The 129,568-nt window shown below is 50.1% G+C and overlaps 47 protein-coding genes across 47 annotated transcripts in view; 27 read left to right on the top strand and 20 right to left on the bottom strand.

Annotated features, from left to right (window-relative positions):
• The window catches only part of BO80DRAFT_107798 (uncharacterized protein), a 923-nt gene extending 362 nt beyond the window's left edge, over positions 1-561 (top strand). Inside the window, exon 1 of the mRNA XM_025713385.1 lies at positions 1-561. This exon is cut by the window's left edge and continues 362 nt beyond it. Coding sequence (XP_025574426.1) covers positions 1-426 — 426 coding nt within the window. The 3' untranslated portion in view covers positions 427-561.
• A 2,057-nt stretch (positions 562-2,618) lies between these two features.
• Positions 2,619-4,719, top strand: BO80DRAFT_494276 (neutral amino acid permease). The gene is made up of 7 exons (XM_025723863.1): positions 2,619-2,994; positions 3,059-3,072; positions 3,129-3,201; positions 3,253-3,584; positions 3,643-4,001; positions 4,055-4,252; positions 4,305-4,719. The coding sequence occupies exons 1-7, from the start codon at positions 2,828-2,830 to the stop codon at positions 4,533-4,535; spliced, it is 1,374 nt and encodes a 457-aa protein (XP_025574425.1). The 5' UTR covers positions 2,619-2,827; the 3' UTR covers positions 4,536-4,719.
• Positions 4,720-5,496: 777 nt separating this feature from the next.
• On the top strand, positions 5,497-7,502 carry BO80DRAFT_408823 (beta-glucosidase; the record flags this gene model as incomplete). Its single annotated transcript, XM_025717858.1, has 3 exons — positions 5,497-5,672; positions 5,726-6,325; positions 6,378-7,502. 3 exons carry the CDS (start codon positions 5,497-5,499, stop codon positions 7,222-7,224), a joined length of 1,623 nt encoding a protein of 540 aa, XP_025574424.1. The 3' UTR covers positions 7,225-7,502.
• Positions 7,123-10,100, bottom strand: BO80DRAFT_465540 (beta-glucosidase H). Its single transcript, XM_025722727.1, has 4 exons — positions 9,856-10,100; positions 9,196-9,802; positions 7,865-9,131; positions 7,123-7,809 (listed from the first exon to the last, which is right to left on the bottom strand). Exons 1-4 carry the CDS (start codon positions 9,974-9,976, stop codon positions 7,261-7,263), a joined length of 2,544 nt encoding a protein of 847 aa, XP_025574423.1. The 5' UTR covers positions 9,977-10,100; the 3' UTR covers positions 7,123-7,260.
• A 616-nt stretch (positions 10,101-10,716) lies between these two features.
• On the top strand, positions 10,717-12,302 carry BO80DRAFT_357481 (general substrate transporter; the record flags this gene model as incomplete). Its single annotated transcript, XM_025715840.1, has 2 exons — positions 10,717-11,930; positions 11,981-12,302. 2 exons carry the CDS (start codon positions 10,717-10,719, stop codon positions 12,300-12,302), a joined length of 1,536 nt encoding a protein of 511 aa, XP_025574422.1.
• Positions 12,303-12,733: 431 nt separating this feature from the next.
• On the bottom strand, positions 12,734-13,755 carry BO80DRAFT_476531 (FAD-dependent oxidoreductase; the record flags this gene model as incomplete). Its single annotated transcript, XM_025723230.1, has 2 exons — positions 12,734-13,161; positions 13,190-13,755. Coding segments are annotated over 2 exons (994 nt in total), but the record flags the coding sequence as incomplete, so codon positions are not given.
• A 1,705-nt stretch (positions 13,756-15,460) lies between these two features.
• Positions 15,461-16,898, bottom strand: BO80DRAFT_357757 (kinase domain-containing protein; the record flags this gene model as incomplete). The annotated part of the gene is made up of 5 exons (XM_025715856.1): positions 15,461-15,675; positions 15,768-15,927; positions 15,993-16,285; positions 16,336-16,652; positions 16,699-16,898. The coding sequence occupies 5 exons, from the start codon at positions 16,896-16,898 to the stop codon at positions 15,461-15,463; spliced, it is 1,185 nt and encodes a 394-aa protein (XP_025574420.1).
• A 938-nt stretch (positions 16,899-17,836) lies between these two features.
• On the bottom strand, positions 17,837-19,550 carry BO80DRAFT_445798 (tannase and feruloyl esterase; the record flags this gene model as incomplete). Its single annotated transcript, XM_025721510.1, has 2 exons — positions 17,837-18,153; positions 18,200-19,550. The coding sequence occupies 2 exons, from the start codon at positions 19,548-19,550 to the stop codon at positions 17,837-17,839; spliced, it is 1,668 nt and encodes a 555-aa protein (XP_025574419.1).
• A 4,463-nt stretch (positions 19,551-24,013) lies between these two features.
• bgt2 (GPI-anchored beta-1,3-endoglucanase EglC) lies at positions 24,014-26,022 on the top strand. Its single transcript, XM_025716931.1, has 2 exons — positions 24,014-24,330; positions 24,384-26,022. The coding sequence occupies exons 1-2, from the start codon at positions 24,124-24,126 to the stop codon at positions 25,563-25,565; spliced, it is 1,389 nt and encodes a 462-aa protein (XP_025574418.1). The 5' UTR covers positions 24,014-24,123; the 3' UTR covers positions 25,566-26,022.
• Positions 26,023-27,675: 1,653 nt separating this feature from the next.
• On the top strand, positions 27,676-29,536 carry BO80DRAFT_107509 (glycoside hydrolase family 75 protein). The gene is made up of 7 exons (XM_025713384.1): positions 27,676-28,234; positions 28,288-28,353; positions 28,402-28,538; positions 28,596-28,744; positions 28,792-29,001; positions 29,048-29,314; positions 29,360-29,536. The coding sequence occupies exons 1-7, from the start codon at positions 27,968-27,970 to the stop codon at positions 29,431-29,433; spliced, it is 1,170 nt and encodes a 389-aa protein (XP_025574417.1). The 5' UTR covers positions 27,676-27,967; the 3' UTR covers positions 29,434-29,536.
• BO80DRAFT_408807 (putative MFS transporter) lies at positions 29,198-31,582 on the bottom strand (the record flags this gene model as incomplete). Its single annotated transcript, XM_025717857.1, has 8 exons — positions 29,198-29,868; positions 29,913-30,013; positions 30,062-30,181; positions 30,228-30,489; positions 30,541-30,779; positions 30,837-30,899; positions 30,952-31,049; positions 31,096-31,582. The coding sequence occupies 8 exons, from the start codon at positions 31,580-31,582 to the stop codon at positions 29,640-29,642; spliced, it is 1,599 nt and encodes a 532-aa protein (XP_025574416.1). The 3' UTR covers positions 29,198-29,639.
• Positions 31,583-31,784: 202 nt separating this feature from the next.
• On the top strand, positions 31,785-33,325 carry BO80DRAFT_107486 (Gfo/Idh/MocA family protein). The gene has a single exon (XM_025713383.1). The coding sequence runs from the start codon at positions 31,988-31,990 to the stop codon at positions 33,263-33,265; it is 1,278 nt and encodes a 425-aa protein (XP_025574415.1). The 5' UTR covers positions 31,785-31,987; the 3' UTR covers positions 33,266-33,325.
• Positions 33,326-33,386: 61 nt separating this feature from the next.
• On the bottom strand, positions 33,387-34,952 carry BO80DRAFT_435472 (uncharacterized protein; the record flags this gene model as incomplete). Its single annotated transcript, XM_025720911.1, has 3 exons — positions 33,387-33,997; positions 34,139-34,387; positions 34,703-34,952. 3 exons carry the CDS (start codon positions 34,950-34,952, stop codon positions 33,387-33,389), a joined length of 1,110 nt encoding a protein of 369 aa, XP_025574414.1.
• Positions 34,953-35,474: 522 nt separating this feature from the next.
• On the top strand, positions 35,475-36,181 carry BO80DRAFT_465532 (uncharacterized protein). Its single transcript, XM_025722726.1, has 2 exons — positions 35,475-36,019; positions 36,070-36,181. Exons 1-2 carry the CDS (start codon positions 35,567-35,569, stop codon positions 36,088-36,090), a joined length of 474 nt encoding a protein of 157 aa, XP_025574413.1. The 5' UTR covers positions 35,475-35,566; the 3' UTR covers positions 36,091-36,181.
• Positions 36,182-37,208: 1,027 nt separating this feature from the next.
• Positions 37,209-40,649, top strand: BO80DRAFT_107417 (protein kinase family protein). Its single transcript, XM_025713382.1, has 4 exons — positions 37,209-37,574; positions 37,669-37,921; positions 37,979-40,438; positions 40,503-40,649. Exons 1-3 carry the CDS (start codon positions 37,455-37,457, stop codon positions 40,177-40,179), a joined length of 2,574 nt encoding a protein of 857 aa, XP_025574412.1. The 5' UTR covers positions 37,209-37,454; the 3' UTR covers positions 40,180-40,438; positions 40,503-40,649.
• Positions 40,650-41,054: 405 nt separating this feature from the next.
• On the top strand, positions 41,055-43,016 carry BO80DRAFT_357625 (flavin-containing monooxygenase; the record flags this gene model as incomplete). The annotated part of the gene is made up of 9 exons (XM_025715847.1): positions 41,055-41,220; positions 41,267-41,674; positions 41,724-41,788; positions 41,849-42,065; positions 42,127-42,173; positions 42,235-42,372; positions 42,435-42,637; positions 42,688-42,835; positions 42,906-43,016. 9 exons carry the CDS (start codon positions 41,055-41,057, stop codon positions 43,014-43,016), a joined length of 1,503 nt encoding a protein of 500 aa, XP_025574411.1.
• Positions 43,017-43,533: 517 nt separating this feature from the next.
• BO80DRAFT_476514 (uncharacterized protein) lies at positions 43,534-45,416 on the bottom strand (the record flags this gene model as incomplete). Its single annotated transcript, XM_025723229.1, has 5 exons — positions 43,534-43,626; positions 43,685-45,023; positions 45,161-45,210; positions 45,243-45,302; positions 45,351-45,416. 5 exons carry the CDS (start codon positions 45,414-45,416, stop codon positions 43,534-43,536), a joined length of 1,608 nt encoding a protein of 535 aa, XP_025574410.1.
• A 648-nt stretch (positions 45,417-46,064) lies between these two features.
• BO80DRAFT_357753 (uncharacterized protein) lies at positions 46,065-46,398 on the bottom strand (the record flags this gene model as incomplete). The annotated part of the gene is made up of 2 exons (XM_025715855.1): positions 46,065-46,179; positions 46,238-46,398. Coding segments are annotated over 2 exons (276 nt in total), but the record flags the coding sequence as incomplete, so codon positions are not given.
• A 1,162-nt stretch (positions 46,399-47,560) lies between these two features.
• On the bottom strand, positions 47,561-48,463 carry BO80DRAFT_107368 (uncharacterized protein). Its single transcript, XM_025713381.1, has 3 exons — positions 47,867-48,463; positions 47,677-47,797; positions 47,561-47,610 (listed from the first exon to the last, which is right to left on the bottom strand). Exons 1-2 carry the CDS (start codon positions 48,328-48,330, stop codon positions 47,773-47,775), a joined length of 489 nt encoding a protein of 162 aa, XP_025574408.1. The 5' UTR covers positions 48,331-48,463; the 3' UTR covers positions 47,561-47,610; positions 47,677-47,772.
• Positions 48,291-50,186, top strand: BO80DRAFT_408798 (MFS general substrate transporter). The gene is made up of 3 exons (XM_025717856.1): positions 48,291-48,417; positions 48,495-48,860; positions 48,911-50,186. Exons 1-3 carry the CDS (start codon positions 48,363-48,365, stop codon positions 49,873-49,875), a joined length of 1,386 nt encoding a protein of 461 aa, XP_025574407.1. The 5' UTR covers positions 48,291-48,362; the 3' UTR covers positions 49,876-50,186.
• Positions 50,187-50,353: 167 nt separating this feature from the next.
• On the bottom strand, positions 50,354-50,868 carry BO80DRAFT_357668 (uncharacterized protein; the record flags this gene model as incomplete). The annotated part of the gene is made up of 2 exons (XM_025715851.1): positions 50,354-50,754; positions 50,805-50,868. 2 exons carry the CDS (start codon positions 50,866-50,868, stop codon positions 50,354-50,356), a joined length of 465 nt encoding a protein of 154 aa, XP_025574406.1.
• Positions 50,869-52,750: 1,882 nt separating this feature from the next.
• BO80DRAFT_476490 (oxidase ustYa family protein) lies at positions 52,751-54,054 on the top strand (the record flags this gene model as incomplete). The annotated part of the gene is made up of 6 exons (XM_025723228.1): positions 52,751-53,105; positions 53,167-53,385; positions 53,434-53,435; positions 53,518-53,587; positions 53,652-53,858; positions 53,927-54,054. The coding sequence occupies exons 1-6, from the start codon at positions 52,796-52,798 to the stop codon at positions 54,052-54,054; spliced, it is 936 nt and encodes a 311-aa protein (XP_025574405.1). The 5' UTR covers positions 52,751-52,795.
• Positions 54,055-60,191: 6,137 nt separating this feature from the next.
• BO80DRAFT_445785 (Hsp70 family protein) lies at positions 60,192-62,332 on the top strand (the record flags this gene model as incomplete). The annotated part of the gene is made up of 8 exons (XM_025721509.1): positions 60,192-60,264; positions 60,326-60,942; positions 60,990-61,056; positions 61,105-61,345; positions 61,416-61,515; positions 61,576-61,848; positions 61,942-62,074; positions 62,127-62,332. 8 exons carry the CDS (start codon positions 60,192-60,194, stop codon positions 62,330-62,332), a joined length of 1,710 nt encoding a protein of 569 aa, XP_025574404.1.
• Positions 62,333-62,495: 163 nt separating this feature from the next.
• On the top strand, positions 62,496-63,942 carry BO80DRAFT_445784 (vWA domain-containing protein; the record flags this gene model as incomplete). Its single annotated transcript, XM_025721508.1, has 5 exons — positions 62,496-62,852; positions 62,909-63,116; positions 63,190-63,503; positions 63,575-63,841; positions 63,892-63,942. The coding sequence occupies 5 exons, from the start codon at positions 62,496-62,498 to the stop codon at positions 63,940-63,942; spliced, it is 1,197 nt and encodes a 398-aa protein (XP_025574403.1).
• A 3,011-nt stretch (positions 63,943-66,953) lies between these two features.
• fleA (fucose-specific lectin FleA) lies at positions 66,954-67,946 on the top strand. Its single transcript, XM_025722725.1, has 3 exons — positions 66,954-67,183; positions 67,243-67,606; positions 67,672-67,946. The coding sequence occupies exons 1-3, from the start codon at positions 66,983-66,985 to the stop codon at positions 67,911-67,913; spliced, it is 807 nt and encodes a 268-aa protein (XP_025574402.1). The 5' UTR covers positions 66,954-66,982; the 3' UTR covers positions 67,914-67,946.
• Positions 67,947-67,985: 39 nt separating this feature from the next.
• BO80DRAFT_502727 (uncharacterized protein) lies at positions 67,986-71,782 on the bottom strand (the record flags this gene model as incomplete). Its single annotated transcript, XM_025724340.1, has 3 exons — positions 67,986-70,602; positions 70,661-70,787; positions 70,861-71,782. 3 exons carry the CDS (start codon positions 71,780-71,782, stop codon positions 67,986-67,988), a joined length of 3,666 nt encoding a protein of 1,221 aa, XP_025574401.1.
• Positions 71,783-73,069: 1,287 nt separating this feature from the next.
• Positions 73,070-75,091, bottom strand: BO80DRAFT_465524 (uncharacterized protein; the record flags this gene model as incomplete). The annotated part of the gene is made up of 5 exons (XM_025722724.1): positions 73,070-74,202; positions 74,256-74,423; positions 74,479-74,662; positions 74,712-74,838; positions 74,886-75,091. 5 exons carry the CDS (start codon positions 75,089-75,091, stop codon positions 73,070-73,072), a joined length of 1,818 nt encoding a protein of 605 aa, XP_025574400.1.
• Positions 75,092-75,649: 558 nt separating this feature from the next.
• Positions 75,650-76,948, top strand: BO80DRAFT_502725 (uncharacterized protein; the record flags this gene model as incomplete). Its single annotated transcript, XM_025724339.1, has 3 exons — positions 75,650-76,294; positions 76,341-76,411; positions 76,465-76,948. The coding sequence occupies 3 exons, from the start codon at positions 75,650-75,652 to the stop codon at positions 76,946-76,948; spliced, it is 1,200 nt and encodes a 399-aa protein (XP_025574399.1).
• A 370-nt stretch (positions 76,949-77,318) lies between these two features.
• BO80DRAFT_455930 (serine carboxypeptidase) lies at positions 77,319-79,117 on the bottom strand (the record flags this gene model as incomplete). Its single annotated transcript, XM_025722139.1, has 3 exons — positions 77,319-78,194; positions 78,246-78,790; positions 78,841-79,117. 3 exons carry the CDS (start codon positions 79,115-79,117, stop codon positions 77,319-77,321), a joined length of 1,698 nt encoding a protein of 565 aa, XP_025574398.1.
• Positions 79,118-79,498: 381 nt separating this feature from the next.
• Positions 79,499-80,218, bottom strand: BO80DRAFT_435456 (GNAT family N-acetyltransferase; the record flags this gene model as incomplete). Its single annotated transcript, XM_025720910.1, has 1 exon — positions 79,499-80,218. One exon carries the CDS (start codon positions 80,216-80,218, stop codon positions 79,499-79,501), a length of 720 nt encoding a protein of 239 aa, XP_025574397.1.
• A 1,986-nt stretch (positions 80,219-82,204) lies between these two features.
• Positions 82,205-84,672, top strand: BO80DRAFT_502722 (ferric reductase family protein). Its single transcript, XM_025724338.1, has 4 exons — positions 82,205-83,037; positions 83,086-83,144; positions 83,193-83,378; positions 83,432-84,672. Exons 1-4 carry the CDS (start codon positions 82,446-82,448, stop codon positions 84,404-84,406), a joined length of 1,812 nt encoding a protein of 603 aa, XP_025574396.1. The 5' UTR covers positions 82,205-82,445; the 3' UTR covers positions 84,407-84,672.
• A 231-nt stretch (positions 84,673-84,903) lies between these two features.
• Positions 84,904-86,631, bottom strand: BO80DRAFT_494257 (maltose permease Mal61; the record flags this gene model as incomplete). The annotated part of the gene is made up of 5 exons (XM_025723862.1): positions 84,904-85,318; positions 85,372-85,916; positions 85,961-86,032; positions 86,087-86,429; positions 86,483-86,631. 5 exons carry the CDS (start codon positions 86,629-86,631, stop codon positions 84,904-84,906), a joined length of 1,524 nt encoding a protein of 507 aa, XP_025574395.1.
• A 620-nt stretch (positions 86,632-87,251) lies between these two features.
• Positions 87,252-88,157, bottom strand: BO80DRAFT_502720 (uncharacterized protein). Its single transcript, XM_025724337.1, has 2 exons — positions 87,745-88,157; positions 87,252-87,578 (listed from the first exon to the last, which is right to left on the bottom strand). Exons 1-2 carry the CDS (start codon positions 88,123-88,125, stop codon positions 87,402-87,404), a joined length of 558 nt encoding a protein of 185 aa, XP_025574394.1. The 5' UTR covers positions 88,126-88,157; the 3' UTR covers positions 87,252-87,401.
• Positions 88,158-88,739: 582 nt separating this feature from the next.
• On the top strand, positions 88,740-89,291 carry BO80DRAFT_465517 (uncharacterized protein; the record flags this gene model as incomplete). Its single annotated transcript, XM_025722723.1, has 2 exons — positions 88,740-88,809; positions 88,859-89,291. The coding sequence occupies 2 exons, from the start codon at positions 88,740-88,742 to the stop codon at positions 89,050-89,052; spliced, it is 264 nt and encodes an 87-aa protein (XP_025574393.1). The 3' UTR covers positions 89,053-89,291.
• Positions 89,292-90,052: 761 nt separating this feature from the next.
• BO80DRAFT_455926 (uncharacterized protein) lies at positions 90,053-92,242 on the top strand (the record flags this gene model as incomplete). Its single annotated transcript, XM_025722138.1, has 2 exons — positions 90,053-90,096; positions 90,268-92,242. The coding sequence occupies 2 exons, from the start codon at positions 90,053-90,055 to the stop codon at positions 92,240-92,242; spliced, it is 2,019 nt and encodes a 672-aa protein (XP_025574392.1).
• Positions 92,243-92,293: 51 nt separating this feature from the next.
• On the bottom strand, positions 92,294-92,727 carry BO80DRAFT_107280 (uncharacterized protein). Its single transcript, XM_025713380.1, has one exon. The coding sequence runs from the start codon at positions 92,570-92,572 to the stop codon at positions 92,345-92,347; it is 228 nt and encodes a 75-aa protein (XP_025574391.1). The 5' UTR covers positions 92,573-92,727; the 3' UTR covers positions 92,294-92,344.
• Positions 92,728-93,383: 656 nt separating this feature from the next.
• BO80DRAFT_357626 (uncharacterized protein) lies at positions 93,384-94,790 on the top strand (the record flags this gene model as incomplete). Its single annotated transcript, XM_025715848.1, has 2 exons — positions 93,384-93,497; positions 93,555-94,790. The coding sequence occupies 2 exons, from the start codon at positions 93,384-93,386 to the stop codon at positions 94,788-94,790; spliced, it is 1,350 nt and encodes a 449-aa protein (XP_025574390.1).
• Positions 94,791-95,704: 914 nt separating this feature from the next.
• On the top strand, positions 95,705-97,835 carry BO80DRAFT_425887 (uncharacterized protein). The gene has a single exon (XM_025719630.1). It carries the CDS (start codon positions 96,085-96,087, stop codon positions 97,360-97,362), a length of 1,278 nt encoding a protein of 425 aa, XP_025574389.1. The 5' UTR covers positions 95,705-96,084; the 3' UTR covers positions 97,363-97,835.
• BO80DRAFT_435449 (glutathione-independent formaldehyde dehydrogenase) lies at positions 97,614-99,180 on the bottom strand (the record flags this gene model as incomplete). The annotated part of the gene is made up of 8 exons (XM_025720909.1): positions 97,614-97,853; positions 97,904-98,355; positions 98,410-98,424; positions 98,475-98,570; positions 98,617-98,646; positions 98,701-98,874; positions 98,933-98,976; positions 99,038-99,180. 8 exons carry the CDS (start codon positions 99,178-99,180, stop codon positions 97,614-97,616), a joined length of 1,194 nt encoding a protein of 397 aa, XP_025574388.1.
• Positions 99,181-99,779: 599 nt separating this feature from the next.
• BO80DRAFT_455922 (sugar phosphate isomerase/epimerase family protein) lies at positions 99,780-100,971 on the top strand (the record flags this gene model as incomplete). The annotated part of the gene is made up of 7 exons (XM_025722137.1): positions 99,780-99,882; positions 99,941-100,034; positions 100,088-100,225; positions 100,283-100,441; positions 100,494-100,596; positions 100,644-100,816; positions 100,866-100,971. The coding sequence occupies 7 exons, from the start codon at positions 99,780-99,782 to the stop codon at positions 100,969-100,971; spliced, it is 876 nt and encodes a 291-aa protein (XP_025574387.1).
• A 576-nt stretch (positions 100,972-101,547) lies between these two features.
• On the top strand, positions 101,548-103,174 carry BO80DRAFT_494251 (NAD(P)-binding protein). The gene is made up of 4 exons (XM_025723861.1): positions 101,548-101,895; positions 101,962-102,231; positions 102,316-102,642; positions 102,707-103,174. Exons 1-4 carry the CDS (start codon positions 101,812-101,814, stop codon positions 103,037-103,039), a joined length of 1,014 nt encoding a protein of 337 aa, XP_025574386.1. The 5' UTR covers positions 101,548-101,811; the 3' UTR covers positions 103,040-103,174.
• A 1,558-nt stretch (positions 103,175-104,732) lies between these two features.
• Positions 104,733-105,949, bottom strand: BO80DRAFT_445766 (uncharacterized protein; the record flags this gene model as incomplete). Its single annotated transcript, XM_025721507.1, has 6 exons — positions 104,733-105,027; positions 105,196-105,418; positions 105,479-105,559; positions 105,609-105,671; positions 105,721-105,810; positions 105,850-105,949. 6 exons carry the CDS (start codon positions 105,947-105,949, stop codon positions 104,733-104,735), a joined length of 852 nt encoding a protein of 283 aa, XP_025574385.1.
• Positions 105,950-107,484: 1,535 nt separating this feature from the next.
• Positions 107,485-109,246, top strand: BO80DRAFT_435445 (uncharacterized protein; the record flags this gene model as incomplete). Its single annotated transcript, XM_025720908.1, has 7 exons — positions 107,485-107,532; positions 107,597-107,816; positions 107,893-108,323; positions 108,448-108,554; positions 108,645-108,748; positions 108,940-109,112; positions 109,217-109,246. The coding sequence occupies 7 exons, from the start codon at positions 107,485-107,487 to the stop codon at positions 109,244-109,246; spliced, it is 1,113 nt and encodes a 370-aa protein (XP_025574384.1).
• Positions 109,247-109,977: 731 nt separating this feature from the next.
• BO80DRAFT_408765 (Zn(II)2Cys6 transcription factor) lies at positions 109,978-111,506 on the top strand. Its single transcript, XM_025717855.1, has 2 exons — positions 109,978-110,107; positions 110,175-111,506. Exons 1-2 carry the CDS (start codon positions 109,988-109,990, stop codon positions 111,486-111,488), a joined length of 1,434 nt encoding a protein of 477 aa, XP_025574383.1. The 5' UTR covers positions 109,978-109,987; the 3' UTR covers positions 111,489-111,506.
• Positions 111,507-111,544: 38 nt separating this feature from the next.
• BO80DRAFT_476456 (RTA1 domain-containing protein) lies at positions 111,545-112,822 on the bottom strand. The gene is made up of 4 exons (XM_025723227.1): positions 112,551-112,822; positions 112,408-112,500; positions 112,181-112,357; positions 111,545-112,138 (listed from the first exon to the last, which is right to left on the bottom strand). Exons 1-4 carry the CDS (start codon positions 112,768-112,770, stop codon positions 111,600-111,602), a joined length of 1,029 nt encoding a protein of 342 aa, XP_025574382.1. The 5' UTR covers positions 112,771-112,822; the 3' UTR covers positions 111,545-111,599.
• A 1,190-nt stretch (positions 112,823-114,012) lies between these two features.
• On the top strand, positions 114,013-114,574 carry BO80DRAFT_425883 (Cloroperoxidase). Its single transcript, XM_025719629.1, has 2 exons — positions 114,013-114,160; positions 114,226-114,574. The coding sequence occupies exons 1-2, from the start codon at positions 114,046-114,048 to the stop codon at positions 114,516-114,518; spliced, it is 408 nt and encodes a 135-aa protein (XP_025574381.1). The 5' UTR covers positions 114,013-114,045; the 3' UTR covers positions 114,519-114,574.
• Positions 114,575-119,734: 5,160 nt separating this feature from the next.
• BO80DRAFT_476446 (uncharacterized protein) lies at positions 119,735-120,485 on the top strand (the record flags this gene model as incomplete). The annotated part of the gene is made up of 3 exons (XM_025723226.1): positions 119,735-119,769; positions 119,845-120,116; positions 120,229-120,485. The coding sequence occupies 3 exons, from the start codon at positions 119,735-119,737 to the stop codon at positions 120,399-120,401; spliced, it is 480 nt and encodes a 159-aa protein (XP_025574380.1). The 3' UTR covers positions 120,402-120,485.
• Between the last annotated feature and the right edge of the window lie 9,083 nt (positions 120,486-129,568).

Raw genomic sequence — 129,568 nt, 5'->3', positions numbered from 1 at the left:
CTGTTCTGTTTGGATGCCCACGTCATCGCCGTGTTCCCGCATCTATCTTGGGAATTGATATCCAGATCCCTTCGGGCTAGAAGCTGTCGCACAATTCCTTCATGTCTACTAGTACCGCCGCTTGGACCGGGTCTGGCTGTCGGCGAAAACGTGTGGGTGTATGGATCGCTGGTGAACTGGTGTCCCGCCTTGAGGAATACCACCATATCCTGGCGACCCTGCTGTGCCAAATGGGATAGCAAAGAGACAGTGGGTCAGAGCTCCGTTGCCACCTGGAGGCGAGGGGAACCCGCCCACATCAACGCGGTTCTATCAGCCAGCCAGTCCTGCGAATGGGGCTTGCGCCATGGCCAAGAAGCAGCCTGCCAGCCTCCACGTGGCCAATTTCCGTTGCGTGCGAGCGCGATTCGGTTCGCTATAGTCTGAAGATTAGCCAACGCTCCCATATCTAGCAAGAGCTCTATCCAGCAAGATCTCTATCCAGCAAGAGCTCCGCGACCGGAACATGACCGTGAATAGCGGCCCAAGCTAGTAGCGGAAGCTTGAACTGCTGCGAGTCGCGCCCATCTGGATCAAGGGTCGGCAGATAATCGATATTATTGCCCCCTTGATCGGTGTTCAAAGCTCCGCAAGAGGCTGAAGTGGTGCGAAGGTGATAGATCGTCCCAATCTGCCCGGTTTGTGCCGCGTAGAGCAATGCAGTTCGACCGTGGGGTTGTCGGACGTGCCGGCGGGAGAGAAGCGGGTTTAGAGTATCATGTAGGACGCGGGCGATACGGGGCACGGCATTCAGATCTTTTTGCGAGTGAAAGGTTCCTGCAATCAGGAGCAGTAGCTCTGGAGGAAGGAAGATTAGCGACGCGGCTTCATGGTAGTGGTAAGAGAGAGGGAAAGATGAGGCTCCCGCAGATGTCAGCGAATGCCCGCAGCACAAGCTAGCTTACCCCTTGGTAATATGCATGATGCTACTTCTCGGAGAAGAGGACCAATGCAAAGTTATCAGGAATGGAGGCAGTAACAGCTAAAGAGTACTGTCTCCGGTAAATGATGGGTGAAGGATGCAGCCATCCCCACGACTGCCACGGTGGGGGAGCTCACGTGACCCACGTCGATCCGGCTGGTGCGGGGCGGAGATAGCAGCCGATCCATCGGCACACTCCGATGCTCAATTCTCCTTTCTCTTAGAATGTTCCATCTGTGGCTCGAATTCGCCACCCTCATTTTCACCAGGAGAGGGGCGCTACACCGGCCACTCTGGCCGGGTACTCTCGTATGCAGCATTCGAAAGAGGCCTGAATTGCCGGCGCTACCGGCAAAGTTTGGGTCCTCGACGTGTTCTTCGCTTCGAGAACCATTCTTGGGGATGAAAAATAGCCGAGTTTCAAGAGGCCCGAGTCATGCCCCATCAGATCTCACACCGCGGCCCGGACTCGGCTGGTGCTACTCCGGTAGGACACCTGAGGCGAACAGACGACGGAGCGCACCAGCATCGTGGTTACCAAGAGGTTTGAATAATCCGGTTGCGTGGCGTACGGCCGCGACTGCTGTATCTTATTTCACCCATCAAAGAGTGATGAACGAACAGTTGGCTATCAGTTGTAAATATCTGATAGTATTATAAATTTCCACTATCTCATTCTCCAAAATACGCCTGATAGACTGATTATCTCATTTGAAGTCTAACATTTAGCTTAGGTTTCCGTCTCCATAACTAGTAGTGCTTTCGCTCATCTAAGTAAAACAGGCAACAGAAATATTTTGGATTGTTTGTCGAACTTGTGGGCCCATAGATAGATGATCCTGCCGGTTATAAAGCGACCAAGCCCTGTGTTAGTTAACTATCATCTGTTTATTAATCTCGTCGCATTGGTGGGTGGCGGGTACCTGCATTGCTTGGCCGGGCCATTGTTTGCCCGCTCGCTTCTGTCCACGTCCACCCACCGCCGCCCGGCAGAGATTATTGCCACGACGGCGAGAATAACTGTGTTCTACTCAATCATGGAAAGAATGCCATAGTAGTCATCTTCTTTCTCTGTATACAGAAAAGAAATAAATCCATCTATATGGCACCTACATCGTGGTACGAAAAAAAGTGAAGCCAGGTTGTCCGCTTTTGAAGGTGTTCGGTGTGCTCAGTTTAACGTTAAGCTCCTGGACCGAGTCGGCCACCGGTGTGTTGCTAAGCCCCAAGCTGCTTAGCGGATCTGGGCTACTCTAGTGCGGTGGGCACCGGCCTTGTCATTTACCAACTGTCATTAGGTAAACCACATGGTTGATACCTGCCCGCATCTCCATGGTTTGGTGCCAGTTTGACACGCGATTGCGCTGCGGGGAAGCATCTAGCGGGTCATGCAGGAAGCCATGAGCTCATGATGCACTCTGTTCGGTCGAAGAGTCCGGCTGGAGCGACCAAGTCGTAGTGCTTGGCAACGTTACATCCATGGACGTGAGTCGGAGCATCTGATTGGTCCGGAATGGCCGTCTTCGGGGGGGCATGACCAATAACCAATGGTCATCGGCTCGGATCGGGGCCGAGCAGCCTGCAGAACCTCTGGATTCCTGGAACCTGAGGACGAGAAGGTAGAAACACACGAGGGGCGGTTTCCCCACAGCAGCCGCGGGCCCCCCTCAACTAAGTGTCCCCAGAATTCTCGGCTTGTCACCTCGCCCACCCCGAAACTCAATCCTTCTCTTTGGGTCTTGACTTCTCCACTGTCTTCCTTATATTCCCCCCTCTCCCTCGCCTGCTTTCTCTTCTTTCCCTCCTCCTCGCCCCTACGTCTTCCCTATACCTTCCATCCTCCCAGTGCACCACCTGTTCATCACTATGGAGGCCATTCATGACAGTCCCCCACCCTACGCGACGGATCGCATCGACGAGAAGAAGGATGATCTCGGCCAGGTGGAACAGAACATCAAGCCCGGCTTTGAGGAGTCTGATGCCTTTGGAAACGAAGAGTTTGCCGAAATCAAGTATAAGACTCTGAAGTGGTGGTATGTGATCGAATGCACTCGCTCATCCCCGCCTGCCCAATTCCCCTGCTAATGCGTCAGATAGGCAATGTGGACTGCGTAAGGCTTCTCCGATCCTACCCTGTTGGTCCCAGCAAACTCTAATCCCCCCGCAGTGATGATCTGTGAGTCCGTCTCACTAGGTGTCTTGTCCCTCCCCGCCGCCGTGGCTACCCTGGGTTTCGTCCCGTAAGCTTTTCCCCACCGTCTTTCACAGGTGAACCGGCTAATTCGTTCCAGGGCCGTCATCCTGATTGTTGGCCTCGGAATTCTCGCCACTTATACCGGTTACAACATTGGGTTGTTCAGGGAGCGGTACCCCCACATTCAGAACCTCGCGGATGCCGGAGAAATCCTCATGGGCCCTTTTGGCCGCGAACTCTTTGGCCTGGGCCAGTTCCTCTTCTGTATCTTCGTCATGGGCAGCCATCTCCTGACTTTCCGGGTCATGATGAACACCATCACCGATCACGGTACCTGCTCCATCGTGTTCAGCGTCATCGGCATGGTCATCTGCATCGTCCTCTCCATCCCCCGCACCATGAAGGGCATGACCTTGATCTCATTTGCTTGTGAGTTGTTCCCGATCGTCTCCAGTACGAGTCTGGGCTAACAAGCCATGTCATTCAGCCTTCCTTAGTATTTTTAGCGCGGTCATGGTCACCATGATTGGTGTCGGTGTGGAAAAGCACCCCGGTCGCATTATCGAAGCGACCGTGCACACCAACCTCTACACGGCCTTCAGCGCCGTTTCCAACATCGTCTTCGCCTATTGCGCCCACGTGGCCTTTTTTGGTCTGATTGCCGAGATGGAGACCCCGAAGGACTTCAAGAAGTCGCTCTTCATGCTGCAATCTTTTGAGATTGCCCTGTACGTGACCGCTGCCTGCGTCATCTACTACTATGTCGGCAAGGACGTCCAATCCCCCGCCCTTAGTTCTGCCGGTCCTCTTTTGAAGAAGATTGCCTATGGTGTTGCCATTCCCACCGTGAGTGTTCCCGGCAGATCTTCTTCGCTATCAATGGTCGCTGATGATTCTAGATTGTTGGTGCCGGTGTGGTGAACGGTCACATTGGTCTGAAGTATATCTACTTCCGGGCCTGCCACAAGTCCGATCTCATCCACAGCCGCAGCCGGCGCTCGGTTGCCATCTGGATCGGTCTTGGCGTGGTCTGCTGGGTTGTCGCGTGGATCATTGCGGAGGCCATCCCCGTGTTCAGTGATCTCAATGGTCTAATTGTGAGTAAACCCTTGAATTATTCTCTGGTGCCGCAGCTAACGGAGTGGTCAGAGTGCCCTCTTCGCCAGTTGGTTCAGTTACGGTCTGAGCGGCATCTACTGGCTGCATCTCAACTACGGCCAGTGGTTTGCCGGCCCCCGCAAGATCGCGCTGTTCGTGCTCAATGTGGCGGTGGCCGTGTTCGGTCTCGTGCTGTGTGTCCTGGGTCTGTATGCCTCGGGCACGGCCATCCACAACGATGCCAACAGCAACAGCTTCACGTGTGCCAACACTGACAGCTAAATCCGCATGCATCTGATCATTTATGGAGTTTATGAGCGAATCTCTGCCGCCGTCCGGGACGGCTGCATATCACGGCGTGATGGGTTTTATATGCATCGGTCTACGAGCTAACGATTGATTCATGGTCTAATTTCCTATCATATCTAATATTTCCTGACCCAGGTCATAATCTTGTGCGATCCCTATGAAGATCCTTATAATCCTTTCGTTCTCCCGTATCGTAACCTTCCATACACCTCAATTCCTGGGAGGCTCAATGTCCACACTAGTCACTTGGTTGGGTCACTTGTCTTTGTAGGGATCCCCCTAAATCGAGTCGCCGTAATCGAACCATCACAAGCGCTAGACATCTCTTGAGACGGAACGTGCCGTGGTGGCAATGGGCAATTGGGACTGTGACACTGGGATGATGTTTGGAGCGGGCGAACAGCTTGGCAATGTAACCTGCCTTCCGACCCAGTCTCTGTCTACACCTTGGTTCCCATTTCTCCATCTATCTGGCCTAGAACTCCATAGGTCGAATATCATCGAGTCATACCTTGATTCTCATCTCTTGAGGCCTTTTGTCGCTGCGAACTCGCCCTTCCGTGCAGAGACTACTCCCATTAGGCAGGGGACCATCAAAATATATTCTGCGGGACGTGAAGCCTAGGGCGTTGAACAGCCTCAACCCACTCGGGGACGATGACTACTGTTATCCGAGAGCACTAATTGAATTGTGTCTGACTTTACTGGGTAATGTCCTTCATTTGCCTTCCTTTGCCAGCGACAAATGATGGTAGAGATGAGGCCACCCTGGATGGGTGGCAGCATAAACCATGGGTTATGCGAGCTGACTCAGCAGTATATCGCACAACGGTTTTCTACGTCTAGGCCTGACTGCCTCAGGCGGTGGGTGCAATTGTGACAAACCGCAACCGTCGTGGCCGGATTCCCCTTGGCTCCTGTCGGTGTCTGCATCATGGCCCTTCGCGTGGACCTGTCGACCCAGGCCTGCGATATCTGCAGAAAGCGCAAGGTCAAATGCCACCCGCCTCCGTCATCCTCTGAGGCGACAGCCAGATGTGGCCGATGCGCCCGGCTGAACCTGCCCTGCACCTTCCTGTCCCCCTCCCGGACGCGAGGCCCGAAGAAACGGTACGCTGGCCAGGATGCCTAGGAGTCCAAGGTACATTCTAATATGATTGCAGGAAGCGTATGCGTGCGGCCCCAGGGGTATCTTCTCCCGTGCCTGCAGACAATAGGGATTCGGAGGCCATCAAATATCCCACCGATGATCTATGCGACCGGGGGCTCTTTACCCTCATCATGCAGGACTACCTGGACTATCTGTATCCCCTGATCCCCATCGTGCACCGACCCTCTTTTAACCAGTCCTTGCAAGAAAGCCGTGACTGCGAGGACGGCGGATTCCTCAGCCTAGTCACGGCTATCGCCGCGGTGGTCATCGCAACCATGCCCAGCAGATTCCAGCTCTATCAATCCTATCATCCACCCCTGCGATTTCCATCGCGGAAGGAAATGGTCCGGTACTGCTATGACAAGATCATGCGGCTAAGGGACTCGACCTACTTCGATCAGGTCAACTTTCAGAAATTTGCCATCTCCTACCTGCTGTACGCCGCCTTCCGCCAGTGGGGGGATCACAATATGTCCCGCATGCTGGATGTTGAAGCAACACAGATCGCTCGTCTGTTGAACCTGCACCGGATTTCTGAGTACGATGGCCTCAACTGCATCGAGACTCAGCTGCGGAAAAAGGGCTTCTGGCTGATGTTCTATGGCTTTGTGTAAGTGCCAGGTCCCGGACGTCGCGGGATACACCGCAGCTGATATGACCAGCCACAACCAACTACAAAATGTCTTAGGAGAGCGATTGTGGTACCTGGATCCCATCCTGCTCCATTCCATCAATCCAGAAGATCTGATGCCCCTCGAGGTGGATGACGAAATGATCTTTGAGGATCAAGTGCTCCTGCCACCGTCCCCAGTCCCTTGCCTGGTGACGGGCTTCATCCTCCATTCACGCGTTTTTTGGGCTGCGGTCCGGAGTCCGTGCCCGGAGCCATCGGCCGAGCCGTGCCCTTGTGTAAGGGCCCGCAATCCAACTCTGCAAGTTGCCTACCTCCAGGGCCGTCTTCATAGCCTGCGGTTCTTACTGGAGGATATCCCACCTCCTCTACGGGCATGGCAGCCCCTAGATGCGGAAATGGCCACCCATGGAGATGGAAGTGGCTGTGGGGCAGACGTACAATCACACTTCGCTTCGATGCGAGCGAATCTGCATGTCACGCATCTGTGGCTACAGAGTCTGCTAATCGATCAACTCGAGACAGCCCAGGCGCACGAACAGATGCAGTCATCGGTATCAATGCCCCCCCCACAGGCCACTGCAGATGCCAAGGCCCTGTGGCTTCAGCGGGAGGACCTCTGCCGTCAGCTTTTCTATATACTCTACAGCCTTCCGCAGATTAATCTGGAAGCGAATGGTCTACATCTGGCACATAAAGTGCGCGATATTGCGGCGAGTCTTCTGGTGTGCCCGTTTCACCCAGCGGACCCCGAAGCGAAACGAGCGGCAGAGTATCTCCGACAATCGACCGACATCTTGTCCCGTCTGGACAGCAGCGAAGGCATGGTGACCATACATCTACAAACCTGGGTCGACACGGACCGTGTCAAGAGGTAATGGATGATGTGATGCATCCCATGGTGACTCCTTATTTCAGAGACCCGACCAGAAGGTCGTTTCATCCAACTCCACAGCACTTTCTAGAAACACTCCCCGGCTACTGGTTCCCACCATAATACGATACATGCCGCGATGACTGCACCAGCTACTGCTCTTCTCATCCCAAAAGCTTGTGGCGCGGATCAGATCGAGTGGAATTGTCACGGCCTCTTCTGCTGCGGATTCCAACCAAACCTTTCGGAACTCCTTTAACTCCTTGGTTGGGCGCTTGACGGGGGGCGACACTGGCGCCACATACAATTGGATTACCTCCGCGCCAGCCCTGGATCCGGTGTTGCGCAGCGTGCAGGTGGCTTGCAGTGTGGTTGACTCCCTTGTGAGGGACAAATCGGAGAGCTCAAACGTGGTGTACGACAAGCCGTGACCGAATGGAAACAGCGGATCTATCTCGATCTCATCATAGAACCGATAGCCAACATAGACGTCCTCGCCATACAGGACCCTGCCGCCCTCGGAGCGGTAGTTGAAGTACGTGGGATTGTTCTTGATGTGACGGGGAAAGGTGAGTGGGAGTTTGCCGGACTGTAGGCAGCGGGGAGTTAGTACGGCAAAGGTGAGATGGGGCGAAGATACTCACCGGGTTCACGTCGCCAAAGATGATATCCGCCAAGCCGTTGCCAGTTTCATTGCCTCCATACCAGGCGTGCAGTACCGCCTTCGCGTTCTTGATCCATGGCATCTCCACGGGAGTCCCGCTTTGTATGACGATCACCGTATCCGAATTTACCTCCAGAACGCGGGAAATCAACTCGTCGGTATATGGAGGCAAACTCATGCTCAGGCGATCCTCGCCCTCGGACTCCCATTCCGCGCTCAGCCCAGCCACGAGGACTACCTGGTCAACGCTTGCAGCCAGCTGCACTGCTGCCTCAATGCCTGCCTGAGGCGGTAGTTGTTTACACGCTCCGAAGCGGAATCCCCCATGGCCAAAGTCCACAATCCCAGGAACCTTGAATTTGCTGGTCTTCGCACATCCCCACTGCACGTGGACCTTGTACTGTTGCCCGGCCACAAGTTCCATCGTCCCCCTTTCCTCCACGGTGCCGCTTCCGAGAAAACTCGGGCCTGGCCTTTGTACATCGGCGTTATTGACTAGCAAGTTCCCGTCTACAAAGAGTTTTCCCGTCCCTTGGACACAGAGACCAAAGTCGTATAGCCCTGACTCGTCCGGGATAAAGTACCCCTCTGCGTCGGCAAACCACACGGGCTGGAGCTCTGGATGATGATAATCGAGGAAGAAGACCATCGAGTCGGTCTCGCGTCGCACCTCCAGAGGGATCCTGCCCGGGACGGTCGGTGGGTCGTTGAAGATCTTCAAGGTGAACCCAGTAAGGCCCTCCTGGGTACGAAAGCGCTTCCCCAGCAACGGCTGGTTTTGATGCCCGTATATACCTTGGGCAAACTCGACGCCACCTGTCGCTGAGTTTGAGATACCTTCAAATGGAGTGACGGCTTCATAGGGGTTGAGCGCTGCACTGCCGCCTCCGCAGTAGCTAGCAATCTTGGCATTAGGGCCGATGACGGCGACTCTTTTGGTCTTGTTGAGCGGGAGAATGCCCCCGTCGTTCTTCAAAAGAACCACTGCCTCGGATGCGATCTTCCTCAGGAGCCGTCTGTCTTCCGCTCGATTCAGCTGCAATTCTGGGGCTCGCTCAGGAATCCCTGCTCGGCTGGCCTGCTGGACCACTTTAAGAACCGCCCGAACGCGAGCATTGACGGTGGCCATAGGGACCTTGTTCGCCATGATCGCGTGTGTCAACGCTCCGCCGCGCCATCTCGTGGGGCCCGGCATTTCGAGATCCAGCCCGGCGTGAATGGCTTCCGATGTGCTGTATGTTCCAAACCTGCGGACGACAGTTAACCCAGATGGAATACGTGGATGCAGCAAGCAAATTACTTCGTCCTTACCAATCGCTCATTACCAGGCCTTCCCAGCCCCATTCTCCTCGAAGGATGTCCTGCAGAAGCGCCGGGCTCTCCGATGCATGAATGCCGTTCACTTTGTTGTATGCCGTCATGATAGCCTCTGGCTTCCCCAGGCCGATGGCGACCATGAACGGCAAGAGGTAGATTTCCCGCAGCGCCCGGTCCGTCACAATGGAGTTGACTGCCATCCGCTCGTGCTCCTGGTCATTGCATACAAAGTGCTTCAGTGTGGCAATGATGTTCTTTCCCTTCAATCCTCTGCAGTAATATCCGGCCATGATACCGGACAAAAGCGGGTCTTCTGAGAACGACTCGAAACCGCGTCCACCCAGTGGACCGCGTTGGATGTTTATCGTAGGACCCAACACCACGTGGGCGCCTTTTGCCTTGGCTTCCGCAGCAATCAGATGCCCAATCTTCACGGCGAGGTCTCTGTCAAAGGTCGCCCCGATGGCCGTCCCGCAGGGCAGGCACGCGGCTGGCACGCTGCCAAAGAAGCGAGTGCCGCGGACGCCATTCGGGCCATCGGATAGTCGGATTGAGGGGATCCCAAGCCGGGGAATTGGAACTGTGTGCCAGAAGTCATCGCCTACCACCGATAGCTGTCAGCGTGGTGAATTCCCGTCGTGTCGGACAACGTACCAGTCAACAGAGCCACTTTTTCATCGGTGGTCAGTTGCTTTATGAGGTCTTCAATGTTGGCGCTTTCAATTTGGACAAACGATTTGTCCGTCCCAGCGGCAGCAGCGTGGACGTACGGCATGATGCCTGTGGTCTGCTAACGTCCTCTGGAGTAGTGGTGTGGTCGGAACATTGAGCAGCAGGGCGCTGGCTCGCAGATTTATTGCCGGCATGCTGATCCTAGTCCCATTACGACACATCATCGGTGAGATTTCTGGACATGTGGACGGTGGTTGCGCTCTCCTGAGTTGCATCCCGTGAGATGCATGGATGGACGATGAATGGCCCGACTCGGACGACGGAGTCGGTAGCTCCACCAGACCGAGGGTTCTGATTGCGTGCCGGGCGGGATCCAGACCCATTCGACTGCTCTTAGTTCCTTCCAATTCTCCGTTTCTCCTTTTCTCCGTTTCTCCGCTCGATCAACGGCTTCTCTCCGATGCCCCAACCCCGACATCCCCGGTTCTCCCCACACTCCTGCCATGCATTTCCCCAGCAAACCCGTGCGTCAAGGGATTCAGGTCTGGTGACCAGGCCTGGGGCTTCCGTGTGGTGGCTATGGGTATATCCGCCACGCTAGGAGTGGTGAGATTCCCTAGTGCTGGGATTTCCTGAAGTATTACGCCGGGTAAGACACACTAAGATCATGGTCTTGTGCGCCAACATCGTCACTCGGAAACGCCACGGGAAGGAAGTTGCTACAAGGCCTCGACGAATGACGAGCCGTCGGCAGTCGCCCGGCAGTCTATCTGAACTTATAACTCGGACCATCCCAACCCTTGTCCACGCTCCTATGTTCCTTTCTTCCACACCGTTCGGACCATGGGCATCAGCAAGATCGATACTGCAAGCAAGCCGGATGGGGAGGACCAGCTGGCGGCGGTTCTTCCACCCGGGCCGGCATGGTACAAGCAGCCCCATCTGGTGCGCCTCAACCTCATTATCCTTTCTCTTGTTATGTTCTCGTCCGCCAACGGCTATGACGGGTCTCTCATGAACGGCCTCGAAGCCCTGACCCAGTGGAAAGCTTTTATGCACAATCCCACGGGAGCCAAGCTGGGCTGGCTGAATGCGATCTACTGGCTCGGCTGTGGCATCGGATACCCAACGGCAGCATGGATTTCTAACCAACATGGACGCAAGCCTGGTGTGTACATTGGGTATTGCTTCTTGACGTTGGGCTGCGCGCTCCAGACGGCTGCTCCTAATGCGGTGGCATTCATGCTCGCTCGGTTCTTCCTCGGGATTGCTTCTGCCCTGTTTGGCAACGCCGTCCCTCTACTGATTAACGAGGTCGCGTACCCCACTCACCGCGGCATCCTCAACTCGCTGTTCATGTCGGGGTGGTACGTTGGCGGTACCGTCGCCGCATGGGTTGTTTTTGCCTCCCGCACGTATGATTCCTCCTGGTCATGGCGCCTCCCATCGGTTCTACAAGCTCTCGTGCCGGTGGTCGGCTTGCCGGGGTTCCTATTCGCCCCGGAGAGCCCGCGCTGGCTGATCTCTGTGGGACGCGACGAGGAGGCCCGCGCCATTCTCACTCGGTACCACGCCGCCGGCGACGAGGCATCACCTCTTGTGGCCTACGAGTTCGCCGAGATCAGCTCAACTATCCGAGCGGAGCAGGAGGCCCACAGCAGCGCCAGCTACCTGGACATGGTCAAGACTCCGGGGAACCGATGGCGCTTGATGATCTCCATCAGTTTGGGCTTTTTTGCGCAGTGGTCAGGAAACGGAGTGGTGTCGTATTACTTGTCACTTATTTTGGATTCGGTTGGCATCACGAGTGTCCGCAACCAGACGCTCATCTCGGCGTGCTTGCAGATGTGGGATCTCGTCTTTGCTGCGGTTGGGGCGTTCCTAATCGACCGACTGGGTCGCCGTCCGCTCTTCCTGGCGTCTGCAGCCATCATGTTCGTGAGCTACGTGCTCGTCACGGCGCTTTCCGGCTCTTTTACCGTGACCCAGCATGCTGCCACCGGTGCTGCTGTCATTCCTTTCCTGTTCATCTTCTTTGCCGGCTACTGCATTGCTCTGTAAGTGCCAAATGCCTTAGCCTGGACACCACTAACGACTGTCTCCATAGAACACCGTTCCTGACCTCCTACCCCTGCGAAATCTGGCCGTATCGTCTGCGATCCCGCGGTCTGACCGTGACCTGGGTGGCCACGATTATTGGCATGTTTTTCAATACGTTTGTCAATCCGATTGCCATGGATGCTATTGAGTGGAGGTACTATATTGTGTTTATTGTTGTGCTGCTGGTGTTTGGTGTCACGGCGTATTTCTTCTACCCGGAGACGAAGGGATACTCGTTGGAGCAGGTGGCGGTGATCTTCGATGGGGCGGCTGTGGGTGAACGAACTGTGGAGGCCAAATTAGAAGCTGTGCATGAGGAGTCTGTCTAGTACACCCTTGGATTATTTAAGCCTACCACTGTTATTATAGCTTTGTCTTTTGTGAGACTCATGTATATTGACTAGATTGAGCCCAAGACGACAGTCAAAAAGAAACAAGTTGCATGAATCTGCTCTCAGCCTGTCCATTCTGTCATTGCACAACCATCCAACATCAGACCCCAACTCAAACCCTGCTCAACCCACCCCCCCTAACACTCACTATCCCTCCTAAGAACCCGCCCAACCTCCCCAGGCAAATCATACTCAAACACCCCCCGCTGCCATCCTCCCACCCACCCCGGAAAGAACCCTACACACATTAGCCTCATCCCCCCCCCCCCCCCCTCCTTCCCCATTCCAATCTCCATGAGAATAACTCACCAACAACCCACATCCCAACATACATAACCCACTCCCAAAACCGCCCTACATCGAAGATAATGTGTTAAGAAGAGAGCTAAAGCCTCCCCATCCTCTAGTCCCATCGAACATCCCTGTCCCGACGTAGAAGGGAGGGTATGCGCCGCGTCGCCGATTAGCACCACCCCGTCGCGATCCCAGGTCGGTAGAGACGGGGACGTGCATACCGGCCAGATATTTTCCACGGAGAGGGTGGGGAGGATGTGTTGCACGACTGGGTCGGTCCAGGATGCGTATCGGGTACGGAGGTGGGTGGTTAGGGGTTGGGGTAGGGGTAGGGAGGGAGTAGGTGGTCCACCACGCTAGGGTGTCGCCTGGGGGGGGGGAGATGTGGTGTAGGGAGGACCGATAGGGCGCGGTAGGGGAGCTGGTGGCGTAGAAGTACCCGAAGAAACCGGTGCCGCTGAAGAGGAAGGTCATGGAGCCGCGGGGGATGAGGGGGAAGTCGCTGGTGGTGGTGGGGGCAGGGGGGATACTCGTAGTGGGGAGGGTAGGGATCTTCGGTTGATTCTGGAAATAAGGCCTGTTTGACGATACTTTTGAGGCCGTCGGCGCCGATGACCAGGTCTGCGTGGATGGGGGGGCTGTTGTCTGTGAAGGTGATGGTGTTGGGGCCTGTCGGGTTGGCGGTTACGCTGGATACGCGTTTGTTGACGATAATGGCGTCGGGGATGCGGCGACGTAGACCCTGCCAGAGGGCGTGACGACTGATTCCGAGGGGATGTGTCGGGGAGTAGCGGTTGGATGATGGACAGGTTCCAGAGGAGGGCAACCTCATGAGCAAGTGGCCGTGTTTGGTTCTCAGGTTGCTGTGGTCTACCATGTATCTTCGTTGGACTACGTCGTGTAGTAGATCTGGGTCGAGGCGCTCGAGGACGTGTAGTCCGTTGGGCGCGACGCCGAGACCACCACCGACGATAAGGCTCGATGAGTGGGTGTCTTGCGGCTGGTGCTCGCGAAAGGTGGTATTCTCATCTGTGTTGTATGCCTCGTAGATGGTGTATTCGTGGTCTCCGCCGGGTGGTTGCGGCAGATGCTTCCGGGAGCAACTTGGTCATTACCCGGAAACATGCTAGCCCTAACCCTACTAGATCAAGAATAATGATAAATCACGGTTGATCTACCACGACCTAAATGACGCTATCCACTGTAGCCTGAAGCGAAAACGTGCTAGCCAGGTAGGCTATTATTCGAAACCCCTAGAGTCACATCGGGAATCTCTCTGCATAATGCTGTACAATATCCGATAGCATCACTCGTGTGATGGTGAAAAAAGACTCGTAGACTGTGGGGCCAGTGGGTCCCAGGTCCTCCGGGCGGACTTGACAGCAATACCCACTTTCGTTCATAGCGGTCCTTAAATCACTCTGATTTGGACCTTTTTCTCCCGGACAATCTGTCTGAATGCGGATCCCCCTTTCCACCAGCAGCAAGAAGCAGCCGATATGGGTCTGACTGCCGAAGAAGCGGTGACCAAGCTCATCAAGTGCGCATCCTTAACGCAGCCCACCGGACGTATCCCAAAGACCCGGAGATCAAGCGGGTCGAGAAGGCTCTGCAGCTTCTGACCAGCGGGAGACCCTCCTCTGATGCCAAAGGTGCGAAGCAAAGGGTTATCTACTTGGAATCACTACGGAATATGCGGATGAGGTTTGGAGACACAGGGGTCGTTCTCTCTGCCGCTGGCCTGGGACTTGCATCCATCGCTAACATGCGCGAGGAGGAGCGGGTCTATCTACCAGCTAGACTGGGTGAAACGTGGGATGAACTGGAACTGGGTGTTTTCAAAGCCTATGCGGATGGGTTGAATAGAGGTAGAGCATCTGAGGCCTTGGCTAGATGTCCTAGGGCTGATTTTTTGAAGATCCTCCCTTGTTGTCCGTGACGGGTGATATCGATGAGCTTTCTATGGAGGAGGGCAAGAAAGTCGTCGCCCTGCCGGGTTAAAGCACCGGAAAACCCTCTACTGCAATTGTCTGTCGCAGCCCGCCATCGGACTCCCTTCGTTCCATTTCTAACGGAAGTAATACTGGACTATAGGCTCTAGAGAAGGATCCACGCAGGGCCAACGAGATAGACAACTACAAACTCGATCCCATCCCACGGGAAGCGCTTTTGGGAGTCGTTGCTCAGAAGGTTTGCTCAACTCTAAGCACAAGCGAATGAAATGTACTAATGCTTTTCGATGCCCGTTCAAAACGATAAGTGACAATACCTGCGAAGGCATAGAGTGGACTACACTCCCCAAAGCGACTCGAATCAAGCCTCCATCCACAGTGGTTGCCGTGGTCGTCGATGTTACACATCGCCAGGGTGCAATCCATGTCACGAACGGTAACGGAACGTATATCGACATGGTCGGGACTGAGTTTGCGGTTTATCTGGTCGTCGTCCCTTGGCTCTAACTGGTATTTGAGACGGTCGGGGTGTATCGAGGTTGGTTATGTTTTGGTCAAAGAGAAAGCCAAATGGATATTACTCGACAATATACCGAAAGAATCTACGGAGTACCGGCAGGTATAGCGCATTTCCACCGTAGAACGACCATCGACAGGTGACGGAAGATTACCGCTCGAGACATTCTACCCGTCTATGCCAGGGCGAGGAAGGGAGATGATATTCCTTTTGGACTACGTGGTACCTGACATTTGCCATTAGGTCTACGGAGTATCAAATGTCGCTCCAACGAACGTAGGAAGTTGATATTAGTGTACCACACTTCTTATTAATGCCTGGATAATTGACTCCTACCCTATTTGAAAAGATGACCTCCTTGATGCCAGTATGGGCTGCATCAAAAAATCATCGAATGCAAGCTCTTCGGCGCTGGGTCGCTCCTCCGGTAGCCATCGAAATATTCTACGCAGGAAGTTGAGAAAAAGCACTTTGCCCTCCCCGGAAAACTGCAGCTCTCTATACTCAAAGGTCTGCTCTGGTATGCAGATAGACCCTTTCCAGTTTCCTAGATTTTACATCAATAGATGACTCAATAGGAACGGAGCAAGTAAAACAAAAAAAAAAAAAAAAAAAAAGGCCGATGGAAAGGGGGCATACCTTGCTGATCCCAGAATTCCTCGCACTTCTTGCTCCTCCGTAGAAACTCTGGCGGGGGAGGGCCCATCAAAGACACCATCTCCGCGAGGTGCTGCTCATCGCTGAATACACCATTTGCTTTGGCGAAGAAGAGGTGATGGCCCTTTGCAAGATCCCAGGTCTTCATCATGTTAGTTTGAATCCCACTATAGTCGAAATCATTCGCTTGGTATAATATGCACCCACCGTAGTACCAGTGGACCAAATATCGACCTTGTTATCCCACTCCATTTCCAAGATGACTTCTGGCGCGCGATAGATACCCGGCATTATGTCACCAGTGTGCTTGGTTCCGATTCTGCCCTCTCCGAGATCAGAGATCACCGGCAGCCCTGCGCAAAGAGGCATTGGGCGGGAATAATAGATAGTACGGTCGTCCAGAACCTTTCTTGCCATCGGTCTTTCTACTTCGCCTTCTTCCATTTCAGATAAGATACCGTCACCTTCCAGTCCTTGAAGGATGTTGTTCGGCGAAATATCTGCCATTCCTTAGTTTGACCTTCCTCTCGATCCGATGGTATAGACGTACCAGTATGCACCACGTTGCTTTCATGCATGCAAGCCAATGCGATCAAAGTAAGCTGGATACTTCGTTGGACCAGGTCCTTTGGAAACTTCTTATCAGGGAGCAGATCTTGAAACTCCGCGAAACTCATTCCATGTGGGTGGTAAACCAAGCACGTATGGGTCCCATGTGGTCCAGCAACCTCGAATGAGTCCAGGACTAGACGGAGCATATTTTTCCCGGTCGTCTCGCTGGATTGCTCTAAGTGCTCGGAGATAGTAATCTCTCGATCGGAGCTTTGTCCCCTCGCACATACTTTCAGGGTATGGTAGCGTTGCTCTCTGTAGCAGATTAGAGGGGGAAATGCATGTCCTTCCAAGTACTTACTGCAGATCCCGGCAAAGCCAGACAGTGGAGGAAGTCCCGTATCCAAGCTTGGAGACCACCTGGTATCGAGACACAAACACTTGGCCAATAGTGACGGGATAATAGTTCTCTGGTTTGTAGAGGGGCAGGTCCTCTTCTTCAATCCTTTCCAAAGGATTCAAGATTACGTAGCCTGAGGTAGGAAACTTTCGTGGAGGCATCCCTTGAGAGGAAGCCATTGTTCTCAGTAGAACTCGATGGAAACGCGAGTTAGGACGGCGTTCAATGAGATAATGTAAGCCTGGATAGAATCGCTTGAGGCCCCAACGAGAAGTCAACATTTTGTAGAGACGGAGATGACTGGCTCAGAAGGAACAGATGGGAGGTTCCTTCCTTTTGACGTTGAACACTGAGTGATCACGCCGGAGTAACACAACATTTCAGGGTCGTAGCTGATTGGCCGGAGACCCCGCCAGAACGATCCGCGGGCCGGAAAGTGGATCAACTTTGATCCAACTCAATATAGTGTTTAGGTATATTGTCTGAAGACCAAATATAGCGAGCAGGTACAAGTGTAATGGGTCATACTGGACTGTACCAAGCGCCTCGAATGGATACATTTCTCAAAAATGATAGCATAGTCTATAGACATCTCACCCCAGAGATTGCAGGGATATATCTGTTACCAGGTGATGCCTCGTGGCCTCATTCGTCAGGCCATGTTCACATATGTGCTGCCTAAGGCAGAAACACACTCTTGTCCCAAACCCTCACATCTTCCATAAACATCTCGTCTGCCAATGGATACAGCCTTTCACTCTTTACTCTGTTAACGCTTTAACGAGTCTAAGTAGTCTCTAGGATCCGAGCATAAAGTCACGTTTACTTCTCACTCAGCCCTGCTCTCTCATCGTTGACATTCCCATCACTACAATAGGATCAAACAAAGGGAAATGATCAGGGGGCACATGAGGCAGGATTGCAACCATTAACTCGCGCATGTATATTGACTACAGAGCATTACTAACCTTTGCCTTTCCCGGTCTAGTGCCCACAACAGGGCAGCAATCGCATGAATAAAGATTATATTCAATATTCTACACAGCTATACACAGTATAAACCCCCTCCCCAAAGAAACATGTCAATCCTCACGACCATCTAGTAGATGGGGATTTCATACGCATCCAGATCATACAAGAAGGTATCAATCGACTTCTGATCATACACACAGTCCATGACCGTGCCGTTGTTCTTCCACAACGGACGCAGAGGCCACGAGCAGAGCTGCTGCTTCTCTCCCTCGTTGTCACCGCTCAGCACCGTCGCGTTCAAAGTCACCGGGTCCACGCCCTTCTCGACCCAGTTCATCAGATCGCCCAGCGAGTTCTGGGGGTAGGGGCCGTTGGGCTGCAGGGAGTTGGTGTTGCAGTGGGAGGCACCGGGGACCAGGTACAGACGGTAGAATTCGTTCAGGGCTTCGACGGAGGCGTTGTAGGTGGCGGTTGGGGAACATGATGTCACGGACGGACTCGAAGTAGCGGATGGAAGAGGAGGGAGGGATGCTGTTGTCGGATTCACCGTGGTAGTGGATGACCTTACCGCCGGCAGCCTGGAAGCGGGACAGATCGGGCCAGGTGGTCTGCAGGACGTCCTCATAGCGCTGGAGACCCTCCAGCATCCAGTCACGGAGGGTGTCGTAGGTGACGTTGTTCAGGTTGGAGAGGTTGTCCAGATCGAGGAGCTGGAGGCCGTGGGTCGCCCACTCACCACCCAGCTCAGAGATATCAATGCCATAGGTGCCCGTGGTCGAGTCGTAGGAGGTCTCGGCGTCGGTGAACTCCGAGCCGATCCGGTACCAGAAGTAGGCCTGGCGGCCCTCAGAGTCCTTCAGACCGTCGAGGATGGTCTGGGCGACCTTGACAGCCTCTGCGGTGATGGTGCCGTTCTGGGCCGGGGTGGTGACGCCCATGCTGGTGCTGGCGGCGCAGGAGTAGGGCTTGCCGATGGTCGAGTTGAGGTCAAAGTTGAGCTGGCAGAGGTCAGTGCGGGAGATGACGCCATCCTTGCGGCCGTCGAGCTCGTCGCACGCGTCGATGATCAGGGTCACCATCTCGGAGAAGGCACAGTTCTCGGGGTAGTAGTCGAGCGTCTGCTCGACGACCTGGGGCACCAGGTGGTTGACCTGCTGCTGGCCATAGCGGATCGCGGGGGCTCCGATGACGGCGCCATCCCATTCCTCGGGGAAGCGCTGCACCTGACTCCAGCCCTCACGGCCACCCTCGGAGCATCCCTGGTAGTAGGCATAGAGCTTGTCAGTCATACTGTAGAAGTTCTTGGTGAAGGCCTTGCCGATGGAGGACATCTCGTGATGGGCCTGGTAGCCGAACATGTAGAGAGCGTCGTAGTTGGCCGTGCCGTTCACAAGAGGGAACACCGAGGAAAATTGGGTGTCGAAGCTGCCGAAGCCACCGTCGGTACGACCGGCAACGGCACCGTACGGGAGACCAGCGGGGACGTTGGAGGCGACGTTGATGGCGAAACCAAAACCACCAGTGGACACCCAACGGTTCTGGAAGTCATCGGGAGTGGGCATCCAGAACTGTAGCAGGACGCTGTCATCCTTGCCGGCATGGGAGTAGGTCATGGTGATGTTGCAGTAGTCGTAGGTTCCGGCCGGGTAGTAGTTGGAACCGGCAGTGGATTCATTGTAGACCGGGGCAGCCGTGACGCTGGAAGGGCTGGTCACCACCCCCGGCACCAGGCCGGAGACGGGCACGGCGGCCTTCGCATAGGCCGTAGTGCAAACCTCTTCGAGGGTGGCGGCACGCGCGAGGGCCGCCGCAGAGACGGTCCAAAGAAGGAACTTGGACATGATGAAGGAAAGACCAGAGGTAAGGAGGGACTGGTTGAAAGAGAGACTGGTGTGAATGGAAGATGGACTGCTGGGGTTTGACTCTCGTTATATATGCACCCAATTTGCATCTGGTGGCTCTGCAGCGGCAGCTGGCAACGTAAGTCTCCCCACCCGTGAGCGCTTTGAAACACTCATGTTAATTGATGAAAGCGGCAGTCCGCCGGTTCGGATGCAACCGAGCAGGGATCGACCTCGGCGATGCACCACAAAGGGTTAAGCCTGACAGTTGCCTGCAGCGGAGCCATCTATTGTGATGATGAGGAACCAAGGATGACGAGTTCATGCAGGTACGACCGTTGCATCCTGCAGCTGCTGATAAGACGGTTGGTGAATGCCTGGAGGGTTGAATACCTGGGGTTTAAGCTTAACGGGCACTGAAACGCACTAGGCCGGGTTCCGTCGATCATCTTCCACAAAGGTGAAAGTCTCCGCCGCGTCTCTCGCTTATCAATTATCCGGGAGACTCGGCAATGGCTCCTGGTCGTGCTCCTGGTCCCTTCTGGTGGTCAGCACGACGCCCTGCTTCTACTTTCTGAAGGTATCTCGGCTGAGATTGCCCGGCATGGACGGTCAGCCAATCTATCGACCCCGTGGGCTGACCCGGCGGGCCTGAATCCCTCCCATCAATCAATCCAGGTCGGAGTTAGCTAATGTTCTGCAATCGGGTGTTTGAATTATATAGGTCGGGAGCGGCCGGGCTTCGTTAAGAGGGCAGTCGTACGACACCTGGGAAGAGGCACTTTGTGGGAATGTGTAGGAGTGAGCGACAGCCATGGATTCACCCATAATGCACTGTTCAAAACCATGGACTCGGTATAAACAGCCATGGTGTCAAGGGCATCTCCTATGCGATCTGCCCGATCGTGACCCCAGATCCTAGGCAATCTCAATTGTCACTTGCCAGCGTAAAATTAAGCATCCATGGAGGATGCAGCAGATTCTACGGATACTCCAGCTGTGTCGACTCGGACAATCTGGATCATCATATCCCAAGTACGCAGCATTGTGACAACAGAGGCATGCGCTGATCCGCCAGGCACATCGTCAATTGCAGTTGTACTTTTGGCTGAACATGTTCATGCGAGATAGTCCGAGCACCTCTTGTGTCTAACGGCAGCATGCTATAGGGAACTCAATGGGCGCACATTAATCAATGTCTCCAGGGAATGACGTACTCCCGCAATTTGACTGAGTGCTATCACCAATGGTGTACTTCGCTTCTGGTTCTAGCTCCGTTTCGTATCTAGAGGCTGACGATCCGCGGGTCCACCGCGCACCATATAAACCACTGGATGCTGCAACATAACGACTTCCTTCCCACCATAATTCTCGTGGCTTCCTAGCAGTGGGTGTTGATCTTTCTCTTCTGCTCTTCGGCTTGGAAGTCTTCTCGAATTCGTAAGACGGGTGTGGCCGTGATGACAGCTCTACCAGCACTGGCTCCCATCACGTGCTCCCGCCATCCTCGGGCCATGTTTTCCGCCTTGCAGTCATTGCTGGCTGTCGGAGGGGATGTACCTAGGATCCGACGTTGAAGCGAAAGTTAAATGGCCAAGCCCCTTCTGAAAAGGAGTTTCAGGTGTGAACATCAAACCCAGGTTCCATCCAGGTACCCACTGTGGCACTGTAGGGTTTTCAGGAAGCCTCGGGAGTTGAAAGTTGGGAAGGAAGTTGGCAATTGTGGGGAGACTGCGAGGCGAGACCCTCCGAGAAACCCGGCAGCACGTGACGAGCCCGGTATCGGGTGCTCGATTCCTGGGTGCCTGGGTGCCTTGGTGCCTTAATGCCTGAGTGGGTTGGCGCCATATGGCCTCAGGCCGCAGTGCCTTTCGACGGGATTGTACTCCACACGCAGGAGGAGCTGCGTATCCTTTGTCGTGACAATGCCATTCCAAATGGATCTGTGGATCACGGTACACATTGAAAAGGAAAAAAAAAAAAAAAAAAAACAGGGAGAGAGAGAGACAGAGAGAGAGAAGTGAAGAGAAGCTGCGACTTTCTCCGCGATCGGACAGGTCGCATTCACACCCTTGCGTACCATCGTTGGGTAGGATCTGTGATTCTTATTCCTTCAGATGAGTAGGTCCTTGCAGATTGGGTTGCTGTCCTGCGCTCAGTCCGCAGGTAGTCAACGTGCCAATGGTTCTGTCGAGAAAGGTGAGAATCTTTATCCCATAGCAATGTACTCCGTAGACATCGGCCCAAACTCGGCCATCCTACGGATTAAAAATTCCAGGCCGCCAGAGCAGCTGCTTATGGCCCATCGAAACTCCTCATTGCCTCCTGCAACTATCTCAAAGCCATCGAAAAGATAGAGAGCCAGCCTAGACCTTCGTGCTGTCGCAGTACCGATGGAAAGATTCTCAAAAGGACCAAAAACGAGGATAGTAACATAGCACCAAATTATCATCGCATCCCACCGGAAAGCCTGCAGGACTTGGACAACTGGAGAGGCACACAGGGAGCTGTAGCATTCGACAGCATTTGACGGCGCGATGATCCGAGAAGTAGTTGGCAATCATATTGCGGGTGTGTATTCAGTCGATGGCTCAAGGCTGCCAGTCAAATATATCGGGTCACTCCCACTACGGAGTAGTGATTTGCGATACGGACAAACTGGATGCCTCATAGTAAACAACCGGGTCTCGGCAAAGTATTGCAAATGATCCCCAGTATCGTGTTCTCCAAAGTTGTTGCGTGGGGCATGAATAAGTCTCATATCTGGTAGCGGTAAGTCAAACTGGCGATTTTCACGGTCGCATCTTTTTCAGAGGCACTTTATCGGTGCCCCTCCCTATGATACCGATCAAGCCGGCATCTCTGATACCACGGCGATATTGATGAGGATTCCTCGATCACCACATGTAGTTTTTCTCTGGTGCAGTTAAGTCAGCAAAGATCGCTCACCGCATTCGGAGACATATGCCAGCATGAAAACGGGTCAGAGACTCGTCTACTACTCATCAAACACGGATGGCAGCCCTCAAAAACCGGAAAGGGCTGGGAAGAGGTGCAGCTGGCAAGTGAAAGTGAATTCCTGTCCAAAGCTGACTCGACATACGTCCCAGGAAGCGTCTGCTGCTCTGAAGCTCGAATTTGGCTGACTCTTGGGGCCAAGGCTTATTTATGATCCTTCGTCTCTGGCGATGAAACACAGTGACCTGGTCAGCAAGGCCCCCCGGTCGGATCAACCCAACCTCCATCCGAGTGCCCTTCGACAGCGTATGGTCAAGTAGAGAAGCCCGATTCAGGCACGGACATCCATCCATAATTGCCCGAGCGACCGAACCAAAAGGCAGTCGTGCACTGCTCTCCGTCGTACAGATCGAGGACGGGTGGGACACGATCGAGGGGGACAAGCTGTGAGATCAGGAATGACGGGATCGGAAACCCGCGTGGAGTCAGCCTTGCCTGGAATGCAACTGTTGGGGTCGAGTTTCAGTTTCAATTCCGACAGATGATACCTCCGGTTCTGATCCCCCCGATCGGCTGCTGATGCAAGGTGACAACGAGAGGATGCAGCGGTCAGCCAAACGTCGCCGGAAGGAGTTTAGGTCAAAGTTGCGGGGAAACCCCTGTTCATGCCTGTCCAGCCTGGTTCCTGCATCGACTTCTGCCTGACCGCGTCATCGGAGCCAATTATGGAAACCCGTCATTAAACCTGGAGATTGGCAGCATGCAGACCAGGGTTTCGATGTCACCCCCGAGGAATGTCTCGATGAGAGGCCGCCCGCCTCGAGCCCCCTCTTCCGTTGTCCCCCCGTTCCGCTCCCTCCACCCCTCAGGGTGCAAGAGAATCAGGGGCAGGGGCTCGAATGTGTCGACGGGATAGTAGTGGAATTACCAACGACTAGTAGGGAATATTATTAGTAGTACGGAGATGACTCTGGACTGCTAGTGAAGAACAAGCATTGGCCCTAAGAATAGCTTGCTATTTTTATCCGAGTCACTTTGGGTCATCGGGAGGGGCACCTCGAGTCGATTGGCCGATGGTCCCGTTGCAGCCAGGGGAGACGCCCCTCCCATTCGCCGCCACCCCCCGGCGGTGTCAATTTCCTGGCCCCCCGGCCCAGACCAACCAACAAAGGCCAAGGCCGTCGGACCCACTGCGGTCTTTTGTCATTTCGCCACGCACATTCCTGATTGGACCATGTGGCAGCCACTGTGGCAGACCGACCCACCGGGCAGCAGTGGAGTGGCGGGCCAAGTCCAGGCACGCACAGCATTGATTGGGAGCATCTCCTGGAAGCCCCATGGATGACGGGGCTGCCGAATTTCCGGGTGCAGCCAACACCGGCTGGAGCAGGGTCTAGAATCCCACGCTTGCCTCCCTTATTATTCCGCCGTCCTCTCCTCTCCTCCCGAACGCTCCTCTCCTCTTCTTCTTCCCCTCATCTTCCTTCCTTCCCCCATTTTTGATCACAGAACTCGGGTTGCTTTTCAATCACCCTTGTTCCTTACATTCGTTCTTTTGACACCCACTCTCTCTACCTAATCACATCCCTTCGTTACCCCTTACATTCCTTACAAGATGCTGTCCAAGATGCAGCTCGCCCAGCTGGCGGCGTTCGCCATGTCCCTCGCGACCGTCGAGGCCGCCTACCAGGGTTTCAACTACGGCAACAAGAAGGCCGATGAGAGCTCCAAGTTCCAGGCCGACTTCGAGGAGGAATTCAAGGTCGCCAAGACCCTGGTCGGCACCTCCGGCTTCACCAGCGCCCGTCTCTACACCATGATCGTAAGCCTTGATGAACTCCCCCACGACAGGAGCCTCCTGCTAACTTGACCCAGCAAGCCTACAGCACCAGCGATGTCATCGAGGCCATCCCCGCCGCCATCGCCCAGGATACCTCCCTGCTCCTCGGTCTCTGGGCCTCGGGTGGTGGCATGGACAACGAGCTGACCGCCCTCAAGTCCGCCATCGCCACCTACGGCGAAGAACTCGGCAAGCTCGTCGTCGGTATCTCCGTCGGCAGTGAGGATCTCTACCGCAACTCCGTCGAGGGTGTCGAGGCCGACGCCGGTGTCGGTGTCAACCCCGATGAGCTCGTCACCTACATCAAGGAGGTCCGTGAGGCCATCGCCGGTACCGCCCTGGCCGATGCCCCCATTGGTCACGTCGACACCTGGGACTCCTGGACCAACAGCTCCAACTCCGGCGTGGTTGATGCCGTCGACTGGCTGGGCTTTGACGGCTACCCCTTCTTCCAGAGCAGCATGTCCAACTCCATCGATGACGCCAAGGCGCTCTTCCAGGAGTCCGTCGAGAAGACCAAGTCCGTGGCGGGTGACAAGGAGGTCTGGATCACCGAGACCGGTTGGCCCGTGAGCGGTGACTCCGAGGGTGAGGCCATTGCCTCCATTGCCAACGCCAAGATCTACTGGGACGAGGTCGGCTGCCCTCTGTTCGGCAACACCAACACCTGGTGGTACATCCTGCAGGATGCTTCCACCACCACCACCCCCAACCCCAGCTTCGGTATCGTCGGCAGCACCCTCAGCACCACTCCCCTGTTTGACCTGTCTTGCAACTCCACCTCGTCCTCGTCCACCTCCGCCAGCGCTTCGTCCGCCACTGCCTCCGCCGGCAGCAAGGCCGTTGGCTCCCAGACCTCCGCTTTCGCCACCTCTGCCGCTGGTGCCGCTGGTGCCAAGCCCACTTTCACTGTCGGTCGTGGTGGTGTGAACGGCACTGCCTACGGCAACGGTACCTACCCCGCCCGCCCCAGCGGCTCCGCCTCCGCTCGTCCCTCCTCCGGTGTCATCTCCTCGGGCTCCTCCAGCGGCTCCTCCAGCGGCTCGGGCAGCTCCGGTAGCACCGGCACCTCTGCCACCTCGGGCCAGTCTTCCTCTTCCTCGGGTAGCTCGGCCGCCGCGGCTTCCTCCGCCCTGTACACCGGCGGTGCCAGCAGCGTCTCCGGCTCCATGTTCGGTGCCGTTGTGGCCGTCTTCCTCGCCCTTGCTGCCTTGTAAGGGATGAATCCCGCGTAGGCGTTCTCGGTGGGCGCTCCGAGTGTGATTGGTGTTTGGTCTTCTCTTCGTGATATATATTTCCCCAAAACTTTCGCTTGCATGTTTGCCAGGATGATAGACAAATGTTATTTTAGATTTGGATCGTTATCATCCATACATCAAGCTGCTTGAACACCGACTCTGCTGCTGTTTCGTAGTCGTAGCAATCCTGTCTGCATGTTGTATGCACTGTAGCTTCTGCTTACAGAACCACTGCTTAGCCAGACATCACCACCTGTGTCTACTCTCTACTTTCTTAGCGTCTCTATGGAGTATGCCGGCTTCTGATGCTGTGGAAAGTATGCCATTCTATCTCAGAAAAATTCAACTTTCACCTGACAAGGAACTCGTTGGAGAATTAACGAAATAAAACATGAAAGATCGTGGAAATCACGATAGGATGAGATATTGTTATCCCCCTCTCATCCAATTTTAATTTGAATTCTGTAGATGACACACTCCGCTATGTGTGGAGTACTTAGTTATTGGAACGTGGTGTTGACTATATATATATCTTGCCATAGTACTCCGCACTCTGTAAGCGCCGAAGTAAAGGATAATATTACGGTTTTATGCCTGTATGGCCAATTCTCTTAAACGTGTATTCAATATCACTCAAGCTGTTTCACACTCCTAAATAGCTGCCCTATATACAACGAACGCGCCCGTGTGATGTTCAATCCTGACCCTCATACCGGATTGGTCCTCTTCAGCCGTTCAAATACCTATGTCTGAATCGGGAATAGCTGCACAGCTGAGCACCCTAACTAGGTATAGTCCCAAATACTGCCTGACACAGCCAAATACAGCAAGCGGTCAGCCCAGGGTTCAGGAAAGACATCCCGCCCCTCGACCGTGGATCTATTTTTACTCTCGCCCTCATCCTCCCTATCTCCTCCCCGGGCACAACCACCAACAAGAGTCATCCAGCGATCAGATAGCCCACGTGGCCAACCTCCAACATACCTATTCTCTCTAACTCCAACCCCAACTCCAACTTTGGAGTACCAACCGGTCTCCTTCATACTCAGAACCTTTTCTCCTCTCCTAGTGTTGTATGTAGTATGGCCCCCACCGCCCTCAGGTTCGTATTCCCAATCCTTCGTCGAATCCTGCCGGCTGCAACTGGTCGCTCGACTTGCCGGGGGATTCAAAGTGGACGGGGATTGGTCGGGGAATTACTTCAGTTTGTTAGTAGTACTTGCTCCCGTTATGTAGGAAGTAGGAAATAGGAAGGTAGGGTGTCAGGTATGGCGGTTCCTGCAGATGATGGACAGGGTCTAACGGCGTAGATGAAACGGTTCGGGCGGAAAGGGGAGCTGAGGTATACTAATTGTGTCATGTGGTGTCAGCTAAAGGGCAGAATGGAGGGTCGGACGTGTAGGATTGTTTACTCCTCGGATGTAGATAGGTAGAAAGATAGGGCATTCGGCACCGTTTGCCGGTAAAGGGCGTGAATTTGAAGTAGGATCAGCCCACGTGTGGCCCGTGCTTGGGCCCTGCTCGCCGTGCTGGTCTCGCCGTTATCTATTGGATCGGTCGACGACTTGTTTCACTTGCTGCATCCTTAGACTGTCTATTAGGTCGGCTATTCTATTCTTTGGTTTTGCATTGTGGTAGGGGAGTCCGATCTACCTCCGATGCGGAGTCATCTGTACAGATATGCAAAATGCCGGCTCCCAGCTCTGGGTTGACAGGTTCAAACCCTAACATAGTTTGAAAGGTAATTGAGACAGTTGGAGACTGAACTGTAACCAGACGAGGGATTTACGATTTAGCAGGTATAGGATTTCGTGTTATGGGTGGTCCTATCTAGCTGGCCCCATCGCTCCCTGCAGGCGAGCATAGGAACTACCTGCCTCTTCTAGGCAGTTCTACGACTCTCTAATTGAATGAAATTATAATCTAGGCAACGCTCAATCTATGCATCTATTCGAACTAACCGAAACAGGAATTCGCTCTTAGTACAAACACTCATCGCAGCACGCATCGGGGCGTATTATCTTCCCGATGAGTGGGACAGGATTCCGCCGGAGTTTCAAAAGCAATAATCTGCAACGATCATCTGCAGGATGATATAGTCCACTTGCAGGTGTGCTGGGGCTGTCGCTCAAGTCTTAGTTCCTTGTCCCTGAGACATTCCATGCATGGCCCATGCCGGACCCTGATAGTCGGGGGCCAAAATCCACATGGCGCCGAAAAGCTGAAGTGAGAGAAAGTCACCTCACTTGCAATTTTAAGACGGAATTCTGAAGCTGCGGATATAAAGTCCGCAACCGCCCAGTAAATCTGTGTTATCATCATCATCATCATCATCATCACTTCATTCATCCAACCATCTCATCCAAGTCGGACCCCTCACCATGGCCCTCAAAACCACCCTCAACCTGGCCGTCATGGCTCTCGCCGGCTCCAGCATGGCCCAGTCCGTAGACGGATCTAAATACGACCACCCTAATGCGGGCCCTCCGGCCAGCTTCTTCGCTGCGGCCACGACCCTGCCTGTCTCAGCGCTGCAAGCCGCCGCAGCCAAGGCCAGTGTCGTGCCAGCGAAGGCCACTTATCCAGTGAACACGGACAAAAATTCTCCCCTGTCGACCATTCACAGCGACTGGGCGAGCTTCAGCGAGGTATGACTGTCCCATCCACCATGAATAAGGGAAGATCGCTAATGGTGGTGAAGGGTGCCTCTTTCAGCTGGGTCGCTGATATGGATGTCGACTGTGATGGCAAGGACTATCACTGCAAGGTGAGATCCCTTGCCCCCATGATCCCCAGGGCATACTGACATACCCAGGGAAACGGTGACGGCCAACCGGGCACCAACTGGGGAGCCCTGGCGGCCTACGAGGTACCTTGGATCGTCATCCCCGACCACTTCCTCAAGGCCAACGAAAAGGCTTTGCCGGGTAACAACCTCGCTGCTGTGATCTGGTGAGTGCCACATTATTCCCCGTTAGTAATTCAACGGCGCAACTCTGACAATCCCAGCAACGGCAAAATGTACTACGGTATCCTGGGTGACTCGAACGGCGACAACCCCGAGGTCACCGGCGAAGCCTCCTGGCTGATGGCCCGCACTTGCTTCCCTAATGAGGACCTCGACGGTGCGAATGGCCACGTCCCTGCTGATGTGACTTGTATGTACTCTTTGATCGGACCTGAATGAGTGAACTAATGGAATTAGACATCGTTTTCACCGGAAAGGACGCCGTTGTGCCTAGCAGTGCCTTGAACAACAATTACATTACCAACTTTAGCACCCTGCGGTCCATGGGCGACAAGCTTGTCGGTGCTCTTGCCTCTAAGCTGGGGCTGTCGGGGTCCAGCTCTGGCTCTGGTTCTGGCTCTGGCTCGGGGTCATCCTCGACCTGCTCCTGGGAGGGACACTGTCAAGGTACGTGGAGTCTAGACTGATCGACTGAACGGAGCTGATTATATAGGTGCTACATGCTCCTCCGACAACGACTGCTCCGACGACCTCGTCTGCAGCAGTGGAGTCTGCAGCTCGGGATCGGTGGCGTCCAAGACCACACTGACGACTAGTGCTGCCACCGCGACAGCCACCTGTTCCTGGGAGGGCCACTGCCAGGGTGCTTCTTGCTCATCCGACAATGACTGCTCGGACGCCCTGGTCTGCAAGAGTGGAACCTGCGCTTCCGGCTCGGCGGCTGCTCAGCCGACCTGTTCCTGGAAGGGACACTGCGAAGGTATGTGGATGCCTGATTGACTGACGGACTGCGCTGATCATGTAGGTGCTTCCTGCTCCTCGGACAACGACTGCTCCGATGACTTGGTTTGCAACAGTGGAAGCTGCAGCTCGGCTTGAGGGTCTAGGGTTGGTGCCCGTAGGGGACCTGGTAAGGTGCACGATGTGTGTCATGGCCAGCATAAGGGTTGTACTATATGACGGAGATCGGGGAATCTAGTGGGAAAGATAGGTTGCAAATGCACCATAAGCCAGCATGAAAAGGTGCCACCACTCCAAATCATCACACTTGTAGGGCGTAAGACAACATGCCACCAAAAGAGATCTCAATATACAAAAATGAAATCCTCGTTCTTCAAATCAGTGGTGTCTGAGAACCCTTTGTCGGCCCCTTCAGCTGCTGGCGCATTCACATCCTCCACTTCGAGCGCCTTGCCCTGCTCTACGGTCTTTTTCCTGAGCATGGACTCATCCACAATTTGCGCGGACTTGCCCAACTCTCTTCTCTTCCGTGCCTGCTTTCTATTCAGGTAGATGAGGTATAGGTTGATGAGGCTGCGCGGGTTAGTTTCGTTCTCACTACACTGATGGATACTCACATCCCAAGGACTCCCACTAGTATAAACAGAATGAGATTGGAGATGAGCCCGGGGCGATAAAGAGGTGCCTGCGAGGTGGAGTAAAGTTGAGGACCAATAACCTAAGCCCATTAGTATTGAGGCAAACACGCAGGAAGCAGGAATCGTACGTTGCCCGCACACATCCCGATCAGCACCACCGCCGACGTGCATTTTCGCTTGGTGTCGCCGGCCGTGTTCTGCGCCTCCCACGCATAGACCAGCGGGGTGATGGCCGCAAGACACGACACCTGACCGGTATCAGCATAACGCAATGTTGGCAAGGGAGAGTCCTACCAAGTAGTACCCGAATAGAAGAACGCCTTTCTGTTCTCGCGGCACGACAAGCATCAACAGCGTACCGACAGCAGAAATAGCAGCAAATCCGGCAATGACCAATCCCTTGCGCTGGAAGCGGGTAGCCAGCCAGCCTCCACCCAGAATGGCGACTATCTGGATAACGCCAAAGGGGATATTGAAGAGAATGGTCTGGAAAGATCCGTATCCGAAGGACTCGATGATGAGGTTGCCGAACGTGCTGATGCCGCCGCTGGGGATCCTACGCAGGTTAGCACCAAGCGTGACCTTGCTGTAGGGATGGAGAACGTACGATATGGAGACAATCAACAGAAACCAAAGCCACGTCTTCAGGTCATATGCTGCCTCCCAGACATGGTCCCACCGCCACTCGCGGGAGATGATCCCCATTTGGTTGGCCCGGAGGCGTTCCACAGCGATCACCTTCTCGCGCTCACTCAGGAATTTGGCCTCCATGGGGGAGTCGGGCATGAAGATAAGAACGAGAGTTGAATAGGCGACGGTGAGGAGTCCACAGAACATGAAGATGATCTACCATAGGGCTGCATTAGACGACAATTGTGTAAGCCGGGATGACTCCAGACCGACCTGATAGGAAAACAAAGTGTCACTATGGATGTGACCCAGGCCGTACGTGAAGAGGCTTCCGACCTTGCAATGGTCAACAACGTCAGTCTTCGACGGCGGTCAGTGTCTAGCATACCACAAAGGTGACCCCATTCATTCCACTCCACAGCGCTGTTCGCAAAGTCTGTTCGCCTCGACGCCACCACATTTGCGTCACAGCCACACACGAGGGTGCTATCCTGTTAGCCTTCATCCCGTTGGGCTGGATGAAGAAGCATACCGATCATGGCCTCGAACACCCCCAAGGTTAGCCGCAGCCCCAGAAGGCTGGCAAAGTTCGTGCACGCTGCCATGATAGCCAACGAGCTCCCCCACAGAAACACAGCCGTACCGATGAGCTTCCCAGTGGGCGCCTTGACTAGCAGCAGAGCCGCCAGAGGTTGGATGACCAGTTGGGCAAGGTACAGGATGGACCCCAGCCAGGAGTATTGCTGGCCGTGTAGATGGGCATCCTCGACGAGGCCGAAGATGGACACATAGGAAAGCGTTGACTTGTCCAGTTGCTGGAAGAAGTACGCCCCGAGCAGAAGAGGAAGGATCCGACAGTCAATGCGACGGAGAACCGCCTTCTCCTCCTCGGGTGTGAAGGTCCGTTGCTCTTCGTTGACGGTTGCTAGAAAGTCGGCCGCCTTCTCTCTCCCAGTGCCACGGCCCGGGGGTGAGACAGTAGTGATGGCGTCATGAGGATCTTCAGCAGGGATGGCCATGGTCAGATGCGCTGGAATGTCTGGAAGCCAGCCAGCCGTTCGGCGACGTCCGTGTATTTATCGACCTTCGGACGGGGATAAACCGACGAAAACCACGGGATTGGGCAGTGGGCTGGGCAGAGGACTGCCGCGGCTATCGCATCACCTCCTTCGTCGCCTGATCTGCCAGTTTACCCCGGATTCCTCGACCCCAGCCTTCCCCGCATCTCGGTTGAAATCCGGTTGATGGAAAAATTCCGGCAGCGAAATTGCCCAGAGGAGGTCCATGTGGGTGCGGGGGTGCCCGATCTGCGGTTCGGGCGAGCATTGCCCGATCGCATATAAACCCAATTCGATCCATGGACAGATTGGTGTTTCCGTGCAAACCCATTGTAACCTCCACCTCACCTCTTCCCAAGTCACACAATGAAGAAATACGCGCTTATCGGCACCGGCGGCCGCGCCATGTTCTTCTACACAGCCATCGTGCGCGACTTTCGCAGTACCGCTCAGCTCGTCGCCTTCTGCGACACCAACACCACTCGCCTGGCTTATGCGAACTCGCGGATTCAAGAGATGGGTTATGACTCGATCCCGACCTACCACGCACGGGACTTTGACCGGATGATTGAGGAGACCCGGCCGGACGAGGTGATCGTGACCACCATCGACCGTACCCACCATCAATACATCGTGCGTGCGCTTGAGCTGGGTTGCAATGTCATCACCGAAAAGCCCATGACCATCGATGCCCCTCGCTGCCGGCAGATCTTCGATGCCATAGAACGCACCCAGCGCCAGATTCGAGTGACGTTTAACTACCGGTATGCGCCCCACAATACGCGCATCGCGGAGCTACTGGCCGGCGGGGCGATCGGGGAGGTGAATGCAGTGCACTTTGAGTGGGTACTGAATACCTCGCATGGCGCGGACTACTTCCGACGCTGGCATCGCGACAAGCGGAACAGCGGTGGGCTCCTGGTGCACAAGTCGACTCACCATTTCGACTTGGTAAACTTCTGGTTGCGAACCCGGCCTGAGACGGTGGTTGCCATGGGAGATCTGCGCTTTTATGGCAAAGAAAATGCCGAGCGACGGGGTGAAACGCAGTTCTACTCGCGGTCCCGAGGGAGTGAGGTGGCCAAGGAAGACCCGTTCTCGTTGGATCTCGAGGGTAATGAGAAGTTGAAGGCACTATACGCCGATGCCGAATGGGAGGATGGGTACTACCGAGATCAGAGCGTGTTTGGGGATGGCATCAGCATCGAAGATACCATGGGGGTGATGGTGCGGTATCAGTCCGGCGCGGTGCTGACCTACAGCCTAACGGCCTATGCCCCATGGGAAGGATTCCGGGTGAACTTCACTGGGAGCAAAGGGCGCCTCGAAGTCGAGGTGGTAGAGCAGTCATATGTCAACTCGGGGGGCGAGCAGGCCCTGGAGGGCGCTCTTGACCGTCGGTCCATTCTCCTGCGGCCTATGTTTGGGAAGCCAGTAGAAATCGACGTGCCCGCCGGGGAGGGAGGCCATGGGGGAGGCGATCCTCAGCTACTGCGGGATCTGTTTGGAACACCAGGCGCTGATCCCTTGGGGAGGGCTGCATCACACGTGGATGGGGCGTGGTCGATTGCCACCGGCATCGCGGCCAACGAGTCCATGCGGAAGGGGTCCATCGTGCGGGTGAGCGATTTGTTGTCATTGTAAAGCGAGGACCTGTGAATTCCCAGTATATAAGAACCGTCCTTGTTGTTCTGACCCTCTTCTCTTAATAATAGCAAGCTCGGAATAGCCTCCTATTTACAGGGTTTAAGGATCAATTGGCTCATTAGTATAGTCCACGTCTCATGCGTTGTCTCTCGCGATCGAAACAGTCATGACGACTGTGACCTTTTGGGCCCTTTACTTGCCCGCGTGTGTGATTATGTGAAATACCTCCAAGTGGTGCTCGTGGGGGCTGCAGCGTTGCCCGCTCAAAATCAATGAACATCACCCTACCATTTTCCTCGACCATGTTGCCAGGTATCGGATCACCTTGAAGCACGCCGAGTTTGTGAATCTCCTGCAAGGATTTCTCGGCCTTTTGCATAAGCTGACAGCGATCAGAATCATGGCAGTTTGCAAGGGTTTTGCCGGCATAGCTCATGAACATGAGGTGGACAATCTCGGCAATACCATCATAGGAGAATGGGTGGCGAAGTTTCAGGCTGCCAAGTAGCACTGGAATGTATCTCCCTTGTATTGAAGAAAGGCGTGAGTAAATAAGCTCCTCATTTTCCAAGCCTGTAACAAATTCGACTGGTGTGCCTTTTGCCACAAAGGTGTACCCATGGGACCACAATGTGATTTTAAAAAGCGCCCCGCGACTCCCGTGCACATGCAACGACTCGCACCCTAGCCGTGTGTCAAGCTGCTGATTGTCGTTGAAAAATTGTTGGTCTAAACGACGAATAAGGTCCGCTGCGGTCAGTAGATGTCGATCCACCCCATGATCTGATACATTCGGACATTGCCGATCTAGTTTTCCTCTCTTGGCCAAGCCCAAAAGGCACTGCTGAGAGCAATATTTCCGGGTCTTACCTTGGGAGCCTGAACCTTGGGGTGCCTTGTACTCGATGATAAATGCCGGGACCTTCCCTCCCAGGCCCTTATTATAGACACAGAACTGATCTGCTCGAGGTCTGGACCTAGGCTGACCTGCCCTCTGGCTTCTCTTTGCTTGGGCTGAAGCACCAACACTGGCCGATTTTGCAGCCAAGCGGCTGGAGTGACGAGGGTGCATCTGGCTCAGGCTTAGAGAGCTCATATCCGCCGCTATGGTCGAATCATCTGTTAGGGTGTTGGCGTGGTTTTCAAAAGTGATATCTCCATTCAGATTGAAGGTTTATTGAAGTTGGGGATTCGTATATAGCTGCTGGACCATGGAAGCGACACGCGATTTAACTATTAGCCATTCAAAGTAACTCAGGTCTAGCTCTGAACTGAGTATTCTCCCTCGCACTTCTTTTCTATATTCCGTCAATACCACTAGAGGTGTAAAATAGCGTTCAGTCGTAAAATCAGTATTCATTAGGTCGTTCCATATTAAAATTTGTTCGTCCGGAAAGTTGGTCCACTCTTGAATCCTAGCTGGGCGGAGCTTACGGTCGGCGTTCGCAGGATTGCCCTTTGTCGACGAGTCTTTGTCTCTCTGGATCTTTAAACTAAGAAATAAATGCGAATGGCAGGCATTGAGGAATTCGGGAAGTGTAGTGTTCTGAATCTGAAGCCTCAGCTGCTCCTCGGCTTGCTGTCGTAGTCGTTGTTCTTCTTCTCGCAGTCGCTGTTCTTCTTCGCGCAGTCGCTGTTCGTTCTCCAAACGTCGGCGCAGCTTCTCTATCTCCTGTTGAGACATTCTACTCACTGTCGAATAAGTAACCAGTGTCAAGATGGCGAAAAGGGAAGTTTGTCCTGAAACAAATGCAGAGAGAGAAAGAGATAAGTGTAAATATAGTCGTGGCCGCGGGCGCGTCCGCAGAGCGGTCGAGGAAATCCTGTTTATCTTCCGCACAATTAGTGCTGAGTAATTGCTGTGGCTACCAACCTTACCCCACTCTTGCCCGCCGCAACTAATCTCTGAGCTTCGCTCACATATGTCATGGGCGCAACATCAGGTTTTATAACAGTTAACACCTCTTTCTCTCTCTTAGTAGTACCAGATATAGGGTGTCTTGTTGAGGCATCTTTCCCCAGGTGTTACGCCTAGGTTGGATCGCTGTTGTGATGTGCTTCTGGTAAATGGCGCCAGCGATCTCGCGCCCTGCGGGTTACCAAGATGTAAGGCGGTGAGTGGGTCCATTGGCACGCGGAAAGGGACCGAATTTCTTGCGCAAATCTCTGGGGTAATTCGTGTCTCGAAATGTATGTCGTTCTCACCAATTCAGGGACAATTAAATCTCATCCATCTTCACCATCAATTCCTTTTCTCAACGCCATTCCTGTGCTTTTATTTTCGCCATTGTCTCGCCTATGTTACCAATCAACACTTGTAGAATTTTGTGGTCACTAGCGCAGGCACAGTCCGCCTTTGTATGTATAAATACCCTTGCCTTCACTGTCATGGTAGTTCACCCCTCAGATTTTCGACATCTTTACAATGCCGCACACCCCCTGTTCCTCGTCTTCGGGCATTCGCCTGTTCTATCCCTTCTCAACCTTCTGCTGATGAGAGCCTTCGTGATACCCTCGACAATGTCCTGCGCAATTGGTTCCTTCACAGCGACAGTACAGAGGATCGTTTTCGCCGTGTTCTGTCCTCTGTTGACCTCTGCGATGGATGTTAAGACCGAGCTCTCCATCCTTCGTGATGCCGCTGTCACTCTTCGCCTTGTTGCATTCATTGAGCAACTTGACCTCCTCTTGTCTCGGGTTGCTGCTTGTCGTCGTCTAGTGGCCCCGGGCGCCTTGCAGACGTCCCCCTTTGTGAGTTTCTCAAAGAGATGTCGTGTTGTGTTTCTAACCATGTATGGTAGGACATTGATTCTGAAGGGTAGCCCATTAGTAAGGAGGAACCTCCTCCGGTTGACAAGAAAGAGAGAGAACGTGAGTGTTCCTGATTTGTCGCAACTGTTCCAGAGATAGCCGCCGGGTATGCTCTTACTTTTGGTTGTTGGAATCATTATGGTAACCCGCAGAAAGATACATGAAGTTATATTGGTCTAATTCCACCGGATAGTAGTACAAGCTTTACTCCTTCCTTCGGTGTATAAGCAACATGTCTTGCGTATTCTACATAATGCCTAGATCTCGGCGTGGTTTGACTTAGCTTCCAGATGATGGACCTGAACCTGGATTAATCGCAGCTCTATTTAAGTTCATTCCAGGCTGAACCAAGTACATCCTCAGGCTCCATCAGGTTAAAACTTACATGTAATCGAATCAAACTGAACCTGATGGTGTAATACAAGGTAGCCAATAACCACCTATCTGCAAGACAATCCCGTCAATATGTACATAAATAAGCTGACACCCCTTCAGCAGCTGTATCTCCCTGATTCACAAATTACTTTATCAGCGCCGAGAAGGCTTGTTATTGAGCTTACCCAGCGGGTTATCAGAAAGCATAACCCGTCCCGATTCTTGGCAGGTTGGGGCAGGATGGGCGGATTTCGCGGGGCGGGCTTGGCAAGTCCAATATCGAATTTAGGTAACCAGGTGGATGAAGATTAAAGGGCTTCAGGGCTTCGGGTGAATGACTGGAGGCAGGAAGTACAAAAACAAAAAACATACAACAGCTGGGATTCACATGTGGTCACCCACCATACTACTAACCAGCCGGCGTGTGGCTTCAACGCGGATAGAAGTCGGGTGGCTGCCGCCCGGGTGAGTTTAGGATGAGATTAGGGTGAGTGAAGAATAGATGGGGTAAGATTCTCACTCCCGGCTCACCTGCCTCAGTTTCCTCGGGCCACCTACTTATCTCATCTACCATAAACCTTAGTATCCGCTCACTTACGGGAATCGATCAGAGATCGGCTACCTATAGTCATCACTTCAAATACCGGCGCCTAGCATAGCCACGAGGAATGTTGCTGCCTGGACGGAGGTTGTTGGGAACTGAGGAGCCGAGTGAGTATTGTAGCTGATTTCTGCGCAATTTAACAAGCTTGGCGGTAAACCTGGGCCCCTAGAGCTTGTTGTCGGAACATGGGTTCTTCTGTCCTGTGGGTGAATACCAGACCCCACGCTTCCACACATGTGATCTATCACGTGAGCAAGGAAAAGGAAGAACTAACCCATCTTAGGTTAGGCATGTTTCCTGCCTTGACACCGAAAACAGTTGGGCTTGTTTGCTTGGACCTCATCCTCAGATACCGAGTTTCAAAATAGAGGGAATTGTCCACCTCGCTTGTTTACAATGACCAACCAACATGTCAGTCAACTACAGTCAGAGATAGCAGCCGTCGACAATTTTCGGTCTACACGCGTATTTGAAGACGAATCGCCGGGTGAGGGCAGTCAAAGGTATCCGAATCAGGTATTCCTCCTTTTAATGAATTGCGGCCCGTTCCCCAAAGGCATTAAGCTACACAACTACGTCCCACTTTACTAATGATCTGGCGACTTATTAGGAAGTAACTCAATCGCGCCAGCGGCCCAACAGAGAGCGACAACCACCTGAAGAAGAGCAGCGACCACGAGAAGACGCTGAGGAAGAACCGAAGCGCGATCGTTACTCTAACAGTTCGTTTACGCGGCCAGACACAAGCAATGCAGCTCCTATTGGGAGAAATCTGGATGCATTTCGGAACAGTTTCCGGGAAGCATGCCAAAACCTAGGTCTGGCCGTAACACTGGACTCTTTGGACTCTTTTGGCGCTGAAGGTACCCGTCAACTGCGTCGTGCAATGGCATAATAATCAGCAACTAAGGCGATCCTAGACACTCAAAACTTGATACTTGACTTGATTTCGGCACTACGAGCTCTACCAGACATGCGGAGGCTCCCTTCAGCGAACGGCCGAAAAAACCTACTTAGCGATCTCTTACGACTCAATGTTCTGATCAGTTCCGATGATTTTGAGGTAGAACAATTCAAGTCGCTACTCAACGCAGTTTTGAATAAGCAATCGGATAACATCATTTGGGACCAACTATATGCTACTGTCCGCGAATCTACACCCCCACCGTCAGCCTTACCAGTGCTTGATCAAACACCATTCCTACACACGACAAGCAGTTTGGTTAATTCTTCTGAGCATCGGAGCAATTTTGACGGCATACTAAAGGAGGAGCTCGGCCCAATCTATATCGGTGTACCCGGATTCCACGATGCTTTCTTTGGCCAAATGGAAGGCCTCCGGGATACCGCTGCGACCGTCTACGCGAAATGCAAGGGAGGACCAGAGCCACTGTTTAAGGAAGACAATGGTTGGAAGCATTGGCCGGTGAATGCTAAAGAGAAAGATGTTTTAGAATGGCTGAGAGGACAGGTCCGTCTTCTCCATGACCTTGCGGTCGAAGCCGGGCTTCCTAGAGTTACAACTCGTACAATTTTGGCGCAGCCGAATCAACCCTTGCGGGGATCAAAAGCTGATCGAAAGCTAGATGTTGGATTTGTCCAGAGAACGGACGGTAACACCAATTATAGCTGGTCGGATGTCATGGTATTGGGCGAATTGAAAAGCAACGCGAAAGCAGATACTGCGTCGAGGACGTGGCATGATTTGGGGCGTTATGCAAGGGAAGTCCTAACAGCCCAAGACACAAGGCTGTTTGCATTAGGATTCTCGCTGTGTGGTTCCATTATGCGCTTATGGGCGTTCGACCGCGTTGGGGTCATTGCTTCATCACCATTCGATATCAACGAAGACGGGCAACAGTTCGTCCTGTCCATGCTTGGTTTCTTGCATATGGATCACACACGGCTCGGGTTTGATCCTACTATTCTTACGTCGTCCGATGGTAGACGATATATACAAATCGTGCGTGACGGCCAGAGCGAACGCCTTGTGATTGATAAACTTGTGCGGCGCGCCCAATGTGTTGCTGGTAGGGCTACGACGTGTTGGAAAGCTCACCGCGAAGGTGATGAGGCCGACATACCACTAGTGATCAAAGACTCCTGGCAGTATCCAGAGCGCGATGAAGAGGGGGAACTTCTACGTGAAGCAGCAGCCAAGGGCGTAGTCAATGTGGCTAGGTATTACTACCATGAAACAGTCCGGGTAGACGGAAGAATTGACAATATCCGTGACAACATTCGCCGGGGGCTTGATGTGAGGAAAGCTGCAAATTACCGACCGACACACTCTGAAAGGTCGCCGTCTGCGAGCACAGCGGACACGGTAAGAACGGGCCGTCCAACAAACACAGTAGGCCGCAAGAGGTCATCCAGCCATGCTGGCGCTGGTCAGCCAGCCAGTAAACGCACCTGTTCAAGCTCCCCTTCGAAATTTGCAAACCTTGATGTGCCAAATCGGGTTCATCGTCGTGTTGTCGTGCGTGATTATGGGACAGCTATATACAAGGCCAGATCGCCCATTTCCATGCTCTCTGCACTGGAAAGCTGTATAGAAGGTTACAAATCCCTGCATATGAAGGCTGGACTGTTGCAAGGTGATATCTCGACGGGAAATCTGATTTTGAATCAAGAAGAAAACCCATCTTGGCCCGCTTTTCTCATTGATCTGGACCTTGCCATCAGAGAACAGCGCGAAGGGCCCTCCGGGGCGAGAGCCAAGACAGGAACAAGGGCGTTCATGGCGATAGGTCTTCTACTGGGCGAGAGGCATTCCTTTATGCACGACTTGGAATCCTTCTTTTGGGTTATTCTTTGGATATGCATACATTACGATGGGTCGAATGGTAGCCGAGTTGTGCCTAGGTTCGAAAAATGGAACTACGCGGATATGGAAGAGTTGGCTGGCATGAAACTTGGAGTTGTGGCTAAGGAATCCATTTTCCTCAAGGTCGCGACAGACAATTTCACTTCCCATTATGAAGCCCTCATTCCATGGGTTAACCGGCTGCGAAAGGAGGTTTTTCCACTGGATAAACCGTGGGAGAAGGAGGATCTCAGGCTCTATGACAGGTTTCAAACCGTCCTCAGCCAGGCGCAAAGAGATCCGTCAATTCAATAACGAAGCACAACCATATTCTCAGGAAAACAAGCAACAATACTACCACGTTGTTCTACAGTCGCCATGGATCCTACGCCGTCTACTCCCAACACCGGGAAGTTGATGTCAGCACCAAATACGAGAGGGGACGGACAGCACTGCCGTGGACAGTGCGAAGGAGCCTCAAGAACATTCAAGCATAACTTATTGAGGTTCACGCAACACGAAAGAAAATCCGGCAATTCAACTGCTTCATTCTTCGCAGGTCACTAATTATCTTGTACGTCTGTCTTCTGACCCATCTCTATCTTCCTGGATCACAAACTAATCCCTGCGCGGTAAAGTCGCGTTTGTTTGTGACAAATGCTTCGGACCGCGAGTCCATTTATCTTTACGAAGCACATATTTCCTCTGGGATTCTCAGGATGCTTGACAGCCCAAGTACTACGACGTTCGTGAATTGGCCGACGATCAACGGCGAAGAATCCCGTTCCATCCCTTCGAAACCTTCAAACACCGACTTCTGGGTGCATTGCTAGGACCAGATAATCTACAGAATCAAGGCTTTTTGCGCCCGAATGTTTATGCAGACGCGATTATCGCTAGAAAACTAAAACGACAACATGATGCAGAAAGCGACCCATGAGCGTATATTGAAGCGAAGGATTTCATTAGGCGACAAGGATCAAATACAGGCGTAGGATTCTTCCACTTAACAACGTTCGTGACGTGGTAGAAACATCTGCTCAGTCATCCAGGAACGCACTGCGTAACGACTTTTGACCTGATTTATTTTGCTTCTTGAGCCCGTTTGCAAGCCACCACAGAGGTCTGCTGGTCAGTGCTCCGTGCACGTCATCATTCATTCGACAAAGTATATTGCACCTTCCTGTGCAATGTCTAGTGACAGCCAAATAGAGCGCGTTAATGATGTTGTGATCATTGGGGCGGGATTTTCAGGCTTGACCATGGCCTGCCAGCTACAGCGGAAACTGAACCATTTCGACTATGTTATCTACGAACGGAGTGCGGAGATAGGTGGCACGTGGTGGGCGAATAAATGTACGGGCTTGCCTATACCCCGGCACATGACTAACGGAAGGCCTAGATCCTGGATGTGCTGTGGATATTCCAGCCGCTTGCTACAGCCTATCTTTTGCACCTAATGCGGAATTCACGAAATTTTTCCCAAGTCAGAAAGAAGTGCTCTCATACATCTGGAAGGTTGCTGACAAGTACAATGTTCGCCCTCATGTATTCTGCAACGTAGAATGCGAGGGGGCGTTGTGGAATAATGAAAGAAAGCGGTGGTTAGTAAAGCTGCGAGACTCGATCTCTCGGTGTACCATCCTCCAGGAATGTAAGATCTTGATCTCTGCGGTCGGCGCCCTGGTCAATTCAAAGCCTTTCAGTCTACCGGGAACAGACCTGTTTCAAGGACCGATTATCCACACCGCGAGGTGGCCGCAGGATGCTGTTGTACGTGGCAAGAACGTTGTTGTGGTTGGGAATGGGGGTGAGTCTTTCCGGCCCTGATTTACGCAAATTTATCTGACTCTCTGCAGCTTCGGTAGCCCAATTGATACCGTCCATTGCCCAGGAAGCCAGGTCCATTGCCCAGTTTATAAGGGTAGGTATTGCCAATGAGCAGCATGATTCACACACGTTGCTAAGCATCAGATTATCACAGACCCCGCATTACTACATTCCTAGCAGGAATGTCGATATTGGATCCGCGTGGAGAAACTTGTTCTTATATGTACCCGGGGTTCTGCTCATCTTGAGGTTAATTATTTTCCTGTATCTTGAAACGGCCTCTTTTATGTTTGGCCTTGATGCAAGGAGCAAGAACCTCCGGCACCATTATGCGGACCGGAGCAAAGAATACGTTCGACGTGTGGCACCTGGTACGAATACAGCCCACCCCCTTGGATATGCTCGGAACTATGTCTCATGGAGTATCGAAAGAAAAATACTGGCCCTTACTTCTACCCCGGTACGAATTGGGATGCAAGGTATGATACACTCTACAGGAGGTATTCAGGGTGTCTGACTGATGTGCTTGTCTTACCCCAGCGGCGAGTGTTCGAGAACCAGAATTACATGAAATGCCTACAGGAAGACCACGTCTCCCTCACAGACGACCCAATCACTGCTGTTAAGAAGCATTCAATTCTGACAAGGTCGGGAAAAGAATACCCTGCCGATGTGATTGTAGGTGCTATTGTATGTTGCCTAAGCCCATTGCGCATGCGATCTGAACAATCTTGATCCAGGTATTGGCCACGGGTTCCTCCCTCACACAGTGGGATACCAATATTTATGGTCGCGACGGACGTTCGCAGTCAGATCACTGGAAATCTTACGGCTGTATAGAGGCCTACCATTCAATTGCAATGTCTGGGTTCCCCAATTTCTTCTATATTCTGGGACCCAATTCCGGTAGAGGCCATACCTCGAAAATATATGCGATTGAGAGGTATATTATACATGGATTGTGGTAGACAATGCTAACTCCATAATTTGCAGCTATACCACTCAAGTCCTGCGGATTGTTACCCCAATACTAAAAGGGCAGCGGAAATCTGTGGAGGTGAAGCCTGAAAAAGAAAAGGAATACCACGAGAGGCTTCAGCTTGAAATTGAAAAAACCGTATGGGCAACCTCATGTGCGTCGGTAAGTACATATAAACACTCTGACATCCTGACCGTGTGCTGATGATTCCTCCTTAAATCTGTTCCCGCAGTATTTCATTGACTCTGAGACTGGGAAAAACTGGTTTATTTACCCATGGAGTTCTTTCCGAATGTGGTACACAACTCGGCTGGGGAGTCTCGAGGACCGGACATATGAGTAAAAGGCGTTTGATAGCTTCTTCTATGTGCAGTGCTTCCAGAAACTGGTGTCACCGCCTCATACTCTTTGATTCTATTCAGGCTCGCATACTAGTCCATAAATAGTTAAGCCTATCGCTTTCACCCGCTCAAGGTGGATTATAGAACGGAATCTTGACTAGTTCTGGACTAAGCGTATATTTGCGATAGAACAATGGGACTAAAGAATCACCTAAGGTAGATTTGTGTATATTGTCTAGACTTCTTCGATCTGGTCAACTCCTGCTTTTTGCTACCATAATTAAAATCGACATGGAAAATTGGTGGAAAGGATATCCTGGGAGAAAGAATGTAGTATGTTCCTGAGCGCATCGGGATAATTGGTGGCACGAGGAAGTATATATACCGCGCTATGTATTGTACATATAGACAGTTTGCTTGGCGCATTGCTCGCATATCAAGATGACGTGCTCTCTCTTAGGAATGATATAAGGACCTTCTCGTGCCTGAGCAGATTATCCACGTGCTTTTGGTTGGCCACTACCCAGAACTTTTGGACCAGGTTGTTTTCAAGGCCGCAACTTTGAGATCGATCGCCGCTCTCACCCTCAGAACAGCAATCTCGATGTTTATCTATTCCTCTAACTGTAGTTCCGCGATTTGAATGCTGTGCAAGGAAATGGCTTAATACCTGGCGCTGAAATCTGTTCCAGTCTTTCAAGTAGGCGTTCATTTCTACAAGATACTTATCACGCATTGCACATGTCCCAAGTCCTTGGGGATTTGTGTTGATTGGGACGTATTGCGGTGGCTGAGGCAACACTTGTTTTTTTGGACAATTGAGTTCGCGGGAAAGGATGCGGTTCAACGTTGCGCTGAGAATCCTGGTAGACGCTCTGAACTGAAAAACTGTGCAGAAAAACTGAATGTTTGCAAGTTCACTATCCTGAACCAGTGCAGATGATAAGGCCCCTGTCATTCCAGCTTGAGGTGCATTCATCGGCTCATCTTCTAATCTCGGCCTTGTGGTCCTTTGGGATGCTACTGGTGGGCTTCTGTCTTTCGTGCTATTTTTGACAGAGGTGGGCTTTTTTGTCGACCCCAGATGCTCTGACCAGATGTCTTCCATGCTAGATTGCTGATCATCTATGCTTCCGACAGCTGTGGCCTTTTCCTTTCCCGATCTACCCACAAGCGGTTCAGCGTCTTCATCTTCTGTAGTGACGCTTGCTGGCTGCGGGATGATCCGTCCTTTGCCTTTTAGCTCCCGCTCTGGAATCGCGTCTGTTCTGTGAGACTGGCTCGGCAAAGTGTCTTTATTCAAGCAAGTTTGCGAGGTAGCCTCTGCTCCGGCCATATCGGACATTTTACGAGCTGGATCGCTCTGGTAAGACGTCTTTTGGCTAGCTGATTCAGAGAAAGAGGGTCCCTGGACAGGCTTATTGCCAGTATGAGGAGGCTTAAAAGCCGAAGGCGGATTAGTACCATGGCCGAGGGAACCGGTCGAGGAAAAATCATTTTTTCCTCCTCTGGAAGCATAAGCGCTACTTGCTCCTCCGGATTTTAGGGAACTTGAGTCCTCGCTCGAATTCTGGGAGCGTGATGTACATTTGGCTCCAGCTGGAGAATCAGTTGACGAGCGCTGCCCTTCAGAACGGGTCGACTGTGTGTAAGAGGCGTTCGTCGCCATGGGTTCATCGCCGCCTGCAACATGCGGCTTGAACCCTTTACTTTTCCCCCTCCCACCAGGCGTAGGTTGTGTACCAGTAGACCTTTCATTTCTGTCAGTGAATGTTGGTTTGGTTGGCCTCCCGCGGGTGGTATTGTACGAGTTGGGTACAGTCCCAAAATAACCTGCCTTTTTCTGCGATTTATCAAATGGTGTCGTATTATCTTTCATTTTTCCGAAACTTGCGCTTGCATTGGCTCGGCCCTGCCGTCGATTGCCTATCTTGTGTGCTGACTGCCTTCCTGTAGTGCCTGCAAAAGCAAAGGACGAGGACCCTGTAAAGACACCATTGCGAAAGGGCCTGGATTGATTGAAGACCGAGGTACCCCCCCCCCCCCCCCACCAGGGAACCTTGTGAATGTACGGGGTTTTGATGATTCAGATCCCGATTCCCTTTGAGGTTTATAATATCCTTTTCGCAAACGATCCGCGTCGTACTTTAGGCGCGTACCCCGGTCACTGAGAATCTCATAGGCTCCTTGAATTACCTGGAATTCATTCACATATATCGAATCCTTACCTGGATGCCGATCGGGGTGGTATTGAAGAGCTTGTATGCGTCAGCTTGTCTTTCTAGAAGCTTTCAGAATCAAGTACCTAGCTTTTTGTATTGTTTTTTTAGAGCTACATCATCTGCCTCAGGGGTGAGACCTAAATCAGCGTAATAGTCTCTTTTCACATCCACAGTACCCATCCTTATCAGGAGCCTAAGAGGCAGTCCAGCAATCCCTCGACGAAGTGTATCGACTATCGCCCTTTGTGTGCAGAACCCGAACTGCACAGGTTTGGAAAGGAATCTTTAGCTTAGTGTCTGGACAACAATAGGACCGTAGAGGAACTGGCTCTAGAGAAAGCATAGGTATGTGTCAGAGGAACAGCCGCCTTCGAAGGCGAGTGCTAGCCCATATATATTGGGACTGCCAGGAGTCTGAGCTAGAGGTGTCATTGCAGGAATACCATGAATATATGGTTGTGCATCAGAAGTACACATGCCAGTGAAAAGTTGTTTTTGGAGGGCGCAACAGAGAGGCGGCTAACTGAGGCCGCCTGGAGCGATGAAAATCTACCAGGGCGGAAATATTTTGAATGTACCTAATGATGGCGGTAGGTGACATAAAAGATGTCTATGTCCAATGTATTCTTGTTCTTTGTTTGTTTAGGTATCTTATATTTAGTAGGGAGTATATGTTCAAGGAACTGTTGTCCTTATTAGCCCTCTATTTGTAGAGTCCAAGGAAATCTAGCTTATTCATTGTATTTGTTCGTGAATATTGTCATTCACACGGCGCCGGGCGAATAGACTAAAGTATTAATAAAAGCGTCGCTAGTATTCATCATATGATTAAAGAAGTTTCTTCCGCGAGGTTCTGTACATCCAATCGAAGAAATTTATGTAAATAGCTCGATCCTCCAAGAGTAGGTAATCAATGTAATCCTCGTTTAATTGGATGCAATACCTATTGTATGTTATTTTTAAATCATTAAATAAATATTTAAAGTTAATAATATACCTACTTCCACCAATATCGTTTGATAACAGCAAGACCTTCCAGGGTCTTAGGCTTGAAGTTCAGGGGGAGCCATCCAAAACTGCGAAAATGTTCTAATCTAGCTCGAGTCTCCTCGCAAAGAATGGGATCAATCCAAAATTGGTGTTCACCGGGTTGAGTGGGGGGGAACCAGAGGAGGCGTCATCGAGGCAGTCAGATAGAAATAGTGTAGAGAAGTAAGCTGGAGTCGAGAAAAGACTGGCCTTTAGAATCAAACCGAGATTGTTAAGGCGGGTGAGGGGGGAGGGTGAACAGAGGAACGAAGAAGCAGGGAAAAGGTAGCATTTTATAGAGCACTTGACCAGGCTGGTCAGATCTAGGGCAGCTGGATTTGGCCACGAAGGAGCCCATTTTCGGGGCGATTTGGTCGTGATTTGAGATGGACTGAAGCTCGCTGCGGTCGAGCGCTCATTCAAGTTCAATCAGAGGTGGGAACTAGAATACTTGGCGGGTGCAGAATAGTGGTGTGAGCGCACGTGACGATGTTAAAACGGTCGCTCGCTGTTGAGAGTTACAGGTGGAAATGCGGCCGTTTATGGCCTCAGTAGCGGTCATTTTCAGCGTCGATTCCACAGGTCCTCACATTCTAGTTGTAAAGTTTGGCCGAGATTGTGCAATACGGAGGTTATCCGCTTCCCGGAAAGTGAAGAAGACAGGATGACAAGGTGTAAATCACATGAGTTCCGATGTACCCACGACGCGTGTAAAGATTTTCCAGATGGTAGATGAGCTACTAGCTTTGAAAGGAACTTCCGGCACTATCGACTATCCCGCGAAGAGCTGCCACCCTTCCTGGATTTCCCGACCCTACAGAAGGTTTATCCTTTCCGTAGGTCAGGAGATAAGAGCTCCAACCTTTGTGTAGCAAGCTGCCAACCGGCCTACGAAAGGCAGTGTAGCACCTTTTGCACATTGATCGCATGTTCGGCTTGTCTGTTGCTGTAGATTAATAGGCCATCGCGATGGCGCCAGAGAACGCGTCTTGATGATGCCGTAGGAATGATTAGCCCATTACTTGGGCCAACAGAAGATAAGGTAGACTTAGAACACCCAGAACGTGTCAAAATGGCAATGGCATCGTTACGTTCGGAATGCAGGCACATCGAATGGACTTCCCGGCATATACCCAGTTCGGCGACCATCCGGCTGGCTGGGCGCGTTTGTCAGGATGACTGGCCACCCGCCTCTACCTTGTAATCTGCGCACCAGGGCTCTGGAATCTGTCGAGGACAACTTGGGGTTTATATCCACGATATGGTGATATTGAGCGAGGAGAGTCGAAGACGTCCTTGCTCCTGGCCTGCGCCGTGCTATCTTCTAGAGCCACTTCATGCTCTGCTGCATGCAGCTAAGCAGGTTCTCCTGTTTGACATCCACATGTGTAGCTCTTTATATCATGCTTACCTACCTCGTTCATCCTGTGAGGGTGATTGATTCTCTTGCATTGTGTATGCCTCCCCCCCAGAGAAGTGTGACTGGACATGGTGTCGGAGGTTGTATTTACAGCGCTGGAGAGCAAAGTAGACTAGCTCCGGGATTAGCCAGAACACGAGGAAGACAGGCCATCATCGGAGAGCGGGGTCCGGGGTCCAACCAGTTCAACCACTTCCCGTTTCCTAAGCGCCAGCCTCGCTGGGTCGTCGTGGGAGGGTCTCGTATCGCGACCGGGATGATGTGAGATCGAGCCCATCCGGGATGATTACGGGTTTCATTCTCGACGGGTCTGGAGGGGAAACAGAAGGGAGGAAAGAAGGTCAAGAGGCTGACAATGGTCTGGATGAAAACTACTAGTATAAGAGGGGGGAGGAAGAGGAAGAGGAAGAGGGAAGAAGGAAAGAAGCGTGTCAGGTGATGCGGGATGCATAAATGACAAAATGACTGACAACCGGGACACGGAGTTTGGTGACCCCGGTAATACCACCATAGTATGCTGGTATTGAAGAATTGAGGCACGTGAGCGATATATATAGACGCCGAACCTCGGATGGTCGGATCCCCTTTTCCTCCCCCACGCGTCCCACTGGGCTGAGCACGGAAGGTTGGACCCCGATCCATCATCCGAGATAGATCACAACCCTAAATAGGACAAGATGGATGCGGCACCAAGTGAGAAAGGTTTCCCCACCGCGCAACTATTCCTGCTGGGTATGACCATCTGACGGCTCTCATGCGAGCCACCCCGCCCGGGGGTGACACTGACCGGACCTGACTTGCTGCCTTAGGCCTCTGTCGCATCGCCGAGCCCGTCGCCCTTACCTCCCCTCTCCCCTATGCCTATGATTTGATGGAACATCTGTTGGGTGACAACACCACTAATGCTGCATTCTATGCCGGTCTTTTTGTCGCCGCCTTCTCCCTCACCGAAACCTTGACCGGCTTTTGGTGGGGTGCCCTCTCCGACCGCATTGGAAGAAAGCCGGTTTTGCTCTTGGGATGTGCTGGAACAGTTCTCTCCCTATTTGTTCTGGGCTTCTCGGTCAACATCTGGATGGCAATACTCGGGAGAGCGTTGGGGGGTGCCTTGAATGGGAACGTCGGGGTTGTGCAAACCATGGTTGGCGAGATGGTGACCCGGCCCGAACATGAAGGTATGTCCATTGGCATCCAAGGAGGGACTGTCACTGAGACACAGATGTAGCACGGGCGTACGCGGTCATCCCATTTTTCTTCAGTGTCGGATGCACCATCGGACCCGCCCTTGGAGGTCTCTTGGCCCAGCAGACCTTGGGGAGTGCAATCTTCCGGCAATTTCCCTACCTGCTGCCGAATATTGCCTGTGCTGGCATGGTCCTCGTCACAATTGTGCTGGCCTACCTAGCCTTGGACGAGACACACCCGGGCCTCCACAAGAAACCACTGGGAGGAATGGGCTCGCGCCAGTCACCGGACGACAGCGAAAATGCACCCCTTCTACAGCCCACGCCTGATTCCACGAGTGAATCCGCGAACGGAGGCTCCTTGTGGGAGTTGAACACAAATGCCAAGATGCTGATCGGTGCCGTGTGCTTGCTGAGCGCCCATACGGTCACCTACATTCAGCTGCTACCAATCCTCTTGCGGAGTCCGCGCGACCAAAGCGTTCCCCCATACTACATCGGTGGAATTGGCGGGCTGGACATGAGTCTTTCGGAGGTGGGTCTTGTGATGGGGGTCAATGGGATTATCGGACTGGGTATCCAGTTGGTCTTTCCGGTGTTTACCGACTGGTTTGGGCTCAAGATGACTTTGCTAATGATGACCACATTACACCCCCTCGCCTACTTTTCGCTTCCCTATCTTCCTTTCATGCCCGCGAGCACCTGGCGCTTCGGTCTGTGGACCTGGTTAGTTGCACGAAACGTCCTCTCCACATTCACCTACCCAGCTCTTTTGATTCTCATCAAACGGTGGACACCTAATACCCTCATCCTTGGTCGGGTTAATGGGCTGGTGGCAAGCGCAGGGGCCGCCTGTCGAACCATCTCCCCGGCGGCAGCGGGGCTTTTGCAGAGCATCGGAGAGAATCACCATTTTAGTGCTCTGGCCTGGTGGGGATCGGGTGTACTGGCCCTCGTTGCAGCTATTCAATCTTGGTTTATTAGATTCGATGGTGCTCCAAATTGACCATCTCTATCAAATGCGGCCGTTACGGCTGCCAATTGAATTGACTGGGAAACAATGGCATTATATCCTATGTGTCGGCGATTTTAAAAAGCTGGTAATCAAGTCTCTAGCAGATGTACGCACATCTCAACCCCTCGGCTCTGAGCCTCGAGCACAGCCCACCTCCCGGCCAAGCGTGGAATCGTGCGGCGTTGAATATTACACAACCGCAGACCATGTCTACACGGGCTCCGCATCCAATGATTTGTCAACACCTACATGACTACGGATACAAATCTGTGCGATAATCATCCAACGTGCGAAAGATACTTCTGAAGCTATATCAACTCGGGCTATAACTAGAGGTACCATCCTAAGATCTGATCTGCCCAAACCCCTACCACCCTGTCCCTGCTGCCCATCCCGAGGTGCTTGACTTGCATGTCCTTTTCCAGTCTCGGCCTTGACCAGAACGCCCCGAGGACATCTGAGTTCGGATCTAGTAGTTGTAGAGATCACCATCAAGTTCAGCACCATCCCGCTTGTAGTTGTACAAGTCACCATCAAGCTCGGCCCCGTCGCGCTTCTTGTAGTTGTACAAGTCTCCATCCAGCTCAGCTCCGTCACGCTTGTAGTTGTAGAGATCCCCGTCCAGTTCAGCACTGTCGCGCTTGTAGCCACCACGCTTGTAGTTGTAGAGATCGCCGTCGAGTTCAGCACTGCTGCGCTTGTAGTTGTACAAGTCTCCGTCGAGCTCGGCCTTGCTTCGCTTATAGTTGTAGAGGTCACCATCAAGCTCGGCACCGTCTCTCTTGTAGTTGTAAAGGTCACCGTCAAGCTCGGCACTACCGCGCTTGTAATTATACAAGTCGCCGTCCAGCTCGTTGGTACCGCCGACCGCTAAGGAATGTCAGTGGACCGTATTTACAGAATGCAGCCAAGCGGCATACCAGGCAAAGCAGTAGCCATGCCCATGGAGAGGCAGAGGGCGAGGAGAATCTTGGGGGAGAGCATGCTGGCTAAGGTCTCGGATGGGGTTTCAAGTGGTCAGGTCACCAAGAAGAGTAGATGATGTTAAGCAAAGACTGAACTGTGTTCGCTTGATAGGTAAGAATCAGGCAGGCATGAGGAATTGTACAGCCTTTTATGTCACAAACGATGCTGGCCCAGGTGTATGACTATGGAACTGCTCTCCGGCCTCATCTATCTCCGATCTCGCCCACGTCAAAGGGAATACTGGTCTGTGGCGATTGATCGAGCGATCGTCATTGAACCATCGCCGATGTATGACGATGGTGGTACTGAGCACATGCTGATGCCTTTCTCCAGATGATTCATACCTGCTGCGTTGAGACTGTGAGTGTGATTGTGAGCCTGTTAGAAGACGAGAATAGCTCTCCAAACCTGCATATCTCAGTGTGCAATAGACTAACCGGCGTGCAATATGCATCCGGGATTGCGAAACAGGCTGATCAGCTCGCATGGCATTACCATTTCCCCGCTCGACTCCTCATAGTTGCAGGAATTGTATCATCATCTTGCATGATCTGTGATTGATACCCAAGCCACTACCTTCCAGGATGGAGTAGGAGTTGGCCATCTCAGACTGACCGATGGGTGAGGAAGGCGTAATGCTGGAGATGATTTGCTTTGATAGCCTGTGATTGCCTTGAGGTGTGGCCGGTTAGGTCCTGAGCGACCTAGATGAGACATGCCTGTTCTTCGTGCGCTGAATACGTGTGATGCAAGTGGCAACGAGATAATTTCAGATGATGAAAAAGGTGGAGTGATTGCTCTCTGGGACTGGCGCAGCTCATCGGTGCCCCTCCCTCTAGGATTGCCTTTGCCACAAAAGCCTGATTCATGCCGCTTAGCCCAACTATCTGTACCCCAGGCTCTGCCAGAGAGCCATATGACTCGTAGTCATAGACAGGCTGGGGGACGGCTGTTTGCCGGCACGAATATCCACGAATGGAGTCATCTAGGGCATGCTGGGAAACCAAACCCCGGATTGACAGCTGTACTTCTATAATTAGCTCTCCAATTTCTAGGTTTTGAGTAAGTAGGTCAGGCGAGGAAGGCAAGCTGGGGCAAATCCCGAATTCGCAACAGCAATAGGGTTACTCCGAGAAGGAAGGCGCACCACAGCTCGGATCTAGGGCGAATATTGCTTTCCTTGGTTGCATCCAGTGACGTGTATCATTGATAGGTTTGCTATGCTTCGTGATATCAGATATCACGAAAAGACGCCATCCAGAGTGTTGGTATCCAGGTTCTGCTCTGGTAAACAAGGCACGGAGTTACTTGACGAATGGGAAAAACTTGAGTAGGGGATAATTGCTTTTTCAGTCGTTCGTGCAAGTGAATGATGGCTGAGCTGCTAACCTGATAACCTTATCCTGTCGGAGATCGGCATCGCCCCAATGGCCGATCACTGACGCCATGTAGCTGTTCTACCTTGTTACCCCTGCCAACTCCGATCACACGCACACTCGACCTAGGACCATCACTGCACATCTGCGGCTAGACTAAGCATCTGCGGAAGATCTGCAGATAGGCTAAGCAGATCTGTCTTTCCTGGTGCAACACGACTCGGGCACACCGTGCGGGGTAGCGCGCAGGGATGAAGCTCCACGCGTTCCGACTGGGGCAGCCTGGCTATCAGCAGAAATGCAAGTTGCACAATATCCAATAGCTGCAGATTTCATGCATCCGAGACCCTACAGGGAATATCTGATGGCGCATCTTGCCACAACTGCACTAAGATGTTCAGCTGAATGCCACGATGTACGTAAATACTGTCTCAACCGAGTTCTTCATGCCATAATTGTAACTGCATTTCGTCATGATCATGCTAGATGATTAGGTGAGACCATAAAATTCCCTGGGACTTCGTCCTAGACACCCCCCTCCGAAAGGTCTTGCCATTGACCGTGTCGAAATGCAGATTTCCGGTTTCAATTTCGGCACGATGTACACGGCACTGAAGAAAGGAAGCAAAGATAGCACCTCCTCCGAGAGGCTGCCATTATCTGAGAACCCCGACTACCACGATGAGCCTCTGAACAAGGAGCACATCGAGGATGGCACCTGCTACTTGGAACGGCCTCGTCGGTCATCCTTTCAATGGCGAAGTGTCTGCTTCCATTTCATTCTCGCCTCTCTGTACGGTGCAGCATTTCTGGCTGCAACATATCGGACGACAGAGACTGTCAGATCACAGGATGTGAAGCCAGCGCATCTGGTTGCGTGTAAGCTACTGAGACATGAGGAATGGATATCAGATGTCGGCTGATTGAATGATAACTATAGCACCCCTATACGACGCAGTTGAAATGGAGCGAAAGACAATCTACGCCTCGATCGAAAGCGAAAATCCTTTCAAGGGAGCACCATCCGAAGAGTTGGATCATGCATGGCATCAGTTGTTCATCAACTCCAATATCCGGGTGACAGCAGACGACCTGGCGAAGATCAATCGAACTTCTGTCCCTATCAATGACGAGAAGGGGGGCTACTATGCCATTCCCGGTACGTTTCTCCTACCATCTCGCTTTCGCAGGTATCTAACTGGTACAGATGTATATCACCAACTCCACTGTCTGGTAAGAACCGACATCTAACCCCCCGTCCCCATTCCAAAGCACAACTGACAGATGCTAGAAATTCCTCCGACAAGTAGTCTACCAAAACTACTATCATATCGGGAAACGGACGACACCAGTCCATATTGGTACGCCCTGGAAACCCACTCAAATCTTATTTAAGCAATCTACCTCACTAACATCTGAATATAGAGCACTGTGTCGACAACCTCCGCCAAAACATCATGTGCAAAGCCGACGTCGCCCTCCTGACCTTCACATGGGACCCCGAAGATCGCGCCCCCAAGCCCAATTTCGTCGTCGAACACGAATGTGCCAACTGGGACAAGGTAGATAAATGGGCCGAGGAACATAGCTTTGACATCTTCGATGATACCACCCTCATTCATCCCACATTAGGTTCGTGGATCTAGCCCCTGCCTGCGAGCTGCGAACAGGACACATGGAGCTAACGCGATGAATCACAGGTCCATCCTTCCCAGAGGCGGAGTATAAAGTGACCGGTAGGATCCCGGGTCACCCGGACTTTCATCCGAATGAGTATCACGGGGGCCACGACAACCATGCTATGCATGCGGATGGGGATGATGCGTGAGAAAGGAGTGGAATATTCTCTCTATGAAACTGATCACGGCAACCGATCATGTTTATACATCAATGCATCCTGCTGCTCACCTGTACACAAATAAGTGGATGACCTAAGTATTCATTCACGCAGACATCTTGTAATGAGCTCAAGGTACTACAGCCTCGGCCAGATATATAATATTCCACGTTAAAATGGAGGAAACGTCACATCGCAATGAGGTCCTACAGCCCTGGTCATTTATTGTCGGCAGTACGCTGAACAATATATCATCACATCGCACTTATTCAACCTCCGCTACAAACAGTAAGCAAAAGAAAAAAAGGAACAACCATCAACTAAGACGATTTCCCAACCAAAGAACCAAATACAGTCCCAATAAGCTCGTCAATCTCCGTACCCACTTTCCTCATCACCTCAATGCAAGTTTCTTCTTTCCGCTGGGAAGAGAGATCTGAGAAGTCCTGGAGTAGATGTGGTGGCATGCGCTCATTGAGAGTCTTGAGTAATTCATCGTGGAGATACGTTTCGTAGAATGTACCTGATATATTCTGCAGAGCTGCTTCTAGGGATATGGGCTCTTCGGGGTCGTTGTGCGGGTTTGGTGGACTGTTTGAGGGAGGATTGGTCGGGTGTGGCTCGGGTGAAGACTGATTATTGGCTGGGTATTGGTCTTCGGGTACCAGATCAGAGCCATGTTGAAGAGTAAAGTCCTTATCATGGGACTCCGCTAGTACTGGCTCCCCATTCTTGAGCCTCGGAGAACTCGAGGGCGCGGTGGTGATATCGCTTCCTTCCAGTGATGGTCCTGGAACTGGTTCGGTATGGGTTGCATCTCCGTCGGTAGCCGTGGTAGGATCATGATCGGATGTTTCCAGTGTTGTTGAGCCTTTACTGTTAGTGCTGGGGGACCTTAAAAGTTCGGGGGTAATATTGTTACCATCCGATGGGGCATTGAGAGCAGAACCAGCGGCCCTCGGATTTGGTTCCGCCGTACCCTCGACCTTGGGCTCAACAGGATCATGACTTTCCGTGGTTGCCAGGCGCTGCCTGGTGGTCCTGGATGACCCGGTCGGTACATCCGGGCTGTCTCTTGCAATCGTTGGATTGCCAGGCCTTGATTCTGGATGATTTGATCCACGTGCTGTGGGAGCGTTTATGTCTTCCACGCTGGAGGCGGGAAAGCCATGGGCCCCTGGTCCCTCTAGGTCTTCGTTGCTGAGGCTGATGGCATCTTTGGGCTCGGGAGGAGGGATCTCGCTTTCTTCGGCTGGGGTGTTAATCGTGGGTTCCCCTTGATTCGGCTGGGCGGAAATGCGTTCGTCTTCCGCGTTGGAAGAGGAGGAGTGATGAGCTTCCGGTATCATTAGGGTTTCACTATTGACCATTGGGTGAGTATTAGAGTCGGTGGCGATACTATCTTCATTTGGTGAGATTCCCGGCGCTGATGGAGGATGAATTGAGCCTCGGTCAGTCGGTGACTTTGTGTCGTCCACGCTTGACGAAGGGGGGCGATGGGCTTTTGATGATGTTGGATCCTCATTGTTGACCCTGATGGAGTTAACAGGCTCGGCAGAGGAAGGATTGCTCCTTACCTCCGGAATGTCCAGCGCAGATTCGACCCGGGCTGGGCCTGGCTCGACAGCAGTGCTTTTGCTTGCTGAGTTAGGAGACGGGAAGTGCTGGTCCCCTGCCATCCCTGAGTCATCAGCACTGATGTCCGGAGAGCTGCTAGTCTCAGGGGATGGATTGTCCGCTGCGAAAGGACCGTCATCAGCCGATTTCTCAAGACTTGTATGTTGGCTGACAGAAGTGCCCCCACTTTCAGCGCCGTAAGAAGAATCATGGGCCTCTAGCATGGCTGGATCCGCGGTATTCACGTTGAGCGACTTGGTGGGCGTGCTGGGAGAGATATGGCCGCCTGCTGAAGTCTCGCATTGGGCCTCCAGATGACTGGGACCTGGTTCGGTATGAGAGGATCCATCTTCTGAACTGGATGAAACACCATGTGGCTCTGGTATGCCGGGCTCTGTCTCTTCAGTCTTGGAACAGCTGACGGGCTCACTAGAGGTGTCGTTCTCTTGTTCTGAACTTGCGGGAGCCGGCTCAGTATTGGGTGGATCTTCGTTTCTGGTGGAGTTTGGTTCCCCCGCATTGGAGGAAGGCGGCTCCCGAGTTTGTGGTTCTATTGAATCCTTGGCGTCCAAACACGATACAGAGGGAGGGATCCCGTTGATCTCTGACCCCATGAAAGCTTCGTGAATGGGCAAATTGACCGATCCCGGAGAGGCATCGCTTTCCACTGTCGGATCCTCGGGCGCGGGTCCAAGATGGCTGGAGCTTTGGTCGATATGGTAACCGTCATCGTCATTTGGAGAAGGCCCATGAGGCCCAGGTGGCTGGTGTGGAGGTTCAGTATCAGTACCCTGTTGGTGTCTGGAGCCTTGCTTGTCGGTGTCTGGCTCCGCCTGTGCTTCACTACTGAGCGGACTGGCGAATTCGGCAGGGGAAGCATGGTTGCCATCCAATGTAGTGTCAGAAGTTGGGTCAACAAAGGTTGAATCCTGATCAGTAGATATCTTAGCGCTCTCTACTTCGGGAGAAGAGGTATCATGACTCTGCGAGTCCAGCGCATGGTCCTGATCCACGCCGTGCCGGCATGTAGGGTCTTGCTCTGAAACCGCAGGTAATAGTCGGACTTCATCATTGTGTAACCCGACTGGTGCAGCAGGCAGGTTATGTGTTTCCCCAGGAGGAATGTCAACAGCACATTGTGGAGCATCACGGTGTTGATTAGCAGAAGGCCTGGCAACCTCTTCAGTGAGACACGAGCTATCGTGGCAATGTGATTCTTCCCGATGCTGGACATGAGTACCGTGATCTCGCGCTGACTCTTCCTCCCGGCCCTCAGGTAGTCCCGAGGCCCTATGTTCCATCTTTGGAGCATTGGCTGTTGGTTGAGACGGATGGGGGCTTCTCTGTGTGAGCATACTCGGAGTAGAGCCCAGATAGCCTGAGCCTTGGTTGGTAGGAGGACTGGCGTGCTCTGTACTAGATGAGGAGGGTATATCCAACTGGACCTTATCTGGGGGCTGCAAATCCGCAGTTGGCCCGCTTGAAGCACCATCTCCATTGACCTCTGGAGTCGTGGCAGGTTGGTCGTCATCCATTGGGGAGCTGACGGCTCCCGCGCACACGTCATGGCTGTCGCCCAAGGGGGCGTGAACAGGATGTCCATGATCAGTCGGGAGACGTCCTTCCGTCGCGTCGGAAGGGGGGTTGTGCATATGGGAGCCAATTTCGCGTAGAGGTTGAGCGTTGGGGGGATGCGTAGTGTCATCCATATCGTCGCCTGGTGTTATATCGGCGTCATTGTCCCTAACTGGTGAATTGATGGCTGCAGTGGACGAGCCCCGTCCTCCTTTTGATTGAATATCATCAGCGGACCCAGGGTTGGTTGACAGTTGGTCGGAAGGAGAGCTACTATCTTTGGAGTCGGAAGAGGTGGGATTGTGCGGTTTGGATGGGAGCTGTAACGCAGTTCTTTGCTGGCGTGGAGGGCCCTGCTCTTGTATTCCAGCCCTTACCGGGGCTCTATCGTCTATTGTAGACGCGTCGATATCGCTAGAGGTGTCATTTCCTGGTCTATGGATGCCACGAGATGCCGAGAGGGGCTTCCCTGTGTGTTGCTCTGTATATTGAATTGCAGTAATTTCCTGGCCCCGGAGACCGTTTTTTGCTTCTTGCAACCAATTTCCTCGTTCGAGCTTCTCTGGTGACTTGCCCTTGTGCCGTCCGGGGTTGGGACCTTGCCGAGCCATGCCTTTCTCATGGGAGAGATGCCTGTTGGTATCGAGGGCTTGATGCACAGCGTCCAAGTGATGGTCTGGGGCTGAGTGCTTGTTCCTGGGACTCTCCGATGGTGGCTCTTGGTCCTCCCCTGGTCCAGCTGGATTGTGATCATTGGGTTGAACAATTGCGTCCAATTGAGGACACGCATCAGGTAGATCTGTTGCAGGATTGTCATCGCTCTGCACCATGGTGGTCGTTGACATTGAAGGAGTCGGCGATTGGCGAGCAGGATAAACCGCCTCAATGTCATGTTCACCGCCGCTTGAGCTTTCATCCCGTTTCTGCAGGTTGCTTGCATGGGGCATTGGATGGACCTCGTCCCGCAGGTGGCTCGATCCTCTGTTGCCCGTGGTGCGTTCACCGAAAAATCCACCGGCAAAGGCTGAGTCGATCCCACTCAATGACGGGGTCTTTCGCAGCTGTGGTGGACTGATCGGAGGAAGTCCTTGCGACAAGCGATATACGATCTCCGACCTAGTGACTGAAGGAGCTACAAGCCCCGAAGGAGAAGGTGTGGAGGGACCTGAGGTATGTGCTGAGTCGATCTCATTAAAAGTATGGCCTGGGCACGATGACCGCCGGGCACGAGGTCGATGATTTCCTAATCGGCTGTCGGCAATTATAGGTTCAAGTGGTGCTAATTCATGGTCCGGACTCTGGGATGATGACTCTGATACATTCTGCATGATGGTGGTAGTATTTCGATATGAGAGAACCGAAGACTCGGTAGTATCAGTCGAACGCGGATGCAATTCGATCCCGATGTGCATTGGGGCAACAGATGAAAAGCGGCGGTCCGGAGTCTGAGCAAGATTCTCCAGGCGGCCATGTTTAGTCGACTGCTTTGCAGCCTCCGGAGGCACTGGAAGAGGGGCTTCACTAGTTCGCCACGATTCGGCAGGCTGCACCATTTCCCTAGAATCTATGGTGTCCTGGGCATTCTGCTCTCCGTCTCCAGTCTTCTGCTCCGTGAGCCCATCATGTCTCCTTATTCCGGTCACAAAACTGACCGACTTGGCATCCCCAATCTCGCTCCGCATTGGTTCATCATCATTTCGTGGTGGTGTATGTGACGGCTGCCCTTCCTCCGGTGCCTCGTGGATACCTGGGGCGAGCGAACCAGCCAGACCAGCTGTTGTGTGTGAATTCGGGTCGCATGGACCATCATCATCATCAGACTCATTACCTCGGCTAAGAAAACCACGGAAATATTGCGATTGTGGGGCTGAAGAAAGTTGTTTCCACTTGTCACCAAGATCCATGATGCTGTTGGGAAGGGTTCAGACTAGGGGGTGAATGGTAAATTTCCCAGGTACCAGGAACCACGTGGAAAGGGTTTGTTGTGAGAGAGATCAAACAATTGGGGGGGTCCTACTTGTAGCCCAACGGGAAACAGACACTTGACGCAAGGCTGGCCAAGGTATTGAGTGACAGAATGCAAAAGGCGTGATAGGAGCTGGAGTGGACGACAGGGTTGGTACCGCGAGATCATTCACCTTTCGACCTGACTGACCCGGCCAAACGATGTGCGGGGTTTGCAACAACATAAACACCATCACACTCGGAAGGAGGGGTCAAATTGACGCAGGGATATTACAACTGCCCAAACACAGGCAGATCCAGTCAATGCCAGATGGCCACTACAGAGTAAACGATGAAACAGTGGCGTGTCGATACCCCAGCTGGCCAACCGTAAATTCAGCCCGAGTGTGCAAGCTCTCGGGCTCCATCTACCCCCACACGAAGCAATGTTGTCCAGGGCAACCATGAGCTGTTGGGCGGTGCCCATGTCGATCGCAGTGTTTGGTCAGCGCGATACTATGAGCGTGGACATTGCTGTAACTTACCCACTACGTACATGTTCCACCTTGCATGGATTGATCTGGTTGCCTGGCGGTCGAATAAGCCTTCGGTGCAGCCAGACAGCCGGCAAGGACCCCGAGAGCCCGATGATCAATCAGCTGTGTGGATGGAAGCCCGACCTGCAGGACCTACGGCGTCATATGCATGTTTGATGCCGTGTGTGAGGCTGGGGAAACTGACGTGGCCACTACTGTCTGCCATCTGGCGCTGTGATGTATGCATCAGCTGGCTGCAGATCGGTTGTGACAGGCGGTAAGGCCGGTAATTTCGAGAACACCGTTTTGCAAATACCACAGACGAACGGGACTGAATACAGAAGTGGGCGACAAACTATATGGTATTTTTGCTGAAATTATAAAGTCTCGATGCTAGAATAAAGCATGCCAATTGAAGAGTCCTCCTCTTACGCAAGATAAAACACTCTTTACAGAATGGCCGACGTTCCCAGAATTCCCAACCGCCACTGCTTCGTGGTGGGTATAGATGTTGGCACCCAATGGACAAGTGAGTCTTGCCTCCAGTCTCGAATACTCTCCACGAAAGTCAATATAACCCTATTCTGCAGGGGTCTGTTATGGCTGGTCCGCCAATGTCGACTACAGCGAGATCACCACCATGCGTACATGGCCGACCACGGGTACGGAAACCAAGACCGCCGAGGCTGTTCCAACAGAGATGGCATACTCACAGGATCAACGCGGCAAGATCTCTCATCTCTGGGGATATCTCATTCCACCCGGCATGCCGCGTTACTCATGCATGAAACTGCTCCTTGACCAAACGGCGGACGACCCCGATCTGCGTGCGGCGATGGCAACAGTGAGAAAGCAATTACCCCCGGGTAGGTCTGCGTGGCAGATCATGGTCGATTTTCTGAGGCAGATATACGCGCACATATTGGTGGTTTTGAACCGGGACAGTCCTGATCGGCCATACTACCGGTTTCGCATCAAGTTCTGGATGGCGATCCCTGCTGAATGGTCCGATCAAGCCCAGTGTCGCATGTGGGGTGCTGCGAAGCAAGCTGGGTTCGGCTCTCGGACAGATGATGAACTGATGATCGTGCCTGAGTCCGAGGCTGCGGTGTTTGGAGCTGTGTCAGACCCGGATGCCCAATTCTATGGAGCTCCAGTGCAGCTGAATGAGAACATGCTCGTGTGTGATTGTGGTGGAGGAACGGTGGTCGGTTGTCCTTCTGCCAGGTACTTCGGGGTCTAATTCAATACCAGGATATTTCGGCCTATAGAATCACGAACGATGACCCTTGGGAGCTGAGTGAGAGGTCTATCGGATCAAGTGAGGGCTCCCACTCGTAGTTCAGTTGCGGTGGCTGATCATGTCTAGGGGCCCGATACGGAACAGTCAACATTGACCGCCGGCTGCACCAGCTACTATTCAAACGGTTTGGACAGGCATACGTCTCATTGCTGAGGGATCGACGGTCAAGCAGCCGCATGATGCGGAGCTTTGAATGGAACAAGCGGCGCTATAGATCTCGACTGAAGGTGAAGCCGTTACCTGCAATTCTCAGGGCTCCGGCTTCCCCGTGGTATGACCCAGTAAAGGGTGAGGTCATTCTCAGCGCGTGCGTCTCCGGCCTTATTGCCAACATTGGATGGTTCTTTATGGAAAATATCTAACCATAGACGTGGCAGCAAGGAAATGGAACAGCTGCTTCTGCCAGTAGTGGTCCGAATCGTGGGCATCATCTCGGATCAGGCAGCGCGCAGCAAGGAAACCGGTGAGCCAGTGGATGTATTTTATCATACCGATACCTTTCTCAACCCCGGTGTCAATTTGACTAACGCCATCTAGTACGTCCTTCTAGTCGGTGGCTGGGGTGCATCACCCTATGTGAGGGACCAAGTCCGGCAAGCGTGTGCTAACCTGCAGATTCGCATTGGAAGTCCAGCGGACAGTGCACATGTCATGGCAAGGGGGGCAGTAGTTCGCGGCTTTGGACAGGCCACTGGGATGAGAGAAAGATGCCCCCAACACTACGGGCTGATGATGTCTCGGCCCTATCGCGCAACCACCGACAGCAATCGTGCCGACTTGTACCCCTCGCCCTTTTTGCAGCAGCAAATGGTGCCTGGAACCATGTTGTGGTGTATTGCCCAGGGGAGTCCCCTGCGACAAGCTTTGAGAGACAGTAATGGCTGATGATCGTTGTTTCTATAGAACACCGAGATCGTCCCGGATAGTGTGATTCCGATTCCCTTTCATTGTTTGCTACAGTCACATGAGCGCACCGTTACCATTCGTCTGCGATCCTGCAGCCAGGAAGATGCACCCAAGTATTATGATCCTGCAGGTATATTCGCAGCCATCTCATCATCTTCCTGCGCCAGCTGACCAATTCATAGTGGTCCAAACAGTCTGCGACGTCGTGGCCAATCTCCAGGATGTGGACTTTTCTCGACTGCCACGGCGGACTGTCAAAGAACGGATAGTATATAAGGTGGAATTGATGTTAGAGATACTCTTGGGCCAGAAGCATCGGGCGCTCACGTTTAGGGTTCGGCTGGGGAACCAGCTGGTTGGCCTTGCCAGCGTGCAGTTTCAGACATAGGGCTTGTGTTGCAAATTACGTGTAGTGTAATGACAGTGTAGCGATACCCGCACAAAACATAGGGAATTTAGAGGAGCCGAAACGGATGATATATATGTTCCCAATTCCGAACGAGCGTATAAAATCAACACCATCAACCAAGCAACCCGTATCCACAGCCAAGATGGGCAACCCCAACGTGATCGAAATGCTGGATTCTCTCCAAAAGAGCCTAGTCAAAGTTGGTCTGCAGCCCCAGATCCTCCGCATCGTGCAGGGTCAGTTGGCTCTGGACATCAAAAAGGAATATTTGACTCTATCGACCAAGGTGCGACAACAGGCTTTTCTTGCGGCGGAAGGCAAATCCAAGCGTCAGATTCATGCCCTCGTGGAGAAACTTGTTGAGCTTCTGAGGGAAACCCTCGAGCAGGAAGCTCAGTATCTGGCTCCCGGGGGGACAGGTCCACCGAGGCGTCCGCCGCCGCCGGTTGCTCCTGGAGGTGAGGATCGGGATGATGAAGGAAGGGATCCTGTCTATGCGGTATGGAATGATTTATCTCCCATTAGTTGTTGGTACGTAGTCTCATGTGTTGTTAGCCCAAAACAGCAAAAGAATTCCTGGCGTACTTTGACAACTTTCTCGAGAAGAATCTGGGGCAGTTCAAGTTCACAGACGAAGAAAAGCAGAATATAGCGCTGAGTGCAGCCAAGGTCAGCCAGGAGCTACAGGATGATTATGATATAACTCCCGAAGAGGCGGCCACTCTGACGAAGTCGTTGCTGTACGATCTGTTCATTGTCTGCGGTAGGTTGATATATCGGCTTCTCCCCCAGCAGTGCACGCATGACTCACAAATGGTTCTTGAACTGGTATGAAGATAACAGCGGATCCATGCGCCTAGGCAACCGCGTGTCAACGTTGTCAAGTACCCTACAGCGCGTCTCCTATTGGGCCAGCAAATTGCAGCCCGATGGGATATCGGTGCGATTTATGAACGGGGACAAACATGACCAGGATGGTTTGACAACCGCCGAAGAGATCGATGATTTGATATCGGGGGTGCCGACACAGGGACCGACGCGGTTAGGCACGGTGGTTCGAAGAAAGGTCATTCAAAAGCTGGAGAAGAGAGCCGTCGACAGGCAAGGGTGGACGAAGCCGCGGATCATTGTCATTATCACGGATGGCGCGGTATGTGGGCTTCATATGAACCCTAGAGCATTGCATTACGGTAGAGATTATGGGGGCTAACCGTCGTATAGCCCACATCTGAGGACCGAGATGGCCTAAAGGATACCATTCTCTTGGCGAAGAAGGGCCCCGGGCTGGGAGAGAGATTCGGGCCGGCATCAACCGTGTTCCTGGTGTCCCAAGTGGGCCAGGATGAGAGTGCGACGCAGTTTCTCTATGAGCTGTTACACAATGATGAAGTCTGTTCGTTGGTATACGGGGGAAACAAGCCGTTGGATGACTTGATGGACAATTTGCCAGGGGGAGACAATGAGAAAGAGAAAGAGTGCACAAGGGTGGTGAGTGATTACAGACCGGGTTCTCGGGTTTAGCTGACGACCTACGATAGTACATGCGGGAATTTATTGGAGCATTGAATCAACAGACTTTGCCACCATAGGCATATGTCATACTTGAGGCTCACTCGAGTGAGGTGATTGCAATATCCAAGAGAGCTTGTTACGCGATAGTCCACCAGATGCTTGCCCCTTGTTTGTACAAGGTCTAGGCTGACTTGTACAACGTATCATGGATGGGGTATGAGCCAAAATATGTTAAATTGTGATGATGTGCCAACGTAGGCCTCGGCCGCCCGGAATATGAGATAAATACATAGGATACAAATATTATGTTGAACTTGTACACAAACTCAAGGTGCTAGATGACCTGACAGGCCCCCAGTGTAACAAAGACATGAAGACTGGGCATAGCAGCAAAATCACCAAGTCGCCACCTCCGCTCAACCAAATTTCAGCATCATTGTGCGGAGCAGCAGCCACGATCGTAATTCAGTCTACCTTCAGCCAATGGATCTCCCAACAGGGACTGAGATGATCTATACATGGGATCAACTGTCTCCTCTAATTCTCGGCGGAGCCCTACATCAACTACACAATGGCGACAGAAGTCGCACAATATTGAGCCACCCCCGATCCTTGGCCAAATCCAAAGCAGTCCAACCTTCGTCATTTTTCACCTTCACATCCGCAGATAGATCCAGTAGCTTCCGCACAACATTTTCACGACCATGGCATGCAGCCATCATCAATGGTGTCATTCCCAGTATGCCAGGGGTGTTGACATCCGGCGCGGGCATCGCTTTACACAATGCATCAATTGCCTCGACGTTACCATTTGCAGCTGCCAGATGCAATGGACGTCTGCGGTTGTTGTCTATAGAAGACGGATTAGCTCCAGAGCGCACCAGCACTCGAATAATGCTCGCATGACCGTTCTCCGCGGCGCGATGCAATGCTGTGGCGCCCCCAGCGTCCGGCCCATCGAGGTCCAATTCCTTGGTTTTGAGAAGGAAGTTCACGGCCTCTTCGCGTCCCCAGTATGCTGCTGTCTCCAGAGCAGACATGTTGATGCCGCCTGGTCTCGTCTGCCGGCCATTAGGGTCCACACCCCCGTTGAGCAACTGTTGCATCGTTGGGATGCAACCCTGGCGTGCGGCGGAAAGGAACGCATCCAATCTCTTGGCTGGATATCTGTCCAAATAGCCCACAACTCGGGTAAACCCCTGACGAGCTGCAAGCATCCTGGGGGACTCTTTTCGGGCGTTAGTGGTGCTCGGGTTGGCGCCTTTGTCAAGCAGCTTCCGGACCAACGTCAGGTTACCCTGCTCTGCTGCCCTACATAGCACAGTGGAGCCGCATTGACAGGCAGCGTTGACGTCTGCTGGACCTTGAAGCAGAGACATTGCGGTTTGATCATTGCCTTGGACGACAGCGCGGTAGAGCGGTGACCAATCGTCGCATTCTTTAGGTGATTGATTTGCCTCCTTCTCTTGAAAGGGAAGCACCACGAACCTGGTCCGTTGCGCGTTCACAGACACAATTTGGTCTTGTAGGATGCAGCCCCACTCACACGCCTTGTTCTCCGACACAGCGCTCGGTACAGCCAGGCACGTCTTGATACCAATCTTGGGAATCTCAGGAAAATGCAGTACCATCAATTGCTCGCCACCAGCCCTTCCCTGCGCCACGAGACCCACCGCCATTCGGGTGCGCGCGGCGGGGTCCTCGAGACAGAAGCCGACCTTGCTCGGGATGCCTTCCCCTACAAAGGTCAGGTATGTCAAGGGCTTGGAAGTCGTCACGGCCGGGAGTATCACGTAGCGAAGCGGACCCTTGGCGCCCGCCTTGGGGGTCATGGCCAGCACAAACCGGAGATAGGCCCTTCCGTCCTGCCCGGGTCGCGCGATCAAGTTAGGGCTGTCGCCATCTGTCGCTCGCAAGTAAGTCGCGTCTCCGTCCTTTCCTTTCTCCAAAGGCACCATCACGACTCGGCGAAGGGGATAGTCGGTGACCCAGCCGAGGAGCTCCAGCATGAGTGCGCACGTCAGTCGTGTGGCACGATCTTTGTAGTTACTATAGTGCATGGTGAGCTACAGCCGCTAGGGGAAACTGGTAGAAACGCACTGTATGCCAACGGCCAAATACTCGCCCCCTCGGAAGATCATGACCGGTCCACCGCTGAGACCGCCCGTTGTCGGCTTATCATAGCCCAGGGTTTCTGGGGTGAGGGTATCGAGTCGCGAGGCGTTCATTGTTTGTTCCGGAGCGCCATTCTGGTACCCGTACACGGAGACGTCCCGGTCCTGCAATTCGCCGTCACGGAGCAGCAAGTTGAATCCCGACCCGCCCAGGTCGTCAGACTGGCGGTCGATGGCGATGAGTCCGTAGTCGTGTTTGGAGATGGGGTCTTGGGCACTCTCGCTTGGGGCTTGCCGGTACACATCAGCCACGAAGAGCTGGTCCTGGTCGGCAGTTAATTGGACTCCATTGGGGAAGATCGCAATGACCTTGTGGGCGAGCCCACGTTGACGGTCGATGAGGTTGTGGCCGGCAGTCACGATACACCATTTTTCGGATGGGATATTGAGGAGAAAGCCGCTGCCGGAGGAGTAGTTGTCGTCGCCTGCCAGGAGTTAGCTATACATTCAGGATAAGAGGGAGGCGCTATTCGCAAACCTGGGTCGAAGAAAGACTGCAATCGACAGACCCATTTGGATGGCTCTTCTACGGAATTCATCGCGATGGCGCAGGATGCGAGGTTGAGGTCTCGTACACAAAAAAGATGGAATTGTTTCGGGAACCAACAGACACCCAACTCTACCTATTCTTGTGGAGGAAGGCCTCAACAGAATTGGCGGATCAGATCACAGTGAGGGCTCTCACCAGTGTCTACGAGGCAGGGCATCCGGGCTGGTTGGTTCTGACGTGTCAGAACGGTACCGGTTATTTGCAAGGCTTGGTATTACCGCCATCAATACGGAGTACCGGCGCCGGTCTGTATCAGGCTGCAGGTTGACAGCTCACCACATCAACCCAACAAGGGTTGGAAATGGAGAATATCTACCCTGGACCCTTCCCACGCCGTGTATGCGTATCCTACCAATTGACCAACATCTTGCCCGCTATCCATTCTACCACGTCATGATGACTGCCTCCGACCCGCCGGAAAACACCATCGCCCAGGTGTCGGTGCCCGAGGAGGGCAAAACCTACTATCTGTGCCAATCCGGAGAGGATCTCACGGAGGAAGAGCACTCGGACGACAGCAGCGGGATCGAGTCCCCCGTTGGGTCCGCCCGAGCCGGCACCAACGCGACGTATCTAGTCCGGAAAGATGCCCAGGTAAGCGGCCTTGTCCACTCTAGTAACAGCCACCCAGTTCTCACAAACACCCCATACAGAGGGAGATTTACTGTCTGGATGAGGAGAACTATCTCCAAGCCTACGCGTTCGACGAGGACAGCTGGGAGTGGCAGCCGGGGACCTTGGATGGCCTGCGCATCCTGGTGGCTTCAAACACCCATCTCGCTGCTATCAGTACTGAGGATGGCTTCGATCGGGTCTTCTTCCAGCTACCAGAAGGGCAACTGGGCATGATCGCTCGACGGGATGGGCAGGGATGGCAGAAGTCCTCTCTTCCTCCTACGACCCCGGCAGATGGAGCGAGTCTCTTTGCCCTCGGCGTTGAAGATGGGGTGAGACTCTTCTATTCGCATAAAGATTGCTCGATCCACCAGCTTGCTTGGGATGGAAGAGACTGGGCTGGTGAGTTTACATTTTGCTTTGAGGGGTCAGCAGCGCAAATACTAATGGTCATGCGTGGTCGATAGATTCCGAGGTTCCTCAGACCGGGGGAATATTACAAAAGAGCCACATCTTTGCCCAGCAGCAGGGTAGCGGGATTAATATCCAGTTTTGTGACGAGGATGCCCGGGTGTATGTGCTCAAGGATGGTAACTTGAGTCGTCTGGGATTCGTCTTCCAGGGTCGCTTGAAGAAGGACAAGGATGCCCAGTCCGATCGCTGGCCGCAGGAGTTGGAATCGTCTGTCAAATGGAAAGGGCTGAAGTGAGATAGGTCAGAAATTTACATCCATTCTATCCGAATTACAATCTATGTTTAGTGCATGTTTCACGTAGCAGCCCTATCCCGGACCACTGCCACCCCTCAGCCAGGACCAGCTGTCGTACACAGGGGTCCAGAACGCTGCCATAGGCTGCGGAACCCAAGCAGCCAGTCGGCCGAGGAGCGAGAGCTCGCCAAGCTCCTTCTCCATGCGTTGCATCAAGATTGAGATGCGCCAGTCCGCGGTAGCCGGGAGTTGTCGGATGTCTGCCAACGCACCTTGGTAGAGCGCTCGCGCCTCGCCCCGTTTCTGTTGTAGCATCAGGACCCGTGCGAGGTTAGCCATGATCAACAGGGTCGTCACACTGCGCGGCCGGTCAGCCGGGCTCAACTGCAGGGCTTCACGATGTAGCACCTCCGCCTCCGCGAGCCGGTTCTGCTCCCGCAACAACTCGGCCAGGTTGTGTATCTCGACGACCGTGTCGAGGTGGCTCGATCCCAGGACTTGCCGTTTGCGTGCTATCAAGCCTCGGTAGACCTGCTCACACTCGGCATATCGGTGCAGCCCCTCAAGTGATTCTGTCAGGGAGCTCACGCTGCGGAGGGTCGTCGGGTGATCAGGGCCCAGCACGATCTCCTGACTGGTGACCACCCGCTCCAGGATGGGGTGGGCCTCGGCATAGGCCCCCTGCTCAAGTTTCATCTCCGCAAAATGGTACATACTGGCGAGGGTATGGGGATGCTCCGGGCCCAGGACGGCTGTTCGCTGGCCGAGCAATTCCAAATGGAGGGCTTCGGCCTCCACTGCTTTCCCCTGCTCCTGCTTGAGGACGGCCAGGTTAGACAGGCACATGAGCGTGGAAGGATGAGTCTCTCCCAGCGCGTTCAAAAAGAGGTGGTAGGCCTGATCCTGGAGCGTCTCCGCCTCCCTCCACGCCCCCTGCGCCTTGTGCCAGGCCGCCTGATTGCACAGCAAACCAATCGTGTTTGGATGTGTGTCGCCGAACGTGTCTGCGCTCAATTGCCACATGTCTCGATACCGACCCAGGGCAGCGTGTGGATCGCTGGTCTGCGAGGCCACGAGGGCATCCAGCGCAATGCGGGTCTGGACGGTGGAATGATGACTCGGCCCTAATGTCGCCTCCTTGCCCGCCAGGGCGCGCCGGTACAGCTGCTCGGCTTTCCCCGCGTTCTTTTGCCATTCAAAGGCCTCGGCCAGGACATGACGGAGCTCCAGCGTATGTCGATGTTGGTCTCCCAGGGCCAACTCGCTCTGTCGGCAGGCCGCCGAGTACGTCTCGATGGCCCGGGTGAATCGGCCGAGTTTCAACTCGACATCGCCCAGCTGCTTCTGGCTGGCCACGGTCGCCGGGGCCTGGTAGCCTTGGACATCGAGTCGTTTGGCATGCACGCTCCGCTGGGTCTCCAACGCCTTGCGGTACCTTCCCCGGTTCATCCGCACGAGTGCCAAAAGTTCCTCACAGGCGACGGTGTCGAGATGGTCGGGGCCCAGTCGAGCGCTGCGGGCTCGCCATGCATCCTTCACGTGGAAGTGAGCTTCTTTGTATCGTCCTCGGTGGTTCTCATATGCCGAGAGGAAGTGCAGCAGAGTGGCGCGGTGCGCACAGATTGTTTCGTCCTCACGACGCGGATCGATCATCGCCAGCATCGTTTCCGCAAGGGGGGCTAAGGCCTCGCATCGCTGCCAGTCGTCGGTGTCCGGCGCCGGAAAGTGCTGGACGAGTAGGGCCAGTCCAGATACTTCGTATCTTCTAAGTTCCTTGCGCTGGTGCAGGAAGTGCCGCACCGCGTCTCGCACCATGCGGTGCATGATAAGAGTCTCGTTCGGTCCATAGTCGAGAAGTGACCAGGACGAGAGACTCCCTAAGGCTGAAATAGCCCCCAACTCGTCGTTGCTGGCCTTCTCCAACAGCCACATCGGTACACCGTGCTGTGCGTCAAACATTGCGATGGTGGCCAATAAATGAGCAGCTGAGGCTTCCTGCGTCCAGATCTGGCGCAGCGAAAGCTCCCAGGTGCGATAGATCGAGTGCGGTAGGTGATCATAGCGGTAGACATCTTTATACTCTTCGTCCAGGATCCCGGGTCTTCCTGTCGATCTGGACCCCAGGCGCTCCAGATATTTCGTCACCGTCGATCCGTTCATCTTGATCCACGCGATGGCCTGGGTAATGGCGAGAGGAAGATACTCCAGTGTTTCCAGAAGCGTCATAACATCCGTCTCGTTACTTCTCTGGTTTGGTTTCAGATGCATTGTTAGCAAGCTCATCGACTCGTGAGGCGGCAGAGGTAGGACCTGAGTGGCGTCATCGCGTGCTGGATCCCAATCGTGCAGGTCCTGACAGGCCTGCATCGTACGCGTCGTCACCACCAAGGATCCCTTGGATCGTGCCACCCGTGGGAGGAAGGGCATTCGGGATGCCATTTCGTCGCGGTTATCCAAGTTATCCACCACCATTAACCATCGCAAGGACTCCGCAGCTGTTAGTCGACGATGCGTCTCGACTAGGGCATCAAACCCGGGGTCTTCATGACCGGGGATTCGCAAAGCCGCCGCAATCTGGCGATAGCTGTGGTCAAAGTGGGCTGGGCTGCTGGCATCCACCCAGAGAACATGTGCACTGGGGTGCTGTTGCCGATACTCGTGGCAAAAGTGCACCGCCACCTGCGTTTTCCTGCGCGCGGGATTAGCAGCGATTCCTGATTATACCAAAGAATGATCAGACCACTTACCCAACTCCTCCAAGACCATAGAGAACGACGGGCCGGTTTTCCTCCACTCGACTACGTATATCAGCGAGAACATCGTGGCGTCCGACCAGCTGGCGCACGGGTTCGAACGGGACCAGGAAGCAAGCCTCTAAGATAAAGAAATATCAGATTAACGGTCCAAGATGGGGTTCTCTCTTCACACGATGCGACGCAACACTTACCCGACGGTGACGCCGGAGGCAGCAGGTTCAGTACCTCCTTTGCATAGACGGCGGCCGTCATGGCGGCGTAGTCCTGCCACTGCTTGTTTTTGTGGCTGTCGGAATAGTCACAGATGCCCCGGATGCTGAGACAGGGTAGTCTTTCATTCAATACCCCAGCCGCCTCCATCTCGAAGCAGATCACTCCACATTGGCGCGCGACTCGGTCCCGGGTGTCCCCATGTCGCATCACCTGGTCGGCTGAACCGATGCGCCCATAGTGCACTCTGGGCTGGCTGTCACCACGAGGAGCTCGCAAGACGCGACGACCGGCATCGCAATGCTCGCAGGTATCCCAGCCGGCGGGGTGGTCGTAACTGGTCTGGAAGAGCACATCATCCTCTTCCCTTGGTGGCTGAAACCGGGGGTTCTGGCGGGCCACTTGACGGATCAACTGGGTCCATTCCTCTCGATGTCGTTCCGGTTGCGCTTGCAGTTGCGAGATCACCGAGAGTAGCTTGGGCGGGGGGAGCATCACTGATGCGCCGTATTGAAACTCTCCTCCCTGGGTAGTTTTGCCCCGGTCATACTTGATAAATCCGTCACTCCCCACGACGACGTCTCCCAGCCGGATATCGTGCCCGGAACTGGGGGCGCCGCCGCCCACCCCGACCATCACCCCAAGGGTCAGTCGGGGAAAGGCGACACGCATCTGGGTGACGGTCACGGCGGCAGAGACAATGCCGGTCATGCCGGTGGGCAGACACACCAGCACAATGGGGTGTGGGCCAATGCGGCCCAGCGTGTAGGTGTTGGTGTCATGGGCCGTTGCTGGTAAGGCTGGATAGGTCTCGTCCAGCACGGCTTTGGCAGCGGCCAGCTCCCGGGGAAGAGCGCATAGCCAGGCGAGGGTGTAGTCGTCAGGGTGTAGAGGCGGCGGCATGGTCGATTCTTGGGGTGTCTCCTAGAACGAGGAACATTTGCTGTGGACCGTGTCTGCTCCTTAATAAGAAGGAATCACCGGTAAACATCCATCTACGCCATGTCATTGCAAGCAATTCACACCCTGGCGCAGAGAACGTGTCGGTGAATGACACTGGGCTGGCATTGTGCCCAGTTTCTAGGGCTGCACTCACGCGTCATGTCAAGACCAAGATTAACATCACCTTCAGGGCAGCTACAACTGGCACGATCGACGATGGCTTGGAGTCATGCCTGCCCACCTGGACTTGTCATATCGGGGCTGGGGGCTGTTTGTTCCTTCCCTGTATTACGGTAATGCCGTTTGCAAAATTTCCATCACAACGCGTGCCGGTAACGGCTGATACGACCCCTCCCCTCGGCCGCTGCCCTCCATCCCCCCCCCTGACAACATCTTGCGTCTCTCTGAAACTCGATCGTCTTCCTCCACCACCTCCTGAGTCCTCTAGTCTCTGTGTAAAACCGACCAGGCAGCCATACACCTCGTTATCTACGCGACAGTCCACGTGTCACTTCCCATGCCCCAAATCAGGCAGGTAGGTGGTTGCCTTGCGGTCCAGTGAAGGAACCCTACATGCCTGGTGTGCAGCATCGCAGCCAGTGGGACACCCCCATCCGCCCGCACTCCTCCGTTAGCTGCATGACATCCGGTTCACGCGACCGTCGTTGGCGGTGTGATTGGTGGAGTAAGAGGCCGCGGAAAAGCCATCCCGACCCAGTGGTGGCTGGCTGAGGGCGTCGCCATCCCCAACGGCCTCCTCTTCCCTGCGTCCCGGTGAAGTGCGTTGCTGGTTTAATATTAGGTGGGCAAAGCTGCCCTATACGATGCTGAGGACCTTTCGGGGGGTAGGATGGGATGGTCAGGGTTGTCTCCGGCCCAACCCCACCATCAGCCCGGGGATCGTGGATGAACGAATGCCAACACGCCCCCCTTTGACAGGACATTGTTGTGTACGGAGTAGGGAGTCCCCCTGCTGGGCTGATCTCAGGAAGTGGGGCTGTCACCTCATCGGCCATGGGCCGATCTCCAGATGGGGATGACAGGTCGCTTAAGCTAGATAGCGGTGGCTGTGGAGCAGCTGCAGCTGCCAAATCATACCGGTCCATTGCTAGCAATTTTGTGTGCATCTCTCTATTTCTATGCTGCAGAGTCTTGCTGGAGAAAGCAAGCCATGCCGATACACGACCACAATCGGAACACTGGCCGTATCACAATCCAAGAGCCCCTGCACCTTCCGGGACTCGTTGTCTACGGAGACTGGCTATTGGGGTCATACTCATGGATGGACTCAATATCCACATTCTCAATGGCCTTCTCCGCGAGTGCCAGCTCCTTCTTGAGCCCGCTCAGTCGTTGCGCGGCACGCTGCTTGTGTTTCTCGTAAAGCCCTTCCGCCAGCTCCAAGATGGCTCGGACGCTATTCTCCGTCGAGTCCTTCAGTTCTGTTTCGGCCTCGCGCTGGCGTTCCTCCGAGGCGCTGATGGGCAGCCGGGCGACGAGGTCCAGGGCCGGATACAGGTGTCGCGTGGAGATCTCCTGGTACAGGATCGTCGACGATACCACCTTGTTGGAGCATTGATCCAACACCATGAGGTCCTCCCGGAATTTCCGATCCCTCAGCACGGCGGGGAAGCTCTGCGCAGCCTCCTCACCGACATGGTCCTGGAGATAATCGGCCCTCGGTATCAGCTGCTCCTCAATAAACAGGGCCACCGTTTGGAAGAACTTGGCCATGCATGCGATGCGGGTGTGCATGTCCCCAATGACCTCAATCGAGAGGCCGAGTACCTGCTTGGTCTGCTTCAAAGTGGCTTGCTGCCGATCCAGCTCTTGGATCTTCCGGCGGAGCTCCAGGATTTGAAGCTGCTGCTGATGCTGCTGATCGGCGGTCTGGTTGACATTCCGGAGCGTCTCCTGCATGTTGGCCCGGGTGATTTCGAGCTTCTCATGGCGCGCCTGGAGGACTCCTGAGATCCCTGACCGGCGCTGCGATCTTTTCCCAGCCCGGGTCGCGGACCCGTGCGTTCCGGAGACCCCCTTCACCCCTGTTGGTTTCGATCTTTCCAGATCTCCAACCGGATGGACCTCGCTGGTCGGCCCCATAGGATGGCTTGTGTCCTTCCATCTACTGTTGGGCGTCTCCGGACGATCCGGTGTGGCCGCCCTGCTTTGAGCATCATGGCCGGCCCCGTGGCAAGTCGTGTCTCTCCCCGTCCAATCCTGCGGACGAGGCGCCTGAAACGTCACCGTTTCGCGAGTCTTTTCACCGGTCCGGGTCACAAAGCTAATGGCGCCCTTTGCAGCCGCCTGGGCGGTCGTGATAATCGCTTGCAGGGCATCATCTGCAGTCGCCGCAATGCCGATGGGTACGGCCGACCATTCTAGGTCGCAGTCAGCCCAACTCGAGCAGAGAAAAATAGTGGCCGCATCCTACCCGAGCGCTTCACTGTCCGAGTAAAGAGAGCCTTTGCCTCCTGGTGCTCCCGTTCTCTGCTTCGCATCTGCTGTTCCAGGTCTCGGTACCTCTGTTGGTGGTACTCCTGATCCTCTTGTGCCCGCTTGACCCCCGCTTCGGCGTAGCTCCTGTCACGCTCGGAGTGATCTGGAAGATGGCGTCCGTCAGTCCCGACGTATGCTCTCGATGAGGGGTATCCTACGTTGTCCATCCCCCATGGCCAACTTCAACTCCTTGATACAGCCCTCCAAGTTCTCGAAGGCTTTTTCGATGTCGTCCGCCAGGGCGCTGCACCTTTCCATGCATTTCGTGAAGCTCGTGAGGGCCGCCTGCAACTTCTTCAAGGACGGTTCCCGGCTTTGGAGACAAAGCACGATATCCCGTACCTAAACCCTGTTCAGTCTGAGTAGCTCAGGGGGCGGGGGGTGCACTCACGCATCCGTATCCTCCAAACATCTTATTGTCCTGCATTTTGATAGAGGTCATGTTGCGGTTGGCGCGGCGAAAGGCATCCGCGGCTTCGTCCACGATCTGGATAATGGCGCTGGAGAGACTGGGGTAGCTAACCCTGGGGTCAGCCGGTTCTGGCACGCTGCTGGCGGAACTCACCGAAGATACTGGAAGCCATGCTTGGGTTCGGAGAGCGAAATGCGAAGCCCGGGGTCGGAAAAGGCGACCAACTTTAGCTGCCCCAAACAGTAGACGGCCAGGGGGGCTGATGCCACCAGTTTGGGGATCCCCTCGTAGTTGGGAAGAACCGGTAGATCCTCCCCTGGCGCCAGAACCGCCAGTTGACTGCAAACCCGGCTTTCCATGCTGGTTGTCTCAACGGATGTCTGAGTGCACGAAAACTAGAGCTATGCCAAAGCCGCAGCCGCGTAGATTGAAGGGATATTGTAGCTACTGGGATCAAGGTAGAAGAATGTTCTAACAAAGTCTGATACAAGCAGACGCTCAACGGCTGATGAGAAGTCTTCGAAGCGGAGGATACACCAACGACCCCAGACCAGAGTTCTTGGGCTTTTATATCAGCCAGGTACAGCCGATGGCTGCCAGCTAGTCCCCCGCGGAGTGTAGTTTTTTGAGTTTCGTTTGGAAGTAATACCCAAGCCATGGCGAGGCGGATGGGCAGAGGCCTGCCCGACGATCCCCACTTCCACCAGCTTCAGCCTTGTCGATCTACATGAGACTGGCGTTGTGACGTGGCGTGCGAGTCTGAAAATCACATTAGGCACGTTGGGAGGCAACACATCGTTCTAATGAACAACCAGGCGGCGAAAGAAGGGCGAGTGTAAGAGATTCCGAGCCCAAGGGATATCTCTAGAGCATAGCCCAGCTCGGATCTTTAGTGTTAGTCACTTTTCCTACTAACAATGGCGTCCCCAGCAGACCTTGTGAATCAAGCCCTTGCACTATCTGCTGCCAATGCCGAGCTCACGGCTGAAGTTAGTCAGTTGGAGCAGCGCAAGGACACTCTCGACGGGCAATTTCCGCGAGAGCTGAATACCTTGAACTCCGCTATCTACTCAGTCCACGCCCTCGGCCATGCCCTAGAAGGGGATCCAGATCCAGTGGCCAGGCTCACTGGCCTGGTTAGGAACGCCTTGCGACCAAGCCCTTCTGTACACCTACAGGCGGAGAGAATTACCAACTGCGACAATATACTGCAGCACCAGAAGGGCCCGGGCATAGTGAAGATTCTCGATCTCAAAGCTTTTGGCGCAGCCTTCCACACCATCCAACAAGTCAACAGGACGGTCTCCCACCTCGTCGTCCAGGCCAAAGACATGACGGCTCATGCCGCACACCTGGCCCATAAAGCCACCGAGCAACTCACCATGTGTGAGTCGACCACGCGCACGTTGAACTGCATCCGGGAACAATCCGAGGGGCAGCTCCGTCATCTCGATGCCATGATGGCTCGTTCTAAAAGTCAGTTGGACTCGGTGAATTCAGCAGCCACTGCCGTGGGCAATTCCGCCAGATACCATGACAGAAGGTCGGACGAGCATGCAGACGTGAGAGCCCCCTTTCAGTGCGAGCTCTGATACTCATTCGCTCTAGACGTTGGCTAGCACGTGGTGGATTCCGGTGGTACAGTTGGTGACTGTGCCAGTGTCCGTCATTGGAACCATGTGAGTGATCCTGTCGTTTATTCAGGCGTTGATACTGAGCTTTCCTATGGCAGACGTCATCACGAGCGGGCCACCGCACTCAAACAACAGGAGTCCCAGTATCGATCTAGAATTCGCACCATGGAGGCTGAAAAGAAGGACGTGGAGATTAGAATTGACCGTCTCCACGAGGCCTTGGGTAATCTTTCACAGGCAGGGAAGACCTGTTCGGAAGTCGAGAGGGAATCGACTCGCCTGAAGGACCAATCTGTGGTTCTCTGCGAGCAGCTCTCGACCATGTCATCGGCGATGCGGTCCGTGTTGGATGCCATGGAATTGGTGGAGGTGGATCTGGACCCGCCTGATATGCAGTCGCTTTCGCTGCAATTCGTGGAGTCTTTGCGCTCTTTGTTGGAGGATCTTCATCAATCCGGATTTCTAGCCGATGCCAATCGCCCTTTGCTTGAACGGCTGCGATCGATTCAAACTCCTTGTGATCAGGATCGGTATAGCGGACTACCATCGACCTCCAATGGCTGGGAGCATGTGATATGGTGATTCGATCAGCGTCTGCAACATGTCGCTGGCCTGGCTGTGCATTTCTTCATGTTCAGCTGGCATGCGATTCTTACCGGTTGCGAATTGGGGCATCCTTTTCCACAGCTTCCAGCACCATCATATCAATTGATGGATCCCCATGTGCTCTTCGATATGAATCCCACTTATTTAGCAATCCTGATGTACGTTTATAGTACTCCTTGGCTTTTTTCATACCCATATGGCGTGACGTTCCTGGCATAAGAAATATATTCACATGGGCTTGGAAATAATCGCATTTATCAATCTTCTGACAAACTGGCTCATGCGTATCATCATTTTCATTAACTCAGCATCTCTAGCCCATTTGCACCTACGTACTATACAGTCACTACATCTGAAACCGCAACGCCGGACCCATCCGCTTGTGTCTCTTAGTAACCGGGTTCGGCGCATTCGTCGTAGTATTATACGTTGCCAACGGATCCAACACCTCCCACTGGATCGTCCCATTCCCCTGACGGTAGGTACTCTTCAACGGCCCCACGGTCTTCAACCCCGGCGACACCGGAATCTTGCCCGTGGCCACATCCTTGCCGGTGATGACCCGCTCGAACATCTCCAGGGCCAGCAAGGGCTGATAGAACGGCACCTCGTGGCCACTCTCGTACACGCGCACAAAGGCAAAGTTCCCCGCTTGGCGCACCTGGCCGTGCGTGACCCCGTCGGAGGTGGTGATGTTGGTGTACCCCGCGGTGTGGAACTGCGAGGCGTTCACTTTGAGCGAGACGGCCTCCCCGCCCAGCCAGTTGCAGTTGTAGTCGGCGTCGCCGGCGTACATGACCACCGTGACGTTCTGCTGGAGGAGCTTGGCGACGTCGTCGGTGGTGTGCATGAGACGGCCGTCGTCGCCGGTGGAGGAGAACGCCAGCCCCACGGCGTTGTTGCTCTCCGTGTAGTTGATGTAGGCGCCGATGGCGGCCTGGACGGACGGCGTGTTCAGGTAATCGACGTAGAATTCGTAGGGGAAGGGATCGGGCGTCAGCTCGCGGAAGTCGTATTCATCCCGACCCAGGTAGTTGTCGTAGATGCTCTCCACTTCGTCGGCGCAGAAGCTGTCGGCGGTGCTGCAGACGTCGTCGATGCCGCGGGCGGCGCAGTCGTAGAGTTGGTCCAGGCAGTTGCCGGGGCCGTAGAGGTTGTTGTAGAGGAGGGAGCTGATGGATTTGTTGTAGGGGAGGTAGTCGTAGGTGTTTCCGGGGTAGACCTGAGATCCGATTAGTGGGATGGAATGGATGCATGGATGGGGGCTAGTTACGGTAAAGTTGTAGTAGGCCTGATACTGAATGATAGGATCATACCAGCCATTGCCGATCATCACGCTGCCCAGCTGGATCTTCTTGGCGCCGGGCTGGAGATGGGCGTTCTGCTCCTCGATGTACTCGTTGAAGACGGGTCCATAGTGGCCCCCGTAGCTCTCGGTGGTAAAGTGGAAGGTCTCCCGCGAGTACTGGGGAAAAGCGCCCATGAAGCCCTGCAAGGCGCGGTAGAAGTTGGGGGCGGCGTTGTCGGTCGTGTTGGCCGTCAGGCTCACGTTGGGATACGCGTACGTGCCACAGGAGAAGTCGGAGGCATAGTCGGGGCAGACGGGGGAGGGTAGGGCAATCACATTGTCCGTATCGGGATCCACATAGCCCGGCACGGGGATACTGTAGGAGAAGCCAGTCTGGACGGGCTGGTCGATGTAGAGCATATTGCTGGCATTGTTCCAGGAGTAGGGGTTGTTGTAGACGGTGCCATTGGAGTCCACACCGCAGGGGCCATGCTCTTGGAAGAGGCCAATCATGGAGGATGAGCCGGGACCTGGGATGGTCAGTTGGGGTACGGAATTTAGAAGACTAGGCATGACTTGCCTCCATTGATCCAGACGGTCAACGGGGCCTCGGTGGGTTCTTGGTTGCGAGCCTCAAAGAACCAGAAGAAGATGTGCTCATTCTCGGCGACCTCCACGTAGCCCGAGAAGCTCTTCACCCTAGGATCCGTCTCACAGATGCCAGTGGGCACCTCCTTGTAGCGCACGGGGATGTCGAGGTAGCCTTTGGTGGGAATCAGGTCCGTGGGAGGCGACACGAACTGGGCCTGGGTGGCCGGCAAGGCGCCCAGAACAGCAGCAATCCAGACCAAGCGCATGGTGACCGGATGAGCAGACAAGAAGCTGGCAGAAGCTTGGTTCTGGGGTGGCAGGCAGCGCGTCATTTATCTGATCGGCCGGCGTGGCTGGGCATGGCAGGTTATCGGCCTGCGGGGAACCCCGGGCTGTCCCCGGCCCAATCACGGCAGAATCTCTTACCGGTTATCTCGTGCTGATAATTGGATAATTCGGATTGTTCATCTCTGTTCCTCCGCCGTCGGTCCCCGACTGAGTCCCCGACTGTCAGGCCGAATCCGATCCACTGCGGCCCCCGCTTTCAGGCCGCGATTGCCCGGTCACCTGACCCGTGCCGGGAAAGTCCGATCGGGATGCATTGGATAGCTTCATCGTCAGATTTAGTGTTGATGATATTCAAATTTCTACTTTGACTGTCTGAAATCCTGCAGTTTCCTCTTCTGGCAGCCATCTGCGCCAAAATTCCCCGCCTCTAGCCATTGCTCCAACGCGTCTTTCACCCCGTCGTGCCACTCACTCTGCAGAATCGCGAACCAGCTGGTATCCCGACTCCGCCCCTTGACCACCATGTGTTGCCGGAACGTCCCCTCGAAGGTGAACCCCAGTCGGAGGGCGGCCATCCGCGAGGGCCCATTGAGCGCATCACACTTCCACTCCACGCGGCGATAATGTAGATCTTCCACGGCGTGACGGGCCAGGAGGTAGATCGCCTCGGTCGACGCGGGGGTGCGTTGCAGCGCCGGGGAAAACATGACATGGCCGATTTCCACGGCCCAATGCGCGGGGGTGATCCGCATGAGGGACAGATACCCGATGGCTTTCCCACCGGTGGGCGTGGTGGCCCGCTGGTCGATGATGGCGAAGAAGAACGGATCCGGGGATCTGGCCCGGGCGGCGATGGCTTCCTCGAAGGTGTGGCGTTGGGGGTAGGGTCCGTCAGGCATGAAATCCCACAGCCAGGTTCTGGTCGGATCATCCCCGCCGATCAGGTCGAAGAGGTCGCCCGCATGTTTCGGTTGCAGCCGCTCCAGCCGGATGTACTGTCCGGAAAGGACGGTGTCGTGCGACGGCCATTGAGCCGGAGTCAGGGAAACCAACGGTCCGCGCTCCCGGGTGACTGCCATGGCGAATGGAACTTGTAAAGATGGAATGAGCCCGACGCCGATTATAAAGGGGGACTGCTTTCCCACTCGGGTGGTGTGCACCCACAGCCTGATTGGATGGAACCTCCGATCTGCGCGCGTCGGTGAGAGACTGGATTGGCTGGTCTCCCGAGATGGATCCACTCTTGCTCTCTTGGCAGGCTGGAATAGGCAGGACCAACATGACTCAGAGCGCCATCCAGGAGGGCGGCCAGCATGAATCACGGCGTGCTACCTGGGAATCCTTGGTCATCATAGTAATCCTCTTAACTGAAGGCATTGGATTATGGTTACATGAGGCTAAAAGACATCATATACCACTGGCATGCATGTCGCGTATATATATATAGCTCTACCAAGCGTGATGCGGATCCTCGTTATCGTGACAGCATCATCTAAGAGCCAATTCGGTGGCTATTGCACGCGCTGGAATGACATGTGATCGATCATCAACTCCAGTCAATTGACCTAGATGGACTTATGCGGGGGCGGTTCGAACATAAGAGCAAAAGGAAGTGCGTTTGAGCGACTCAGCTCGGCGTGCTGGTTCCCGTCCTCTGCGTCCATGTATCAGATTCCGCCGTGGCTGTTGAGTCAACTGCACGCTGGCGGCTATTTGGGCAACCATAACGGCTAGTTCCCAGTTAAAATGCCAGATCCGGCAATCTGCAAGTGGCTATGGAGTAGCGGACTCATGGATGCCTATGGCAGAGCTATGGAGTAACGGAGTAACCCGTGTGGGGGACCGCCTGGAGCATTATTGCAACAACTGGCCAATACGGCGACCATCGCGAACCCGAGCAAACCGAGATGAGATCCCAACCAACGCAATCACGCATGGCTCCAAACACCCCCTGCAGCAGTCAGCCTGTCGTACATTCGTTTCGAATGCGATGGAATAGCCGTCTGCTCACCATCCTCACCACCCCCTGGTTCAAGCCCCTGACTCATGACACACGCAGCAGGTTACAGATCCTGACGTAACCAACGTGCATTGTGTTTCCCTTGGATCCGGGGATAAACGTGGAACCAACAAGCAGTTACCCATTTCTAAGAATAAGCCTGAAGCCTGTTGCAGCCAGTTCGGCCGATTCTCCGACGCGAGGGAATGTGTTCTCGGGGGGCCTGAGCGGTTTTTTGGGGGGGGGCAGGACCATACTTACGTGATTTTTGGTCAGTAGTTAGTTAACCCACCGGATAAACTCCTCTGCACATTGACTGGCTATATATACCTTTGATAGGCGTGGGCGAACAAGCCATTGTTTCTTCGGGGCGGCTGTCGAAGCTGCCAGGGCCAGTGGGAGAGGCCGCCTTGGCGCTCCACTGGCGGCCTCGGTGGCAGACAAGCATTCCTGGCGGTTTCAGCCGCGAATCTATCTGATTCACTTGACGCCTTGGCTGGTCCACGGACCCCGTGGTCCCAGCCGTTACTGGGGACGGGAATGGGATTTAGGAGCGAACGGGTTGGGGAATTCGGTGGTGTTGCAACTGGCAACTTGTAGCACGGTCGGGCATGGTATCCGGGTCAACAATAACGTTGTATTTAACTTTGCGCGGACTGGGATGATTTAGTGTATTGACTCGGACCCCTGTTCCTTCCAGGGGCTTATATTAGGGACGCAAGCTTGTTCCGTGCAGATGACAGGTCTCGCCGCAAGAGACTGGGAATGAGGGCTCGACGACGACCTGGTGATAGGTCCAGCCCTACCCGGGCCCCACGGCGGCCCCGTCCAATTTGTTGATGAAACCCGAGGCTGTCGACGCCGGCGCCAGGAAATGTTCTTTCCCGGCTGATTGGGTCGCTGAGGGGATCGGGGCCTGTTGATGAGATCCCTCCACCCCTTGCTGTCCAGCATCATTGGCACAAGCCCTGCTTTATCTGCCGCCAAGATGTCGTCCCCCGACCCCCCTTTCATCTCCGCCGATCCGGTTCGCCCTGGTCCGACTTATTTGACTCGGAGCGTTGCTCGCTGCCTATGCTGGCGGGCCTCCGCTCATTCTTTCTTCATTCTGCCTTCATTCAGCCCTTCTTCTTGTCTCTCGTTCCTCCATTCTATTCTTGTCCCGGCTGTGCTAGCTAGGGTCTGCTCACTTTTGCCTCCAGTGTGGCTGGTCCACCGTTGACTTCTCGTTCTTTCGTTCTACCCGCTGGAATTGTGGTGTTTACTTTCCTTTGCTCCATTTCTTCTCGCACCAGCGCGGCATCACCATGGAGTCCAATCTGTGGTATGAGATGCTCAATGACACCCTCTGTTATGCCAATCTGTGGGTATTCGCCTGCCTCATCGCCCTCGTCTTCCTCTGGCAGACCTCTTTCCGCTTTGCCGCCCACCTGCGACGCCTGACCACCTTCACGGACAAGCGCCAATCCTACCATCGCGTCCCGAACCAGCGCCTGGCATGGGTGAAGCGTCATCTCCTCTATGCGCCGCTGCTGCACAACCGACACAATCGTGAATGGCAGCTGTCGCGCGCCGTCAACATGGGCACTCTCCCTAGCCGCTTCCACACCTTACTATTGACCACCATCATCGTCATGAACGTGGTGCTGTGCACCAATACCGTGCCATATGGATCCACAGAGTCGACGGTCGCCGAGCTGATCCGGAACCGCACCGGATACATGGCCACCGTCAATCTGTTCCCGCTGTTCGTCATGGCCGGGCGCAATAACCCCCTGATTCGGCTGCTGCATGTTCCGTTCGATACCTGGAATCTGCTGCATCGATGGCTGGGCCGGATCGTGGTGCTCGAGGGCCTGGCTCATATCATTGCGTGGGGCGTGCCCAAGGTGCAAACCTGTAAGTCACGACTCAACTAGTTTTGTCTGTCTGGGCTAATAGCAGTAGATGGATGGTCAACTGCCTTGGGGACCCTGAAGAAGCCCTTTATGTTTAACGGTCTCATGGTACGTTCCACCGCCATATGACATGTTCAAACCACTAACATGTCGCAGTGCCTCGTGGCCATGGTGATCATCTTCTTACAGTCCCCGTCCCCCATCCGACACGCCTTCTACGAGACCTTTCTGCATCTCCATATTGTCTTGGCCGGCGTGGCGGTCGCCTTTCTCTGGCACCACGTCTACCGCTACTCGTGTCGCTACTATCTGTATGCCGCAGTCGCCTTCTGGGCTCTTCAGGTAGACCTTTTGCCGCTGTGCATTCGCGAAAGATGTAGGGCTGACTTCCCCAGTGGCTGGCGCGGTTCCTGATCCTCCTGTACCGCAACTACGGCTTTGGCCGGCGTACCACAGCGTATCTCGAAGCTCTGCCCGGCGATGCAGTCCGCGTCACCCTACAACTCGCGCGTCCCTGGACGTTTTCGCCGGGCCAGTACTGCTATCTCTACATTCCCAAGTTCGGGTGGATCACGTCGCATCCGTTTTCGGTTGCGTGGGGTGAAACCGGCCAGACCTTGCTGGGTTCGTACAACGAAAAGATGGCCGAGGTGGAAGCAGGCGCGGAGACGAACTCCCCCGGTCTGGGGTGCAAAGTCACCTCCATCTCCCTGCTGATCCGGCGACGGACGGGCTTCACCGATAAATTGTTTAAGGAGGCCTACGCCCATGGTCGGCTCCAGCTCCCGTTCGACCATCTGGGCCGGGGCTCAGGCAGTACCCGGCGGTCGTCGATGTCGGAATTCCCCTCGGCTGCTCTGAAAGTCAATGCCCTCGTCGAGGGCCCGTACGGCAATCTCCACACGCTGGATTCCTACGGCACGGTGCTGCTCTTCGCGGGCGGCGTCGGCATCACCCATTGTATGCCGTTCATCCGCCACCTGGTGCAGGGTCACAGCGACGGCACGGTGGCCGCCCGCCGGGTGACTCTCGTGTGGATTATTCAATCACCCGAGCATCTGGACTGGATTCGACCGTGGATGACCACGGTGCTGAGCATGGAGGGCCGCCGCGATGTCCTGCGGATTCAGCTCTTCGTGACGCGTCCGCGGAACCCTCGCGAGATCAAGAGTCCGAGCGCGACCGTCCAGATGTTCCCGGGACGGCCGGATGTGGACACGCTGATCCAGATGGAGGTGGAGCATCAGGTCGGGGCCATGGGGGTGCTGGTGTGTGGCCATGGGGGATTGAGCGATGATGTCCGGCGGGCGTGTCGCCAGCGGCAGGGGGGGAAGGAGCTGGACTATATCGAGGAGAGTTTTACCTGGTAAGCATGCCTCGGTGGATAACATGGTTTGTGCCTCCTCGTTCAATGCCCCTACGATCATGACTGGCTCAATGCACCTCCTGAGAATGTAGGCAAGCAGGGGGATGTTGTGTGGTGCTGGACCATGTAGTAGACGTCTGAATAGATTCTCGGCTGTCCTTAGCCAGCCGTCAGGGTGCTGTGTACTACTGCGTACTGCCCTTGGAGTGTAACAAGCCACAGCACCCCAAGGTTGTCTGGTCAAGATAATGCTTGGTCCATATGTAATCCAATGCTATGCAAGGTTTATCGGACAGCAATGGTCCCAGTCGCGTGTTATTTCGATGGTATACCAGAACAGCCAGCTCAGCTAGGGCACAGCCATATCACCTGCCGAGCCAGCCCCATCCTCCATGAAGCAGGCCACTCCTACCAATCCTTCAAATAACAAGTAGACACCCCCAAAATCCAAACCAGGAGGCCTCAATCCATCCAGCCAATACCCAGATAATACGGTCGACCCTACACCCCCCGCTCCTCCCCCCCCTTCGGAACATCCCTCCGCACCCCCACCTCCGTGGCACAAGTATACCCCCTAAACTTCCTCGTCGGCACCCTCGCCGCAAACATCTCATCCAACTCCTCAAACGTCCGACCCTTCGTCTCCGGCAACTCAAAAACCACAACCACGAGCATGAGGGCCCCCAACCCCGCGAAAATCCACCCAATCAAGCCCCCCAGATCCGCCTCGTCGCTGTTATACAGATACGGCATGATCACGTTCCACACTGTCGCGAATAGATTGTTGAAGGTCACTCCGAGGGCGAGTGATTTGGCCCGTAGTCGTACGGAGGAGACTTCGCCCGCGATGGCCATGGCGGGGCCCACGGCCGGGCCGTAGACCCACCAGGTGAGTTCGAGGAAGATGCCAACCACCCTATACCCAGATCAGACCATGTTCTGTATATCATAAATGGGGGGAGAACTGACCACAACGCCGGGGGCCACCCCGGAAAACACCCCGCCACGCCCATCACCGTATACAGCACCGTGGACAATCCCAACCCAAACATCACCAACGACCGCCGCCCACACACCGTCATCGCATACGCGGTGATCAGGGCGCTGGCAATCCCAAACGCGATGCCAATCTCCGTCATCATCCCCGTTCGGGACGACGACATGCCGGCCTGTAAGAGGAAGTACGGCGCGTTGGCGATGAAACTCGACCCGATGACTTGGGCCATCGCGTTGCAGTACAGGATGATCCGCGTGCGGCGCCAGTCGACGCCCCGGAAACATTCCCGGAAACTGGTGCCGCGGGCTTGGGCGCGGCGGCGGCGTTCTTCTTCGTGCGTCCGGATGATGGCGTTGAGGAGCGTGGGGGTTTGGTTGGGGGTGTGGCCCAGGCGGGTGAGCATGTGGCGGGCGTGGTCGTGGCGGTCTTTCATCACGAGGTAGTAGGGGGATTCGGGGACGAGGGGGAGAAGAAGAAGGATAATCCCGGGCCAGACCCAGCCCGAGGCGAAGAGGACCTGTGATGCTTAGAGGAGTGCGTGGTGGAGGATGAGGGAGGTACCTTGTAGGAAGAATCACTCGACATGGACATGCGAGGCAGGGCCACGGAGGCGGCAATCAGACAGCCGAGGTTCTAGGAAGTCATGGTTAGGGTTTCCCTTGGCTAGTCAACGATGTCGGGCCGTACGAAGAAAAAAGTACTCCCCGAGAGGGCGATGCCGCGGATTTGCAGGGGCGCAACTTCCGAGACATAGGTCGGCCCCGCTGTCGAGATCAGCCCCATCGCGAACCCATTGACGATCTTGCCCGCCAGGAATTCCCCCGGCGTGGATGCCGTGAAGACAATGGCGATGCCGGCGGCCGACAGACACGCGGCCCCCAGGAAGGCGGACCGACGGCCACAGCGATCTTGGATGGGTCCGGCAGCGGTGGCTCCGAGCATCGAGGCGATTTGGGAGATGGCATTCCACAGCGACTGCCAGTATGCGGGGATCACATAGGCCCCGTCGACGAGGCTGCCGAATGTCTCGCTGGATGGATGGTTAGACGTCGACAGCACGCGGATTCGATCCCCCACACTCACAGGAAGGCAGTCATGGACAGGGACAGAGACAGGATCAGGCTGTCAAAGCCGTACATCAAGGCGCCGATGTTGGCATAGAGGCAGAGGAGGACAATCCGGGGGTGGTCGCGCAGTTCGAGCCAGGTGGAGCGGCCATCCTTGCCTTCCATACTATCGGCTCTTGGGTTCTGTTCAGCCATTCCGATGGTTGTCTCGGTTCCTTATCGGTGACTACGTTACACCTCGAATGGTAGGATTACTGAACTATATAGAGGACCCTGATATACCCGACACGCAGTAGAAACTGCCAGAGGCGCTGCTTCACCCGACAACGTAGCCAGCTTAGGAGTATCTCGTTACTGATCGCTATCCATTGAGGACGACATCAACAGCGTTCGTGATAGTTTCGTTTCATTCGAAGTTTGATTCTTATTCCTCCGATTCTGAATGGATGGCTAAATGTCTTCCTATGACTATTAATATCATGTTGAAGTCCAACCGCGTCGAATATGTGACAAGGTATTGGATGGTGGTAGCTGTCGGAAGTCTGCACTGATGCACCGCGTCTTTGTTGTCCTGATCACACCGACAAGTGACACGGCCCGGCTGCAGGTATGAGTGCCCACGCGCACATCAGGCGTTGACCGCTGCATCCCGGGGCATGCAGGGTGGCCGATCGGCGGGGAGGCCCACAACCTAGGGAGCTGGGTTAAATGGGCGACACGGTTGCGATCGTCGAGCATTCTTCGATGTCGGATGATGCTGTCCGTGGTAGACCATTCCCAGATGGCTGATTGATTGACAAAAACAGCAGATGGTTGGTCATCGTGACGGTTCCGAACCATCAGGACTGCAGTTTGTTCAACTGGGACCCGACAGAAACCTGGGCCACCATGAGACTGCCATGATGGCTGGCATGGAACCTCCGGAGAGTTTTGCGTCATGGGCCAGCTGGTAGGTGAACTGCAGCGGCGGTTGCAGCTGGCGCGGAATCAGTCTCCGCGTAGGGCAGAGTTGTTGGTCTGCAGATTTGAGCGTGCCAGAACGGATGTCTCAGATCGGCTTCAACCTCCGGGATGGATACCAGCTTGGTTGCAGCCTCAGGGTGAGCATATCCCTAGCAAGAGTATGCGATTTGGAGTCAAAGGGGTCAAGGCAGTGGTTTTGCTGGATGGTAGAGAAAGGGTGAATGCCCCATTACCCGACCGATTCCATCTGGCCCTGGGCATTGAATACAGCATCGAGTAAAACCGCTGGAGTGCTTCTGGTAGCCTGTGGCATACAGAACGGCAATCGTCGCCTTTGCCCGTTTCACTCCAGTAGACCCTGATAAGCTCCGGCAGGAGCATGTCCACGCCGTGCAGGACGAGCTGGTCCTGGATCGGAGGCCTCCAGCGATCGGCAGTGACAGACCCGATGGCCTGGACGATACATCGAATAGGTCTGCCCTTTCTGGCCAAGCGGAATGCTGTCCCGGATGATGTCCATCCTGTCTGCGGGATGAAGTGGTCGGACTGTGATTCCACGCACCTCCACGTCGGATGGTTGATGGCCAGGTCTGGATGAGGGTGGAAAGCATAATGCAGCGACATGCTCAGGAGGGACAGAACTCTGGCAGTGAGCACATTGTCGCCGTGGGTCAGGGACCATCGGATTGCCACCATCTCGTCGTCTCACTTCCCCTTGGCAATGGACGGGAACTGGCCCAGTGCGATGGAATGACTTTGCTGGAATCCTGCACAAGGAGGAATCAGCCGGGCGGTTCTCCTCGAGGGAGCAGGGTAATGCACAACCCACCGGGAGGGATGAAACTGAAGCTCGTCGAGGGATCGAATCGACTGGGTTGGGGTTCATGACGTCACCTGATCCGGGATGCCCTCATCTGGAACAGAAGGAAAGAAGACATTCATTGTGATATCTTCCTTGCCAAAAGAGACAAAGGAAGAAACAGCAGCAACTCGAAACAAATCCAAGCATCCAGCTGATTATTGTGATACCCAGTGAGTGGCTTGACTCTGCCCTGGCGTCGCTTGTCTCCCTCATATGCTGACTGGTCTGGAGTTCATCAACATCGGGATCCTTCCATGGAACCCCCAGCCGGATCCATGACGGGGAATGGAATCATCCCAGCCGTCTCGCCACCCCCGCGGTCGCCTGACGGGATGTCGCCCCCGGCTTGACCTTCTTAATGGCCTGGGGCCCCCTGCTCTACCCACCGACCTAGTGACTTCACTCCATTGCATCCCGACTTCAAGTCTACTCTACTCTGTATATCACCATGTATCAAATGCTTCTGGGCCGCTCCAGACCAGCCCTTGGCAACGTCGGCCAACGGCTGCAGTCGGCGGGTACGCTTCCCTGCTCTGTCTGTCCGAACCCTCCACGCTGAATCCTCAGATTCCTCGCAACGGCGCCGCTATATTGCCCGGTCGGATACCTACCGCAAGGACAGTTCCGAGCCGGGCCACATCCCCCTCAGTTCCCTCCGCGTGCAGGGCGCCGCCTGGGGCGTGGCGGGCGCCGGCATGTTCGCGACCCTGCATGGGGTCTATATGATGCTCCGCTCCTTCCGCCAGATTCGATACCTCTAGCCGGTGGCTGGGGGGTGAGGAATATGGCTCTGTGTACATCATTCCGCTAGCGTCATTCAAAAATTGACTTCATTTGCATGCTAAGACATGGCAGCTGGGTTGGAAGCAGCCTGTTAGGCGGTGTTCAACGGGCATAGCTGGCCCGATATTGGATGACGGTCACTACAACCAGGCTGGGTGGGCTGTGGGAATGAAATCTCTCTCACGGTGATGTGTGCCGTAGGGATAGACACCATGCGAAGGGATGCTGGTATCAGTATGGCATGGCTATCCGTGACCATAGCCTGCAATGAGGAGTTCCATTGAAAAAGGCATCATACCATTCGGAGTTGATTCCTCCGTAGTCGGTGGTTGCAACGCTGGATATGACAACTGGGAGGAGTCAATAGCCCGCTCCGCATCCCCCAGCTGGCTGTTCAGCGCCAGTAAGCGAGGACTAGACCCGGGCATATCACTTGGCGAGGCCCTGGTCCGGGTGGCGAGGGGCACGATACCCCCTGTAAAATCAATCCCAGGTAGACAGCATATCCCACCATAATACCCCGGCCAGCAGTCTCTACGACTGAATGGTCCTTCTGGCCGCCGCAGATCCCCCACTCCCGGTCTATCCAATAACGTTGACGAGTGTCCCCATCCCGGGCCATCTTGCATCGGATGGCATCTGGCGGTGTACATACTGGGCGCGGCCGTCTGGATCTGATGGCGTATGCGCGAGTAATGTGTCGGGGGGAACTCTCCGAGATGACCGGCCACGAGGCTCCTGGTTGGATCGTGCCAGACGAGATTGATGAGATGGAGATCTGCGGGGAGAATGGGTGGCCACCGGGTCCAGAACGAGGGCGGCAGTGCCGTACCTGGGGGAGGGGCGCGGTGTCGGTAAGACCGATAGACAGTAGCCACTAGGGGACAATGGAGCAGTAGAGAAGCGAAGGTTCCAAGGCACGGAGGCAGGCTAGAAGACAAGAAGAAGAAGGAGAATAGGGCTCGGCGTCGTGACGTCATGGATGATGGCACAATCGAGGGCCAAAAAGCCACCGAACCACCGTTCCTCTGGCGTCATCCGGTTGCATTTTGCGCCTCGAAGGTCATTGGCAGCTTTTGCCGCTGCTGCCACTCTTTAGCAGACAAAACCTTCACTGCTCCCTCCCATCCTCCCCGACCCCGGCCACGGAACGACACCATGCAGATTCCTGTCAGGCCGAATGGCTTCACCAGCCACCCCACGGTGTCCGCCCAGCAGCTGGCGGATATGATGCCCACTGGATTGGCGGTGCTGAACCACCGGGACCAGACGGTGTTTGTGAACAAGCGGTTCCTGGAATTGACCACCTGCCCGGCCGAAGAGGCGTTCGAGGGCTGGCGCCAGACCATTCACCGCGAGGACGTAGAGCGCGTCACGACCGCCTATCGCAAGGCCTCCTGCACCCAGCAGCCCTTGCGCATTGAATACCGCACCCGGCTGCAGCCGTGTCTGTGGCGCGTGTGTCTGTTGACGCCCGTCGAGGATGAGGACGATCGCCGGCGGTTCGGACTGAGCCCCGATGGCGGCTTCATCTGCACCATCACCGATATCACGCCGGAAAAGACGGCCGAGTTAACCCAGCGACGCATCGCCCACGAGGCCGAGGACCGCAAACAACAGCAGGAGCGCTTCATCGACATGATCAGCCACGAAGTCCGCAACCCGCTGTCCGCCATCCTCCACTGCACCGAGGATATCCTCGAGGCCGTCCATCAGCCGGACCGGTGGGCGGCCATGCGGGCGCAGATCGCCGAGGCGGCCGACACGATCAGTCTCTGCGTGGCGCATCAGAAGAAGATCATCGACGACGTGCTGACCTACTCCAAGCTGGACGCGTCGATGCTGACCCTGTCCCCGCGCCGCGTCCAGCCGCAGAAGAATGTGGCCACCGCGCTGGCCATGTTTCGCCCGGAGCTGCGCAAGCATGCCATCGAATTCCAATACCAGCTCGACGAGTCCTACACCGATTGTGGCATCGATTGGGTCATGGCGGATATGGACCGCATGAGCCAGGTTCTCATCAACCTACTTTCCAATGCCATCAAGTTCACAGCCCGCGCTGGCGACCACAAACACATCCGCGTCTCCATCGGGGCTGCCACCCAACGCCCGCCCTCGTATCCCCCCAACGTCGTCTTCTTTGACTCGGGCCCCCAGGCCTTGAACCTGGATGCCACCGCGCAACCGGAGTGGGGCGACGGCCCGGTCGCGTACCTGATGGTGGCCGTCAGGGACACAGGCATTGGCATCAGCGATGAGGCCCAGAAGCGGCTATTTGAGCGGTTCAACCAGGCCACGCCGCGCACCCAGTCAATCTACGGGGGCTCCGGGCTGGGGCTGAATGTGAGCCGGCGGCTGTGCCATCTGCACGGGGGCGAGATCGGGGTCAGCTCCCGCGAAGGCGAGGGCAGTACCTTTGGCTTCTTCTTCACCGTCCGTCGCAGTCCGCCGGGCCAGGTCGAGGATGCCGCCAAGATCAACGGGACCACCGAGATTGACCGCCTCTGTAGCCAGATTCAAGCCATGGGCAACGAGATGAGCGGCGTGGCCGCGCGCAACCCCCGGCCCCGGATCCCCTTGACGCCCCCGGTCACGCACGTCGAAGAGATCTCGCCGCATGCCGACAGGGACGAGCGCATGCACCACACGGCCAAGCTCGCGGCCGAGGTGTCATCGCCCGAGCTGGCCAATCCCGAGGATCAACCCCGATCGGTGGACCATCCGGCATACACACCAGGGCGGCCGGGCGAGAAGGACGCGACCCGGGAGGCCACCCCCCCGCCCGCCGGCCAACAACGCATCCTCTTGGTCGAAGACAACGTTATCAACCAGCGGATCCTCTCCCGGAAGCTACAATCGTCCGGCTTTCATGTGTGGGAGGCCGAGAATGGCCAGGAGGCGGTGGAGGCCGCCCGGAACGAGACCTTTCACTGTATCCTGATGGACCAAGTCATGCCGGTGATGGATGGCACCACGGCGACGCGGGCCATTCGCGCCTTGGATTCCCCGATGGCGCAGGTCCCGATTCTCGGCGTGACGGCCAATGTCCGGGCGGCCCAAAAGGACGAGATGCTGGCGGCGGGGATGAATGATATCATCTATAAACCCTACAAGATGCAGGATTTGGTGGACCGAATCAAGCAGCTGGCGGAGATTGGGGAGGAATAGCCCATCGACACTCCTGGTGGTTGCGCGGACGTGATTTTTTATGGAAGCGATCCATGCTGCGATGCCAGATGTGATCCTGGTTGGACGCTGGATCTAGCTTGCTCATGACTGCAGATGCTCGGGAATGTTCCGACTTGCATAAATCCGCTCGTCACTCAATGCGGCGGCATAATCGAGCACCAACCGCACAGATGAACGGGACAGCATAGCCGGGGGCACCAGGGGGACATGGACGCATCCACGCCCTGATTCCCAGGCCCACCAATGGCCATTCGACCTGGGACACCAGAGAGCACAACCCATCACGATCACCATACGGGACCTATCCATCTTACTGGTGTCATGATCGACCGTGTTTTCAGATGATCGGCCGCATTATCGACGCCCTAAGCTACCGATCACCGGGCTCGGCATCGTCGGCCCCGAGGATGATCCTGAGCCGCCATCCGGGTCCTGGGTTCTTGTTGCCATGATCCGCATCGGTTTCCCATATACCCAGTTCCTGGGGCCGATTGCGGGGCTCTTCTGTGCCAAACCGGCCTTGAACTGCGGAGTTGGTGTATGGGAATAGCGTCACCCGCGGTGCCCATCCGAGATTTACTCCGGACTCCGGCAGGATCGGCGCCCCACGCCCAAGATTCAGTCGAGCGCGGCGGGCGCGGGCCCTTTCACTAGTGTGCCGAGGATCGATGCACGAAGAGTGCCTCGCACTCGTATGAGTTTAGGCATACCCGAGTCCAGAGTCATGGCAGCGCAAGAGGTTTTGTCGATTGATCCGGAATGGTGACATTGGAAACATAGCCAAGTCTCGTCCATGAGCGGCCTGTAGCCTGTCCCGGTGTCACAAACACACCACCATGAAAGAGTGCTGGGGCACACAGGCCGGCTCCATCGACACGGAATTGGGCCGGATAGCTTCGGGATCGACACGCAGCAGCGCCACCCAGCCGGCCACCCCCTGCTGCTCCAAGGCCGGCCTGGCTAGGCCGTCATACAAAATTCCCCGCGACACCCCGCCGGCGACATCGTGGCAATACCACGGCCGATTGCCAGCGCAGCACGACGACTAGGGCAGCATTCTCGCGACATGATGGAAACCCAGTACCGCTGCCAAGCGGTCCACCCCTTCACCTGTCGGGCCATGGTCTTCACGGGACTCATCATCGATGCGCGCCTCGATGTAAACATCTTGAGGCGGACAACAGCAGAGCTGGTCAAGGCGTGGCCCGTGCTGGGTGGGAAGCTATACCGGAAGGTCAGTCATGGACGCCCGCAAACACATAACTAGAGCTATGGGATTAACGGGCGGTAGGATCGACCCTGGGCATTGTCCACGGGCTCCATCGTCGATTTCGAGAGTCGAGAGGGCCATCAAGACCTGGCCTACTGGACCCAACGAGGGATCCCACCGAGCGCACCCCGACCGACCATCATGGATAAACTCAGCCCGCAGGAACTGGACGACACTTTCATGTTCAACGTGCCTGCGAAGACCACGAATGTCTTCCTCGTCCGGGCGACGATGCTCCGCGATGCGACCATGCTTTGCTTCGGCCTGAGCCATCACCTGGCCGACGGCACGGCCTCGTACGACGTGATCCGGGCCTACTGTGATCTGCTGGCCGGTCGTCCGATTGCGGCCCTGTTGCTGCCCCCCGACTCCCAAGGGAAGAGACTATCGGATCGGGTGACGCCCGCCAAAACATCCGACCCATCCGTGCGTCGCATTGGCTACGCCGAGCATCTGGCCAACTTCACGATCGGGCTCTGGCCCGTCCTGCTGCTCCTGGTCAGCGTGGCGTGGAATCTGCTGCTGCGACGCCTGGGTCTGCAGGAGGATCTCGAGGAACGATATGTGTACCTGCCAGCGGAGTGGGTGGGTGCGGTGCGCAAACGAGCGTTGGAGACGCTGTCGATGTTGCCGGCCGATCCGCAGCCTCGATGGGACTCCCAGCCGACCAAGAACAACATCATCAACGCCTGGTTCCTGAAAACGATCTACAGCACCGTCGCACGGAGCAATGCGCCGGTGGACTTCTATGGCCCGCTCAGCTATCGGCCGGTGGTGGCGCCGCCGCCGCCGGGCCACTACTGGATTCACAACAGCATCGGGCTGTTGCGCGAGAAGCTGACGGTGGCCCAGATCCAGCAGGAGTCGGTCGCTACGCTGGCGGGCCGGCTGCGGCTGGCCACATTGCGATACACCACGCCGTCCTCGATTCAGGCGTATCTCCGGGTGTGCGAAGACCATGCGGGCCGACGCGTGCTGCCCAACATCCAGGGGCGGGGGACCACGCCGATGGTGATGGTGACGCCGTGGACCGGGTTTGATTTCTCCGCCTTGGACTTTTCCGCTGCCTCCAGTGCACCCAGTCGACCGGCCCAGGTGGTCTTTGTCAATGCGCTGGTGCGGGAGATGCGCGAGGGGGTGTGGCCCTCGGCCTTTACCCTGAAGAGCGTGCAGGGCGGGGGGTACTGGCTGCGGGGGTGGAACACGCCGTCGGGGTGGCGGAACCTGGACCGCTTGGGGGATATCGATGTTCTCTAGGTGTTTCTTAACTGTAAATGAATGTATCTGGGGTTCAGGTTGGATGATGGGACCATGGCGATGGGCCGTTAGGGTTGTCCGGCGGCACAAATATATATCCGGGCACCCGCAGGATGCCATGGGCGACCCCATGTATATATAATGTTAAGGTGCCTGGTTGGCTGATAGGCGAGAATCACATCATGTTCTGATCATGTTAGCCACCACCACCAAGGCGTTCTTCTTCTTCTTTCTGGCTATAATCTAGATAGTAAATATAACTAATATCTTCAATCTCCTAAGCCGTAGCTCATTGTCACGGGGCATACTGGGTGCGCATTCCAGGTACTTCCCGCTGCACTATCAGCAAAAGGACTAGGATGTAAAGCCAATGGCTTTACACTGCGCACGCTATATGAGGGTATTCAGGAACGGGATTCAGGCAGGATTCAGGCAACCACACGGGTTCAGGCAGGGAGGCAGGCAGGCACCGTGACATAAATAGATAAGAAATATACTCGTTAATATATGAAGATATCTAATTAATTGATAAATAAAGATTATATATTCTAATTATATTAGTTACTATTATTAAAAATATACTTCTTTTTTTCTTTCTAGCTATAGCCTAGATAATAAGTATAACTAACATCTTCACCCCCCTGAGCCATAGCTCACAACATATAACATGGCATAGTGAGCCGGGCGCCATAACTATTTAATTTCACGTATATCCTAATATGCAGCTGTTTACCAATTGAAGTCTTGCTGCCATGCACGAGTCAATTGATAGCAGCCTGAGGTGCCAGGCACGTGGATGACCCTGGAACAACATTGCTCCGCCGGTAGTGTTGTTGCCTGCGACCGGCCCCTTTTTCCCCTCCGCGTAAGCCGAGACGCCTGGTAGGTCCGTTGTACTCACCAGTTGCAGCCCGAATCTGACATTGAGAAATAATGGAAGACATCAAGCGACGGCGGGCTTACACTCAGCGGTCGCGCACCGGCTGCCGCACATGTCGGTGCGTTCCCAACCCCACTGCCACCACCACTGCCACCACCACTGCCACTACCACCACCACCACCACGATCCTCACACTGACATCCCCCCAGACTCCGCAAGATCAAGTGCGACGAGACCCCCGGCGAGTGTGTCCGGTGCACCGTCGGCGGGTGGGACTGTCATTACGAGGATAATCGCCTGCCCGTGGTCACCCGTGGCCGGCCTGCCCGGATCATCTGGCCACCGTCCTTGCCGCGCCTGCTGCCGCCGCAGCCCGGGGCCAGCAGCGATGAACGGCGCTGCTTTGGCATCTTCATGGCCCATACGGCGCCCATGATGATCTGCTGGTTCGATTCCGAGGTGTGGCAGCGAATCGTCGTCCAACTCAGCCACGCGGAACCCGCCGTCTACCATACCGTCGTGGCGTTGAGTGCCCTCCATGAGGATAGCCAACTCACTGGCCACCCGCCTCGCAAGCTGGATCTCACCAACGGTCACCACCGCTTTGCGCTCGAGCAGTATGGCAAGGCTATCTCTCTGCTGCGACGACGCTTGACCTCGCACGATCCGCAGGTCCGCGAGCTGGCCCTGATGTGCTGCATCAACTTTACTTGCTTTGAACTGTTCCGCCAAAACTACGGGAATGCCTTTATTCACCTACGTAATGGGGCCAAAATGCTGGACTACCGTCGTTGGGGATCAGGAGCAATGTTGGGACATGACTCCCGGTCTGTGACCCGTGGACATTGGGCACCCCGAGGCTCCGGGACGGAAACCGCGCTGGCAAAGGTGTTTATCCATCTCGACGCCCACTCGGCCCAATTCGGGCAGGAAGGTCCTTTTCTCCGGCTTCCCCTGGGACTCGACACCCGCAGTCCTCCGATCAGCAGCATTGTCGACGTCAAACAGCGACTCGATCCCATCCTGAGCAATATCCTGCGATTCCGCCGATCGTGCGAGCCCCTCCTGCGCGGGGAGCCGGGTGACCGGGATCTCCCCACGGCCATGGCTGAGCAGAGCCGGATTTGCGACGTGCTGATGGCGCACATAGCGGGATTTGACGACTTTGTCAGAACCCAGGTGATCAGCTCTCTCAGCAGCAAGGAGCGGCGCGGCATGGACGTGATGCGGATGCAGCATCTCGCTCTGCTCAACATTCTGGACACCAGTCTCGTAACCTCGGAGATGATCTACGATTGCTATCTGGAGGAATACCAGACCATCACCCGTCTGGCCGGAGGGATCATGGCCAGCTTCCAGGCCGAGTATGGCCGTCGTCGGCCCACCGTGGCCATGGACATGGGGGTCATCCCCTCGCTGTTCTGGGTGTGTCTGAAATGCCGACATCAGCCCACCCGGCAGCACGCCCTCGAGCTGCTGGAATCGTGGCCGCATCGGGAGGGCGCCTACGATGGGGGAGTCATGGCCAGCGTTGTTCGCGAGCACATGGCTCGGGAGGGTCAGCTGCACGCCGAGGGCCAGTCGGGCGCCATTCCCGAGTCGGCTCGGTGGGGAAGCATCGATCGGGTCGACTCCGTTCATGATGAAGCCGACGACACTTCCCACCGCCCTGGGGAAGGTTACCTGCCCTGATGGGGGGACTTCGATCCCACTCGGAGGAACTCCGGCCGGCATCGCCTGCCCCAACGGGAGAGTGGGTCCTGTGCGGACCGGGAGTTGCCGGATGGGGCAAGAGGCCCCGCTGCGACCCGAAAGGGAAAGTTACCACAATCGGCAATAAGCACCATCGTACCAAATTACCATGTAGAATCAGACGGGTTCAACCAATGGAGACAATCTACACTTTGCTGCTATTTCGCTAATACACAAGGTGGGATGGTATCTCACAAGGTGGACGACACCGTTGGCGGCTTCTTGCTCGGGAATCCGCCATTGGGGTGGATGATGACCTTGGTGTAGCCCTCCACCCGCTTATCAAACTTCTCATAGGCCGTTTCCGCCTCGTCGATGCTGATCTCGTGCGACACCACAAAGCTGGGCTTGGCCTTCCCCGCAATGATGAGGTCCCGCAGTTGTCGGTTGTACGCCTTGACGTTGCACTGGCCCGTGCCGAGGGAGAGGCCCTAGGCCCGCATTAGCCCGTGGTATGTCCACCGCAACCGGGATGATTTACCTTTTCAAACAACTTGCCAAAACTGAGACTGATCATGCCATTGGCTGCGGCTGCATCGCCCGCCCCGGGGTCACTGGGGACATACAGGCCGGGGATGCCCAGCCCGCCACAGGCCCTTGTCACGCGGATCATGTTCTCGAGCACGATGTTGGGTTGTTCGGTCGAGTTGTCTTTCCCGACCGCCTGGTATCCCACGGCATCGACGGAGCGATCCACCAGGTCGCCGTTGAGTTGGATGATCTGGTCCACGGCATCTCCTTTGGTGAAGTCAATGGCCGTTGCGCCGATGCGCTCTGCGGCCCTCAGACGCTCGGGGACCCGATCGACCACATAGACGCGAGATGCACCCCGCAGCTGGGCGGAATAGGCGGCCATGAGCCCAACGGGACCGGCCCCAAACACGGCGACGCTGTCTCCGGGCTGGAAGCCGGATATCTCAATGCCGTGCCATCCTGATCATGTTAGTGGCGCTGTCCGCGGCGGCCGTATCTGGATGGGTGGGATACCTGTAGGGAAAATATCTAATTGTAGTTAGTCGATCTAGTTCAAACACAGGATTATACCAGCCTACCTGCGAGTAGAATAAAATCGGCCTCGTGTTCCGTCCCGGGTGGGAGCTTCAGCGCATTGAAGTCGGCATAGGGCACCCGCAGATATTGTGCTTGGCCTGGATCCCAGTTAGCCGGCCCCTCACTGGGATTGGTGGTGCATACCTCCGCGATACGGTCCCATGGCCACATAGCCTGTTATCAATGTCAATGAGCGACTAGGATGATAACCAATTGTCCAAGACGCACCGTAGGCGCCCCCTGCAAACCCCGGGTTCACTCCCGTGCAAAAGGCGGTTTTGCCTTCCTCGCAATTCCGGCATCGACCATCAGCGACATTGAACGGCATGACCACCCGGTCGCCCTTTTTCAGCAGGTTGACTCCCTCCCCCAGCTCTTCGACGATGCCCAGGTTCTCGTGACCTAGATATCGTTGGGGTTAGCACAAGACTCAGCGATGATAGGCATATGGGGGACCCACCAAAAGTAATGCCCGGCTCGGCGGCGGTTCTCCCCTCGTACATGCTGTGGACGGTGAGTATCGGTATCGACAAACACCCCCTCTTGGACCGTCTCATGCACTCACTGCAGGTCTGAACCACAGATGGCAGCACTGGTGACCTTGACGATGATGTCGTCGGGATGCTCCAAGCGGGGCATTGCCACCTCCTGCACCTGGACCGTGAAAGGTCCAACATAGTTCAGTGCTTTCATTGCCTGGGGGGCCATTGTAAATCAACGGAGCCGGTATGTGCCAGCCAACTCTGTCAGGTCTCTTACCGCGGTGGACTCTGCCGAGTACTTAAGTGGCGGATGCGTGCGAGAAGTGGGGGAAGTGGCAGCGGAGAAGTGGGATGAGGGGTGGGGGGTCGGTGCGGAGAAAGCTACCAGCCCATGATGACATGGGCAGGAAGGCGTGGAAAATACTGGCCACACCTTCAGTTGAACCCACTCCGCAGTAATCGGTCACTCATTGCATCTGTCCGGGGGTTGTTGACTGGGTTGACCTCGTTATTCCCTTTTTGGGACAGCCGGGCACCGACTAACTGAAAATGGATAAGCGGGAAGCGGGCTAAATCACCCGATCGGGAACATCTCCAACTGATCGGCCAGACGAGGCGAACATCAGAGAAGGCCGGCCAGATGTCGCCATGTCGCAATTTGCGGGGATGAGATGTCAGGACTGCGGAGACAGATCTCGGTCCGTCCGATATAAATCCCCGCTGGGCCGAGAGGCCATCCCACGAACCCATAACGCGACCCGTTTGCCGCTCGCCCGTGCTGGACAGGCTACAAGTACTCTCCGCACTTGCCGGACAGGAGGCATCATGGTGGTGATTTCTCGCTTTCGCTCTCTCTGGGGCATTGAGCCCGGTCCGGACCAGGCGGAGTGGAAGAAGAAGTTCGTCGAGCTCAAGGCCCACGGCTATGGTGAGCTCTATCTTGATGGCAGGACCGGGGAGCGTTGGACTAACTCCAGACCGTCCAGCGGGCATTGAGATTGATTTTGCTGGCATGACTCCCGATCAGCTCCAGCTGCTACAGAACAACTGTGACGAGGTAGGGTTGGAAATCAGCGTCCTGTCAGTCCCGCCCCTTCCTCGCGACGAAGCGAGACAACCTAACTTTGTACCAGCCTGTTCTCATCGTGGCCACAATACGTCGGGCCTCGCCCTCGAGGCTTAACCCCAGACCGGCATGTCGACTTCTTTCGAGACCAACTTCGCTTGGCCAAAATTCTGAAACCAACCCTGATCAATGCCCAATCCGGAGCGTATGGCCCCTGATCTGCCAGCTACTTCCAATCGCGGCGCATATTGACGTTGCACAGGGATTACTGGACCTGGGACGAGTCCGTGTACTTCTACCAACGGGCCCTCCAGGTCGAACAGGAGGAAGGACTGCAAGGCAAAGTTTGCCATGAAACGCACCGCAACCGATCTCTCTTCAACCCATACGCGGCGGACTACATTCTGCAGAAAGTACCACAGTAAGCATCGTCCATGACTTCCGTGCCTGCATCCTTCTCACTGCATCTGCAGGTTACAAGTGACGGCCGACATCTCCCACTGGGTGGTGGTGTGTGAGAGGCTCCTGGATCAGGGCGAGGAGGATCAGGAAATTCTCACCCGCATCATTCCACATGTGCGTCCGTACCACCCTGACCCTCAGCCCCATCTGACATGCGCCAGGTCCGTCATATCCATGCCCGCATGGGAACCACGCAGTCGTCCCAGTGTCCCGAGCCGCTCCACCCGGCCTTTGCTGCCGAGCGACAATTCTTCGAAAGCCTCTGGCTGCGGATTGTGCAACATCGACAGCAGACTGAGCCGGACTGCCGCCTTACGTGGGTTCCGGAATACGGGTAGGTCAACCCTAGCTGTATGCAGTTGGATACCCTAACAAATACATAGACCATTCCCGTATCACCCCATCGGTACGGCTCAAACCCATGGCGAACTGGCAGATAGCGAGGGGAAACGACTCGACGCGCTTTTCCAGAATGCTCTTACCCAGTAGCCAGAGCGTCTTACATGCAGGGTTTCAAGTTGCACAGATGAGAGCAACAGTCTTCAGGCTCAAATGAAACTAGTAATCATCAGAATCTGCCTCTGCATATGCAGGATCCTATCATGACATTTCTCTGTTCAGATACATGTGATACCACTCCAGTAATTGAGCCGTTATCATATAACAGGATCATGTGACGGTATTAACTATGATTTGTCGATGAGTCATCTTCTCACTATAGTTAGTTAGTCATGGTTAATGGACGTAGTAAAATAGGCATGCCAAGAGTTATGCAAGTTAGGTTTTCCAAAAATGTAGAAACACGCGGTTTTAGAATAAAAAGTGGGCCGGGGCCGGAAGTCAGCTCTCCCTGGCTTTCGCTGACATAACCCGCTTCTTGGGCTGTTTGGCTCGGATGCCGGGCCACGGAACATCCGAGAATGACTCAGTTGCATTATCCACCAATCATATCAAGGCTAAATAGAGGAGCTCCAAAAACCCCCCATCAGAACCGTAGTACTATAGCTGAATGGTTCATTCGTTCCCCACTCTGATTGATTTGTAAACTCTACTCCGTACTTATCGTTTAGTCTTCCTACCCTCCCAAAAACCCCTCCTACTGGCTGGCCGGCCGACGCGCCTCAGCAAGCAGCCATTGACTCAAGAGCTATTGGAAGCCTTTTAGCAGTTGTGATACAAGAATAGAGTAATTGGAGATGGGTAAGTGGGACCTTTCAGACATTTTAAGTATAAAAGAGTTGCACACCCCGTCACAAATGCGAGACACAGCTTTCTTCTCAGACAGTAACTTCAGAAACATTTTCTTTTTCCTTCTTATACAGCCTTAACATGAAGGTCGCAATCCTTGGGGCCACCGGCCAAAACGGCAGCTCTATCGTCAATGGCCTGCTGTCATCAACAGAAACCAAATTTGTGGGTCTCCATAGCGTTTTAAGACTCGGATTTTGTCAAGCATTCTAATCTTCCTGTTGGAAGCAGGATATCACGGCCCTTGTCCGACCTACTTCGCTAAAGAAGCCCAATGTGCTCAACCTACAGAAGAGGGGTATCAACATAGTGTCATTTAGCCTTGCTGACTCTGAGGATGATATCACAGCCCAGCTCAAAGGCATCGACATCCTTATTGTCTGCTGCTTACTGGACGAAGTTGTCCTTGCTAATGCAGCCAAGAAGGCAGGGGTAAAGCGCTACGTTCCATGCTTTTATGCTTCAGTGATGCCCAGGGGCGTCCAGACGTTGCGCGACAACGTAAGTTGCGGCCATTTCCCCACCCTTCTCATAACGATGCATTACTTTGACTTCAAATGACTGACATATTGCCCACATCTATAGAAGGAGGTCATACTAGACCATATTCAGAGGCTGCACCTTCCTTATACCGTCATTGACGTCGGTTGGTGGTACCAGATCAGCCTTCCCCGCCTGCCCTCCGGCCGCATTGATCGCAACCTTTTTCTCTATAATAGTACTATTGGAGGCAGCGGTGACGTACCTTGTGCCAGGACCGATTCCCGCGATGTTGGCGTATATGTTGCTCGTTTCATCGCCGACCCTAGGACCCTTAACCAGAAGGTCTTCGCCTATACCGACCTCCGCACTCAGCACGAGCTGTATGATACAGTTGAGAAAATCAGCGGCGAGAAAATAGAAAGAAAATATGTATGTTTCCGTATCATCATCATGGTCTTTTTAAGAAGCTAGATACTGACTTTTCACCTCGTAGCGCACCGCCGATGAGATTGATGATGGTATTGCCAGAACCAAAGATGATCCCTACAAGATGATGGATTACTACCAGTTCACCTACCAAAAGTCATACGACATTATGGGAGAAAATACACCCGAATACGCTCGCTATCTAGGCTACCAGGTCGGTAAGGACCTCTACCCCGACCTGGAAGGAATCTCTTTCGAAGATTTCTTCAAGGAAACGTTGGAAACTGGCTTGAAGCCTATGTATGAAGAACATGCAGATTTTCTGCGGGAATCCAGCTCTTTCATTTTCAAGGGTGAAGCCACAATGAGTCATGGGGATCAATACAGGGGCGAAGCCTGAGTAGATGACGAATTACATGTCGTGGAGTATGCATAGGGCCAGTCTTTTTTTGGGTGTATCTTGCTCAGTGTCGAGAGCATCATATTTATATAGCTAATAGAAATGTCGAGCCTAAGCTGCTTGCCTTTCTCTACCAGGTTGGCTTAGTGAAGAAGCTTCTCCTTGATAATTGTCCAATCAATCTCAATACTCTCAGATTGCTGGTGGAGATCAGGCTCCGATTAGTATTGTGGTACCAAGGCTACGGTTTTGAAATACCTTGTGATGTCTAACCTGTTTAGCCTTCTCTTTGAGGCTGACTTGCCAGAAGTCGCTCGGGCTCAGCACTATATTGCGCTCTGTAACCTTATGGATAGATCAATTACTCAGGGTTATGGACACAAATTGGTGGTTGCTTAATATATTTATTTTCCTTCTTCCAAGCGGCTATTGGTTAAAATGCAGTTGTTTACTTGGCTGAAAGGTATATTTATCGTATCTGTGAGGCAATGACGGACTGGAACATGAAAGTATTAGAGACCCGGGAAATTTTCTGGGATAGGGGTATATTCGAGGGTTCTTTACTAGGGGTCGTTTTGTAGAATATGTGGGCTGCTGTATAGATATTCCGAGTAGGTAGGGCTGTAGGTCATTGCCTCAGAGTGATGAAAGGCGCTCAATCTGCTGTTGGTGCTACGTCTTGTCAGTGCTACAGACCAATAGCTAATTATAACCGGGGGAACGATATAGCTAACAGGGCTAGTAAAAGGGTCGGCACAGCATGAGTCCACACCACAGTATGATATGACGGCAAAGCCCAGTGTGACGGCGGCTCTGTTTAAGATCATGTGACCATGTTTATTTTGTTTGTTTTATTATCGTTTTTTTTAGTGAGCGTTTATAATATTTCTTATTTTTTTTTTTTCCTCCTTATACTTAAAGTTCTAGAGTAGTTAACACCAATACGACTGTGATAGAACGGTTCAGATGGAGGTCTTATCTTATCGGCACCGGCCCGACCGGTGTTCTGGTCCTGTAGTAGTCTAACCAGTGTGGTCCGGGGCCTTGGGGTGACGTACTGAGATGGTCATGGAAGTCGTGAGGTCATCGGTGACGGTTCGGGATCTACCCATCTTCTATAAGATGACGCTCCTCAGTGTTGGGCTACTGATCCTTCAAGGATCAGTCTCTCCATTTGTGGATATAGGCTACATTGTCGTTATCAGTGGAATCCTACACGTTTGGTGGCCAGTTCCTTACCTAGTCGACAGGCCTTCTACCCTGACAAGTAGATCCTATCACAACGACCTCATTTTGCTGTGTTAAACGGCCGTCTCATATATAATAAATAGTTTTTTATTAGTCTTATATTCTAGGGTATATCCAGCCTTATTATAATAATAATAAAAAATTTATTTAAATTTTTTTATGTGCTAATATAGTATTGGAGTAGTATATATCAGTATTTAAGATTTAAAAATAATTTATTATATGAATAATATAGTATTTAATTTTGGGTTCCTTTATAGGTTGTCTTCCATAAGAAAAAATCAAATCCTAGTTTTAGGATATAGTATACCAGGAAAGGCTTTCCAAGGCCTTTATTTCTTGAGTATGGCTCAAACATAGCACACTATTCTAGCACCTAGTAAAAGATACTACAGTATAGCTCAGCTACTTATGGATCCCTTCGTCTCTGTTTCCTTGAGGATCTTCATGGGCCCATGGCTAGTTTTTCTCGCCAGGAGAATTTAGAAGCGGTTGGACGATTTGGATCCTGTTTCTTCTTGCCCGTGTAGATTCCTTTTGTGCGGTTCTTATCACTCGTCCCACTTTGATCCTCTAACCCACTATCATCTTCACTCTCACACCCGTCTTCCATCTCACTCTCGCACTCGTCTCCCATGTCGCTATCCTCTTCACTCTCGCTCTCTTCTTCCATCTCGCTCTCGTCTTCTAATATCTCATGTTCATTATATTTATGTACTTGTTCAGTTGAGCTCGTAGCTCTATGATAGCTATACGTGCAAATATCCCAAGTTAGTAATAAGCCAGGGGTATAGTCAGAGAATATTCAATGCTGACCAGGAATATCTGGATCCTCATAGTGTACCAGACGGAGATGGTGGCCTGGCTGACAGACCTCAACTCTGTTCTTGCATGGCGCACAAAAATACCGAAGACGTGACGTGGAGTTCATGGAGGCTGTGTCGAACCTGCGTTCCTGCCACTCATGCTTGGTATGCTCATACTCGTACCGGATGTAAGGCTCGCAGTCCTGCATGCACTCGTAGTATACCTTCGACTGGATGAGTTGACCGCATGTACTACATGACGTTCCGTAGAGTCTTCGTCCCGTTGCTCTGGTTGCATCTGCGTCGTCCGTTATGGCACACTTGACTGAGAGGACCTGGTGAGATGAATGTTGCGAAGAGAAGGGGGGCGCGTGGGGTTACTTACCATTGGGGAGATTCGGTTGCATATTCAGGTAGTCTTGAGATAGTTGAGTAGGTTCATAAATAATGTCAATATCCAGAAGGCCTTCTTGATTAGGGAGCGTTTCCATAAATATTGCTACACTCTGACTCACTTGAGGACTGAAGGAGAAGGCGTGCATAGCGATGATCATTGGTCTCCGGCTTATTCAGGTGCTCTGTTCTATGTCAAACGTTGTCATGTAATACTGGTTGTCCACGACTCACCTTGAGCTCTTCGCAAGGTCTCGTGGTGGAGGTTTGAACCAGCGGCCTTGTCGAAGTTTGGTTGACTACCAACTGCAAGAACGGTCACACCTAAAGCAGTATAGGTACGTCAGGATCCGCGGCACTTACCCCAGATGTTGAATATCTTCTCAAAGTTATCACATTTCAATCTGGGAGGGGCATGAGGTTGATAAGCGGCTTTTTTCATCTCGCAGTAGAATCTGATCATGTTCTGAACTTCATTCCGTACAGAAACCCAATAAAGGCTCCTGAGTTCTTTGACGATGGTCTTGAGTGTTGCAGGGATTCCGTTTTTCGTATTTCGTTTCAGGGGCACCCTTCATTTTGCTACGGGTGAAGAAATACAGTTGATCTGTGCCGACAGAGAAGAAGGGCGCTGACGAGTCCGTTGGACTGTTATTGAGATTGGGATTTGCGTCAAGGTGCTCACAGATCATGAGGACCCCATAACCGGTAAACACAATGGAACCGCTGTATAATATCACATTAAGCACTGCAAGAAAGTGTCGACGAGTGCAGAATCACCCCCAAACTCGGGCTTGGGTAGGCAGCTTTCGGTCATTCCGAGACACCTTCGGGGAACCACAAGGAAACAAGGCATCCAATATCGACAGATTCAGTGTCTATTACTTTGTTGTGTATATGTGGGTCCGGCTGTTAGCGACCTGACATCAGCCAGCCACCCACTCGGCCTACACGCTGGCTGCGGAATCACACCCGCTCAATGTGAGCAGCGTTTGGTTATACCAAGTTGGTGGGGCGTGGGCATCCATACATATTCGGGCAAGAGCCTTCAGAATCGGACTGCCCAGACTTCCCAAGAGGTTTCGAAGGGCTCCGGTGACACTAGACTCAGACGTACACGTACTGTTGCAAGGCTGTTGCAAGGCTTCCAATTGTGCAATGAGTTGGCAGCACAAGATTGAATAGGTTAGGAAACAGTGGGTTTCACTTTTAACCCTCACCCTGTTTGCCCACGGGGTATAGTCCTTTTTATATCAGCGGGTCACTCTTATTTATACTCCGCGCATCTACAATGACTTTGACACGGACAAGCAAGCGTACTTCTCAATCGCAAACGCCTCAACCATGACAAAAAGAGATACACCAAAATACGGGAAGGCTGGAAATGCCCTTAGATGATTCGGAGCGAAACTTTTGTTAACCAAGCGCCCGGTTGCTAAAACAGCCAGAGGGCTGCTACATTCAGCGCGGGGTTACAGAGCTTGAGTAGTGCTCCCTCTTCCCAGCACTTGACCGGTACATCAACGGCTGCCGCGGAGGCTTTGAATTTTCTAGAAACAGTTCCGGCAACTCCCGACCGTGGGTACTCCCTTAGATGATCACATGTTAGCCTGGTTAAAAGCTCAATTAGCGGCTGACTCCGTTCAACAGCAATGACCGTCACATAAGAATGCATCTTAGATGAATACCGTATCAAGCTTGAAAAGCTACCAATTCATAAAGTCAAGAAAACGGACAACGCTGAACCGTTTAAAACGTGTGCTATGTAATACCTTTCGCAGCAGCTCATCAGCTAATCCGTCATATTGTAGGTCTGACGACACATGGCGACTTATTGAACTAGCAGCCGAGGAGTCAGTGAATGGTTACTTTGAATCACCCGAATTGCCTCCCGACTCCCCGGTCTTTGAGCTGAAGCCCAGGGGAGACTCAAAGAGAATTCTCGGGACTGTAGTGGACTCTGTGCTGGTTGTAACAGTTCGCGGATCAACCAGCATAATGGACTGGATGGTGAATGGAAATGGCGAGCCAATAACCCCTTCCCAGGTAGAACGATCATCCTCCATGCGCTAGAGTCAAGATTGTATCCTCATGCTGACTATTCCGCCAGAGCATTGGAGAACCAGCAGCCGGATATCATAAGGGATATCTCGCTGTTGCCGAAGCGATGCAAATGCGACTTGCCGAAGGAATTCTTGTGGCAGCGGGGGCACCAAGAGATATGGGTCTCCTTTTCACGGGCCATTCTGCTGGTGGTGGGATGGCACAGCTGTTCTATGCCATGGCAGCCTCAAAGTCCTCGAGCCGTACCATCGCAACCGTAGTACCTAGTGAGCCTCTGATTACCCTCAGTTCCTGAAAATCTCTCTCAAAGCACATTGCTAACATTTCAACATCTATGAACAGACTTCCGACGGGTTCATTGCATTGTATTTGGCACCCCACCGATCGCTACTATCCCCATCCGCCCGCCAAGCCGCGACCCATTCCAGTCAGGAATCTTCCTGGGCATAATAAATGAAGAAGACCCCGTTCCACTGCTCCAGCAGGGCTACTTGTCCGCCTTGATAGAGGTCCTAGTCCGAAGCCCAAGGGAGCTGAAGGCGAGGTACCCGGATGGGTTCAAAGTTCCAGACCCCGTCGTACGTATCAGCGGACCATGTATTGTTCTCCGCGATACTGACCCTACTAATGTTGAATCATGTGTATTTGATGCTGTGAGGATACCGGCAGCGATGCTTGAACGCAAATTGTTCAGGAATGTGAGCGCACATAACAAAGATGACTACTTGAAGAGATGTCGGAACCTGAGGAGCATAGCGGCTTCTCAGGACCACGTGCGTTCTTATATCCTGGGGGTCGGGTGGTTTGACAGGAGTACGACAGGTACACCGTGGGGTTCCCGAAAACGAATTCAGCAGTTGGGCAAATCAGCTTTGCAATTGAACAATTTGACTCAAGGTTTTCATCGTTTCCGCAATTCCGAAGACACAAGCTTGTGACACCAACATGTGTCATGCCCTCTTTCTCCTGCAACTCCCAGCCTTCAAGCCCTTCGAAGCTACATCGTGGGTTTAGGTATTCTGTTGAAGGTGATCGGCACATCCTTGTCTGTTGTACGAGCTTGATTATGATGCCGCTGCCTCACGAGCCCCCAGGTCGTGCGAAAACGGCTACATAACCATGGTGACGACGTTGTACACGATCCATTCATTTGCGAGATTGACTCCGAATCTAGTCCTAGCCTTGGCGCCACAAGAAGGTGTGTGCCGTGTGTTCTTATCTCTCGGTATCTCTCCAGTCCCGGTAGCCATAAGATGACTTAGCGATCTGGTTTCCGCGGGCGCTCGCTTCATTGCCCGGTCTCAATGATCATGCTAGGACAAGTGAAGTAGAACTTCTAGAGTCCTGAAGTAAATAGGAACTATTCAACTCTCACCGCTATATCATTAGATGGGAGAATTCGGTATCCATGGGATTCCTTAACCTGCTGGAAGAAGCCATGTAAGGACTACGATAGCGCTAGTGAGACCAGTGCTTTTAGCACTTTCCGGTCTATGGGTTCGATTGTAGCGATTGTAGTTGCCGTTGAACATGTTGCAAGGGTTGATCGCGTACAGTTGGTCGTGTGTTGAAAGCAATTCATACTGCTCATGCAAAGGGGCTGATGCAAGCGCCGGACAAAACCTGACACTTTTGCAGGAGTCTAATTTCTGAAATTACTCTGTAGCTTAAGGCCCTGGACGCCTCATCTTCTTAAATAATCTTATAAACTCTCTTTGCTATTATTTTATGATAACATTATTGGTGTATAGTAATAAAGGTGATACAGGTATCCGACTAGGGTAGTTTAGTAAATCCTGTAAGTAAGCCTGGGCATTTTCGAGAAGATGTATTGATCTCATAATACAAAAAAATAAAGTTAGATACCTAGAAGAGAGCAGAAACTTTCCGGTACCAACTTCAGTCATTAATTGTGAGATATATAGAAGTTTTTCGTTAAGTACCGTCTAGTCATAGAATCGGTAAGAAAATAGAGTTTGACAGAATTCCGCATAATAATTACTTTCAATGAAATATAATATGTCCAACTAGTTTTCAAACCTATTCAACTTATAATCTATCAGATATATAGATGATGAAGTGGCTTGAGGGGTACGCCAGAAGGAAGAAACAGAGACTGAGAGAGAATCATGAAGTGGCTCCAGTCTCGTGACAACCGCCATTCATATCTTGCTGGTAGCAAGCGCTAAGATTACCATAATTATAATTGACTATATCGTGGCCATCATGTAACCATCCAGGTTCTAGAATGCACCCAAAATATTACCCCTGTGCCAAAGTGTGGGTCCTCAGATTAGCCAAGTTTGACCCACTGGCACAGCCACCAGGCTGGCGCGGCCCTCCAGGCTGGCGCGGCCCTCCAGGCTCCAGGGCTGCCTGAGATGTTTCCTCGAGACATTTTCCCATCCAAACTAGCTCCATGTTCAACTCGATAGCAATGGCACAGAACAATCCCGCATCAATGGCAATCAGCAGGCTGGACCAGCGTAAGGCCTCGCGTCGGTCACACCAGAAGTCGCGGTTAGGCTGCCGCAACTGCAAAAGACGACACATTAAGGTTTTCCGCCCCACCTCCCGATCCTGTATGCTTATCTGAAGAAGCGAAATGCTAACGGCCAATTCAGTGCGATGAATTACGACCACAATGCTCTAATTGCATGAACCACTCAGTCAATTGTGATTACTCTGCTTCAACCAGACTAGATAGGCAACCGCTATCAGCAAGAGCCTCCCAGTCTGCATTACCAGCAAAGCCGGACCGCCTCATCAACTGGATCTTCGTCCCATCTCTCTATCAAAGCCCACCAAAAACCTCAAGTCCTGACTCTATTGCCAGATCAGTTATCCCGACTTCAACTAGCGCTCAATATTCCCCATCTTCATCATCCAGTCAGTCAACTCCCTCGCCATCCTCTTTCCAACCCATCCCCGCCCCTACAACATTTGACTTTCATGACTTCACCCTCCACCACCACTACCTAACCTCAACCTGTTACACACTCGCCGAAGATGACGGCAGTCTTCACTTCTGGCATGATGAAGCCCCCAAAATGGCAATCTCGCATCCCTTCATCCTACATCTGATCCTAGCGCTAGCTGGGCTGCACAAGGCCAGGGTCGACACCAACAACATATTTTCGAATCCCGGAGCAAATGATCCCTGGCTAGTAGACAGAGCAGAGCATCACTCTGCAAAAGGGCTAAGTGAACTATTATCTCTTCTCGCTCAAGTTAGCCCCAACAACATCGCGGCAGTGTGGGCGGGGGCCACCATTTTGTGTTTTCTGCCTATGGCTCGGGGTCCGCGACCGGGCGACTATTTGTTCTTTTCGATTGGCACTGATCATGAAAGCAAGGTACAGTGGCCTTCTTTGGTGAAAGGAGTGAAAACACTTTCTGGAATGTCTGGTGATATCAAGCCTCGGGGGGACAAAAATGGCTCATCTCGAGTTGATCAAGGAGGCATGGCGTCAGGAATAAACTACCGGGGATTGTTACAGGCCTTGAGGGAGCGGATTCTTCTGCATGGCCAACAGCGCGGAGAACTGAATGCCCGGGAACTGAGCGACTGTTATATTAATTCCATTGCTATGTTGGAGCGCGTGCTCGATGAGACGCATGGGGGAAAGCAAGATGGGGGAGAGAATAATACTGGCAGGTTGGCGATGATTATATACGATTGGATTGGTTGCTTCGAGCCTGCACTGGATGCCTTCCAGAACAAAGAGCCAGTAGCACTGATACTGCTGGCTTACTTTCTCGTGCTTATGAAATTACATGACGGAGTGTGGTTTGCTCGGGGCTGGGCGGAGCATATCATGGGGGGTATTGAGGAATGCTTGGGTCAAGATGATCGTCGGTGGCTACAATGGCCGATGAAGGAGATTGGAATGCACAAGGATGCAGGTAGCAAATTTTATGCAGCGGAAGAAGAATAATGATAGAAATCAGTTACCCCCAAATACAGCATTAAATCAAATTGTTTCCGACACGAAAATTGCCCAACATTGGGTCCTTCATAAAAGACGCCAGGCCCAATCATCACGGCATCAATTATACCGAGATCCGTTGTTCGCTGAATCATCCTTCCTTCCCAGCAATCCTAACTTATCCCCGTGACTGTCTTCCTCCAAGTCCTCCAAGACTAGTGTCTGCTCGCTAACCATAGGTACCGAGCTCGCCCGCATTTCAATTTTTCGCAGCAGTTGCCCCGGATGGAACAGATTAAAAATAATAACAGCCGGCACCATCATCGCCCCATCTAACCCAATCAACAATTTCTCATTCCGCATCGTTGAGCTCGTCCAGCCATGTAGCAGTTCGATGGTCCGATAGATACTCCGAATATATATCAACAAAACCGAGAAAACCATGGCCGAGAATAAAGCGATCACTACTGGCATGTGCGCATTACCCCGGCGGCAGGGCACTTCGCGGCAGAACACGCGCCAAGCAAAATCAGCTCCAAGTGCAACGAAGACTGTTATGGCCACAAGCTGGAAGATGATGCCGCCGACCATGATGTGTGTTCCGGTTGACTGAGACGATGAGGAGGAGGAGGAGGAGGCGGAGGAGGGGGAAGCAGTTTCTCTGGCGCTCATCGAGCTTGTGCTGGAGCCTGAACCCCCACCGCCAGCTCCCGATGAAGCCATTCCGCCTCCTGCTGCCTGGACGACTAATGAGATGATGTCGCAGGTGCAAAATATCCAGAGGTAGAGCTTAGGAGAAAGGATGGATGATTGGAGACCAAATATACAGATAAAGCGGGCTAGCAGGACGTAGATTCCTGCGGTAAAGAATGTTAGTACTGTCGACGGATATTAGATTTGTACCAGTACCTAAAATGGGGTATGGGACCTATGATAAGGGTAGTAATTTGCATGAGATATGGTGTCTGAGCGTAGGGACATTTAGCAGACCAAATTCGGGCTGCCCAACCTAGAATTTCGACTGCGTTTCAGTTAGCGTAAATGGAATAGACTTTGTGATTGTCGAAAGACCTAAACATCCTAATGAAAACACGGAGCACCACCAAGTTCGAAACCACACCATTTGGATGGCATGGCCTAGCATCGAGACGCCGAAGAGGGCTACAAAGGTAGAGGCTGCGGTGAGCGAGGGCACATAGCCATATGAAGTAAAGACGCCATCAACATAGGCATGGCATGTATCGCTGCTGTATGTCTGTGTTTCTGAACTTCCATGGCCTGATGCACTCATGATTGTAGGAGAGGAAGCGACAAGTTAACGTAACTTAGAAGTTCAATCTGGATTGGTTGGTAAAGCTAAGCGAGCAGCATAAGTTAGTGATGGACACTGGCAATGTTTATAAAGAAGTCGATCATATTCGAGAACAGGACGCTATATCACACAATATTTATACGGAAATCCTATATTTCTTCTCTTCACTCCTTTCGCGTTATGCTGGGCTATGGCTGCTAACACTTAGTCACAGCTTACGACTTATCTCCCTCTCGAAACATGGTAGATGCTACCCCTCTAGTATGGAAATATATTCCTTGAAGAATCTGATGGTCAATATCTTCAGTTCGTGGCGTATCCGTGATAGCCTGTCTCAAAAAGGCAAGTCCTTCTCCTAATCGGTCCATCGTATTCGTGAAGTATCACACTAACCCTAATCCGGACCGCGCCGGTGGCTCAGCTGCCGATCCCTTGGCACGGGGCGGCTTAATGCCTCCCGCAGTTTCGAAACCTTTTACCCGTCCCGAATTATAACATCTTATTTCGATCAATCACATTATTATGATGCCTTAGCAGTGGAGCTCGTTCCAACTCTTGTTTGCCAAATTGCCCCAAGATCCAAACACCGCATAATCCTCCTATTAGCTGTCACTCATATCAAAACAGAATATGACCGCCTGAATTATAAGCAGGCTTTCATCTTCCCACGGGACGTTATTTAGGCAGCAGACTGTGACAGTTTTAGACATGTAGGTATGTAGGGATGTAACCCTGCTGCTATTGTGGTGTTGACAACCATTGAGCATGCTGCAGCACTGCTCGGGACGAGTGATTACACCATAGCAAGTTCTTGGCATCAGGCGTCCCAGGTCGTTGTCCATGGGTACAGCGGGTTTGGCTCTGCGTAGCATTCCAAAGCTGCCAGTGTAGCCAATCATCGTACACTTGATGCATCGCAACGGTGCCACCGCCGTGCTCGTATACATCCAGTCCAAGATGGCTAGCGACTTGCCTATCCAGGGCTGTCATCGTGCCCCTAACCAGATCGGAGCCATCTGAAACTTGCTCCATCTTCACGCATGACTGGCTTACAACTGCTACTCCACAATCATAAAACCAGCGCTGGCGCCATTTCTTCAAGGTGACGACGGCAAGTAATATACCTGTATTTGTAATCTACTAATAGCTTGGCTCTAGGCCTACATCCAGATATAAATTGCTCTAAATCTACATCCTGGAAACAATCCTCCAGAATACAGACTCAGCTCTGCTATTACTACGACTACCTCCATCATGAAGACAATCCCCCTACTATGTCTCGCCGCGGCCTTTGCCCAAACCCATGCATTCCCACCCCAAGGAGGAGCACCGCACCCACTACCCTGGTCCCCTCCAGGCCCAAACGATGGTAAGCAGCCCTATCTAATCCACGATTTTTCCATACTTCAAGCCATCGTTAACATGAAATAATAGTCCGCGCCCCCTGCCCAATGCTCAACACCCTCGCCAACCACGGTTATCTCCCCCACAACGGCAAGGACATCACTGAGCAACACACCATCAACGCCCTCTATAACGCTCTCGGCATCGACGCAGAACTCTCCAAATACCTCCACCAGGAAGCAGTCACCACCAATCCAGCCCCAAACGCTACTACTTTCTCCCTCAATGATCTGAGTCGTCATGACATCCTCGAACATTGTGACAGCAATATTGATGATATTGAGTGTGTGTGTTGCCTAGCTAACTACGTGAGGAGAAGGTAACTAGGTGGCTAGATCTGAGATTACGTGATCTTTTTTCACATTTTCTATAAGTGAGGACGTAGTCAGTAACATTACATATAAAAAAAAGAATATGTAAGATTGTTCATATTTTCTAAATAGAAAATAAAAGATATATAGATATAGAAATATTAGATATGATTTTAAATATGATTTACTATATTGAATTACTTGATAAAATAGAAATAGATAAAATATTTAAGTAATTTAATAAAACTATTAGCTGCTTATTTAGTTATATTAATATAAATAAATTTAATATTTTTTATATATATTTTATAATATATAAAATATTATTTAATAGAGATATGTTTCATACAGACATAAAACTTAGGATTTTTAGTTAAAATAATAGTAGACTAGTTATCTACATGAATAATTATAAAGTGAGTTATTAAAATAGATATAGCTTTAAAGCGCTAAATATCCAGTTTAATAAATAATAGTTAGAGCTAGATTAATTTTTATATTATTATTACTTACGCGATATACTTACTTTTAGTTAAAAATAGTATAATAGTAATTTATTTTTTTAAATTTTATAAAATAAGCCCCCCAGTGAATTAGAATATATAATTAGAGATTAATATCGTGTTAAGAGAGTGGGGGCTGGCCTAATTAATATTATAAAAATTAATAAAACTAAGTCCGCCTTGATAGTAAAAGAAATAGTAATTAAGAAAGCTAGTAAGATAATATTAAATAAGATTTATTATTTAAAGATATAGTTTAATAAGATTATTTATAAAAGATAATAGCTTACTTATTACATATATAATATTAGAATATATATTAATTATAATCTAGATAAGCGTTCCATTATATTTTTAATATATTTTAATATTATTAGAATCTGCTATTCCATTATACTTTAATAAAAAATTCTTAAAATTATATAGTATAAGAGAAATTTTATAAGTAGAAAAATTAAAGCGCTTTAGATAGTTTTATATATATAATTTTTATGAGAGATAAATATCTTTATCTACTTATATAATATTAATATCTAGGAAGTAAATATAGGGACTATTATTAATAAACTTGATAAGTTTAGTAAATAGTATTTTAAAAATACTAATTATAGTACTATCTAGCGTGAGTAGAAGAATATTATTAATATAAATAAGTATAAAAAGATTTTTTTCTGTGAATACAAAGTAATCTATATATAAATATTTAAAATTATTAATTATTAGAAAGTTATAAAGCATGTTATACTACTCGTGTAATACTTATTTTAAATTATATAATAATTTAAAAAACTTGCTATATATACTATTTTTCTAGAAATTATTTAATAGTTTAATATATATTAATTTACATAGTTTAATATTAAAAAAGACTGTAATAATATTAAAATGATATAAGATTTAATAAAATTTAATAATTAGAGTAATAAAAATTTTAAAGCTAATATTCTTAATAATAGTTATATATATTTCTTTAATTTAATAGTCTTTGCTAGTATGCTACTGGAAGTCTTTAATAATAAAATAAATCTTATAAATATTATTATATTTAATTTTGAATATTTATTTAAGTAAAAAAAGATGTGTATTATAAAGATATAAAACTATATAAAAAATATCTTATTTAATTTATTTCTATATTTTATAATATATTATTTTATATTATTTAGATGTTTTAGCGCAGGCCATAGTATTAGTATATAAGATAGAAATATAGCTAGTATCTTAAGATATTAATCTTTTAATAAAAATATTCTTTTTAGTTTATAGACTAGCTAGATGTTGTATAATTATAGTTTTTAAAAATAGAATACTAGTAAGATAATTATTAATAAGTAATTTATAAAAGATATTAGTATGTATGTCTAGATTATTATTTATACTAATAATATATAATTCTAAGAATTTAAAAAGAGCGTGCGAAAGCTTATAAATATATATAAAATAATATAGAGATTATTTAATTACTAATAATGGTTCTATATGGGAGGTATTAATAATTAGAGGATCTATAATAATTAGATAATCTCTAGACTTATTATTTTTATTGATAATTACTAGTTTAAATATAGTATTATAAATAGTGTTATTAAATATAAATAAAAATAGGAGTATATTAGTTTATTTATATTCTAATAGTTAGTCTAGTTTCTTGTTACTATCTTACTCATCTATAATAAAATAATTAGAAAAAGAGATAAGGATAAGTTATTAATATTAAAAAAATATATTAAATAGTGATTAGTGATAAGGATCTTTCTAGATTAAAGTTTCTATATTAGTTTTATTATAATATATAGAATTAAGATTATATATAGATATTATTAATAATAATTATAAGATAGATTTTTTATTAAAGATAATATTACAGGCGTATATAATTTAATGAGTTTAAATATTATAGATTTTATAAACTAATTTAAAATATTTAATAAAATAGTTTTTCTGTATATGATTCTTAAGCTTATTATAAATTTTTTTAAAAATAAGATACTAGTAATAGTAGTTAAGGATTTTTTACTATAAAATATTTAATTATATTTTATATAGGATTTTATAGGAAGTCTTTCTGATAGTACTATATATAAGTCTATTTTATATATAGTTAATTATAAGAATAATATAATTCTATAGAAAATAAAATAACTGGTTATCCGCTATAACTAATATATAAGATTTAATTAAATAATAGTTCTTAATCTTGGTAATGGGATTGAGATTTAAATAATAATATAGAATAAGATTCTAGATAATATCTTATTCTTGATAATAAATTATAAGTAATTAATATTCAGGTATATTATTACTATAAATATATTTAATATTAATATTTAGCTAGTATTTAAGATAGTTTTATAAAGTAATAAACTTATTATGTATTTTATTATATTTTTTAAGTAAGAATATCTAGTAGTACTAAGAGGTATAGTTAATAAAAGTAATAAAGTAATATATATTAGTTTAACTATATATAGATAATAATTTATAGATATTTATATAAATAAGATTTCTAATGTGTAGATTAAGATTATAAAATTTAATATAAAAAATAAATAGTATTTAATTTTTTTTATAGAGATAGGGCTTGCAGGATACTAATAAAATATTTTTTTTAATATTAAAATTAATAATATATTTAATAGAGTTATAAATTTTTTATTTAAAGATATGAGCCGTATAGTAATACGTAAGATAGATTAAAATTAATAAAAAAACTATTTTTTTAATAGTATTAATAATAAGGTTAGAGAGTAGTAAGTATATTAAAATACTATAAAAATATAGATTTTAAATTATTTTATGGCTTGTAGTGCTAGTTATATATAGAAAATATTAAATATCTTTAATAATAGTAAAGCTAATCTACTTACTATATTAAATAAGAATAGTAGTTTTCTTAATCTTGATATATATATAAATATTTTAATATATTAATTACTTATATAAAATAAGATTATATAAGAGTGCTAGCATGTATTAAATATAATTTATTTTTAAAAATTTATAAAATTTATTCTGTTTATCTATTAATTCAATTAAAATAATATTATAGTTAATAGTTTAAAAAACTTTATTAGTAGTGGTTTTAGCTGTACGTATATAGGAAGTAAAAAATATAAAATAATATTTTAAATAAATTATTATTTTAATAATCCTAGAATTAAGTATCCAATCGTACGAGTTATTTAGATATCATTTTTTTTAAATTATAGTAATAGTATTAAAATAAACCAATATAGTATAAATATTAAAAAAATTAAAATTAATATTAATTATATTGGCTGATAGTATTCCGGATAATAGTATAAGTAAAATAAATATAGTAATTATATTAATTTAAATATTTATAATTATTTTTTTATTTAGATTTAATGAGTACTTATTTAGAAAATAATTTCTATAATATTTATAAAAAATATATTATATAATATTTTTATTAGTAGTATCAAGTTGCTTTTTTTTATATTATATAAAAATATTTATTTAATTTTTATTATAATTATAGATATTATTATATCCATGGTTATACCTATATTTATAATTATAATTATTATAATCACTACTTTAGGTATTATTATTAATATTATTAATATTATTTTAAGGCTTGTTATTAACCGCGTATATAATTAATTAAAAGAACTAATTTTTATATATATATTTAAACTATATAAATTAAGTATATATAGATAATAGAATTATATTTTTTATTAGTATTATATACTGATTTATAATAAATAGTTATAAAATAAATATATTCTAAATTATTATAAAGAATTACAGGAGTTTAATATAATTATTAATAATTTTAGTATTGTAAAACTTGTTGAGGGTATCTATATAATATATAAAAAAAAATTTTTAATTACTTATATTATTATAGTAAATAAATATTTATTTATTATATAGACAGATAACTATAGTAAAATTAGAGGTTTTATATATTTTTTAGAGAAGAATATATACTTTTAATACAGAGTTATAGTTCTAGAAACACACTATAAGACTAGCTTTATATATAATATTAAAAATTATAAATATAGAATAATTTAATTACTTCTATTTTCTATAGTCAGAGTTATATATAGTAAATAAAATATAGTTATATTATTTAGCTTACTTGATACTATGTTCTAGTTTTTATTAAATAAATAGAGTACTACTATTACTAGTATAAATAATTAGTATATATATATTTTTATTTTCATCTTTAGAATAAAGAACTAGTTTTTTTAGAAAAGTATATTTATTTTAAAATAGTTCTTATGTGTCTAGATTATACAAGTATAAATAATTTTATAGATTTTTTTACTATAATAATTAGTTAGTCTAGCCTTTAAGCTTAGGAATAGCTTTGGAGATATTAATATTAAATAAGTCTTTAGATAATATTATTATAAGTATTTAGCCACGCTGCTCGCGTGGTAAAAGATCTAGTTAATTAATAAATATTAAGTCTGGATATTAAGTTAAATAGATTACTGTAGAGGTTTTCTTACCTATAAAACTATGTATAATAGTAATTTAAGATATAAAAAATCTTAAGAAAGATGCTATTTAATAAATAACATATAAAAATAATAAAAAAATAATAGAGAAAAATAAATATTTAATAATTTATTACTATGAGGGCTCATAACCTGTGACAGTAATATTAATGATATTAAGTATGTATATTACCTAGCTAACTACACGAGGAGGAGGTGACTAGGTGGCTAGGTCTAAGATCACATGATCTCCTTTCACAAACATGATGCTAGTTTGAGGTATGGTTTTTTTTTTTTCTCTCTCTCCCCTTTATAGCACCATTGACACTCATCTCACCACGTATTTTTTGATAGTCGTCAGGATGCCTTCTTCGGCGACAACCACGACTTCAACCAGACTATCTTCGACGAGACCCGCTCATACTGGACCTCTCCCATCATCGACGTGAAGCAGGCTGCTATGTCCCGCCAAGCACGTGTGAACACTTCCATGGCTACCAATCCGAATTATACCATGTCGGAGCTGGGCGATTCTTTCAGCTATGGTGAGACGGCTGCTTATATCATTGTACTGGGTGACAAGACCACCGGGATGGTCAATCGGTCGCTCGTAGAGTATCTCTTCGGTAAGTTTGTGAATCGGATTTCGCATTGAGACCGTTTTTCTTTTTTCCTTCTTCTTTTTATTTCTATTTCTATTTCTATTTTTGGGGGGTATTTCGACTGACCATTGAGCAGAAAATGAGCGTTTACCGCAGGAGCTTGGATGGACCCGTGCGACGGAGAATATCACGTCTGATGATTTGAATACGATGTTAAATAAGATTATGAATGCGACGGGTGGGGAGAGCGAGTTTGACAGGGAGTTGGCGAAGAGGGGCGGGGTGCATGTTGGGAAGTGGAGAGAGTAGATGGGCTTTGTTCGAAGTGGGTGGATTCAGAGTGGGTTAGATGTTCACTATAGAAAGTGTATATCGGACTGATTAATGGGTGGGTATGAAGAGGGCTTTGAGTTGTGACATATCTTGCTGTCATGATTGGCATATACGAGTTGCGTCTGTATGAAGAGTCTTGCTTGTAACATCTTGAATGCGGACAAGATATTATCATTATCATTTGCTGTCTTGAGAAAGATTTCTAGTCCTACTTGGACGGCCATTGATGTTCTCACCTCATACTCGCGCGGTGGCATTGTTGCTAGTAGCAATGATTCTCACGCCATCCTTTTAAACCAGATCTTCTCCCCCAAAACGGACTCCAAATCCAACCCCAAGCTCTTCGCTACTCCCTGCTCATCAACATAAAACCCAGCCTTCGTATAGTCTGGTCCCACAGCCTCGGCCTCAGGATTATAGTACTTGATGATGAAGAATTCTCCACTGACATGCTAAAACCGCATACTACAGCTCCCCACACGCTTTCTCAAATCAATAACTAACTTGCCGTTCTTTTCACACACCTTATACTCCCTATATCTAGAATACACATATGTCCCTGTATATGCTCCCAGCAACAACGAAAGTAGTAACCTTGTTTTCAAGTCTAGATACAACCATGCTACCACACTTTTAACACTTTTATTATATATATATTCTATCTCCTTAAACTTTACTCTCAGTTTTCTTATATGGGTCTCTTTGTCGGCTCCACTCTTCCCTAGTAACTAGTTAATAAGATACAAGTCTAACTCTAACTCTGCAATCTTCATATTTTAAGTATTTTCTATCATAAAAAACATAAAGTCCTTAGCAGATAAAAATCTAATTATTATCCCACATCCAGCCCAGCTACCCGTGTGCCAGTATAATTATTCTCTATAATAATTATATATAAACCATCCTATAATATAAAGATGGTATGCACCAGGCGGAATAAGCATATTTTTCTAATCTAACTTAATAATAACTATCCTGGATATACACACTGCCCCTCTTTCAAGATAGGTAGTATCTAGTAAAGTATAGCGCGCAGCCACTTTATATAATCCATTATAGTAGAAACCATTGAACCAGCTCTGGTAATTAAAGTATAATTAATATATTATTCTTTATAATAAATGTGTGTTTCCAGATTCCAGGTATAGCCCTTAGCTAGTCTCTTTAATAAGTTCAGGTGCCTTTACACTTCGGTAGTAGAGAAGTATATATCATTTATATCAAGTAAGTCCTAGATTTTTCTTTTTAGCGTCGTTCCAAGGTCCTCTCTGTTTATATATTCTAATAAATATGTGGCAGCCATGAACATATAACTATTATAGTTGAATATAGTTTGTGGTGGAAAAACTAGTAGTAGCCATTAAAGCCTGTAGACCTCGGTACATAAAGTCTCATTTAGATAAGCGAGATTAATAGAAAAGAAGTAGCCTAGGAGCCTACTATGATACGATAAGATATCTTTAATTATAGTGTTAATGGTAGTAGAAGGAGTAGAAAGAATAAAATTATTACAAATAATAAAAGTGACAAGCGTAGACTAGGAAATTAGATGCGGAGTGGATTAGCTATTATCAATTACTAAAGACATTGCGGCGCTGCAGGTTGAGAATAGAGATATGGTGGTCATATGTGTGGAGGGAAAGGAGGTGTAACCGTAGGCTTAAGTTTATTTTTCTTATATAGTTCTTAGGTTAATGGTAATCTTGGATGGTGGTGGTACCTTTATATAAATACTGGAACTATGCATAATCAATATAGCCAGGCCTGGAATGTACTATTTCTCAAGTAATTTATTAACAAGGGTGTTGAATTCTATAGTCAGCAGATTTCTTTTCTAGTAGAGAACTATTTCACTGGAGTCTGCTTAAATCCAGGTTAAAGATATTAAGAGATGGAATATGGAAGGAAGTAAAATAAATAAAGATATAAAAAATAAAAAGTTAAGTTATATCGGGATCCGTGGGTAGCCTAATATAGTTATCTAGTATTAATTCCCGCAAATAAGCCCTAAACGGCCACAGGAAGCCAGTAATCTGTATTAATATTTATTTTTACTATAGCCTATATAAGAGATATATGAGTCTTTTTAGTTAGCTCCTTCTGTTATTCCAGCTAAAATAATAGATTTTTAATACTTTATACTGAGTATTAGAAAATAATAGTTCCAACATGACAGTGGGGTTCATAATATAATTAGAAAGCATCTTCTAACAGTATGAGACTGAGTATCAGAATGTTAAGAATTCTATTGTTACACTGTAGGTAATAAATATGCACTAGATGCTTACTGAGTTAAAATGTCCACTCATTAAGTAAAGCTTTCATGCAGGCTGCTCCTGTTACTGTAGCATACGGTTGGCATACTTTGTTCTTATGGCTGTCCGCGTAGTCACAAACACCCTAACCTACTGGGGTTGGGGGATCGCATATGCGGCGGAATTAGGGTGTGTGACGGGCTAAGAAGCCGGGTGGACTACGTAAGGTACGATAATCTGTAAAAGAATTAAATTTACTAGAGAAAGAATTATCTAATCTATAGACTAATTAGATTTACTTATAGATAATTCTTTTTAAAAAATTTCTTTATAATATTAGTAAATTTTTTTATTATTCTAGAGATTCTTATTTTTTCTGGAGATTTCTATTTTTTTTACAGATATTATTAGATTGAGATCTAAGACTAGATAAATTAGAATATAGATATTCTAATTCTAGATAATTAATAGGGCTTAGTTTTTTTTAATTATTATTTTTTTTATTATAATGTAGCTAGCCTATTATAAATTTTAAAGAATTAGATAAGTAAGATTACGCTAGCGTTCATAGGTTTTAATATTATAAAATTTAATTACTAATTTTTATATAGATATAGTATATCCCTTCTATTTAACTAGAAATATTTTTTTATATATATATTTTCTTTAGAATATATTCTTCTTATTTAAGATTTTTTCAATAATATATTCTTCAGTGTTATTTTCTATAATAATAACTTTTAATTACTAATTAGTTATTTTTTAAGTAGATAGAAAGTCTATAGTAGTAGATTAGAGTAAATTAATATAAAATATTAGATAAATTTTAGATAGTATATCTAATTTATAAGTATATATTCTAATTTGTTCTAGTACTATGAATTTTATATTCTATTAGTTTAGTTTTTTATTAAATTAGTTAATTATAATATTTTTTAGATCTAACTAAATCTTGTTATTTTCTTTATAATAAAAAATAAGATTTTATTGATAGTTAGTATATTATTCTTATACTTCTTATACTACTATTATTATTAAACTAATAATATTTTAAATTTTTTAAAGTTTACTAAGAATAGTCTTAACCTACTCTTAGAGATTCTTAATTTAATAATATTTTAAAATATTTATTTTAATACTTAAGTCCAGGGGTTTTATATAAAAATTATACTATAAAAAAAAATTTATTCCTATTAACGCGGAGTCTTAATTATTTAGAACTAGTTATATTATAAATAGTAATTTTTACTAATTAATTTATTATTAATTAATAAAATATTATAAAAAAATTTTAATAATTATAATTTATTATTCTATTATACTATCTATTTCAGGATAGTAAACAGTAAAAAAATATTATTTAATATTTAAAGTCTTATATAGAATTGTCTATAATTCACTTATAAATTAAGAATTATAGTCTAAAATCACTAACTAAGATATCCTATAATAGTTATAAAATATTTAAATAAATATATTTATGAAGCTTTTTATATCCATACTTAGAATAGTCTTGATAATAATACTTTTAATTAACTAGTTAATAATAATTATAATATTTTTATAATTTTAAGACTCCGGGAGATCTACCAGGAAGTTAATAATAATATTTTATTAAAATTAATTAAAGATTAATAGTAATTTTAAAAAATTTTATTTATAATTTTTTTAAATATAATTAGCCCTACAGCTATCGCAGTTATAATAAAATTAGTAAATATTCTTATTTATATTTAATTAGTAATAGTAATAAATAATTATTTTATAAATTTAATTCTATTTAGAGTGTCCAGTGATCACACTATTATAGATTTTTTAAATAATTTAGATTTATAAAGACTTTAAGTTAGAGATCTAAACTTATTTTTAAAAGAATAAATACTAATTTATATCTAATTAATACTCTATAATAGAAACCTTTAGCTTTAATTATTTAAAAAATTTAAGTTTATCTTTAGCTACTACTTCCTAGTATTTTTTTAAATCTTTATTAATTTATTTAGTTTATTTCTATAAATTATCTAGTATTAGCTCTATAGGCTCTAAATAAATAAGAATCTCTATATTAGAGATTTCTTTAATAAATATTACATAGCTGAGCCCTTCTTTAGATATAAAATAAAATAACTAGATTTTTTAGTTTATAATATACTTATTTTTTTTCTCGGGTATATTCTAAGACTTATAAAATAAAATATTAAATTAAATATTTATTATCTCTGGGCGGTAATTAATTATAAAATTAAAATAATTTAAAAATTAGGTTTAATATATTTATTATTCTATAAATTATTATTAAATTATAAAATATTTTAGATTCCAATAATCACTAAGAATTTTAAAATAAAAGAATATAATAAGTTTTAGTTTCTACTCTTATAAGACTCGGATAATTATTAATAATTTTTTATTATAAATTTAGTAATTATATTCTACAGATAGATTTCTCTTTAAGAAATATATTATAGAATAAAAAATTTTTTAATTATTCTACTAGAATAATATTTCCTCTATATACTATTTAGAGAAGTTAATTTTTACTAAAATCTTTTATTCAGGATTCCAATACACTAGGATAAGAGTAATAATAAAGATTTTTTTAAAAATTTTAAATATCTTCTAAGTCTCTAGTGTCTAACTAAACTTAGTATTTTTTTTTATAAGCTATATTAAGAACTTTAAGTAAGTTTTTTAATTCTTAAAAAACTACTAATAGAAATAAATAAATTTTAGAAAAGCTTTAATATTATAAGCAATCTTCAGAATCTCTTAATCTTATATAGTTTAAATTTTAATAAGATCTATATAAATCTCCTTCTTTATTTCAATGATGAATTCTAGGTATTTAATAATAATTATTTTAAATTTATATTTATTAATATCTATTTAAAGACTTATGTTCTATAAGTATCCTAGTATCTATTATATTTAGATATAATATTTAACCAGGCTTCCATTTATAAAAATAAGAATATTATTAATATAAATAGAGTAGAATTTATTAAGAAATTCTTATAAGATCTAGTTAATATATCACTAAAAAATGCTTAGATAGTTAGTAAGTCTAAAAAAATTATTAACTATTTAAATAATCTAAAATAAATATAAAATATAGTTTTTTATTTATCTCTTTCTTTAATTTAGATGTGGTGGAAGGCCTAGATAATATCTAATTTAATATAATATTAAATTTTTAAGATACGTTAGAGGGTTTCTTGAATAAATAATAAGAAATATTAATCTTTTATTATTATTTAATTTAATACTTAGTAGTCCATGTAGAAATATAAATTATTATTAGATTTTAAAATAAATAATACAGGGGCGGCTACCGGGAAGTTACTAATTTATATAAATTTTTTTTCTAGAAGATTAATTAAAGTCTTTTATAGTATTAAAAACTTTAATTAATTTATCTAGTAAAAAAGATTTTAGGGAATCTTCTTCTCTTTTTCTCTAGTATTTTTAACTATTTTTATAGTATAATCTACTTCTAGATAATAGGATGGTAGAGTATCCACTATTATTTTATTAAAGATGTGACGGCAGCCTCATTCAGGGCCTTATTCAGGATCATGTGACTATATTTGTTTCATTTACTTTACTATTATTTTCTTCAAGTAAGTATCTATAATATTTCTTATTTTCTTTTTTTCCTTCTTACACTTAAAGTTCTAGAGTAGTTAGTACTAATACGACTTTATTTTATTATGTTGAACGGCCGTCTTATAATTTTAAATATTATTTTTTATTTCTTCTTCCATTATTGTACATGGCTAGCTTCTATTAAGCTATTAATAATCCCTATCCCGCGTTCTTAGCGATACTTAACGGCCAAAAAACTTACCTGACTAACTAACTAAATAAATAAATAAAATAGCTAGAGAAAATATTTAGACTTCTAGTTCTAAGGATAACCAACAACTTTTTATAATACTATCTAATAAACCAGACTAAAAAGATAGATTTAATTAGACTAAATTTAATAACCGATACAAGAGAGACCCAAAACAAATTTTTGAAATTCTTTTAAAGATTTTTAATATCCTGGAGACTGAAAAAGACAATCTTCTAGATTAATAAAATTAATAAATCTAAAAGATTAAATATCTTACTAAAGAACAGGACTGCTTTATTATATAGGTTTTATAATAATAAATATATCTAGATTAAAATATTCCTATAAAGATAAAGAAACTTACAAAGATTCTAGATTTTTTTCTATTTAGTAATAGCATGGATCTGATTTATAAAGATTAGGCTCTTACTATATAATAAAAATTAAAAGCTAATATTAATTAATATAATACTCCTATTATATATAAAATATATATTACCAGCTAATATCAAGATATTATTAAAAAATATTTTATTTTATATTTTTATCCTAATGCTACTGACTCCTTTTTTAATTTAGATAATATATTTAAATATCTAAAGACTATTTTTACTAATTTTAATAAAATTTATAATATTTATTACCAGTACCAAAACTTACAGATAAAGACTAGAAATAAATTTTATATTTTTATTTTAATCTTTTACTATCTTACTATCGAAGCTAGAATTAATAAGAGTATCTAGAAGAACAATCTCTATAGTAAATTTTTTATTAAGCTTCAGGATCTCACTATATATAATTATAATAATAAAGATTTTAAAAAATTCATGAAACAATACACTAACTTTATAGATATAATTAAAAAATAAATTAAGAAATATACTAAAAGTAACTTTACAGTAGTTAAAAATTATATAAAATCCTATATATTTTATTCTTTTATTACTATTTTAGGTATTGCGAGTACTTTCTCTAAATCTCTAATCTAAATTTTTAGTATAGAATTAGAAACTAGAAAAATACTGATAAGAAATAGGAAATATTTCTACTATAAGAAACCTAACTATAAGAATAAAGAATATCCTAAGAAGAAGACTATATAAGTAAAGGCTCTAGAAACCTCTATAGAAAAACTTAAATTAATAAAAAATAATATCTAGGAAAAGTCTCCATCTTAAACAAACTAGAAGTTTAAGTAAGTATAGTAAACTTATAAGATTTACTAGAAAATAATAGTAATAGTTTTATAATTATTATTCTATTTTTTAAAGATAGTATTACTATTCTTATTTATATACTTACTAATTCCAGAACTAATACTTACTCAGTAATAGATATTTAATTTACTATTAAATTAATCTAATATTTTAAAATTCTAATACTACTTTTAAAGAAGGTAATCCCTGTCATAGATTTTAATAAAAAACAGACTACTTATTTAATATATATAATCTAATTAAATTTTATAATTAACGGCCACTAATTTCCAAACATCTTTTTTTTTATATTAGACCTGGAAAGGTATAATACTATTTTTAAAAAAATATAGTTTATTAAATATAATATTTTATTAGATTATTAGAATTACTAACTAATCTAGCCAAGCCAGCTAACATTAAAGAATAAGATAAAAGCTAGATTTTTTATAAATATTTTCTAGACTATCTTGGAGTAGTCCCTGGTAAATTATAAATATTAATAAAATATAGCCTAGAGAGACTATAAGATATAATTAAAAAATAAATAATTAAAGTTTTTATAACCACTATTAATTTTTTTTTATACTAATTAAAGCAGCCCGTACGAGACCCTAGTAAAGATAAAATATAACCTAATTAAAGAAAGCTATTAATACTATTTTTCTTCTAAAATTTTAAAGCCTGAACTAAAGCCTGCCCTAATTAGACTTCTTTATAGAGAGATAGCTCTTATTAGAACAGCTAGCTTCTAATAATATCTAAAAAATTTAAAGATAGAGATTTTTATTACTTAATTCAATACTATCAAGAAGGTTTTTACAGAGAAACTAGAGATTCTATATATAAATAAAAAAAATAAGATTAAGAGGGTCTTTCCTAAGTAATATTATAATTTAATAGATATTTTCTTAAAAAAGAAATCTAATATGTTATCTCTATTCTAATATTATAACTATAAGATTTAGCTAGAAGGTAAGAATTCTTTAGGTATTATTTTTTTTTATAAAATAATAATAAAAAAACTATAAGTCTCCCGTGATTATATTATGGAAAATTTAGATAAAAAATTTATTATATTAAATTCCATGCTCTTTATATCTTTTATTCTAATAATTTAAAAATCTAGAGAAGACCTCTACTTCTATATAAATTATTAAAAATTAAATACTCTAATTAAGAAGGACCCATACTCCCTACCTCTTATTAATAAGATAATAGACCGCCTGCGTAATATAAAAATTTTTATAAAATTTAATATATATTAGAGTTTCCATTAAATTAGAATAAATTTTATTTTAAAAAATCTTATTATTTTTAAAATATAATATAATTTATTCAAGTATCAAGTCCTTCTATTTAAATTTATTAATAAACTTATTATTTTCTAATAACTTATTAATAAAGTTTTAATAAAGTACTTAGACAAGTTTATAATAATTTATATTAATAATATATTAATTTACAGCGATAACACGGCTAAATATAAGTTATATATATATTTAATATTTAAGAAGTTATAAGCTGCGGATTTATAGACTATTATTTATAAGTATAAATTCTATATTATAAAGACTAAGTTTCTAGGATTTATTATTATTACTAATAGTATTTAAGTAGATTTAATAAAAATTATTATTATTACTAAATAAGTGACCCCGACAACTATACAGGGAATTTAATTATTTATAAGCTTTTATAATTTCTACTAAAAATTTATTAAAGTTTATAGTAAAATAGTACAGCCCCTAACATGACTAACCTAAAAAAATATTATCTTTGACTGGAATTATATCTATATTATTAGGGTTTTATTAGGGTTTTAGGGTTTATTAGGGTTTATTAGGGTTT

This window comes from Aspergillus ibericus (assembly GCF_003184845.1).
Source record: "Aspergillus ibericus CBS 121593 unplaced genomic scaffold BO80scaffold_24, whole genome shotgun sequence".
NCBI lineage: Eukaryota > Fungi > Ascomycota > Eurotiomycetes > Eurotiales > Aspergillaceae > Aspergillus > Aspergillus ibericus.
This window is presented reverse-complemented; position numbering and strand designations above follow the sequence as displayed.

Excerpts from the sequence above, each read along its gene's own strand:
- BO80DRAFT_107509 (XM_025713384.1), top strand. The coding sequence starts at position 27,968 with ATGGCCCTCAAAACCACCCTCAACCTGGCCGTCATGGCTCTCGCCGGC. Across the intron at positions 28,235-28,287 it reads ACTGGGCGAGCTTCAGCGAG|GGTGCCTCTTTCAGCTGGGT; the intron begins GTATGACTGTCC and ends ATGGTGGTGAAG. Across the intron at positions 29,002-29,047 it reads CTGGGAGGGACACTGTCAAG|GTGCTACATGCTCCTCCGAC; the intron begins GTACGTGGAGTC and ends CTGATTATATAG.
- fleA (XM_025722725.1), top strand. The coding sequence starts at position 66,983 with ATGATGACTGCCTCCGACCCGCCGGAAAACACCATCGCCCAGGTGTCG. Across the intron at positions 67,184-67,242 it reads TAGTCCGGAAAGATGCCCAG|AGGGAGATTTACTGTCTGGA; the intron begins GTAAGCGGCCTT and ends CACCCCATACAG. Across the intron at positions 67,607-67,671 it reads GGATGGAAGAGACTGGGCTG|ATTCCGAGGTTCCTCAGACC; the intron begins GTGAGTTTACAT and ends CGTGGTCGATAG.
- BO80DRAFT_107280 (XM_025713380.1), bottom strand. The coding sequence starts at position 92,572 with ATGGATAGGTCCCGTATGGTGATCGTGATGGGTTGTGCTCTCTGGTGT.
- BO80DRAFT_425887 (XM_025719630.1), top strand. The coding sequence starts at position 96,085 with ATGGCCCATACGGCGCCCATGATGATCTGCTGGTTCGATTCCGAGGTG.
- BO80DRAFT_465532 (XM_025722726.1), top strand. The coding sequence starts at position 35,567 with ATGTTACCAATCAACACTTGTAGAATTTTGTGGTCACTAGCGCAGGCA. Across the intron at positions 36,020-36,069 it reads CCTTGCAGACGTCCCCCTTT|GACATTGATTCTGAAGGGTA; the intron begins GTGAGTTTCTCA and ends CATGTATGGTAG.
- BO80DRAFT_408798 (XM_025717856.1), top strand. The coding sequence starts at position 48,363 with ATGGATGCGGCACCAAGTGAGAAAGGTTTCCCCACCGCGCAACTATTC. Across the intron at positions 48,418-48,494 it reads CGCGCAACTATTCCTGCTGG|GCCTCTGTCGCATCGCCGAG; the intron begins GTATGACCATCT and ends TTGCTGCCTTAG. Across the intron at positions 48,861-48,910 it reads GACCCGGCCCGAACATGAAG|CACGGGCGTACGCGGTCATC; the intron begins GTATGTCCATTG and ends ACACAGATGTAG.
- BO80DRAFT_425883 (XM_025719629.1), top strand. The coding sequence starts at position 114,046 with ATGAAGACAATCCCCCTACTATGTCTCGCCGCGGCCTTTGCCCAAACC. Across the intron at positions 114,161-114,225 it reads CCCTCCAGGCCCAAACGATG|TCCGCGCCCCCTGCCCAATG; the intron begins GTAAGCAGCCCT and ends ATGAAATAATAG.
- BO80DRAFT_465540 (XM_025722727.1), bottom strand. The coding sequence starts at position 9,976 with ATGCCGTACGTCCACGCTGCTGCCGCTGGGACGGACAAATCGTTTGTC. Across the intron at positions 9,803-9,855 it reads AAAAGTGGCTCTGTTGACTG|GCGATGACTTCTGGCACACA; the intron begins GTACGTTGTCCG and ends TATCGGTGGTAG. Across the intron at positions 9,132-9,195 it reads GGCCTGGTAATGAGCGATTG|GTTTGGAACATACAGCACAT; the intron begins GTAAGGACGAAG and ends TGTCGTCCGCAG.
- BO80DRAFT_494276 (XM_025723863.1), top strand. The coding sequence starts at position 2,828 with ATGGAGGCCATTCATGACAGTCCCCCACCCTACGCGACGGATCGCATC. Across the intron at positions 3,585-3,642 it reads GACCTTGATCTCATTTGCTT|CCTTCCTTAGTATTTTTAGC; the intron begins GTGAGTTGTTCC and ends CATGTCATTCAG. Across the intron at positions 4,253-4,304 it reads GTGATCTCAATGGTCTAATT|AGTGCCCTCTTCGCCAGTTG; the intron begins GTGAGTAAACCC and ends CGGAGTGGTCAG.
- BO80DRAFT_494251 (XM_025723861.1), top strand. The coding sequence starts at position 101,812 with ATGAAGGTCGCAATCCTTGGGGCCACCGGCCAAAACGGCAGCTCTATC. Across the intron at positions 102,232-102,315 it reads TCCAGACGTTGCGCGACAAC|AAGGAGGTCATACTAGACCA; the intron begins GTAAGTTGCGGC and ends CCACATCTATAG. Across the intron at positions 102,643-102,706 it reads AGAAAATAGAAAGAAAATAT|CGCACCGCCGATGAGATTGA; the intron begins GTATGTTTCCGT and ends TTCACCTCGTAG.
- BO80DRAFT_107368 (XM_025713381.1), bottom strand. The coding sequence starts at position 48,330 with ATGATGGATCGGGGTCCAACCTTCCGTGCTCAGCCCAGTGGGACGCGT. Across the intron at positions 47,798-47,866 it reads AACGGGAAGTGGTTGAACTG|TCTACTTTGCTCTCCAGCGC; the intron begins GTTGGACCCCGG and ends TCCCGGAGCTAG.
- BO80DRAFT_107417 (XM_025713382.1), top strand. The coding sequence starts at position 37,455 with ATGACCAACCAACATGTCAGTCAACTACAGTCAGAGATAGCAGCCGTC. Across the intron at positions 37,575-37,668 it reads GTCAAAGGTATCCGAATCAG|GAAGTAACTCAATCGCGCCA; the intron begins GTATTCCTCCTT and ends GCGACTTATTAG. Across the intron at positions 37,922-37,978 it reads GGACTCTTTTGGCGCTGAAG|ACACTCAAAACTTGATACTT; the intron begins GTACCCGTCAAC and ends AGGCGATCCTAG.
- BO80DRAFT_502722 (XM_025724338.1), top strand. The coding sequence starts at position 82,446 with ATGGAGTCCAATCTGTGGTATGAGATGCTCAATGACACCCTCTGTTAT. Across the intron at positions 83,038-83,085 it reads CGTGCCCAAGGTGCAAACCT|ATGGATGGTCAACTGCCTTG; the intron begins GTAAGTCACGAC and ends TAATAGCAGTAG. Across the intron at positions 83,145-83,192 it reads TTATGTTTAACGGTCTCATG|TGCCTCGTGGCCATGGTGAT; the intron begins GTACGTTCCACC and ends AACATGTCGCAG.
- BO80DRAFT_107486 (XM_025713383.1), top strand. The coding sequence starts at position 31,988 with ATGAAGAAATACGCGCTTATCGGCACCGGCGGCCGCGCCATGTTCTTC.
- BO80DRAFT_502720 (XM_025724337.1), bottom strand. The coding sequence starts at position 88,125 with ATGGTGGCAATCCGATGGTCCCTGACCCACGGCGACAATGTGCTCACT. Across the intron at positions 87,579-87,744 it reads AAGGCGACGATTGCCGTTCT|GGATATGCTCACCCTGAGGC; the intron begins GTATGCCACAGG and ends TACTCTTGCTAG.
- BO80DRAFT_408765 (XM_025717855.1), top strand. The coding sequence starts at position 109,988 with ATGGCACAGAACAATCCCGCATCAATGGCAATCAGCAGGCTGGACCAG. Across the intron at positions 110,108-110,174 it reads GCAAAAGACGACACATTAAG|TGCGATGAATTACGACCACA; the intron begins GTTTTCCGCCCC and ends CGGCCAATTCAG.
- BO80DRAFT_476456 (XM_025723227.1), bottom strand. The coding sequence starts at position 112,770 with ATGAGTGCATCAGGCCATGGAAGTTCAGAAACACAGACATACAGCAGC. Across the intron at positions 112,358-112,407 it reads AATTACTACCCTTATCATAG|TACTAACATTCTTTACCGCA; the intron begins GTCCCATACCCC and ends ATCCGTCGACAG. Across the intron at positions 112,139-112,180 it reads GGCTTCATCGGGAGCTGGCG|AAACTGCTTCCCCCTCCTCC; the intron begins GTGGGGGTTCAG and ends TGAGCGCCAGAG.
- bgt2 (XM_025716931.1), top strand. The coding sequence starts at position 24,124 with ATGCTGTCCAAGATGCAGCTCGCCCAGCTGGCGGCGTTCGCCATGTCC. Across the intron at positions 24,331-24,383 it reads CCCGTCTCTACACCATGATC|CAAGCCTACAGCACCAGCGA; the intron begins GTAAGCCTTGAT and ends AACTTGACCCAG.